The following is a 109644-nucleotide window of genomic DNA, read 5'->3' as shown; positions in this document are numbered from 1 at the left end:
AGTAACTCACTCCCAGGAACACAGCAGACAAGACAGAAGGGTGCCAACACCAGATCACCAACACCGCCACCACCGGCCTCCAGCCACTGAAAAGAGGGGAAGATAAAACAAATTAGTGGGGTTGCAACAAAAACACAAAGCAAAATCTAACAAAATTGTAATTAATGGGGCAGGGCACAAACTTAAACTTAACAAAATATATCAACCAATAACTACCCAATTCGGTTTCAAACAAATATAACCCAAACAAAAAGGAAAATAAAGAACAGAAAAACAAGACAATTTCCTAATTGCATAAAGAACCTTTCAAATTAATTCAATTAATTAGCAAATGAGTTACCCAAACAGACCGAATCAAGTTCAACCCAAACAAAACATACAAATAAACCTATACAAATAACCAAAAATAATGGTGTAAACCCACACTGTCACACATGCATTCCATATAAATAGAGAACCATGCCCTGGCGTGCGGCCGAGCAACTGCCCACACCAGACGTTGAAACAGTCACCAAGGGTCTATTTTGTTGAAGCAGAGCTACAAAGTGGTTAAATAGACTGCCGCGTGGCGCTGTGCCATAAAAGCAAAGCTGCAGCAGAGACACGCTGCAGACGCGGTGGAGACAAACAGCAGCCACAGCGCAGACAACAGCAGAAGTAGGGGAGACAGCAGCAGCCGCAGTGGAGACAAAACAGCAGCGCCCCAATAAGCTGGTTACAGTAATTCCTAATCAAGAAAAATACTATTAGCAATATTAAGTACACTGATGATGACGCGGTGCACGTTATGCTACACATACATACCTTTTTAGCAGCGATGGACACACACACACACACACTCACGAGAGGAGGGAGGGAGAGAGGACCCCTGGCAGCCACCAGCATTTACCTGTAATCACACTAGCATTAGCCACCGGATAGCATCAACCATACCGCAGAGAGAGAGGACACCTACCACAGACACACGCAGCAGCGTATACAGGGGGGGGCGGAGCAGCACACAGGCAGTCGCCCTACAAAACAACACCAATGCCTTAAGCACATTGAGAGACACAAACAACCAGCGAGGTGAAGCAGCATGCAGTCATACCTGTCGGATCAAATGACCGCTGACCCGGAAGTGACAGAGGTGATGGAGGCGCAAAGGAAGAACTGGTGGGTGAACTGCCGCTTTTATACTGGCCCACCTCATCAGCTGCCACCAGCGGCGCTCATTATAAACAGTGGCAAATCACAAAGGATAAACACCTCTATGTTGCTACAGATGCTTATTGAAAGAGGTAATAGTTTGTAAGTCTCGTACATTGCTTGGTATCGTGTTCCATAGGTGTGACGCGCGATATGAAAAAAGTGACTGCCCAAAAGCACTTTTTCTGAATGGGACCAGACAGTCACCTCTAGATCCTGATCTAGTCGATCGAATCGACTAAAGAAGCATCTGCATAATTTATTATATTTTCCCAACTCAGCAATTCATGTTTCTTTAAGATGTTACAATGATGGTGTGTGTTGGGTTTTTTGTCTAAGACTTTTAGAGCTTGCTTGTATGCAATTTCGAGAGGCTTTAATGTGGACTTGCATGCCGATGCCCAAGTTGTTATACAGTAGGTAATATGTGGCATGATCATTGCATTTAGATATAATTTTGCAGAGTCAAGAGTTAAGTTATTTCAAATGTATCTAAAATTTGACAGGTTGTATTTTATTCTATTCACAGTTTTTTTACTTGTTGTTTAAAACATAGCTGTGAATCAATGATAATTCCTAGATATTTAAACTCCTGTACAACTTCAAGCTTTGTTCCATTTACATACACGTCAGGAGTTATATCAGCATTTGCCTTCTTAGAAAAAAACATACAAACAGTTTTTGACACATGAAGATGCAGATGAGAAAGATTCAACCAGTTTGACACTTTGGACATAGCAGCTGATAGATCTTGTGCAGCTTGGCATTTAGTTTTTGCATGCACATACACAACAGCATCAGCAGCATACATCTGGAACGTTACATTTGACGGACAGCTATTTGGCAGATCATTAATGTACAGACTGAACAACAATGGTCCCAAAACCGAACCTTGAGGTACACCAAGAGTATTATCAGAAGTTTCAGATGTAGTATTGTGTACTCTAACACACTGTTTCCTCTGCACAATATATGATTCTATCCATTGCAATGTATTTACCGACAAATTAAAATAAGACAGCTTAGTTAATAAAATTTGATGATTCACAGTATCAAACGCCTTCTTCAAGTCAAGAAAAACAGCTCCTATAACACCACCGCTATCGATTCCATAAATTTAAATTTTTCACAAAGAAACAAATTGCTGTCTCAGTAGAATGTTTACGTGCGACTATTATGCATGGTTGTGACGGAGCATAGCTAATGGGTACCTGTCTGTAGGCTCTCCACCTGTCAGTGAGACAAACATGACAGACGTGCAGTCTAACCGACGAGGAGCGGTCATTACGAGCGAATATTATGCACGGTTGTGAGGTGCGCAGCAGCAGATCTCACAGCACACTGTTTATAAACCAGTTTACCAGTTTAATTGCAGGAAATGTTTAGTTGTTAAGCCATTTCTCATAAGTATAGACATTCACTCTGCCTGATGGAGAGATAGAGAGAAGATTAAAGCATCAAATTGCGGTAAAAGACGTTGTATAAAAGACAGGCTACAACTTTTTTTCCTTGTCCCCGCCGGAATTATTCTCTAAAATTTTACTGTTTATTGTCCCCCCCAGCTATGAAATGGGATTTTCGCCCCTGCCTACATAGCATGAAATGTGAAATGAAATCACCAGCTCAGTCATTAGATAGTTGTATATGATCACTTTGGTTACCGCTACAGACACAGGCACAGCTACCAGCTCCTCTTAGGACCCTGGGGTCGAGAATCGTGCCTTATGGTCGGTTACATTTACATTGAAAGTCAGAACTCGGAGCTCTGAACAACGTAACCTCCAAACTGAGCGCTTCCCAGTTTAAAAACCGGGACATGGAACATGGAATTCGAAAAAAATGGACAGTTAATGAAATGAAACGAAAACCCCAACGTTTATGCTTGTAGATGCTAAATTTCAATGCTTTTCTGACTTCAAAACTGCGTTTTACGAGTACAACTGAACGCACCATTAGTCGCAGCACAAACACCGGGCTATCAATGGATCAGCTATGCATTGTTATTAACTGAGAATTACGTGGAAAATTGAACACCTTGCTTTCCCAACTCGGATTGGGGTCACTATAAATCCCGTCCTCAGTGCCATCTGCGAGCATGTCTCTTACACCGACACCTATGACGTCAGTCCCATAGGAAGGTTGTAATAGAACTAGCGCTGGCTCCCAGCAACAGTGATGTGATTGGATCCAAATCCGTGTACTTCCATACTTCCTCGCCCAAAATCTGATTAGCTTTGCCTTACACCTGCCTACACTGGAATTGCTGTTCCCTGAATTGTTGTCTGTAGTACAACAGAAAAGGAAGTGTTCAGTGTATCGCAAGAAGAGATTAAAATGGATATGATTTCATTTGATTCAGCTATATTGCAGAGCTGCAACGTCCACAAGATTGGAGAAATTAAGGATTTACAGCGACTCTGTCTAAAATTCCTTACGCAGGAGAAGAGAGATGTTTTGGCCTGTTTACCAATGGGATACGGTAAAAGTCTGATTTATGAAGCCTGGCCCACTGTAAGCCGTACCTATGGCAACGCTGTCACGTGGTCTTGATATCCCCGCCCATTTCTATTACAAAAGGAAAGACGAATGTCCCCAGACTCCCATTCCCAATTAAGGGAGGCTGGTCATGCGAGACTACAAAGAGGATACATATTCTACAACGTGGACTCTTCACACATCTTCAGTACAGACGGTCCATTCATTCACTGAATAAGACTGAATAATAGATACAGCCCTGCAGTTTTTTAGCAACTTTGTGCAAATAGAATGCTCATAATGTAGGCCATTGTGTATTTGACTGTTGAACCTCCATGTGGATAAAAATGTTAAGAGCTGTTTAATTGTGGCAGGCATTTAAAGTAACCACTGTAATGAAAATGAAAGACATGTATAAGCAGCTTTACCTCTGTTAGTAGGAATCAGCCTGACTGCACAGTCAGTGCTTATCTCAGCATACTTATTTTTTTCTATGAGTGTAACCAAGGTGTGAAACTACATTTCATTTCATGGCATACAACCTTCTCAAGATGATCTTTATACTTTTTCTCCTTGCAGGGCCAAGTTAGCCCCCTTGTTTGGACTAGACCATTAAGGCATTCAGGGGAAAGAGTCGTTCCAGTCCACAGCACCCAGAAAGAGCTTCAGTTCAGGTAAGACAGTAACAACTGAGACATGAGTGACTTCACATTCAGCCATTACGAGGAGGCTGAACTCAGTTTTGTCCATTTACAGCACCAGCCACCCCGAAACCAGCTCCACCACCCAGAGCTCCTGCAGTGTTATTCGCTATCGCAGTTCAAGCGTTCAGATACGAGCCGATGAGCCAGTTTTTAATACTTTAAAACCATGAAACCATTTGACTGTAGCATGAAGTGCTTATTGGAATATTGCATGTATATTCTGAAGATAAAATATCTGTGGACTACAACTAATTACTCCGCACAAGATGAACCTAATATCTTGATGCCTCCGGTTGCAGCTGTTGCTGGCACGGAGGAATAAAAATCTAAAGCTGCTTTGTTACTGCCTCAGACAAAGGACTCGTCTCTGTACTTGTTTTATTGGATCTTAGTGCCGCATTTGACACAATTGACTATCAAATTCTACTACAGGACTGGGACATTTAATTGGCCTTAAAGATTCTGCACTAAGCTGGTTTAAATCTTATTTATCCGATCGATTTCAGTACATCCACATTCATGATGAATCATCTTTACATACTAAAGGTTCTTTGCTCGGACCAAATCTATTCACTTATATATGCTTCCTTTAGGTAACATCATTAGAAATCACTCTGTAAATTTCCATTGTTATGCGGACGATACACAACTACAAACTACTACATACAAAAATGCCTTAATGACAGCTCAGTCCATGAGACCTTGCGCTCCACCGCTTTCTCCCATCGAGTCCAAGCTCCCTGCTGCCACATTCTCACCACCTGACATGTTCGCTTCTCCTCGACTGCTGCTCACACCTCCTCTAGGACCAGCGACCTCCTATCCTTCCACTGAGCCTTGTTGTAGCGAGGTGTTGTACTACTGCCCAGGCCAGCTCTTCCTTGTGCCACTGTGCCCACCAGCGCCTTGTGCCTTAGCCGTGACTCTGCTGCTTCCACTGCCTCAGCTGCCCTCCATTTCCGCCCCGTCCCGACTTCGATCCCAGCCTGGGCTACTTTTGGGTCACTGGACTCTCGGTAATGCAGCACCTCCCTGGAACGGGTCGCCATGAACTCTTTGCTCAGGCTGCTGATAGGGAGCTTCAGCTTGTTGTTATGCCCATAAAGAGTGATGCTGCTCAGGCTCCGAGGTAGTCCCAGCTACCTCCACAGGAACCTGCTGACCCTCCTCTCAAAGCCCTCTACTGTAGAAATGGGGACTTCGTACACCAAGAGGGGCCAGAGAATCCGTGGGAAAATGCCATGTTGGTATATCCAGGCCTTAAACTTGCCAGGGAGGCCGGATTTGTCCACTGCACCTAGACAGACTTCCAGCTCTTGGTTGGTCGCTTGTGTGGAGGCTGTGTCCCTCAGGCTGCAGTCAAACACCTTACCCAAGCTCTTTACGGGTTTCTCTGTGATTGATGGAATCTGAGTGCTGCTAAGTGTGAAGCAGAACTTTTCCATGACCTTCCCTTTGTTCAGCACAAGTGACCTCGACTTTGCCGGCTTGAAGCTCATGCGAGCCCAGGTGATCAGCTCCTCGAGGCAGTTCAGGATCCACCTGCACCCTGGGACAGATGTAGTCGTCACCGTCAGATCATCCATGAAGGCTCGGATAGGCAGCTGTCGGACTCCAGACTTGGCGAGGGGCCCCCTGCACTGGACCTCAGCGGACTTCACCAGCATGTTCATGGCGAGTGCAAAAAGGATAACCGAGATGGTGTATCCGGTAATTATCCCTTTTTCCAGCTTGTGCCACTCTGAGGTTGTTGACCCAGAGGGAAGTTTGCATAGTAGTCGAGCAAGTGTGAGTATGAGAGGGACACTCGTGAACCAGTTGTCAAAGAACACCTTGTAGTTCTGCTGCGTGGGTATTGGCTGGGCCAGACGGAGGACAACATTGTCTCTTGCTCCTACATCTGGCAGCTCAGGGGGTTGCACAACTCTCCCTGTGTAGATCTAAAAATTGTGCGGGACACCATCAGAGCCAGCCAAGACGAGTATCTTGTAGCTCCATTTCTTTGGTTTTGCTGGCAGGTATTGTTTGAGTCTATTTCTTACCTTGAAAGGGACCATCTGCTTGTCTACAGCCAGCTTCTCACCCATTGAGATTGTCTGCAGCTTTGAGGTAAGATGAGTGACCAGTGGTTGGATTTTGTGAAGTCGATCAACATTTTTTCCATGTCTCTCTTCATTGTTGTTTAAGTGCAGGGATTTTTTGATGAACCCCGGTACCTCCCTGGTACACTCGGGTGGCTTTGTTCCAAAACATGCGGGTGCCTGGTAATCCAAACAATGACATGTACACTGCTGTACCCATGAACTGCTCCAGTTCTTTAGTAGTGAGGTTGAGGGGCTTGTTGGTGTCACACTGAATGGCATATAAATTTGACTGCTATACAACTACTTCCAGAATGTCTTCAGAAAAAAAAAAGATTTTGGAAGGCTGGCCTGCCCTTCAGGGTAATCAGTGATGTTGGCACTGTGGGGTGTTCTCCACCGGGGTAAGCATGGAACATCTTCCTTTGATAAATCATTATCTTCATCTTAATCTTCCTCTTCCTCTTCATACTTAAGGAGAAAACTTAAGGTGTTTTGTGCAACCGGTCCCTGAATCACTTTGAATGAGTACTGCAATTCAGGTTTCTGGAACCAGTCTAGGAGAGACAGTAATACATATGATGCTTTCTTTATTACTTGATCAATGTATGTCCCCTATAAATAATTAAATAAACACAAGCTAATGTTTAATACATGTATTAATACAAACATTTTTTTCCTTGTTAGGCTGACGAATGTAACCATTGTGGGTCACTAATCTCTACTGATAAGAATATCTTACACATTTCTGCATATTGTATGCATTTTAAACAAAGTATCTTATCAAACAGCCAGTGGACAACACTACAGGCCTTATCGGCGCCGCACATAGTATCAGAAACCCACACTGCACTGTGTATTTGTAGCAGTCTGTGGCACTTACAATGCTGAAAAGTAACAAATATTTTGTCCCCAGATTTATGAAAAGTGACACGCACATGACTCTCAACAATGATGACAATGTAACTGATATTCACTGTCACCAAGACCAAGTGAAAAACAAAGACACAGTCAAGGCAGTGTTTGTAATATTGTGCAGCTCAACTTGATCACTGTGGACTTTGAAAATCATTCCTTGTTTGTCCATTTCAAGGTGTCGTAGACAATCACTCCGCCTGCCTTAACTTAATGTCTGCCTGAAAACACACACACACACACACACACACACACATGTTCATTACATACAGTATGTTACTCTACTGACTTAACTCTGATCTCCTAACTCTCCCTCAAACCTGATTCTGGGGTCCACTCTTCGTCACTGTCAATCACCTCAAGCTCACTGTCCTCACTGTCCGAAGAAATGAGCCTAACTGCTCGATCATGTTGCTTACACCCATAAAATGTCTGTGCCTCCATTTTCTGTGAGTAGATAGTACAACAAAAAAATTGATTATGGTGATAACTATGCATCCCTGCACATTTCCATCCATCAGCATGTTATTGTTCAAAAAAAAAAAAGTGGTCTAACTGCACAATCTTGCCTTGACACAACGAATGAAAAACTACCATTTTAGTATATAAATAAAGACAAAAAGTGTCCATCAAATATGCTTCTTCACATGCTGTTACATCCCGCTCGTAGACTGTAACAAAAATGGAGTAGAGACGAGAGTTTGATGCAAAATAATCAAAATTTATTAAAGGGCCAGTGTGTAAAATGGGTTGGAAACTGGTGAAAACAGTGACATCAGTGGTCAAATTCTAGATTGCAGGGCTCACTCGCTCACCCCTCCCGTCGGGTAAATGACAGTGGCCTGGGGACAAAAAGCCTTGCGCAGACACGAGTTTTTCAGGAGTAGGTCTATCTAGCGATGAGGTGAATATTTATTTAGAAATCTAAACCATGTTACGATATTGTAATGAATCCCTCACGAGCAGGAGACCAGAGTAGCGTTCGGGAAAAAGGCCCGTTTATTTGAACACTCCAAAAACTCGGGTAACACTCCAGGGGGTAAAAGACTCCGTCCCAAACTCTGACTCTTCTAGCGTAACACACATACTTCATACACACATACTCACTTACAGTACCTAGCGGGTACCTCCTCCCCTCTCTGCTCAACCAATCTCCAGCCCGCACAGTGACTGACAGCAATAGCCTAGCAATATCTCCGGACTATAGTAGCTGCAATGAACGACTTTGAACGTGATTTTGAAGAGTTTCTTGTAGCGGACACAGATCCAGAGCCATACCTGTTTGAGCCGGAGTACACAGATGAGGAACTCCATGTGTTGGATGCTGAGCGGGCGAGAAGAGAAGCTGAATCCTCCGCTCCCATTTTGCTGCACAGAATGGGATTCGGTGCTACCATAGTTGGGGAGATATATCATCAGGAGGAAAAGCGTCGCAGAGAGTGCACCACAAGGAGTAAAGTTGCAACTTCTTTTCCTCGCAGATGACGGTTCGGGTTCATTCTCTCCTGTTGCGTGGTAAGTGTAGTCCATTTGCAAACTTTATAACTAAAAAAACTTTTCACTACTCTCTATCGACGAACTACTAACACTCTCTGCTGTTTCCTCCTCCTTCTTCCTTCCTTCCGCTGTCTTCGTTGGTTTATTTATACACACGAAACACGTTCTCTGGCTGGCTGGATTGTCCGCTCAGGCTGCCGTACATACATGGCGGTGCAAGATGGCGACCTCTCTAAAGCAATATATATATATATTTATAAAAGCATAATTATAAGGAAAAACCAAACAAATTTTATTTTATAGCGATTATACACTCATATAAACATATTAATGGGTAGAATATTCAGATTCAGATTCAGATTTGACAATAAGCCATGCCAAATATTACACACTGGCCCTTTAATAGTACATAAACATACAGATCAGTGTCAGTGATCAGTAGTGTAGCATGAATGGATGACTGAGGGTGTGCGGATGCCGGAATGAAACGAAGAGCCAAGCAGCCGTGCAGCGGTGTCCAAAGGGACGCGTGTGCAGGATGGAAGAGAGAGCCGACATCTGAATGAGGAAACGCCCTTATAGACGCACCACAACGGGCCCAGGTGTAGCGCATCAACCAAGGATGGCCCCGCCTTACGACCAGACCTGGAAGAGAAAGCAAACACAAACCAGCAAGCCAGCACACCTAGTTGCATGGAGGGGTCCTCACAATGCACATCACAGAAATTATTTATACAAAGTTATTTAAATTTAAACATGTTAAAAAGTGAAATTTATCCTACCTTCTGCAAGCAGTGTGTCCAAGCTGGCTATGGTCCCAAAAAGGACTGTGCTCGCTAATTCCTGCTATCAGCTATTTCCTGTTTATCCACCGCCAGTGGGTCGCACGTGCGGCGTCATCAACAGCTCCTCCCACAAGTCATCAACAGTCCCTCCCATGGTGGAAGGCCGCCTCGTTCTGTTTAAATCAATTAAAAGTTTTGCCAATATGACTACCTTACGAGGCAGAAAATTGGGCACCTTGGATCAACTCGCCAATCATCCGTGTGTCTAAATGCTCACAGCTTGCCGGCAAAATTGCCCAACATTCGCCTAAAATCTGGCAGTGTAAAAGGGGCTAGATGCCTCATGTTTCATACATTAACAGGTGGCAAACACTGGAAACTCCAGAACAAGGGTTCATCTTCTGGAGAACCTAAAGGAAAAGGCTGGTGTTATTCTATACTTTTGGTTTTGTCAACAAATCCAATAGATGGACCAAAACCAGCAATGTGTCTGTATGTCTCTTTTACATTCCCAACCCTTTTGGCTTGTGACCCCTTGTAAAAAAAGCCACCGCTCATCCGTAGGCAAAACACTTAAAGAGGTGCTGGAGCTGAACTTAGAGCCTTAGAAAACAACAAAACAGCAGCCACACACTCAAACACTGTGCATATATCAGTTTAATGCAAGCTTTCGGTCATTGTGACCTTCTTCAGGCATACAAGACAAGTGAATGCAGCTGTACATAAGGGTTCAGGCAGTAACATCACTTGATTGCAAAATGCCAGACACCTGTGTCAAACATGGCAAAGGCTAGAAAAGCATGGGAATTGTAGTCCCAATAAAAAGGGAATTGTAGTCCTAGATAAAGTTATTCTAATAGCCTTGGACACAAGTGTCTACTGAAAACAGGAAACACCAATACATTGAAATTATTTACAGTATGTACACATAAAGTAAGAGTACAAAAACACAATAGAGAAAAGCAACAAAATCTATGCAAACATCAGTTAGTGGCCATCATAAAGCATAATAGAGCCTAAAATCTATTGTGATATGTTTAAAGGAGCTATATGTAAGAAATCTAAAGCAAATAGTCATAAAATCCTCCTAATATGTCACAGAGACTAAGGAATAATGTTCATATAACATACTGATCTCACCGACAACAATAGTACGGCCAGAATATTCGCATTTAAAGCATTTTTTTACTGTCCGCAAATCATGTTTATGTTTTAAATTTGTGTTTTGGCCTGTTGCGCCACCCACCGTCGTCTACCAGTCACGCAGTCAGTAGAGTCTCAGCATCAGTTACAGTTTTCCCTGTAAAATCCAGAATTGAATTTAAAATCCTACTGTTAACTTATAAAGCTCTAAATGGTCAAGCTCCGTCATATCTTAGAGAGCTCATAGTGCCATATTATCCCACCAGAACACTGCGCTCTGAGAACGCAGGGTTACTCGTGGTCCCTAAAGTCTCCAAAAGCAGATCAGGAGCCAGAGCCTTCAGCTATCAGGCTCCTCTCCTGTGGAATCATCTTCCTGTTACGGTCCGGGAGGCAGACACCGTCTCCACATTTAAGACTAGACTTAAGACTTTCCTCTTTGATAAAGCTTATAGTTAGGGCTGGCTCAGGCTTGCCCTGTACCAGCCCCTAGTTAGGCTGACTTAGGCCTAGTCTGCCGGAGGACCCCCTATAATACACCGGGCTCCTCTCTCTCTCTCTCTCTCTCTCTCTCTCTCTCTCTCTCTCTCTCTCTCATCCTATTACTGCATCTTGCTAACTCGGCCATTCTGGATGTCACTAACTCGGCTTCTTCTCCGGAGCCTTTGTGCTCCACTGTCTCTCAGAATAACTCATACCGCAGCGGTGCCTGGACAGTGTGACGTGTGTGGTTGTGCTGCTGCCGTGGTCCTGCCAGATGCCTCCTGCTGCTGCTGCCATCATTAGTCATTAGTCATACTTCTACTGTTATTATACACATATGACTATTGTCACACAAGTATACTGTCTGATACTAATACATACTTTCAACATATTGTACCACAGTAGCCAGAACTATAACTATAATATTATTACTTTCATTAATGTTGTTGTAAGCTACTGTCATTACCTGCATCTCTCTCTCTCTCTCTCTCTCTCTCTCTCTCTCTCTGTCTCATTGTGTCATATGGATTACTGTTAATTTATTATGCTGATCTGTTCTGTACGACATCTATTGCACGTCTGTCCGTCCTGGAAGAGGGATCCCTCCTCAGTTGCTCTTCCTGAGGTTTCTACCGTTTTTTTTTTCCCCGTTAAAGGGTTTTTTTTTGGGGAGTTTTTCCTTATCCGCTGTGAGGGTCTTAAGGACAGAGGGATGTCGTATGCTGTAAAGCCCTGTGAGGCAAATTGTGATTTGTGATATTGGGCTTTATAAATAAAATTGAATTGAATTGAATCAGTTACAGTTACGACTGAGCTACAGCAGCATGGCAAGCAGCATTAGCAGTGTCCCAGTACATAGCATTAGCAGCCGGCTTCTCCTTAGCTGTATCCCGGCAGCAGCATTAGCAGTGTCCCGGTACATAGCATTAGTAGCCGGCTTCTCCTCAGCAGCATAAGCAGCAGAGAAGCCAGACTTGCTCAAATGGTCTGCTGGAAAACTGAAGATCAAGGACGCGGCGACGCGGCCCTGCCACGGCAGCCGTCCGTGGGCAAACAAATCAGTCTCCAGCATAACGCTGTCCAGCAACCTTGAATCTGTAGGGGAGGGGGGCGGACACGACTCGCAGCAGTATTTTGAATTTGAGTGCAGTAACCGTTTTGGCCACATTCTTACATACAGCGCCTTTAATGGCGAAGAATCCTGCAGAGCAACCCAATAAAGGAAGACGGGCTGATTAAGAGTCTAAAAGAGAGTCTAACACTAAACAAAGTAAACACATGTCGATACTGGTGAAGTGTCTCAGAAAATGCTGCTGATAGTTTAGCCTTTTACTAACTGGAGTCAAAGGCTCATGGCTCCAGCCAGTCGTGTAGTTAAGGGTATACACAGGTATACTCAGGTATACTCAGGTAGGCTATACTCGCCTCTTTTTCTGGCCTTTTACAGTATACCAACTTATCTGCCAAAAGGCCATTGGAATATATAGGAGGGTATACCCACTTCCTCCTTGGTGACCTATCCATCTTCCTAGTAGTACACCCACCTCATCAACTACCATTACCCCACTGTATCCACTGCATGAATTTAAACTGCAAATTGACTGGTTCACCCTAGCCTGGACTCAGCGCTGCCGCTGGCCACAAGCTCACAGTGTTTGCCCTGGCCAAACTTGAGCCACTGCAGCTGCTGACTGATGGTCTATCTCCAGAGCTGCTGCCCACTGTCTCGCTCACAAAGCAGTCCACAGCTTGAGTTATAACCAAAAACACGTTTTGTGAAGTCACACAGTGACCTTTGATCACCAAAATGCAATGAGTTATTTGTTGAGTCCAAGTGGACATTTGTGCCAAATTTGAAGAAATTTTCTCAAGGCGTTCTGGAGATATCGCATTCATGAGAATGGGACGGAAAGATGAGCGGACAACCCAAAACAAAAAGCATGCGGCCACGGCTGTTGCTGGCACAGAGGCATAAAAATCTAAACCTGCTGTCTCTGGAGCTGTAACCCCCTCTCCCCCCGGTGGAGCAGTCCAAAGCTCCAGGGACCAAGGCAGCGGGACTGTGGGGTGAGGTTTTCTTATTTGTGGTCTGATAAAAAAAGAGAGAGAGCAGGACAAGAAGGACCTTAGAAAATAAGCTGCGTACAAGTGTACAATGAACTAAGATTAAATAAATCAATGTGTGGGAAACACTGGGTTACTGTATGAAGCTCATGTTCCTGCCCATGCTCGTCTGGTGGGAGGGGCTTAGGACAGAGAGGGGAAAGCTACAGAGGGTGTATTTTCAAATTCTGCTGGTTCCAGACTTCTGCCCTCACCAGCTTTAAAGAGTCCAAATGATCCAGTAATTAACAAATAACAAAAATGGAGGGAAGCCTAAGAAATAATGTCAAGCTGTGTTTCAGAAATGTGTTTTTCCTGCTGTCTTATCTTGTTGAGCCCTGGCGGGAACCACTGCTCTGGTGAGTATCCTCAGCAGCACGACAGTGTGTGTGTTGAATTGAGTCAAAATAAACTCCAGTGTGTGTGTGATCATGGCCAGTGTGTTCACAAAACCCCCAAATCTTTATTTTCAGGAGAGCAAAAACACAAATTAAAAAAACACACTTTGGCGTCATGGGATTTTGACAACGTGATTATGCCTGTAATCTCTTTTAAATTCTTATTAATCCAAAGGCTCCTTCTTGGGAACCACAGTTCCTTGCACCTGGAAGCCACCCAATACAGCTACAGTCTGATCTGTTGGCTACTGAGCAGATCGATCTACACCACAGTCACACTGATATTGTAGGATTGTGGTAGGAAAGAGTGCAGACTCACTATGGCTGTAGATATCTAAATATAAATGTTTGCGTTTCTGGTTGATCTTCATTCCAACTGTCAGCTATGAAAGATTACAATCAAGGTACCACTACAGGGGGAATCACTGAATGATTCAGAAAGGTACAGGACCTGGAGTATGCCATGGCTTCATAAAATAAAGAGTAAAGTGAAGTTGCTGCGGCCCCAAGGCAAGGAGATGGAGGACACATTGCAGAAAAAACTTCCCTGCTAGCCTGAGGGAACATGGGGATACCCTCAAGAGAGGAGGATACCAGGGGTTTAGTTCCCCCATCTGCGCTTATTGACTAACAGCACCATTAAGGTATGTTGAGCGTGCATTCCTGAGTGTGAGGTCTGTCACGTTCTGAGTCCTTTCAGGGTAGGCAGGGGGAATCCCAAAATGCCTCCGTCCTTTGAAACAAGTACCGTCCTGTCTCTTTCATCATACAACATTTGGAGCTCTTGCACTGAGCATGCATGTAATGTCATTTAAAATCTGTGACTGTTGAGTGCTTGGGATGGGTAACTGGGTCAGGAAAATTTTTGCTGTTCCATTGGCCTTTCTGCCTCTGTGACCCTGGCATGATAAGTAAAACTAAATAAATAAGAGTCTACAGCCATGCTATCTGCTCTGTGAGTCTGTACAATAATTTACTCTACTGGGCCAAACAGTTAAAGCCAGAGCAACATGACCTCCTCTCTACCATGGAACCTGGTCATGAACATGTAAGAAGCAAAACACAAGCACCATTCAAACAGATGGGAGAAAATAATAAAAACACACTGAAGGAGAGAGAGAGAGACAAGAGGAAGCTAAATCTCCTGGAGGATGGAAATCTAGATTCTAGATAGATCCAGTAGTTTCTGATACATTTCATGTAAAAAATAAACATGTCATCCTTATGGTGGTGCCACAGGAAAAGTCAATGGGTCACCAAAGCCATCAGTATTAATTCTCTGGACACCATGAATGTCTGTGCAAAATGTAATGGCAATCCATTTGACAGTTGTTGACATATTTCAGTCTAGCTCAAAGCGGTGGAATGACTGATTGGCTAGATCCACACTGCAAGCATGGCTAAAATCTGTGGGAGTTCGGTTCTGAAAGGGAGAGGTCATCCCAAATCAAAAATACAAATTCATCCTCTTAGAGCTATCCAGTAGTGCTATCAACCAATCTAGATAGTATCTAGAGTCGTCAAGTGTTGGAATTATCAGCCATAAAGATGTCTGCCTTTTCTCCAAAATTATGGAACTATAGATGGCACTCGACTTGTGGTGCTAAAAGTACCAAAAAACACATTCACAAAACTCACCAGCAATTTTGCCAGAAGTCATGACCCGATTACTCAAGATAATCCACAGACCTTCCACTGAGCACTTCCATATCATAAGTATATTCCTTCTACCAAACTACACCTGCCAACTGTATCACCACACTGAAGGAAGTGTGTATCTACTGCTAGCTCACCTAGCACCACTGAGCTAGCTAATATTACAGCTCAGTAAAGAGATAAGACATGTACAGCTGAGGACACATTCTATTTGTAGCATACACGACATGCCCCGAAAAACTGCACCCACTACTAGTACAATACAAGCCCATCGGTGCAAGAGTTATCTGAACCCTGCAACAACGTGACATTGTAATTAACGAATAGGGCCAAATGTAGCAGTAGTACTCCACTCTGTAATTCATTATTTATGAAGACATGATTCAGCTTATAAGACCCATGCTGTAACTCTTTCCATTACCCTTACCCTAACCTTAACCACCTCTCTTTTAACCTAATACTTCATAGTTAGCTAAATGCTAATGTAGCATTTTCTGCTTCTAGGCCAAGGAGTGAAGGGGGATGATCATGTACTGACGTGTAGGTATGGTGGGCGAATCATGTAGCCATTGGGCAGGTCACATAGCTGCTCCAGCTGCAGCTACACTTTGGCAGCGGAGCATGAGCCCCTCGTCCATGAGACCGTGGTCATACAGTTGTCGGGTGTGGTTTGGTAGAAAGAAAATAGTTCCTACATGCAACTGCTCACAACAACGTCTGTGGATTATTGTGATTAATTGGGTCATGATTTCTGAAAAGGGCCATTGCTGTTGAGTTTTGAAAAGTACTTTTTGGAGCTTTTAGCACCACAAGCCATCTAGTTCTATTACATGGCAGACAAGGCAGTCATCTCTACAGCCGATATCTCCAACACTCAGCACCTCACATCAAAACCATATTCATGCGGTACGTTAAGATACACTTTAATATCCTGCTATTATTACAAATATGACAATATTCTGAATTTGAAATGTATTGTGAAAACAACATATTCCATTTAGATATTCAGAATAAGGCCTTTTTCTGAATGTAGCATTTCTTGATTAAGACATGAGGGATACGCAAGTATTATTCAGGTTTTAATAGCATTCTTTGGACATGTACAGTATACAGCACATTTGGAATATGCATCCCAATTACAACAGTTTGCATTACACGGTCTCTTGTCTGTTTATGGCCAGCTCTGTGCATTGTATACAAACCAACTCACCAACAGTTCTTAAGGCTGGGGTAAAGATGCATGGCCAAAAGAAAAGCCAACATTTCTGGTCAGAAGAAGAAACTCACCAACTTTAAAACATGATGACAGACCTGGATTTCAATGGGGTTTTTGGATATGTGCAAATATCTCAACACCGATCTTTTCATGAAGGTGGTTGAAGTAATGTAAAATGGACACTGTGTTCACATGGTCCAACAAGTCTGCCACTGGTTGGCAACTGAAAAAATTCTATTTTGATGCAAAGAAGCAAATTGACAAGCGTCTCCAGATCTTCTACTTTTTTATATTTTGACATGCAACGATTGACGTTCATGTCAGTCGGAGTATGCATGGCTGCATATGAACGGGAATATTAGTGGAATATTCATTTTCATTAGACATGTTAGCATCTCAGCAGAAATATTGTCTCTTTTATTGTGCCTTTCTCTTGTACGTAAACATAGTAATTGATAAATAGCACTACAGGTAAGAGGAAAAATGTGTATTTTTGATTTTGGTGTTAACAGTCCTTTTGAAGTGGACAATGCAACTGGTGCAAAAGAAATCTGTGCTGCCCTAATGGCCCTTCTGCCACTGCAGTGCTGATGTGAATTACAGACTAAACATGCATGCAAGTAACATTTGTGTGGGTCTTACTGCTTGTAAAATCAACACAGATGCTTATAATCCTGGGGGGCAGAAAAAATCCAAATCTGGGCAAATGGGTAAGAAAGTGTCAGTGGAGCTGAGGTAGAATGTGCAAGCAGCAACCATCATGGTTGATTATGATAGCCAGGGACACCTGATAAACACACCCCAGACTTCCATTTTCTGTCATTGGCACCCTAATGGAATAATTACTCCATAATCACCAACACATTATTGAATAACAGAAACCATGATGTTCTTGAGGAAAACATTTCCCCCCCCGTGTAGTTGCATTTAGCAGCCATTTAGAGGAACTACACCTTAAGGCACTTCTGCATCGACTTTACATTTTGACCATGGTGGTTTGTTATATTCAGTATGGTTTCCTAGGATAAGTGTATATAGCTACTGTGAAAAAGTCAGTGAAATCAAATAAATCAGACTTTTTATTATTAAATTAATCCCATACATTTCATTCATTCAGCATGGTTAAGGAACAGGCAATACATATGTTGACAAAATATATAATAATAATAATAATAATACAAGATGAGGTATAACACAACAGTTCAAGTAAAAAAAAAAACAAATTGAAAAAAAAAAAAACAAAAAACAAATTTGTGAAATGAGTACAAGACTAGAGATCAGGACACATGACGTGGATTACATTCATCTGCCAGCAAGAATTATTTGACCACATTCTCGCCTCTCACTGACATAAGAAAACTATGTGCTTGAGTCTCAGGTTAATTTCACTTCTCCTTTGCTAGCAGACTCTTGCATTTTTAAACATTGTACTCATTTCACAAAAACTGAGGTTGGTAAAAAAAAATGACAGTGCATGCATGTACACATAATGGATGTGAGAGAGCACATTAGTTTCTTTTTGTGCAAACATTTTGATGCTCCAGTTTTCACACAAACAGACTTAGCTATATCTTATACTCTTATACACACGCACATGGACAGGCTGCTAGCTGTAGCACATGCAGCTCAAGACTGAAGACACTCTGAAGTATTAACAGACAAAAACAGCAACAGACGGGACCTTTGTAAATTCAAACAAAGCATAAGGGCAAACCAAAATCACACAAACACACACACATGAAAAAAGGAGTCCTGCATGCTGTATGTGGTGTACATTAGATCACTGGACATTTTGTTGTGAAGAGCGCATTCTCTGGTTTGCAGCAGATGGCCTTAGCAGTTCCTTCCCATCATCTTAAGGCAGTTAGGATGGGAGTGTTCATGTTTATTTGTTGTGCAGGTGTTCATATTGTTCAAGGGGACATCTTCTTTGCTGGGAGAGGCAAAGAAGGCTTTTTATCCACCTGCCACTTTGGTTGGTGGATTCCAAAAATCTACCAGCCACTCAATAGATTGCCATTGTTTTTTTTTGGCTGGTGGGTGAAGCAAATCTAGCAGCCACTTGCATATTTGACCAGCACTTGGCTGGTGGCTGGTGCTAATTTCTGACCCTGGCTGTATGCCTCCGCACACTAGTGAAGTTGCATTGACAGTTCACATCCATTTCTGTGAAATTATGGATGCTTTAGATGCTTCATACACATCTTCAACCCAGCAGCACAGAACATCTATACAATCAGCACAGTTTCAAGAAGGTGGACACCCAAGATTAGTGTCGCCAATTCCATATCTGACCAAATGTCTCCCCTTCTGTTCCTGACATAATGATGTTAAGTAATGGCCAGAAAAGTGTTTTGCAGAACATTATGATGTCACAGTGAAGTTGACCTTTGACCTTTTTGATATAAAATGTCATCACTTCACCATTTTATCCTATTAGACATTTGTGTGAAATTTTTTTCATCATTACATTAATTCTTGAGCTATGGCCACAACCATGTTTTGTGAGGTCACAGTGACCTGACCACCACATTCTAATCAGTTCAAGGGAGTTTCTTCAAATTTGAGTCCAAGTGGACGTTTGTGCCAAATATGAAGAAATTCCCTCAAGGTGTTCTTGAGATATCTCATTTATGATTATGTGAGGGATGCAAGGTCACAGTGATCTTAACCTTTGATCACCAAAATCTAATCAAATCATCACCGAGTCCAAGTGAACATCTGTGCCAAATTTGAAGAATTTCCCTTCAGATGTTCTTGAGATATTGCGTTCACGACTGTCGCCTTTAATCACACAATAATATTCATTTTAATTAGCAGTTAAGGCAAATCTGCTTTCCAAGAGTTTGGGCTGATGAAACATTCATCGAAAACTTTATCTGCTGTTTTATATGTATTGTTTTTCAGTAAGCCTATGCTAATGGCTTTCTTAATGCTTTGTCATATTTAATGGTTGCGTCAAGACTTAAGAAAAAAAAGATACATCTCTCAAGAAATGGAAGTCTTTTCATGTCGTATTGGAAGAAAGAAGAACAGAACACATTTCTGTAGCAAAAATGGGAAGTGGTCACAACTTTCAGTTTGATTTATGGCTTTAAAATAAAACAAAGTGGTGTGAATGGTTTTCTTCAGCCATGGCTGGTAATTACAGGGAATCTGATGCATCAACACAACATGACCTGTCTATCACAATGATCTGTGGTCTGCTTGTCCACATTAGTTTTCACTTCTTGTTTAATAAGGAGTGTGTCATACAGAGATAAACTGTACGTAACTGGTCACTGCCCCTTTAACCTCAAGGAGGCATGATTATTGCATGTTTGTTTTATCTGTACTGCTGCATTCTTAAGACAAACTATGAAACAGCTTTAAGAGACAATGAAGACAAATTAACAACATAATTTTGATGAAATCCCTCTGAAGACAGTGTGGAAGGTCTACCTGAAACATTAGGATGCAAACAATAAATAGGAAATAAAAAGGGAAAAAATCATTATCATAATAAAAAGGAATGTTAACCATCTCCCATGGGGATTTTCCTGCACTCATTGTAACAAGGTCTCCATTATGACTGCTGTCAGTGTTAATATATATTTCAGTGTGTTTGGAGAAGCACACAGATAGATGAGTGAGCCTGTTTAACTTAACACTTTAGCTAATGCTTACTGTGGAGGACTGCTGCTGAAGGTTACAGGTTGGTGTGGGAGTGTGAAATTGAATGAAGTGAATGAAATATCCTCATGGCTTTAGTAGTAATCACTCACACACATGCACATGCACATGTGTTTGTCAATGCTGTGTGTTCTTTAGCTGAGAAGCTCCAGGTATGTGACAGGCACTTTTCCTTTCTGGTTTCCTCTCTCTCCAATCAGCCAGTCAGAGTCCATTCCTGGCACTGTGTAAACTGTAATGACCTGGAACACAGAGCACATGGACACTTTAATGCCTAATATTTGAAATGTATTGCTACAGCCACAATAACAGCAACTTATTCCATACAAAATTCAACACAGAGTGCACCTCATGCAATGTACACTACATAAAGCACTACAGATGACTTCTTTCATGCCAGCTGCCCCCCCCCCCCCCCTAAACATTCTGGACAAACATTACACATAAAATATCCTCAACTGTAGTCATAGGATTCCAGTCTCTCCTTCTGTATGTCTGCTAGGGAAATCTCTCCAGTTGAACTGCCAATAAAATATGACCAATCCATACTGGTTGCTTTAACAATCACTGAAAAGCAGGGGTGGGTGGTAATGCATTACAATGCAAGAGTAAAAAATCAGTTTTTTATGGATACTTTTGATACTCCTTTTATTTAAATTGTGCTGTACTATTTACTCGAGTATGCTTCTGAGCCAATAATCTACTTTTTACTTCACCACTGTTTTAAGTACAGGGATGAGTGTAGAGAGCTGCAGATGCCAAAGTTCGAGCTGCCTGAAAGAGAAAGAAGCACAACTTCCTTTTGAGCACAATGATTTGATGACAGAGCAAATTCCAGAACAAGAAGCAGCTTCCAGCAACAATCCCTGACCACGTCTGGCCACACTTTATCAGTGTTGGGCAGTGCCGCCACTACTTACTAACTTAACTACATTTCTCAGTAGTGTGGCAGTAACGTCACTACTTTCTGCTACTGTTTTAAATCATATCTTACTGGCAGAGAATTTTTTATAAGCATGGACGAATGCTCCTCAGAGAGGTATGAATTGTGGTCAATTTTATGTCCAACTCTTTTTAATCTCTATATGTTGCCACTGGGGGACGTCATCAGGAGAGACGGCATTAATTTCCATAGTTATGCTGATGACACACAGCTCTACATAGCCGTGTCTCCTGATGACACTGGGCCAATAGATGCCCTTTTAAAATGCATTTTAGATATCAAGTCATGGATGGCAGATAACTTCTTACAGCTCAACCAGGACAAAACAGAAGTACTTGTCATCAGTCCTGAAGCACACAGAAAAAACTTAGTTTAAAACTCAAATCCCTGGCCTTTAACACATCTGAGCAGGTAAAAAACCTTGGTGTTATTTTAGATTCAAAATTAAATTTTAATGCTCACATCAAAAGTATAACAGAGAGTGGTTTTTATCATCTCAAGAACATTGCCAGAGTGCAGCCATTTTTATCTCAAGCCAACACAGAGACACTAACGCACGCTTTTGTCACCTGCAGAATTGATTATTGTAACGCTCTTCTTTCTGGTCTCTCTAAGAGAAGCATTGCTCCACTACAGCTTCTTCAGAACAAAGCTGCACGGGTTCTGACAAGGACCAGAAAGAGAGCACACATCACACCAATTTTCAAGTCTCTGCACTGGCTACCTGTCTGCTTCAGAATCGATTTTAAGATTCTCTTGATGGTTTTTAAAGCTCTTAATTGTCTTGGTCCTAATTATTTATCTGATTTGCTTTTAACATATGAGCTCTCTAGAACTCTCTGGTCTTCAGGCAGCGGCCTTTTAATTACTCCAAAAGTTTTAACCAAAACATATGGTGAGGCCTCCTTTTATCATTACGGCTCACGTTTGTGGAACAATCTGCCTGAGGACTTGAGGAAAACAGAGAATGTGGACATTTTTAAAAACAAACTGAAAGCCGACCTTTTTAGTCTGGCTTTTAACTGAATTTTATTTATTTTATCATTTTTAACCTTTTTGTCTGGCCTTTAATTGAATTTTATTAATTTTGTTATTTTTACCTTTTTAGTTTGACTTTTAACTGAATCTTATTTATTTTATTATTTCTATCTGTTGGATATTTACCGAATTTTAATTTACACAGATATTTTTATCTCTCTATAGTATCGATTATCCTCTCTTTGGTGTTTCCTCACTTCAAAGTGGTGAGTGCAGGATAGTGTTTCCTCAGTGTTTTTAAATCTTTGTGTGTGTAAGTGTATGTGTGTGTGTGTGTGTGTGTGTGTGTGTGTGTGTGTGTGTGCGTACGTGTGAGTATGTGTGGGAGAAGGGGGGATATCTCTTGTGTCTATTGTTTGTTGTATTATTTGTATGTAAAGCACTTTGGGCTGCTTCTTTTGTATGAAAAGTGCTCTATAATTAAAGTTTGATTGATTGATTTCTGAGTCAAATAGCTTTTCAGTTGTAAAGCTGATTAACTGACTGAGTAGTGTGGTAGTGTCCACAAAAGTTACAAGCTCTTTTTCCCAGGAAAAACTCTGAGGTGCAGCGGACTGTTTTTCTGTTGAAGTCTGGATAAAAGTAAGGATAATAAAACTGAGGATAGGTAATGTGAATGATGCCAGTGCTACACCGAGGCACGAAGATGAGGAAAGCACTTCCACATGACATCACTTAGCAAGACCCACCCTACTCTGCCTCTGATTGGCTACATCACACTTCTTGATGTTTCTTTCACGTGTCTTGCCCATAGACTGTATACATTTAGAATATTTGCAGTGGACAGTAGAGAAATAGACACAACAAGGGCCAAGAAAAGAGCTAGAGAGACGGAGAACAGTATTAAGAAGGAAGAGAGGAGTGAGAGAGAGTGACAGTGATTACACGTTTTATGTGCAAGGCATGTTCATGTTCTAATGTCCCAAGAAAGAAAAGTTCATTTCATTTAGGTCTGTTATTTTTATTGACTATATTGCTGCCTTTTATTTATAATGGTTTTATTGACTGAAAAATAGCCTACATTTTGGGATTCTGTTTTTGAATTACTTACATAGCCAGATAGCCTACTTAAAAAGGCCAAGACAGAGTCAGGAATTAAGTAGGAAGACAAAAAGAGAAAAAGAGAGAGCAATAGGCTGACTGATGATGTCATGCTATTGGATGTCACAAAGTCTACAAATTTTTTTTTAATTTAAGTCTATTATTTTATAACAGTTTAACTGAACATTTGTTTGCCTGTCTATTTGTTTGGCTGACAGTTTTGCTTATCATTGAGATAACGCTGATTTGACATAAAGATAAAAAAAAAAAAAAAGAACCTCCTTTTGCCATTTTCTTGTAGCTATGTTCCTCTGGGAATAGCTTAAATGTAGTAAAACTTTATTTTAATGTAGAGTAGCTTGTAGGTTAGCTCACTACATTTTCCAAGTAGCTCGCCCAACACTAAACTTAACTGTATATACCAACATCTAACAAAGAAGACAGTTAAATGATGAAGTGTCTGCTGTGCCCCCGAAAAACACTGAGATCTCCACTTTTAAAAACTCCTCTTCTAACCTCCACATTCAGTTGCACATACTGCAGCTGAAACTGCAGCTAACTAATGTTAGCTATGTTGATTTTTCATGTGTAATGTTAATTTTTAATGTTGCGATATGGAAGAGAGGGGTAGAGAGGAACAGAGAGAGATAGAGCGGGAGATTGACTTATCAGTTGTATAGGCTATCTCTTCTTTGTTCGATTAGCTGACCTGCTCAACTTCATTAAAAAATGTCTTATCAACAAGTGCTGAATTTTAATTGTTAGCACTGGCCCACCCACCCTAAAAATAATAAAAGTGACTTGTACTTTGAGTAATCTATTAACTATTTTACTTCTACTTGAGTAGATTGATTTATTTTGTTGTTGTTGTTGTTTTTAAATTATGTACTACTTTGTCTGTCCTTCGATATTTTCTCTCCTGTTCCTATCTTTGTTGTACCTGTAAAGCCACATAAAACTGCAAAATTAAATTCACTTCCATTCAATGTGAGGGAAGGGCCAATAAAACATTCGCTTCAGGTGGCAAAGCAAGTTCGCATTTCTCATTGCGTGAAGTTGCAGCTTCAACCACTAGCAAATAAGTGTGTGTGGCTGAACCCACTTGACTGTCACTGGCTGCAATCTTCTGATGGTGGAGATTGTTGCCATTTCTAACCACCTGAAACTGTATTGTTCCACAATAGTCGTAATTATTATTATAATATTATTACTTAAATGCATGTTGTTGTAAGCTACTGCCATTAATGTCTGTCCTGCATCTCTCTGTCTCCCTCTGTCTCTGTCCCCCTTTATGTCTCATTTTTTCGTATGGAACACTGTAAATTTATCATGTTGATCTGTTCTGTACAACATCTATTGCTCATTTGTCCGTCCTGGAAGAGGGATCCCTCCTCTGTTGCTCTTCCTGAGGTTTCTACCATTTTTTTCCCGTTCAACATTATTTTGGGGGAGTTTTTCCTTATCCGCTGTGAGGGTCCAAAGGACAGAGGGATGTCATTGTAAAGCCCTCTGAGGCAAATTGTGAGTTGTGATATTGGGCTTTATAAATAAAATTGAATTGAATTTATTGAATTATATTGGTCATGAAAAGTACAAACTGTGTGCGTCCAAAATGTACAAATCACATATTTCATGGTTTTTATTGGCAAGCTACCTAGCATTCAATTTTTAGCTTGCAAGTTACAACCATCACATGTAGCACTGCCCACATTCAGCACAAATATTGTCTCAATATCACAATACCGCATTCACTCATTTGTGACGCAATTACACGCTCCGTTTTGGGTTTTTTTCCACCAAAAAATAAACTAAAATAAATTAACGGGGGTAAAATACGCTTTAAAACAACAAATAGTTGAAATTAAAAAAAACAACTAGGAAAAGAATTTGACATAATAAGACAATGGCCTCTAGTTTCATGTCAAGGTTATACAGAGGCACGTGCTGGTGGAAAGACCATCAACAAGCTGGAAAGGCGAGGCTATTATAAGTTACAGTCCTTAAAATCTTCATCAGGGTCCCTAGGTCATCATGCCACTTGAGTGAAGCTGCTGTTGAGACCTAGACCTGTTAAGAGTTCTGGCCCATAACCAATAGTCAATATTGAACCCACCAGCTGTAGGTTGATAATGAAACCATACCTCGTCAGCTAAAAGAGAGAGCTCACTGGAGTCAGCAGCATCATAATCATAAAGGACTTTGGCCTTGCGTGTTCCTGTAGCTGGTGCCTGAACTTCTTCAATCTTCAGTGTGTCTGTCTCCACAGGGCTGCTGATGCCCTCTGATGCAGAGTCAGCCGTAGCTATGGACTGAGTGGAGTTCAGTGCAAATGCGTTGGGAAGCCTGAGGGAAAGCAGGCAGATAATCAGAACATACATATACTGTAAAATACATCACTGATCTTATAGCTCTGAAAAAGCAGAGCCAATAGTTAAGTATAAAAACAACAGCTTTGAAAGAATTGAAGACACTTCTTGGAACCATATTGTTGTCTGGGTGGTGCAGAGTGGCAGACGTGAACACACCGGACCAAAGGTGTTTTTTCTTTTTTTACAGTCCACTGGTAAAATGGCAAAATAATGACAAAAAAAGTTTATATAATTGATGAGAGATTCAGCACTTCAATTTATAAATATGTCTAATCTTTCTCCTGTTGTAAATTGTTGCCGGATATTGTTAAATGTGATACACTGCAGTGTTTCCACCATCAAGCATTTTAAGAATAAAACCCGAACGTGGAAAAATGGAGCCATGACGTACATTAATGAGGTAATCGGTTGTCTGCCACATAAACAGCAGAATCTAGAGCTCTAACTGACCAGCCTGATGTGTGTAGAGGTGTGTGTGGTTATTCTGTAGCAGCCTGGTGATGTGATTTAAAGCTGGAATCTGTAACTTTCATGAAAGTAACTTTTTGTCATATTTGCTGAAACTCTAACTACATCCACACAGTAGAACAGGCATGAAATCTGTGAAAAAAATCATGTTCCTCTGCCTCCTCTTCGTGCATCTTATGGCATTTGCAAGAATCACTGAATGTGAACAAAAACAACTAATCAATCACTGCTCTTGAACTGCAGTCAATCTGTCAAACTAGTAACACTGATCAAATATGAATCAAGATTCTGTTACTGCATTGTCTATTTCTCTCCTCACATGTTTTCAGAAACATATTTTAGTGACTGTTAAGCTGTAAAATGAGAATGTGTGACCCAGCTGACTTGGTGAGAACAGTTGAACGAAAAACAAGCACCACCCACCCGCTGGAGCAAACTTTCTCATTTTACGGCCAAACAGTACCCTGAGGGCCGAATTCACAAAAGGATTGCGTGGCTTTTGTGGCCGCTAAACCGGTAAAAATGGAGCAAACAGATACCGTCTAATTCACAAAGAACACGCAGAGGGTGAAATGCTCCACTAACTGCGCTGCCAAGCAGATTGCGTCTCGGTGCTCCGGTGTTATTTGCACGTATTTAAATGAGGTAATATGCATATATTTGGTGCAAAAACTGCCCCTTTCTATGCAAATGAGCCTCATTGATAAACAACGTCTAATTCACTAACACCAGCGCTAATAGCCACACGCGGTTTGAGTGAAGTAAATAACGTCTTTAGAAAGCTGGTGCAAACTGGGCGCTCCTCTGTGGAAGCCTCTCGCCCAGACTTTCCAGTGATCGTGGCAGCAGTGATCGTCTGTTAAATCAGTCTGTAGCCTAAATAATATTTTGACATTATTATTATAATCATTATTACTTTAATGCCATCCAAAGATGGGTGACAGGTGACAGTCTGCGGTCGTTCTCAAAACGCACTTCTGTCACGCACTTCAAAAGCAACTTTCAATAATTTATTTTATGAAACGGGGGAAACAAACGTGAACAAAAACAGTTCCATAATTCATATGAAATTCAAAAGCTAATGAAAAACCAGCTATAAGTGAGAGGGAATAGTGATAAAGTGGTCAAACTTGGTCATACCCACAGCCTCAACCCATCCGACACTGTTAGACTGACTCACTAGCAGACATCACTACATGAGGGTATACAGTATTCAGTACTTTGCCAAACAGTCTGCCATAGTTCTGCCACGGTGTTCTTGGCGCAAAACCAGCATTTATACTTTGCCATGTGGCTGATTGCAATCAGGGGCAAACTGCACTCAGCTGCCAAACTTTGTGGGCGTGTTTACGCTGGTATATCATTAGCGCAATATCCTTTGTGAATAGGACATTAAGACGGAGCAAACTGCGGGTGCAAGTGAAGTGCAATTCAAGGTGCTATCAGCGGCTGCAGTTCATTCTTTGTGAATTCGGCCCTGAATGTGTTTCTGAAAATATTTGAGGGGAGAAATAGACAATGCAGAAACAGAATCTCAATTCCTATTTGTTCAGCACTGCCTAGTTTGACCACAGTGATTAAAATGATTGTCAGCTGTGTTAGACACTACTTGGCTCTGATTGGTTGTTTTCCTTTAGCCTTATTAGATTCCAGCAAATGCCATCAAAAGTGCTATGAAGTGGAGGCGGAGGAACATGATTTTTTTCATGGACTTTCTGCCTCGTGTAGATGTAGTGACAGTTTCAGCAAATATAACAGAAAGTCATTTTCATAAAAGTTACCAACTGTAGCTTTAATGAAGGTAAATACAGTGAATGGCCGTGTGTAATGGCACTGCACTTTTGAATGGCCCTCCTGCTCTGGTTGCTGCACTGCCCTTTAGATAGAAAAGCATATACAGACTTCAATCTCATTCTGTTCCCAATAGAGGGGAAAAAAACAGATGCAATGACTTCCAATTTGCAGCGCTTAAGAATTTATTTGTATTCAATATGGATCTAGTAAGCATTGGAAATCAATCATGTGTGGGTAAAACATACACACAAATAGAAAGATAAATCACAACAGCACAGGAGAAGACAAGGCATACTCACACGTCCTCATCAGAACTGAGGGCATGAGACAATGAAAATTATTTATCATAATCTGACAAAACCAAAAGTAACAATATGGGACAGGCATCTGTAGAACCTGATTGGAACTGAGGACAGAGCCTAGTTTGTGTTTTGTGTATGTGTATTTATAGGAATAAATTTATCAAATACAAGTATCTGTAATGTCTGGAGCATTAAAATAGTAGAACTCAATTCACATTTATTCAATATATGTGCATCTATATGTCTCTTCACATTGTGAAATGTCAGGATTTAGATCAACACAGCTTTGAATTGAGAAAAAAATGATGCAACTTTTACTTTTCTCAATTATTAGGCATGTTGATGATTAAATATTGCCAATAGCTAATCATTAAAAGCTAATAAATTACAAAATGCATGTTTTCCTTGATAAGGCTTGCTCAAGTTGAGAGAAATTAGGCATTTGTATGATAACTAAACTGAAGTAAATGATCTTAATCATAAAACTGCATTAAATATTTCCCATGTGTAGCTTTAAGCTTTTCTTGAGGACATAACTTAAACTTAGAGGGCATGTGAAACTCTACTTATTCTTATAACAACAAAAAGAGCCCTAGCCTACAACCACTGATATCAAGATAGAAAGACTGAACATTGCAGGTACAAATGGCAAAATTAACAGCAGCCATAGTGAGCTGGTTAGATGAAGAGCTGCAGTCTGGGTCAACTCAAACACTTTTACTGTGCTATTTTATCCAAAAAGAAAAGGACTCCAGCTGTATGGAGCTTTTTTCCTATGTTTATTCAAGAGAGTGGTATATCGTATGTTACACTGTAACCTTGGTTCTCTGAGTCAAGAGACTATCTCTCCACTCCGTTACATATTCCATATGTACGGGGTATGATCCCCCTGCTTGTCAGGGTATGTGGATAATTCTTTAAGACACACCGGCTTGCCCGGCCACGCCCCATTGCGTAGCTATAAAGCGCCTGCGCTGGCGTGTAATCACTGATAGTTTTGATCGAAACGTGTCTCCGAGCGGCCTAAGGATTGGAGAGATAGTCTCTTCACTCAGAGAACCAAGGTTACAGTGTAACCATACGTTCTCTATCGTCTCGAGACTATCTCTCTACTCCGTTACATATTCCATATGTACGGGGTAGATCTTTAAGACACCCCGTGAGGAGACGGTGCAGCCCACAATCCCACACCACAACGTGCAACAATCAAACTATTTACAAATGTACACTATATACAACTCACAGGAGTAGGCCCCGCAAGGCGCTAGGGCCACCCATGGGAGGGAAGGGCTGCCCGGGAAGCCCGCAAGACGCAAGGCTAACCCAAGGGGGACAGGTAGGGGCCCCGCAAGACGCAAAGGCCATCCTGTTCACGGAGCAGCCACTCAATCAGCCTCCAAGACGCAAGGCTGAGGGGGAGACAAAAATGTCTACCGTCGGGCCACGCCCAGCACCCGCTTCCCAAACAAGGGGCTGGCGGCCACGTTCAAACGGTAGAACCTGGTAAAGGTCGACTGGGACGACCACGTGGCGGCGGAGCATATGGAAGCAAGGGAGGCCCCCCGCCACAAGGCCCATGAGGCAGCCACACTCATGGGCCTGGAATGTGCCTGGACCCCTGATGGAACAGGCACACCCGACAGTACATAAGCCTGCTGAATAGTGTCTACGATCCAGTGTGACAGCCTGGACTTCGACAAAGGCCTGCCTAAACACCCAGGGTCATAACACACAAAGAGCTGGTCAGACCTCCGGACAGCCTGAGTGCGCCGAATGTACTCTGTCAAGGCCCTGACCAGGCACAGAGCAGACTGGCCCTGCTCAACCTCCTTGCCAGCACTAGGAGAGGAGAGAGACCTAAGCTCGACTGACTGAGACAGATGGAACTCGGTAAGGACCTTAGGCAGGAAGGCTGGGTTGGGGCGGAGAACCACACTCGAGCCATCCGGGGAGAACCGACAACAGTCACCATGCACCGACAAGGCATGGACTTCACTCACTCTTCTCGCCGAAGTGACGACGAGCAGAAAGGCGGTTTTCATGGAGAGCCACTTCAAATCAGCACCCCCAAGAGGTTCAAAGGGGGAATGCTGAAGGGCCCCAAGGACGACATCCAAGTCCCAAGGGGGAACTGCCGGACCAGTGGTACGCACCGTGAGTCGCTGGGCCCCCAGAAGGAACCGGGAAATGAAGACACAGTCCTCCAACTCGCCGATACGCACTGCCTTGATTGCTGCCACCAACCCTCACAGTGTTACAGCAGCTTTCTGTGCTTCAAGCTGGGACTGCAAGAACCGCAGGATCTCCTGAGCCGGAGCCAAGTAGGGGTCCACCTGCTGAGACTCACACCAGTTGGTAAACACCTGCCAACGGTGCGAATAAGCAGCCCTTGTGGATGGTGCCCGGGCATGCTGCACTGTCGCCACCACAGGCTCTGGCAATCCTAAGGCCAGGAGCCTTTCCCTCTCAGGGGCCAAGCCACCAGCCTGAGCCCCGCTGGAAAGGGGTGGAACAGGGCTCCGTTTGCCTGGGAGAGCAGGTCCCTCCGGTGCGGGAGCTCCCATGGCGGCCCGTCCAGCAGAGGCGGAATCGCCGAGAACCAGCCACATAAACCTGCCGAAGCGGCGCCATATCTCGGAGACCACCTGAGGGTGGAGTCTCCACTCCCCCGGCTGGGGCCCTCCTCTCGACATGATGTCTGCCGCACAGTTCAGTGCCCCTGGCACATGCACGGCCCTGAGTGAGAGGAAGAGCGGGTGAGCCCACTGCCACAGAGTGGTTGCCAGCTTGCACAGGGCAGGGGAGCCCAGGCCCCCCTGCCTGTTGATGTAAGCGGCCGTCACTGTGCTGTCGGTGCGGACAATGACGTGATGACCCCTCAGCCTCGGCAGGAAATGACACAGAGCGAGGAGAACTGCCCTCAGCTCTAGGACATTTATGTGCTGACACAGCCACCGGCCGGTCCAGTTCGTGTACTGCGCCCCACCCCGAGGAGGATGCGTCCGTGTACACCAGCTGGCGATAGACCACTGGACCCAAAGCCTGGCCTACCACGATGTTTGCTGGGACCTTCCACCACTGGAGGGCCCTGTGGAGCCTCCGAGAGACTACCACTTTGGTCTTGTGGGACCTCTGAGGGCACAGACCCAAACCCAGCAGGCATCTCTGTACAGGCCGCATGTGCAAGAGGGCGAGGGGGACCACCTGCACCATGGCTGCCATTAAGCCCATGAGGCGAAGGCAGAGTCCCCAGTTGACCCGAGCGTGCAACTGGAAAAGGGCAAGGCAAGTTCTGAGAGCCTGCTGCCTCTCCAGGGTCAACGTAACCGTTGCCCTCCTCGAGTCCAGGACCATCCCCAGGAAGGTCGTCACCTGGGAAGGCTGGAGCCCGCTCTTCTTGTAGTTCAGGCGCAGACCTAGGCGCTGAACGTGCTCCAACAGCAGGGCTACGTGGTGGCGGCACTGCTCCTCTGAGACTGCACAGACGAGCCAGTCGTCGAGGTAATTTAGGATCCTGATTCCTCTCTGCCTCAGGGGGGAGAGGGCCGCATCCATACAGCGAGTGAAGGTTCGGGGTGCCAGAGAAATACTGAATGGCAGCACCCGAAACTCGTACACCCTGCCTGCAAAACCGAAGCGCAGGAACCGCCAGTGACCCCTCCAGGTGGGTATCTGGAAATACGCATCCTTGAGGTCTATAGTGGCAAACCAGTCCTCTGCAATGACCGCCTGTCTCACCCTGGGGACTGTCAGGAACCGGTATCACAGGGGCCGGAGATACCTGCTGAGCCCCCTGAGGTCCAGAATCGGGCGAAGTCCCCTATCCTTCTTTGGGGTCAGGAAGTAGCGGGAGAAAAACCCAGCCTGGTGATCCCCAGAGGCCACCTCCCTTATAGCCACCTTCTCCAGGAGGGTGGACAGCTCCGCCTCCAAAACTAGTCTTCGTTGAGGATCGCTCACCGTTGTAAAGGTGGGTTTCCTTGTTACAGGTGGCCGGCGTGAAAACTGGAGACGGTATCCATGGGTCATGGTTGAGACCACCCATGGGTCCGCTCCCAGGGCCAACCAGGCCGTCTCGTGAGAGGCAGGCGGAGGAGACAGGTTGGCCAGGGCCTGGTAATTGTCAGGAGGGCGGGGGGCGCTTGGAGGACCCCATGGCCTTAGCAGGTGGTCCTCTCCTTCTGCCCTGTCGGCGGTACCTACACCGCCGGGAAGCCTCCAACTGGAGTCAGAGATCCCCTTGACCCCATGTCGAGGCCTCTGGAGGTGGTGCAGGCTGAGACCGAGACGGCCTTGACCCCCTAGAGCCCGTGACACGCCTGGCAAGGCCCCCTGAGACCTCCTTTGCACAGCGACGGCTCTCCTGTGCCTGCTGCATCAAGGCGGTAGCATGAGGCCCAAACATAGCAGTGGGTTCCACCGGCACTTTAAGCAGGCAGTCTCTATCCCCCTGCTGTAGCTGGGATTGAGACAGCCACAAGTGGCACCTAACCACCCAGAAGGAAGCCAAGGCACTGCCTGCTGCCCCAGCCTGCTCCTTCATCACCGAGGAGAGGCATGAGGAGGCCATCTGCAGCTCCTCACCTACACTGGTGTCATCCTGAACCCGACGAGACAAGTCGCGGAGGTAAAGGGACAGAATAGCCCCGGTATTGGCCAGCCAAGTCTGCACTGCCATAGCCTTATGTAGCTTAGCGAGCAGACTATCCATAACCCTGCAGTTCTTGCTGGAGCAGGTGGCATTACCAAGGATGGAGCTGGAGGGAGAAACTAGTGGGGTGAGGGTTTGGTCCACTGGGGGAAGTGGCCCACAGGCAATCTGGTCCCTGTCATGCACATTGGAGAACCGGCGACATGTCGCAGACCACTTGTGAGCCGCCGCTGGAGAGTGGAACTGCTGGCACAGCAGCTCTTTAAAGTCAGGTAGGAGGGGCACGTGGGTAGATGCAGGGCGCACCTCCATATCCTCCTCAAACCTAGAGGAGGTGGCTCGGGGGTTCTCAGGGAGGGCAACGCCCAGAGCCCTGGAAGCCCTGTTAATCACCTCCTCAAAACGGCGGGCTAGCTACCCTCTTGTTATTTCGCCCACTGTCTGCTGTGCACAAGAGAGGTCGTTGTCCTCAGAGGAAAAGACGGTTTCCACATCCACGTCCTCCTCCTCAGCTTCCTCGTCCTTCCTGCCTAACTCTGAAGGCGGGGGAAGGAAGGAGCTAAGTGGAGGTCGGACCACCATAGGCTGAAGAGGAGGCAATGGAGCCTGCCAGACTCCTGAACATGCCCTTCCCTCCGAGGCTGCAGCCATTCTCCCAGTTTTCTGCCTAGGCCCTTCAGAAATCTGGGAGCCTGCACGCTTTGCAACAAAAAGGTGACAACGAGCCTCCCTAGTATGTGCAGGCAAAATAAAACAGTCCATGCATGACTGAGGATTCTCCTTAGAAACCAGAGCATGCTCATGTCCCAAACATAGTGCGCAGCTATCATGCCCATCCTCTAGGGGCATGGCCACCCCACAACCCACACAGCAATGTCCCTCCTGATGTGCCATACTGCCAGGGACCGGAACCCGGAAGTACTCCACCACTTCCTGTTTACCGTTAGCCAGTAGCACCACAGCTAACTTTGCTTTATATTTATTTATTTATATTTATTTATTTTTTATTTTTTTGAGCGATACGCCGGTGAGAGAACGCTTAAAGCAAAAACCCTCAGCACACAGCGCGTATCCACCAAATGTGTTAGCTCACGAGCCGCGAGGAATACGCCGGTGAGAGAACGCTTAAAGCAAAAACCCGTCAGCACACAGCGCGTATCCACCAAGCGCGTTAGCTCAGGAGCCGCGAGCAATACGCCGGGAATAACACACAGTCACCGCTGTCGGGAGCCAGACAACCTCCGGCTCGACCAAGCAGGATGATGACTCTGCTGACACAGGGCAGAAAGAGCTCTAGGACACAGCAATCCAGGGAGGCTGCCAAAGACAGATGCCCCGACTTACACAGGTAAGCGAACTCAAAACTGTACACCTTCCTTCTCTTTCCTTACAACTCAATTCTTTTCTTTTTTTTGCAATACGGATTGTGAGACACTGCACCCTGACGCACAAGTGGAGATCAAACAATCAGTGATTACACGCCAACACAGGCGCTTTATAGCTACGCAATGGGGCGTGGCCGGGCAAGCCGGTGTGTCTTAAAGAATTATCCACGTACCCTGACAAGCAGGGGGATCATACCCCGTACATATGGAATATGTGACGGAGTGGAGAGATAGTCTCGAGACGATAGAGAACAGTTATTTATTGATTTCACATTCACATTTTGTAATATTGTCCCTCAAAACCCTGCCCTCGCACTCAAATAGCCTCTGCTTGCGCTTAGATCTACTCTGTTTCTGCTCAAACTGTGTGCTCACACTCAGATACCATGTTGCTTGCACAGATTTCCTACTTCAGCTGCAGCTCTTCTCCTCGCGCTCAAGCTGCTTCTGTGTGCTTGAGGAATTTCTGCTCTCAGATTTCTGCCTTGTGCTTGGATTTTTTTGTGTAACAACCCTGTCAAAATCCCCCAACCAATAGAATGCCAGGTTTATTGTTGACCAATGAAATGATCCCTGCCTTTTTGCGGGCGCGCTCGCTTTAGTTTTAGAGCATCCTGTCTGGGCGGGTACTTTTTAATCGGGTTCATCCACTCCCGCCCTCCAGGGCTTTAATTAAAAGTTCTTCCCTTGCTTTCTTTACGACTTTTGGAATGATGCCGATTGTCGCGAATTCGCATCATACCGCTTCCATTTAGACTGCAGCCGAGATAGTGTATGTATTCCCCCAGTGCCAGTTTGTGCATATTCAATACGTACCTAGGAACCTTTTGCAAGCACTGGTTTCCTGTAGGACCGGTTGGAGTGAGAACTACATCCGGTTCATGGAAGCTAACGCTTTGGCTAACAATCACTGCGTGTGGAGGCTGCAAATTTGGAGAAATTGTCCAATATGTGGTAAGTTTTGCTAAGATAAAAATACGTACCAGCTCATTGTTTGCTTCTACAGCCGACATGTTGGAATAGACTTCATTTGACGAATACTTTTTATGTTATTTGAAGATTTCTGTTTGTTGCTTATTCGCTACTTTCGTCTGTAACAGCTACATTCGACCATAATAGCAGCATATAGATAATGCTGTATTTAGATTGATTTCGGCACTCACATGCATTTTCTTTGGGAAATGCCATTCTAGTTAATTTCTGTAATTATTATAAAAAATAGCATGCTGGGATATAAATGCAATTTCTGTGCTTTTTCATAACACAGAACAAAATGAATGCATCAATGTTCTATGAGAAGCGACCAGGTGGACTTCAAACCGGGATTCCACCAGTCGAAAGTGACGACAGTTGTCTCAGTGACAGTGGGGACAGTGATGAAGACTACACTTGTGGAAAACTCCCTGCCGTTGTTGGGCGACTGTCTGTTCATCTGTGGAAGCGTTTAATATTGTGATTATTCCGACGTTACATGTTCTTAGAGAATGCTATGGCTGAGATCGCTAGCTACTATCCACATGTGTTCCGTTTTTGGTGTATGTGTTACCTGAGACGATTGTATGTCAGGTTAGGATTATTCTAATGTTATTCTACTTTCCTTTTCATACTGGTACTTAGTTTATATGGAAATGTAGATGATTCAACACTGACGATAGCATCGTAATGTGTAATATTTCTCTCTCAAGCCTGTAGATAGTGTATGGGTGCATTTGTGTTGCCCAGGACCGCCACCCTATGGCCATTTTATATATTACATATGTTATTCAGAATACTGCGTTGTGTTGCATGTATGTATGTAGTATGGCCTGCCTAATAACTATTTCCCCTATGTTTGCCTCATAGGAAACCACACACACACACACGTCTGCACTTTCTGTACTATATTTTTAAGTTCATTAAAGGAGCCTAAATATGGAATCTGGAGTAATGCAGCTTCTTTCTAACCGAAGAACATAGCCAGTTGGGTACTGCCAGCACAATCTACTCAGCTACCCCACACTATTCCTCACAACACTCATACACCAGGTGATGAAAACGGCAGTAATAGGGGCGTCTGCACTATCCACTAAGCTACCGACGTCCCTATTACTGCTGTTTTCATCACCTGTTGTAGAGTGCAGTCTGTACGTAGCATGCACAGGCCCCATGGACAGAGGCGCCGCCTCGCCGCAGCAGTCAGGACTCGACCCCAGCTTGCGGCCCGTGTCATTCCCCCATTCTCTATTTCCCCACTTCATGCTGTCCTTAAACAAAAGGCCAAATAAAAAATCTTATTAAAAACAGCAGTAATAATGCTATGATTTCGTGTAGAGTTTCAGCTTTTTATCGTTTACATATGGCCATATATTTGTGAATGTAATCATGTGTACATGATGTGTATATAATGTAGATAAAAATGTCTGCACTTTTCTATGGTGATTTCTTTTTTCTACACCAGGTGATGAAAGCAGCAGTAGTGAGAATACTGACAACAGGAGCAGCAGTGATGGAGACTCCGATGTAAATCATGATGCACTTCCTAGCACCAGTGTTCTAAGTGAAAAGCTTGAGCTCTGTTTCACATTGAACTATAATAGTTGGTGTTATAGTCAGGACATTGAAAATAATTACATGGCATTAATAAATCTACATACCTGAGACGGGAAAATGTGTTATTACTTTTTTTTTTTTTTTTTACCATTTTTTCCATTTATGCCTGTTGTAGCTAATTTGCATCATACCCAAATTTATATCTAGTCTATGTGCTATAGACAAATTAACAATCTCCACTTAATTAAGCATCAGCTTGAAAGCAAAAGCACATATAATTAATATTTTTATATAATTGTAAATAAATTCAGACGTCAAGTTAATTTACACACGTGCGTCCGTAATTTTTTACTATAATAGCCGCATAGAATATAATATTTATACACACACACACACACACACACACACACACACAGTGGTAACCGCTTACAGGGATCACTTCTGTCCGGGTCAAATTGATCACTGTAAGCGGATAATTATTATAACCGATTTTTTTTTTCTTCTGAATTTCTCATGCAGATTACCATCTAATTGACATTTGTATATTTGTTAAATTAATATAAAGTAATGAAACGGGCAGCTTCGCTATTTAATGAATGTTACTGACTGTTTCAAATGCTTGTTTCGCTGCTGCATCTCGTTGGCTCGTTTTTAGCAGTTTGTCATAAATATCAGTGAGACTACGTTTTACATTGAGAGAAAATGACTTTTTCCTTTTCTTTTCTCCGTCATGATTTCAATGTGCACACGTCACCAGCCTCAGGTCACCAGCTGGCAATGGGCGGTTGTGTGTTGTGCATGGCAGCGGGGGGTGGGCGCCGCAGCGAGAAAGTTGAACCAGAATCGACATTAGGAGAAACACAACCTGTAACGCTTTACAACCCTGCCACAGGAAGAAAGAGGACATTTCTCTTTCTTTGATAACGTTAAAAGTAAAGTTAGGCTTTGCTGACGGCTTTGAGACTCATGTTTTAAAAAAAAGAGAGAGAGAAGCAGTGGTCGAGCGAGCTAGAGAATGGATGAGGTGAGCGAGCAGTGGTAGCGAGAAAGCCGGTGAATGAGAGGAATATTCATGTAACAAATATACGAATGTCAATTAGATGGTAATCTGCATGAGAAATTCAGAGAGAAAAAAAACCAAAACTGGTTATAATAATTATCCGCTTATAGTGATCAATTTAAACCAGACGGAAGTGATCACTATAAGCGGTTTCCACTGTGTGTATATACATATTTTTATCACATGTCCTCTGTAGAGGACAACGGGACTTAGTCGGGTCTTCAATTTCCAGAGTTAGTCAATGAGTTTCAATTGAGTTACAATGGGACTATGGGGTATTTTATGCTTTATCTCTAAATATATGAGCTACAAAGGACTTTTACTCCCCTGGAATTATTATGTGGCTGTCTCCAATGCTTAACACTATGATGGATAGCTGTAGCAAGGTAGAGTGTATTCTTAATAGCTATACCAATGGGTCTGACAGGGTGCAGGATTGGTACCCTATACGACTGGGTTTAAGGCCTGGTGGTCCAACTGCACTCACCCCTCACTATCTATGATGTGATGAGGTGTAATGCTTGCTATGTCGTCATTTAGCACTTGCCCAGGCAATAAGAAGTGATGGGGAGCCCCATAGTTTGACCCGTGACCCCTGTGTGACGGACCCCAAAGACCAGGTAAACTTTATTGTGTGTGGTGGCCTAGGAAGGGTAAAGAACAGTGGAGTGAAGCTTTATAGATACTATATGTGTGAATACACTCTCAGCAAGAAATGTCATTGTTTAAAGGAAATAGAGCAAGAAGTTTCCCGAAATCCTCCTTTTAGGTAGTATCCTACCGTAGATGCATGGTAATGTACATTCAACGTTTTGAAAAGGGTGTGTGTTTGCCCTGTTAACCCCACCCACATAATTTCTACATCATTAGAAAGCCCTGGATGTCCTCTTCAGAACACAATTTGACCCAAATGGATACCATAAAGAATACTTGAGTTACACTAGTTAGACTAATGTCCTCCACAGAGGACAAAAATGAATTGTTGGGACCCATATTTTCTATGCGGCTATTATAGTAAAAAATACGGGTGCTAGCTTATAAGCTAGTTAGGGCTGGCTCAGGCTTGCCCTGTACCAGCCCCTAGTTAGGCTGACTTAGGCCTAGTCTGCCGGAGGACCCCCCATAATACACCGGGCACCTTCTCTCCTTCTCTCTCTCTCTCTCGTATTCTATTACTGCATCTTGCTAACTCGGCCATTCTGGATGTCACTAACTCGGCTTCTTCTCCGGAGCCTTTGTGCTCCACTGTCTCTCAGATTAACTCATATCGCAGCGGTGCCTGGACAGCGTGACGTGTGTGGTTGTGCTGCTGCCGTGGTCCTGCCAGATGCCTCCTGCTGCTGCTGCCATCATTAGTCATTAGTCATACTTCTACTGTTATTATACATATATGACTATTGTCACACATGTATACTGCCAGATATTAATACATACTTTCAACATATTGTACCACAGTAGCCAGAACTATAACTATAATATTATTACTTTCAATAATGTTGTTGTAAGCTACTGTTATTACCTGCATCTCTCTCTCTGTCTCTCTCTCTGTCTCATTGTGTCATATGGATTACTGTTAATTTATTATGCTGATCTGTTCTGTACGACATCTATTGCACGTCTGTCCGTCCTGGAAGAGGGATCCCTCCTCAGTTGCTCTTCCTGAGGTTTCTACCGTTTTTTTTCCCCGTTAAAGGGGTTTTTTTGGGGAGTTTTTCCTTATCCGCTGTGAGGGTCATAAGGACAGAGGGATGTCGTATGCTGTAAAGCCCTGTGAGGCAAATTGTGATTTGTGATATTGGGCTTTATAAATAAAATTGATTGATTGATTGATTGACGTGTGTGAATTAACAGTCCCTTTATTCCAAAAGTCGTACAGAAAGCAAGGGAAGAACATCCCGGACGGGACGCTCTAAAACTAAAGCGAGCGTGCCCGCAAGGAGGCAGGGATCATTTCATTGGTCAACAATAAACCTGGCGTTCTATTGGTTGGGGGATTTTGACAGGGTTGTTACACAAAAAAGTCCAAGCGTAAGGCAGAAATTCCTCAAGCACACAGAAGCAGCCTGAGCGTGAGGAGAAGAGCTGCAGCTGGAGCAGGAAATCTGTGCAAGCAACATTGTATCTGAGTGCGAGCACACAGTTTGAGCAGATCTAGGCGCAAGCAGAGGCTATTTGAGTGCGAGGGCAGGGTTTTGAGGGACGATATTACAAAATCTGAACATGAAATCAATAATGCTCTCAAACTCATACACCACTCTCTTGAATAAAGATAGGAAAAAAGCTCCATACAGCTGTGCCTGCATCATTGCCCTCATTAGGGTTGTTTACAGTACACACTGCTCAATTATCCCAACACAAACATCCTGACGCTTGAAATAACTGCACCGCTGTAACCAATGTCGCAGGAATACACCAACATTTTTGGTTAGTAGTTGGATCAATTAAATTTTCAATGGTGGAGAAGCATTCCCCGGGTAATCTTTAACATACTTAGGGTTGGCATACAGCTTGTCAACTCAAAGACCTGCAATACTATCATTTAGTAATTTGATACCATTACAAAATAGAAGTTGATTGCTCATTTCACTGTGTACTGTATGAGGATGAATGGCTGCCTCTGTAAAGCTCAATGAAACTTGTGTGAATCAAACCATCTAGTCATGTTATCGCCACACTGGTTCTCACCTTCCCAGCTCTTTCTGGAGTTCTTGCATGTGGAAATGACACTGCTTATAATAAGCTGCTTGGGCCTCCACAAACTCATGCAGACAGCGCAAGTGGTTCACCTGCAAATAAGCAACAACGCAACAGTCACTCTTAAAGAAACATAGATTTTTAAGCTCACCTCCATGAAGAAGTACTCAGATCCTTTACTTCAGCAAAAGTAGTAATACCACAATGTCAAATACTCCTAGAGTAAAAGGTGTTGTATACATACTATAGTATCTCCTATCATATTACTGATGTATTATTATGCAAGTAGCCTATAGTGTAACTGATCATTGTGCAAGTAATTTTAATCATTCTCTATACTGTTGGGAGGTTTAATCTGCAAATGCCCTAATCTCACAAAGGCGACGGTGTATATAATTACCTCCTATGCATTTATTTGATCTATTTTTTTAAATGGAAAGTGTAAGTGCAGTAAGAACACTTCATTTAACTATATTCTATTTGAAATCAGTTTGGTTAAAAAACACCTTCTAAAAAGGAAATCAGCACAGTTTCAAGGTCTACACACAAGAATAGTGTCACCAATTCAGTGTATGACCAAATATCTCCCCCTCTGTTCCTGAGTTAAGACATTGAGTAATGGCCAGAAAAGTGTTTCTGCACAACATATTAAGGTCACAGTGAAGCTGACCTTTGACCTTTTCGATATAAAATGTCATCACTTCATCATTTTGTCCTGTTAGACATTTGTGTAAGATTTTGTCATAATTACATCTGTATTCTTGAGGTATGGCCAAAGCCATGTTTTGAGAGGTCACAGTGACCTTGACCTTTGACCACCAAATTCTAATCAGTTCATCCTTGAGACCAAGTGAACATTTCTGCCAAATTTGACAATACTCCCTAAAGGCCTTTTGAGATATCGCATTCACAAGAATGAGATGGTCAAAGGTCACAATGACCATTGACCATCAAAATCTAATCAGTTCATCGTTGAGTCCAAGTGAACAGTTGTACCATATATGAAAAAAAAATCTCTAAAAGTCTCTGTGAGATATCACATTCACGAGATTGAGATGGACCCAAGGTCACAGTGAATTGACCTTCGCCCACCAGAATCTGACAAGTTTATTAATAAGTCCAAATGAACGTTTGTACCAAATTTCAGAAATTCTTGAAGACGTTCATGAGATATTGTGTTTGTGAAAATGGGGCGGATGGATAGACGGACGTTCAGATGGACAACCCCAAAACCATAATGCCTCAGGCCACAGCTATCACCAGCACAGAGGCATAATGAGGCAGGACACTGCACAAGAATCATGAAAAATCAGTTTTAGAAAATACCTGAACTGAGTATTCATACATTGTCCGATTTTTTAAGGTTTAAGGACTCTTACAGACTAAAATGACTAAAAGACAGAGATTTTGCGCATAGAGTAGTGTATGTAACTTGTAACTAGACTGTGTAAACCATCTTGGAGTACCAATATCCCTGTTAAAACGGTTGCTTATTTTCTAGCACTGCATACAAAAGAGAACAGCGAAACAAAAAATATATATATTTAAAAACATTTAAAAATGGGAAACCTTTAAAAAAAAAGGTTCACCCAGTCTGTGCCAGTGTAAGCATCACTTAGACTAATTTGGTATTCAAATATCAAAATCAAAAGAATTACCTTTGTGAAGATGATTTTTTATCAAATGGTTAAATCAGAACCAATTTATTTTGGGTGTGTTCTTGTTAAGCGATGCAGCAGATCCACTTTCATTCTGTTTTTATGTCCTCACAAGTGCAACTAAATGTTTAAGTGTTTCCAGCTCAAAGAGGACGATGTTTACTGCATTTCACAGTAAAGTATGTCTCCAGAGTGTTTAACTGAGTTTTTGTCATCCATTTTTATGAACAATAAAGGCAGATACCTTCTCAGATTTCACTTAAACTTTAACCATGCATACTATAAAGTGTTTTAACGGTAATATATGTTTATTTAACTGACAGCATTAAGATTATTGATTTTACATTACTTATTAACTGTGCAATAAACCACAGGTAAACAGTGACTTTACTGCAAACTTTTGAAAATGACTTATGTGCTATGAAGGGTGTGATTTTTTTAACAACCCACGAGTTGATTCACAAAAGTGAATAAATACAGTCACTACAAATGCAACCTGGATTGTGTGTGTGTGTGTGTGTGTGTGTGTGTGTGTGTGTGTGTGTGTGTGTGTGTGAGAGAGGGAGAGGTAGTGGTGGGTGTGTAGCTGACATACATGAGTACTACTGATGCCTTCCAACAACAGCCGTGTGACCTCTGCTTGGCGGTCAAACTCTGTTTGAGCCACTCGGAGTTCATGTTCAGCCTGAAACAATAGTAAGAACATAGTGAAATATTTACATTTATATTTCTCGGGATACTTCTAAGGTCCAGACTAGATTATGAAGACACTTAAACTTCCAGAGCCTTTGTGCTCCACTGTCTCTCAGGTTAACTCATATTGCAGCGGTGCCTGGATAGTGTGACGTGTGTGGTTGTGTTGCTGCTGTGGTCCTGCCAGATGCCTCCTGCTGCTGCTGTTATCATTAGTCATACTTCTACTGTTATTATACACATATGATTATTGTCACATATGTATCAGATATTAATATATTATTATTAATTATAATTTATTATAAATTATTAATAATAATATATAATAATTATTACTTTCAATAATGTTGTTGTAAGCTACTGCCATTACTGTCTGTCCTGCATCTCTCTCTCTCTCTGTCTCTCTCTCTTTCTGTCTCATTGTGTCATACGGATTACTGTTAATTTATTATGTTGATCTGTTCTGTACGACATCTATTGCATGTCTGTCTGTCCTGGAAGAGGGATCCCTCCTCAGTTGCTCTTCCTGAGGTTTCTACTGTTTTTTTTCCCTGTTAAAGGGTTTTTTTGGGGGGGAGTTTTTCCTTATCCGCTGTGAGGGTCCAAAGGACAGAGGGATGTCGTATGCTGTAAAGCCCTGTGAGACAAATTGTGATTTGTGATACTGGGCTTTATAAATAAAATTGATTGAATTGATTGATTGATTAAAGATAACGACGGCTAATAAATAATGACAGGCTGCCAATAATATGATAATAATCTCTTGGGCTTGGTGATTTAACTGTTATATACAGTACAGGCCAAAAGTTTGGACACACCTTCTCATTCAATGCGTTTTCTTTATTTTCATGACTATTTACATTGTAGATTCTCACTGAAGGCATCAAAACTATGAATGAACACATGTGGAGTTATGTACTTAACAAAAAAAGGTGAAATAACTGAAAACATGTTTTATATTCTAGTTTCTTCAAAATAGCCACCCTTTGCTCTGATTACTGCTTTGCACACTCTTGGCATTCTCTCCATGAGCTTCAAGAGGTAGTCACCTGAAATGGTTTCCACTTCACAGGTGTGCCTTATCAGGGTTAATTAGTGGAATTTCTTGCTTTATCAATGGGGTTGGGACCATCAGTTGTGTTGTGCAGAAGTCAGGTTAATACACAGCCGACAGCCCTATTGGACAACTGTTAAAATTCATATTATGGCAAGAACCAATCAGCTAACCAGAAAAAAACGAGTGGCCATCATTACAGCAGACCCATCTCTAGAACAACTGTTAAGAGGAGACTGCGCGAATCAGGCCTTCATGGTCAAATAGCTGCTAGGAAACCACTGCTAAGGAGAGGCAACAAGCAGAAGAGATTTGTTTGGGCCAAGAAACACAAGGAATGGACATTAGACCAGTGGAAATCTGTGCTTTGGTCTGATGAGTCCAAATTTGAGATCTTTGGTTCCAACCGCCGTGTCTTTGTGAGACGCAGAAAAGGTGAACGGATGGATTCCACATGCCTGGTTCCCACTGTGAAGCATGGAGGAGGAGGTGTGATGGTGTGGGGGTGTTTTGCTGGTGACACTGTTGGGGATTTATTCAAAATTGAAGGCACACTGAACCAGCATGGCTACCACAGCATCCTGCAGCGACATGCCATCCCATCCGGTTTGCGTTTAGTTGGACGATCATTTATTTTTCAACAGGACAATGACCCCAAACACACCTCCAGGCTGTGTAAGGGCTATTTGACCAAGAAGGAGAGTGATGGAGTGCTGCGGCAGATGACCTGGCCTCCACAGTCACCGGACCTGAACCCAGTCGAGATGGTTTGGGGTGAGCTGGACCGCAGAGTGAAGGCAAAGGGGCCAACAAGTGCTAAACACCTCTGGGAACTCCTTCAAGACTGTTGGAAAAGCATTTCAGGTGACTACCTCTTGAAGCTCATGGAGAGAATGCCAAGAGTGTGCAAAGCAGTAATCAGAGCAAAGGGTGGCTATTTTGAAGAAACTAGAATATAAAACATGTTTTCAGTTATTTCACCTTTCTTTGTTAAGTACATAACTCCACATGTGTTCATTCATAGTTTTGATGCCTTCAGTGAGAATCTACAATGTAAATAGTCATGAAAATAAAGAAAACGCATTGAATGAGAAGGTGTGTCCAAACTTTTGGCCTGTACTGTAGATGAAGATGTTTCAAATGTTTTCATGCCCCTCAACCCTAAGAAGAAACACATTTGATGTAATTTATACTGAGGAGTATGTATAACAAGGGAAGACTTAAGTTGTTTTGTAGTCTTTAGTTGTTTGTACACTGTACTGTACTATGTGCAGAAGAGTGGTAAGAGTAAAAACAAATAGGCTAGGAGTTGGATCAATAGTGTGGGGATCAAGGCCTCAGCATGCTTCAAATTAAGAGCTTGGCAGATTGTCTAACAATTTCTGAAGCCCCCTTCACAACTATAAAGGCCTTTGCAAACCAAGCCTGTATTTTTCATATGCTTTTTTTTTTTTTTTTTTAATCTGTCATCCGCTAAAAGTCATCACATACAACTGAAACCCTGCACACTGAGTCCAATGCATTCTATTGTTTTATTTGTTGCAAAAATGGAAAGACGCATTTGCTCCCTTGCTTCTCTCCACTGGAGTTACCTCCATGGCTGTCACGATGCTCTGCCTGCATCTTGTATTCAGCTACATGAGTTATAAAATCATACAGTGCAGCCAATAAAATCCACTCTGCTCTAAGCATCATCATTGCTGCTGTGCATTTCTGAATAGGCCAATGATATCTTCTCTTTGTTGTTGAAGATTTAAAGAGGGAGATTGCTTTCATATACAGTACAGGCCAAAAGTTTGGACACACCTTCTCATTCAATGCGTTTTCTTTATTTTCATGACTATTTACATTGTAGATTCTCACTGAAGGCATCAAAACTATGAATGAACACATGTGGAGTTATGTACTTAACAAAAAAAGGTGAAATAACTGAAAACATGTTTTATATTCTAGTTTCTTCAAAATAGCCACCCTTTGCTCTGATTACTGCTTTGCACACTCTTGGCATTCTCTCCATGAGCTTCAAGAGGTAGTCACCTGAAATGCTTTTCCAACAGTCTTGAAGGAGTTCCCAGAGGTGTTTAGCACTTGTTGGCCCCTTTGCCTTCACTCTGCGGTCCAGCTCACCCCAAACCATCTCGACTGGGTTCAGGTCCGGTGACTGTGGAGGCCAGGTCATCTGCCGCAGCACTCCATCACTCTCCTTCTTGGTCAAATAGCCCTTACACAGCCTGGAGGTGTGTTTGGGGTCATTGTCCTGTTGAAAAATAAATGATCGTCCAACTAAACGCAAACCGGATGGGATGGCATGTCGCTGCAGGATGCTGTAGTAGCCATGCTGGTTCAGTGTGCCTTCAATTTTGAATAAATCCCCAACAGTGTCACCAGCAAAACACCCCCACACCATCACACCTCCTCCTCCATGCTTCACAGTGGGAACCAGGCATGTGGAATCCATCCGTTCACCTTTTCTGCGTCTCACAAAGACACGGCGGGTTGATAAAGCAAGAAATTCCACTAATTAACCCTGATAAGGCACACCTGTGAAGTGGAAACCATTTCAGGTGACTACCTCTTGAAGCTCATGGAGAGAATGCCAAGAGTGTGCAAAGCAGTAATCAGAGCAAAGGGTGGCTATTTTGAAGAAACTAGAATATAAAACATGTTTTCAGTTATTTCACCTTTTTTTGTTAAGTACATAACTCCACATGTGTTCATTCATAGTTTTGATGCCTTCAGTGAGAATCTACAATGTAAATAGTCATGAAAATAAAGAAAACGCATTGAATGAGAAGGTGTGTCCAAACTTTTGGCCTGTACTGTATCTCCACTTCTTTATCTTGCTGGCCCGCTTTTCTCTTCTGCCCTGTTCCCTTCTCTTGTTGCAGATGTTTTTTTTGCAGATACACCACATTTTTTGTCATCTCTCCTGTGTCAACAACTCTTTTGACGGATGTGTTTAAAAACAAATTTAAAACTGTTCTTAAAACTTAAATGACAGAACAAGGTTTTGAAGTCAGTGCGTAAATGTGATTGACACAAATTGAGGTCGCATTTATTTATATACATGCAACAATTTACATCAAAAGGTACAGACTTGGTGTGCAAAGGCTTTAAGTGTGTATCATTATCCCCAGTTACAATTCACTATGTTGGGAAATGCCTTTTAGTGTGGCCAGCCAAAACAGGTATAAGCATTTTTATTATTAGACATGGTTGGAAACACATGGTAGTTCACATGAAGCACATTAAAGCCGTAATCCTGGACACCAGGCAGTAAGACAAAGTCACAACCACAACACTGCCGTACTTACTTTTTCCACTTCCTCACTCCAGAGCTGAGAGGCCAAAGCATACAACAAAAGAAGAAGAAAAAAATATAAGTTAGAGCAGGATATCCCAGAGGGCCTTCACTAGTGTAATGTACACTGCTCAAAGTGTCACAGTTACTATACTAGATGTTTATCAGATAGTGCTGTCACAAAATTTAAGGAAAAGATTACTTCGTCGTTAAATTCAATACCAATACCTTCAGTAACAGAGGTTTCCCGTGCCAACTTTAACCTCTCCCAAATTGATCATTTTGTTGATAGCGCCGTAGGCTTGCTGCGAACAACGCTCGACTCTGTAGCTCCTCTTAACAAAGCAAAGAAAGTTTGCTCCTTGGTATAACTCTCAAACCCGTAGGTTAAAACAAATATCGCGAAAATTTGAAAGGAATTGGCGATTAACCAAACTGGAAGAATCTCGTTTAATCTGGACAGACAGTCTCAAAACTTATAAGAGGGGCCTCCGCAATGCCAGAGCAAACTATTACTCAGCATTAATAGAAGAAAACAAGAACAACCCCAGGTTTCTTTTCAGCACTGTAGCCAGGCTGACTGAGAGTCAAAGCTCTATTGAGCCTTGTATTCCTTTCGCCCTTAGCAGTAATGATTTTATGAGCTTTTTTAATGACAAAATTCTAACTATTAGAGGCAAAATTCATGACCTCCTGCCCTCGGATGGTAGGCCTACCTATCTAACCTCAAACACAGCTGTAGAATCTAATATATATTTAGATTGCTTCTCCCCAATTTCTCTTCAAGAATTGACCGCAGTGATTTCTTCATCTAAATCATCAACGTGTCTCTTAGACCCCATCCCAACTAGGCTACTTAAGGAGGTCTTTCCTTTAGTTAACACTCATATATTAGATATGATCAATATATCCCTATTAACAGGCTATGTACCACAGTCTTTTAAGGTAGCTGTAATTAAACCTCTCCTAAAAAAGCCCACCCTGGATCCAGAGGTGTTAGCCAACTATAGACCAATATCTAATCTTCCCTTTATGTCAAAGATCCTTGAGAAAGTAGTCGCAGACCAGCTGTGTGATTTTCTCCAGGATAATAATTTATTTGAGGAATTTCAGTCAGGATTTAGAGTGCATCATAGCACTGAGACAGCTCTAGTTAAAATTACAAATGACCTTCTGATTGCTTCAGACAAAGGACTCGTCTCTGTTCTTGTTTTATTAGATCTTAGTGCGGCGTTTGACACAATTGACCATCAAATTCTACTGCAGAGACTGGATCACTTAATTGGCCTAAAAGGTTCAGCACTAAGCTGGTTTAAATCTTATTTATCTGATCGTTTTCAATTTGTTGACGTTCGTAATGAATCATCCTTACGTACCAAAGTTTGTTTTGGAGTTCCGCAAGGTTCTGTGCTCGGACCAATCCTATTTACTCTATATATGCTTCCTTTAGGTAACATCATTAGAAATCACTCTATAAATTTCCATTGTTATGCGGATGATACACAGTTGTATTTATCGATGAAGCCAGAAGAAAGTAATCAATTAACTAAACTCCATAACTGCCTTAAAGACATAAAAAATTGGATGAGCACCAATTTCCTGATGTTAAATTCAGACAAAACTGAAGTTATTGTTCTTGGCCCCAAACAACTCAGAGACTCTTTATCTGATGACATAGTTTCTCCAGATGGCATTGCTCTGGCCTCTAGCACTACCGTAAGAAACCTCGGAGTAATATTTGATCAAGATTTGTCTTTTAATTCTCATTTAAAGCAAACCTCACGGACTGCATTTTTTCATCTGCGTAATATTGCGAAAATTAGGCCTATCCTGACCCGAAAAGATGCAGAAAAATTGGTCCACGCTTTTGTTACCTCAAGGCTGGATTACTGTAACTCTCTATTATCAGGTAGCTCTAGTAAGTCCTTAAAAACTCTCCAGCTAATTCAGAATGCAGCAGCACGTGTACTAACAGGAACTAAGAAACGAGATCATATTTCTCCTGTTTTAGCTTCTCTGCACTGGCTCCCTGTAAAATCCAGAATTGAATTTAAAATCCTACTGTTAACTTATAAAGCTCTAAATGGTCAAGCTCCGTCATATCTTAGAGAGCTCATAGTGCCATATTATCCCACCAGAACACTGCGCTCTGAGAACGCAGGGTTACTCGTGGTCCCTAAAGTCTCCAAAAGCAGATCAGGAGCCAGAGCCTTCAGCTATCAGGCTCCTCTCCTGTGGAATCATCTTCCTGTTACGGTCCGGGAGGCAGACACCGTCTCCACATTTAAGACTAGACTTAAGACTTTCCTCTTTGATAAAGCTTATAGTTAGGGCTGGCTCAGGCTTGCCCTGTACCAGCCCCTAGTTAGGCTGACTTAGGCCTAGTCTGCCGGAGGACCCCCTATAATACACCGGGCTCCCTCTCTCTCTCTCTCTCTCTCTCTCTCTCTCACTCTCATCCTATTACTGCATCTTGCTAACTCGGCCATTCTGGATGTCACTAACTCGGCTTCTTCTCCGGAGCCTTTGTGCTCCACTGTCTCTCAGAATAACTCATACCGCAGCGGTGCCTGGACAGTGTGACGTGTGTGCTTGTGCTGCTGCCGTGGTCCTGCCAGATGCCTCCTGCTGCTGCTGCCATCATTAGTCATCAGTCATACTTCTACTGTTATTATACACATATGACTATTGTCACACAAGTATACTGTCTGATATTAATACATACTTTCAACATATTGTACCACAGTAGCCAGAACTATAACTATAATATTATTACTTTCATTAATGTTGTTGTAAGCTACTGTCATTACCTGCATCTCTCTCTCTCTCTCTCTCTCTCTCTGTCTCATTGTGTCATATGGATTACTGTTAATTTATTATGCTGATCTGTTCTGTACGACATCTATTGCACGTCTGTCCGTCCTGGAAGAGGGATCCCTCCTCAGTTGCTCTTCCTGAGGTTTCTACCGTTTTTTTTTTCCCCGTTAAAGGGGTTTTTTTGGGGAGTTTTTCCTTATCCGCTGTGAGGGTCTTAAGGACAGAGGGATGTCGTATGCTGTAAAGCCCTGTGAGGCAAATTGTGATTTGTGATATTGGGCTTTATAAATAAAATTGAATTGAATTGAAAGAAAATAAAGGGAACACATAATCATCACAGTGTAACTCAAAGTCAATCAAACTCCTGGGATATCAACCTATCCAGTTAGGAAGCAATACTGATTGCGAATCAATTTCACCTGCTGTTGTGCAAACTGGACAGACAACAGGTGGAAAGGAGAGGCAATTACCAAGACAACCCCTATTGAGGAATGCTTTTGCAGGTGGTGGCCACAGACCATTTCCCTCTCTGCATAACTTCTGGTTGATTCTTGGCTAGTTTTGCATTTTTCCAGTGCCCTCACCACTAGTGGTATCATGAGGCAGCTTCTGCAGGCCACAGAAGTTGCTCAGGTAGTACTGCTACTCCAGGATGGCACATCCATATGCACAGTGGCCAGAAGGTTTGCTGTGTCTCCCAGCACAGTGTCAAGAGCATAGAGGAGATACCAGGAGACAGGCCAGTACACCAAGAGAGGTGGAGGGGGCCATAGGAGGGCAACAACCCAGCAGCAGGACCGCTATCTGCTTCTTTGTGCAAGGAGGAAAGAGAAAGACTACAGAAAGAGACTATATGAGGGTGGCATGAGGGCCCGACGTCCACAAGTGGGGCCTGTGCTCACACCCCGGCAACGTGCAGCCCAATTTACATTTGCAAGGGAACACCACAATTGGCAGATTCGCCACTGACGCCCTGTTCTCTTCACAGATGAGAGCAGGTTCACACTGAGCACATGTGACAGGGTCTGGAGACCCCATGGAGAATGTTCTGCTGCCTGCAACATCCTCCAGCATGACCGGTTTGGTGGTGGGTCAGTGATGGTCTGGGGAGGCATATCCGTGGAGGGCCGCACAAACCTCCACGTGCTAGCCAGAGGTACCCTGACTGCTGTTAGGTACCGGGATGAGATCCTCAGACCCATTGTAAGACCATATGCTGGTGCAGTGGGCCCTGGGTTCTTCCTCATGCATGACAATCATACCTCATGCCTCATGTGGCTGGAGTGTGTCATCAGTTCCTGGATGATGAAATGAAGGCATTGATGTTATTGACTGGCCCGCCCATTCCGCAGACCTGAATCCAATCAAGCACCTTTGGGACATCATGTATCGTAGCATCCACCGCCACCACATCGCACCACAGACTGTCCAGGAGCTGACCGATGCCCTGATCCAGGTCTGGGAGGAGATCCCCCAGGAGACCATCCGTCGTCTCATCAGGAGCATGCCTAGACGTTGTAGGGTATGTATACAGGCATGTGGAGGCCATACACACTACTGAGCCACATTATGAGTTGTCCTGAGGAAATTCACAGAAGTTGGATCAGCCTGTGATCTGATTTTTCCACTTTGACTTTGGGTATGATTCTGAATCCAGTCCTAAATGAGTTTGAAATGATTTTGGTTTCCATGGATTGTTCTTGCATTATTTTGTTCTCAACGAATTACACTATGTAATCAATAAAGATTGTCATCTGGAATGTTTCATTCACCGAAATCTGGGATGTGTGATTTAAGTGTTCCCTTTATTTTTTGAGCAGTGTACATGTAGTGTCTAATCTCAGTACCACATTACACAACCTAATGTTTACTCCCTGGAAGATGTATGTAAGATGAATGTATTCTGATGGTTAAGGCTGGAGTAAATGTAGGCAAACCTTGGTTTTGGATCAAGATAGTGTCTCGCCTGATATTCAAGTCAATCAAATCTGACATTACCTCATCTTATTTCAAAGAGAAAACGATTAAGTTTTGCTCTAACCAATCACTGACACATGCAGCTGCTAGTAATTTTGTTTTTCTGTGTCTGTGCTTGAGCTCTTGTGTTGGGCTTGAGAAAAAATCTATGTTGGCTAACGTTGGTTTTGTGATTTGATTCTAGCCATTTGAGAATTTTTTGTTTGGCAAGCTTAGTTTGTAAAGATTCCTTTCTTTTTGTAGTGTTCATTCTTAGTTTATAACTCCTTGAGATCAGGTGGAGAGATCCACTTCCTGTCAGGAGAAATCCAGGAAGAGGAAGTATTTAAGTGTGGGAGTGGCCTATTGGAATCCATTTTGTTTGAGGCCATGCGGCAAGGTGAGTGTGCTTGCTGATCCTGTAAGTCCAGTTAGCTCCTTTAACTTTAGCTTATATTGTAGTTATGCTATGTAGTGTGTGAAATAGAGTATGGTGAATGTGACAGGAAAGCTAGTATCAGCATTGCTTCTGCCTGGAGCTCGCATGTATGGAGCCTGGGTTTGGTTGAAGATGGCAGTGCTGTTTGGGCTGAGAAAGCCATGTGTAAGTAAGAAGGAAATCCAGGAAGAGGAAGGTTATTTAAGTGTGGGAGTGGCCTATTTGAATCCATTTTGTTTGAGACCATGCTGCAAAGTGAGTGTGTTTGCTGATCCTGTGAGTTCATGTATCTCCTTTAACTTTAGCTTACATTGTAGTTATGCTATGTAGCGTGTGAAATAGAGTATGGTGAATGTGCTAGTAAAGGTAGTATCAGCATTGCTTCTGCCTGGAGCTCGCATAAACGGAGCCTGGGCTTGGTTGAAGTTGGCAGCGTTGTTTGGGCTGAGATCACTGTCCAGCCTCCTGGAGGTGTCATTGTTGTGAGGGCTCGTCCTGGGGAGGTAGACTGTACAGCCTAACCCGGCGGGGGAGTGTGATAGCCTAACAAGGCTTCCTTCCCTGGGTCTACCTCCTCTGTGGTTGTATAGGTAAGGTAAAGGAGGTTGTTCGGTTAGTGTGGGGAGCAGTGAGACCTGGCATTAGGGGAGTGTCTCTGGGACGCCAGAGATCACTGTCTAGCCTCCTGGAGGTGTCGTGGGACTAACTAGACGAAACACCGGTGAAAGGAGGTTCCCACCCGATGACCCCAAAGACATGTTAGTTATCACTGCTCATGGGTCTGTATAGTTAAGCCTTGCCATAATAGCTTATCGTAGGGCTTAGGAGGATTATTCACTGAGCGCTGATCCCTTTTTTTTTTTTTTTTTTTAATTAGAGCACAAACTTCTTGTGTTTATTTGAATAGTGTACCTTTCTGATTAGAAATCTGAAGTCAATGACAGAGAACCTAAATAACCCCTCAAAATGCTGGAAATCAATTAAATCTTTATCCGGTATACACATTGCCTCAAGCCTCCCACAACAAATCCTGGTTGGCTCAGATGAAATAAAGGACAAAGCTGCCATGGTCAGTCAGTTTAATAAACATTTTATTCGGGCTGGGTTGGGCGTATTTGATAGCTTAAATGTTTTTGACAACGAGTTGACCAGTGTTACAGACCATTTTCTAGGCCCAGGTTGGGAACACTTTGACATTACAATGTCCACAATACTATTAAGTTTGATATGTGAGTATTTTACTTTTCTGTTTTTGTTTCTTTTTTTTTCCATCTTCTAAGTCTCATCTAAACTATTTTCTCTTCTGTGTTTATGCATAAGAAGAGGTGAATTTTTTTTTGCCAGGATAATCTTTCTATGTTCCTCTTTTTTAATGTGAAAAAATGTGAAAAAAAGGTTTGCCAAGATCATTTTTCTAAATTACTTTTGTTCAAAATTTTGGGCAGGTGTGTTTTTTTTAGGTGTTTATTATTGTAATACTCAGATGGTAGTCACACACTGCCTCTCAGGCTGGAGTTCAGGTTCTCTTTAATGTGTAAGTATATAGTAATAATTGCAACATTGTGCTTACTACTTTGTTGAACACACAAAACTGTAGGTTCCAAAGAAGGTAAGCTGAACAGGAAATGTAATCAATCTATCTGCTGAAAAAATCCTGTATCAATGAAGGTGGCAGAAAAAGATTTTGAATTTCAAGCTTTAGTCCTGAAAGATGTGCTTTAGCTTTGAAGCAGTGAAAAGTACAGCAATTACGACAAATTAATTAACAACATTCTTGGCTGGGCTTTTAGATGCTTGCTATTAATGGTATGCCAACAGTTATCATTGCTACATAATTCAAGAGCTGACACAGAGGTTAGGAATGCAACTCTGAGTCATAATCACCACTCTTACCTGATGGAATACCTCTCTGACTAAACATTAACAAAGAACAAAAACAAAGCTACTTACAATAAGTGACTGGTATTACACAGCACATCCTGAAAATTTGATTAAGAACCATTACAATAAACCAAGAAGAAGAATAACCCAGATAAATGTGACTTTCCCACCCAGTTCTGGCAACCATTCATGACCTCAGTTAAAAGCACTATGGTCCTGATTGAACTGTGTTCATGGAACCTGACAAGGTTACTTTATTTTTAACAGATGATTGTAAATGTCCAGTTTTGTTAGTAAAATTTAATTGTTTCCTTACCGCTGAGGCACTGGCAGAAAGCACGTAGTTACGTGGTCTGGTCTCCTGAAAATCTGGAGCCGTCTAAAGAAACAGTAAAGTTATTCAACATGTATACTAATGTTTACTCAGTGTATACATGGCAACCATACTACAGCACACACAGGCCTTCATTTACGAAACGAACATACCACAGAAAACTGGGCAAACGGTCATCTTCATGCAAACCTGGGCATTTATCAATGTGGATTAGGGTGGAGGCTATGATCAAATCTCATGTCAGATGTCAACTCCTGTAAGCAAGTTTGAGTCAGCGTGGAGGTGTAGTGCAGCAGAGTAAATCTGGCCGAGTTGGAGAATTATTCTCAGGCCATATTCCGATGGCATTGAAGTATTTGCCACATTTCAATCACTTTTAGAATGTACAGCTGCCACATAGATGCACACTCTCTATCACAGCCAGCTCTATGAGACTGACTCCAGGTTGACTGAAGGCTGAACACCACTAGTGCCCGGCTCAGATTTATCTAAACGTCTTTTTTTTTTTTTTAAGACTGACAAGCCAAAGCATGTTTATATAATTCATCATCAAAAAGAAAAAAAAACAACAACCCTGCAACAGTGTCAATATTTAAATACTACTAGCCTAGGGGATTGCATTTTTACTGTTGTCTGACTTGGACTCAGGTGGTGCATCTGTGTCTCCTCTGCCACCTGTTAGGCCTGAAATGAAAGCAGACCCAATACACGGGGCTATGTGCTCCTCAGTCTGGGTCAATTATAAGCTTTAACATGATTATAACAATATCAATATAATATGACAGATAAGCTAATACATGTAGACTATAGGTCGGAACATATCATGGATGTATAAATTAAATATTCCAACCTAAGCTGGAGTTCGGGTGTCCAGTGCAATGCTGTAGACCGCAGCCGTGATTTCTTTCCATACTATGTATTTCCAACTTCCTTTGATGCCACTCTTCAGGCTGCCAAATAGAACCAGTTTGTTAAATTGGACCTGGGACATCAGGGTTTCTATTTCTAGCTCAGAGAAGTTTCTCTTCTTGGCTGTATTACTCCTCTCCATGTGGTAAACATTAGGGGCAAGATGGAGAATATGGGGCAGGATATTTCAGTGACAATTGTTTTCAGCTGTCGCATTTATCAACACTCAATCATTTCTATGCTGTGATCGACGAGATAAGAACGTTTCTTGAATTACATGCTACTCCTATCATTAGTTTCACTCAGATCTGCGCTGGTTTGTATGTTGGTTTGATTAATGAGCGCCACTATATATGAGGAAATGCAGACAAAACAATCAGAAATCACAGCAGAAATAAAACCAGGGTCTTGATGAGCTATACTTTAAGCTATACTTTAAGCTACACAACAGCACCGATAACTGAAAAGGTCAATCTGTGCAGTATTAACGGCGGATAGTTCAGTTCTTCCACTATATTAACACTTTAGAAAATACATCAATATAACATAAAGGCAGTCAGTCATGTGGTCCACTTGTAATATGGAGGGGACCTTAAGTTAACTTTTCTTTACCACTTAAATTTAAAATATCAAATACAACTTTCTACTTAATTCTTGATTTAAAATGGCAGTTATGTGCCCCAAAGTTACCCAACCAACAGCAGAGATGGGAGAGGTGGTTTGCAGGGAATACCCGTCAGCACACTTTTACTTTAGGTGTGTCTGAACTTATAAAAGAAAGGTGCAGAGAGGTGATGCAATCCAACTGTATTTAAACTGGTGACTAATCTTCCTAATTCACCCACCTGACTAATCCTCTGTAAATATGACTCACCACTATTACAAGCTTGAAGGCGAGTCAGCAGTACTTTATCATGCGCATGCTTACATGCAGACAGGTTGCAAAAGTCTGATGTCGTCAGTCAAAAAGTATGTGACTTTGTTATCTTTATACTGAAAAAAAATAAAAAATAGTTCTGATAGTAGTCAGACTTCTTTAATTCTGTTCAACAGTTAAACAAAAAAATACTTCATGAAAAGCAGGTGGGGTTTTGAAGGCACAATTGTTGCTGGAATGGGGAAGGATTATCACTAATAAGTGCCTTTTATTTCAGGCATATGACCTGCTTGTACTTGAGCAGTACAAAGTTTTCAACTCAGAGTTCCAAACAATATGGAAAGGATGTCAGACTTAAGTCAGACTTTGTACAAAGTCTCTCTGTCGGTACTGCTGGCACAATATCATGTTCTCAATTTGAAGAATGATCAAAACTGATTCTTGGCCTTAATAACAAATTTGTACTCATTTTCCAGAAAAAAAAATAAAGTAATAATTAATTCTGGTTACAGGCCACAATGCCTTCATAGTTTTAACAACAACCATTTGTATCCTTCTACTAGCCAACTATTTCTTAAAGCCCTAACTAATGGAGTATTGTTGGATGTCCCATCACATTCAGCCAGTGTAAATCTGTCTTTATCCACATAATCCTGCGCTTAGCCAAAATTTGGCCCTTTGTTTAGCTGCACACTGGAGACATTCAACGTCTTTGGCATTTGTCTGTCTCCTTGGGACTGTCCAGACTCCAGGGCCCAGTTTTTTTATCTGGATCAGAATGATCCTGATACTTTGCTGTCCAGGATCACCTCATCCATCTTAGTTTAGTGCTGTTTTTTAAGCAACACATCATTGAATCACCCTGATCTAAATACAAACTTTTCATTACCAAATCCAGATAACCAGTGCTCTTACTACATATCACAATGTAGGTTTGTCTGCCAACAAACACACTGCAATTACCACTGACCATCATGAGTACCACCAAAGACAAAAAAATGGAGTTCTTTGAGACTGTAACGTTAATTTTCTTAGTTTTTTTTTTTGAAACTGTAATATTGACAGCTGTTTCTGGGATTATTTGATTCTACTTTACTGTACTGCAAGACTTCATAAAAAGCCAAATTTCCTCTTTATGTACTTTATTACAATAACTGTTAAACAAATCAAGTGCCCAATATAAATACATGTATATATATGCGTATATATTAGACCGATGTAAAACTTTTATTACATTTTGTTCCTGAAATCCATCCTGAATCCACCCCTAAAAAGTTCTGAACAAGGTTCTGCACTAAGATGGTTTAAATCTTATTTATGTGATCATTTCAGTTCGTTCATGTTAATGATGAATCATCTCTATGTACTAAAGTTTGTTTTGGAGCTCCACAAGGTTTTGTGCTCGGACCAATCCTATTCACTCTATATATGCTTCCCTTAAGTAACATCATTAGAAATCACTCTGTAAATTTCCATTGTTATGCGGATGATACACAATTGTATTTATCGATAAAGCCAGAAGAAACTCATCAATTAACTAAACTTCAAAAATGCCTTAAAGACATAAAAACCTGGATGAGCACCAATTTCCTGATGTTAAATTCAGACAAAACTGAAGCTATTATTCTTGGCCCCAAACAACTCAGAGACTCTATCTGATGATATAGTTTCCCTGGATGGCATTGCTCTGGCCTCTAGCACTACCGTAAGAAACCTCAGAGTAATATTTGACCAAGATTTGTCTTTTAATTCTCATTTAAAACAAACCTCACAGACTGCGTTTTCTCATCTTTCTCATCTCATCGTTTTCTCTATTGCGAAAATTAGGCTTATCCTGACCCGAAAAGATGCAGAAAAATTGGTCCATGCTTTTGTTACCTCAAGGCTGGATTACTGTAACTCCCTATTATCAGGTAGCTCTAATAAATCTTTAAAAACTCTCCAGCTAATTCAGAACGCAGCGGCACATGTACTAACAGGAACTAAGAAACGAGATCATATTTCTCCTTTTTTAGCTTCTCTGCACTGGCTGTAAAATCCAGAATTGAATTTAAAATCGTACTGTTAACTTACAAAACTTTAAATGGTCAGGCTGCGTCATAGCTTAGAGAGCTCATAGCCCGATTATCCATTACCAGAACACTGCGCTCTGAGAATGCAGGGTTACTAGTGGTCCCTAAAGTCACCAAAAGTAGATCAGGAGCCAGAGCCTTCAGCTATCAGGCTCCTCTCCTGTGGAATCATCTTCCTGTTGCAGTCCGGGACGCAGACACCGTCTCCACATTTAAGACTAGACTTAAGACTTTCCTTTTTGATAAAGCTTATAGTTAGGGACGGCTCAGGCTTGCCTTGTACCAGCCCCTAGTTAGGCTGACTTAGGCCTAGTCTGCCGGGGGACCTCCTGAGCACCTTCTCTCCTTCTCTCTCTCGTTCTCTCTCTCCTTTGCTAACACTATGTCCTGTTACTGCATCTCGCTAACTGGGCTCTACTGCATGTCACTAACTCGGCTCTACTGCATGTCACTAACTCGGCTTCTTCTCCGGAGCCTTTGTGCTCCACTGTCTCGCAGGTTAACTTATATCGCAGCGGTGCCTGGATAGTGTGACGTGTGTGGTTGTGCTGCTGCCGTGGTCCTGCCTGATGCCTCCTGCTGCTGTTATCACTAGTCATACATCTACTGTTATTATACACATATGATTATTGTCACATTCATATAATATCATATATTAATATATACTTTCAACATATTGTACCACAATAGCCGTAATTATTATTATAATATTATTACTTTAATTAATATTGTTGTAAGCTATTATCATTACCATCTGTCCTGCATCTCTCTCTGTCTCTGTCTCTCTTTATGTCTTATTGTGTCATACGGATTACTGTTAATTTATCATGTTGATCTATTCTGTACGGCATCTACCGCACATCTGTCCATCCTGGAAGAGGGATCCCTCCTCAGTTGCTCTTCCTGAGGTTTCTATCATTTTTTCCCCCGTTAAAAAGGCTTTTTGGGGTGTTTTTCCTTATCGGCTGCGAGGGTCCTAAGGACAGAGGGATGTCGTATGCTGCAAAGCCCTGTGAGGCAAATTGTGATTTGTGATATTGGGCTTTATAAATAAAATTGACTGATTGTTTGATTGACATGCTGAGGGTTTGATCCAAATCAAACCCAAGGCTGGATTACATGATCTAATCTGATTTCAGAATCCTTTGGAACAACCAATTTTCAAGATTTGATCCGAACCAAAATCTGATCATATCACTTCTGAATAATGGGGCCCTGAGCATTTTCTTGTCTTGTACATTTTTTTCACAATAAAAACTCAAATGTTAAGGTAAGTTTTCTGAGAACAGTAGGGGTGTATGGGTTCAACTCTTTGCTCTTAATTGGTTTTGAGAGGGCCTTCAGCTTTTGGTAAGTATCACTCAGATGGTTTTGTACACCAGATTTTTTTACTTTGTTTTTTTTTTTTTTTTTCAACAAATGTATCTACACCAATATCTATGCTGGTATTCACAACAGCATTGTATAAAACTGTTCAGAAAACATATTTCTATTTGAAGTACATTTTATAAATATTCAGGTAAACCATACATGCCAGTATGGTCATAGAGACTGTAAATGGATAATTGCTCTACTATGATCCAAATGTCAAATACTGATACATTACTTTAATCTCCATTCAAAGAAAAGAAAGTAAATCTTTTCAGCTTGTAACAAATATGTGGCCCGCCACAAGAAACCCAGCAACAAGTCGGCCCGGCACAAGTCGAAAAAAAAGAAAAAAAAATTATTATTATTTTTAAATTAGTGATTTTTGTTTTTTTGCAGAATGTGTAAGTTGAAATCATGAAGAAGCCACTCCATGTTTCAAACAACAGTATTGGTGGCCTTAAAACCATAAACTTTGTATTTGAATTTGGGTTGTTTTAGAGGAAATGCTCTGATCCTAGTTGGGGGTGCGGCGATAACAACAGTAAATTTGCATACTGGCTTTCTTTGGCTATTCACGTGCTTTTGTTCTTTTTTCGGCCAATCAGCTGAACCACATGGCTACTTATGCAGCCAGCCGCTCCTGCATAAGGAACTGCCACTTCTGAAGATTTTATTTGCCTTAAAGTCTGTACGTTGGCCGGATGGTGGATGGCTGATCTCGTGTGTTTGACCGGCGGATGTTAAGCTTTTTGGGACACTTGTGTGACTGGTGCCGACACAGCCACACCAAACTACTTTAGCATTTCGCTAACTTTTAGCAATATACTAGTTTTTTCTCCATTCTACAACCAGATCGACCACAACGATACTGCCCGCCTGAGAGGGAAAGACCCTGTGAACACTTCAGCCACCCCAGAACCCATTTTTACACCTTCTGTGCTGTTTTCTGGACACTGGACAGACTGCAGCTGTGGACAGCGGACACCCATTCATCTCAGTGGGCCCAGTGCTTGGGCCCACGCCGGTAAGTCCCACTTTCTACTGGATCCAAACCATCCTGATCCAAGACCTACGTTTAAAATTCTAACTGTTTAATGTGTGTACTTTGACCGGATGGCTGATCGTGTATTTTTGAGTTTTAGGGCATTTACTGTGGATTAAACGTACGTACGCACACACAGAGGAACACAAAACACACGTTTGTGTACAGAATAGTACACCCCCAATGATCAATTTTATTCAGGGGCTTTTTGTAACAAAAGCATTTCCATTTCAATAAAGTACATTCTGATTCTGATCAGTCCAATAAAGTGCTTAAGGAAAATAACACTACATCAACATTAACTACATTGTTCAAACTACTACAATAGTTTCTGCCCTGCAGTCTAACAGATACCAAATGTCACTGAGAGCTAGACCAGTAGGGGGTAGGGCTTATCTAAATGAGATGCAAATGAGCAGCATTGTGTTACCTGGCACCTGAGAATTCAAAATTCGTTCAGCCTGGATTTCTCAGTAAAGTAGTTTGAGGAGTGCCTGCATTCAAATGGCCACAACTTCTTCAAATATTTTCAGATTTCCATGTGTTAGACATCGTTGGAAAGCTTAGAAACTACACTTTCAGAATCTGTAAATAACTCAAAATGCCTCTCGGGAGACTTGTTCCTGGTTTTTCCATGGCTGGTCACATATTCGCTTAAAGTCAATATTAAAAAGTTTAAATTGTTTTTCATGAATACCTTCATGAATAAATGAACTGTTAGACAGTGATAAAACACCTGAGCAAATAATATTGCAATGATCCCTCCTGCAAAGAGTTCATCCAGACAGATTTTAGATACAGTCAACTTTCTTTCTTGTTTTTTGCCAAGACATTAACCTGGTTGTGATGCAAGAGTTAAAGGAACCATCAGACCCCTTCTGACTTGTTCTCACAGTTGCTTTTTGCTACTGTACTGTGGTCGCTGGTAGAATAAACAGTCACACCAGCCACAGTCAAATATGGTCAATGGCTGGTGTTAATATCACATAATACTGTTTAATGTGCCACGTTTCAAGCTTTCTCTACAGAAAGTCAACTTCAGGTCAAACTTGTTTTTTTAAGTCTCTTGCTTTGCTTTTGTTTAACCAATGATTTATAGTTTCTTGCCACCTATAACCGAATGGCACAAAAATGTACTCAAAGCAAGTGAGACAGAAAAAAACAACCAAACATGTGCATCATACTGAAAGTCTTTAAAAAATTTTGTAATACTCACTTCACCATCGCACTGCAAAAGTTATAAATACACAGACAGTTAGTCGTGGTTAATGCCAGCACCATCAAAGGTTTTATTACATTATGGGTGGGGGAATAGGGCTGTGGGTTAGGAGGTACCAAAGGACTCACCGCAGCCTTAGCCTCAGCCACCTTGGCCTTCTTCAGACGTGTTTTACAGGAATCCAGGTCCAAGCGGAGATTCTCCAGAAGGCGTCGTTCTTTCTAAGGTAAACATAATAACACAAACAGGGAACAGCTGAGCTGTGAAGAACCAGCCAGCAAGGTGCAAGTAAAGCAGGCTGTAACAGTCAAAAATGTGTAGAACAAGGATACTCCACTTGCTTGCATTTTGGTAAAATGACAGGAGACCAGGGGCCAAGTGATAAACAAACATTTATAAGTATATACAAATAATTTGCCCAGACCTCTGTTGGGGATCCAGGGAATCCTCCCCTGGAACTTTATTTTTTCATATACAAGCTCTATTTTGATGCTTTTTATGCACTCTGGCACTTTATTTATATTCAAAGTACAACAAATTGACATAAAATTAATAGTGGGTATTGTACATTTGACTTTAGTGCAGCTTTTGATCTTACAGACCATGAACTAGTTCTGAAACTATCTGCATATGGATTCAAAATTTCAGCTGTAAATTGGATGAAAAGTTATTAATTCAGTAGACAACAGTATATTTTCTATCGTGTCCCTTCAGACATTAAATCACTATAATGTGGAATTCCCCAGGGCAGCTGCCTAGGACCTCTCCTTTATTCCATTTTATTAACTGTTCATTCTTCAGGCTCAGAGCCCACACACAGTCTCTGGGGTTAGGGACCAGGGAATGGACTGGGCTGAACTTGGAAGGGGGAGTGAGAACGAAGACGTGAGTCCTCAGACCCAAACAGTTCAGTTGGCTAGCAGGCCGTGGTAACACTTACTGATGGTGTGGATGAGAAGGGGAGGGGTCCAGAACCAGAAGAGCAGTCGAGCAAAGTAACAGAGCTGACAAGGGATGAGCAGCAGACACACACACAAGGGAGCGTGTGGTGTCTCACAGCAGGCAACTGACAAGCAGGAGGGAACACTCACAGTGAAATGTCGTGGCAGGAAAACACCACACAGCCACAAGCAGACAAAAACCAGAGACGCTGAGGCAGAACTCGTGGTCGGGGACAGAAGGCTGGTGAGTTTACCAGGAAACAGATGACGTAGACAGGTCAGAGGCAGGCAGGGTCGGCAACAGGAGATCAGGCAGGTAAGGAGTGCTGGAAAGTCTTGCATGAAGTCAAAGAACAATCTGACATTGAGGGAAAGGCAGCAGCTACTTATATGCAGGGAGTGCTGATGAGAAGCAGCTGTGTGCCCAAAAACGCAGGGAGAGCAGGGGAGCAGAATGCAGGCTGTGACATGTATGGCTATGTATGTGGATGACACAACAATGTATGTATCTGCAAAAACTGCCAAGGAGGTTAACATAACAATGCAAAAAGAATTGATGCAGGTTTCTGAATGGATTTCTGAAAACAATTTGAACATCTCAAAAACAAAGGGTCTGATATTTGGCTCCAAGCATGCTTTGAGGACAGGTCAAGAGCTGTGCATCTCTTTGTGTGGGGTGGCTATTGAGCAGGTTAAAGAGGCCAAATTCTGGGGGGTCACACTAGAGAGAACACTGTCATGGTCATCTCACATTAATAACATGGTTGCAGAGGCATTTCAGTGATCAGAAAGTGTGCTCATTTTTTTTTTTAAACAGAGATGACAATTAAACAATAGTACGAGCTTTAGTTTTATTACACCTGGATTATTGTCCAGCAATCTGGTCTAGTGCCTCAAAACAAGCTTAATAAAATTCACCTTGTCCTAACAGAGCTGCCCGTCTTGGTCTTCTTCGTCAAATTGGAATAAACTACCACAAACCACTATACTTAACCCAGGTTACCAGTACAATTAGTTTTAAAAAGAAACAATAGTAATTATCAAAAAAGAAATCTGTTTTACCAACATATGATTTCATGTTTGTGAAGGTTAAAAGTATTTATCTATTGCATTGGCCCTAGTTCATGGGCTCTGTTGGTTTGCCTTAATGATCTACTGATGTGGTGACACTGTGAATGTGAGGTAACTACTGCTGCCTCTTGTTTTTGTTAATTTTGTAGATGTTGTAAATCATCTATGATGTGATAATTTAATGTTTTATCTTGTTGTTGTTTGTATTTTGTGTGGACCCCAGGAAGAGTAGTCATTAGTGTGATAACAACTAATGGGGATTGTGAATAAAGTACAAAAAAAAGAAAGAAAAGAATTTTCAGTGTGAATCAATTCACTAAATTAAAATATTAGTCCAGCAGATGTGTGAAATATCTGAAGGAATTGTGCTTTTGATGATAAAAACATGAGTTTTGGCACCCTGTTAGAGCATGCCCTAAGGAAGATTTTTTGCTATAGGGCCATGGCATAGTTGTCCCATGGCGCCAATGGCGGCCATTTGTTATTTTACCAGTAGCTTAGTTTCTAAACCACCTAGGATCTTCATTCTGGGGGCTAATCCTACATTTTGAAGGATCAGGAATGCAGTGGTAGTATTTACAACATGCTAAAAACTACTCAACTACATGCATCTGACAGTCAGGGAACTAATTAATACTAAAACCAAATATAAGCAGAGTTACACATATTTTTCTGAATTACAGAAACAGTTGTGTGCAGACCTCATATGTTTGTGTATGTATCTATTTTAGAGCCCAACCAATATATTGGTTTGGCCGATATATTGGTTTGGCCAATATATCTGCCATTATTTGACTTCTTTTTGTGTGACAACATCGGGATCAGCAGTTATGCAGCTTACATTATTAAGTATATTATACAAACAAACAAACAAAACAAACAAACAGATTCTTTATTTATCCTGTACTTCTTTGTTGGAGCAGTGTAATTGCTATTTACTAGAATTATCCATTAGAGGGAGCTCTTGTCACTTGTGCCTTATCCAATATTCTCCACAGCAAGACTTATCTGCACAGAATTGATTACAGCAGTAAAAGTACTGTATATGTGCAGTTCCACACAGATATTTTTTCTCGGCAGTAGTTCAGTCCATAGGGACTTGGGTTGGGAACCAGAGGGTCGCCTGTTCGAGTCCCCGTCCAGACCAAAATATGGAGCGTGGACTGGTGGCTGGAGAGGTGCCAGTTCACCTCCTGGGCACTGCCGAGGTGCCCTTGAGCAAGGCACCTGACCAAAGGGCAGCCCCCTCACTCTGAGATCTCTCCACTTTGTGCATGTATAGGTCCTGTTTGTGCATGTGTCTTTCAGACCTGTGTGTAATTGACAAGCAAGAGTGAAAACACTGAATTTCCCCTCAGGGGGATTAATAAAGCAAACTTAAACTTAAACTTAAACATGTGAACATTCTGAATTAAATGTGGTTATTCGACCAACATGTTTATCAGTCCTTATTACCAATTGAGCTAGCGAGCTAACATATTTGGCTAACTTTAGCAAGTTAGCTGGCTAGCAAGCCTTTATGAAGCAGCAGTGAAAATGTTGCTCTTTTTGACAAAATATTGGTCAAAACATCAGTAATCTGTTGGCTAACACCTATTTGTATGCTTTCAGCTGAGAGACAATGGCAAAACTTTTCAAGGTGGTAAATCCTAATGAGCCAGAAACATCAGATACACAGCGCCTGGCCACAATCTGGAACAAATGTGTTCTGTGTCAAGATGACACAGATGAGATGCTGAAATGTCCATCTAATTCAGCATGTGGCACAGATGGTGCAGGATACAAGACCATGGCTGGGCATCTTGTAGCAATTGACAAGATCGGCTGCCTGCCAAAAACACTAAAACTGTCACAACTGGATGAGGGTCAGGGCATCGAGGCATAATTCCGGCTTCACAAAACCAAATGGCACGACTCCTGCAGACTGCATTACAACAAAACAAAACTTCAGAGGGCTGGAAAGAGGAAAATGCCCCACATAAGATGACTCAGACACATCATTCATCACAGGTGTGCTTCTTCTGTAGCAAACCAGGAGATGATTTGCATAATGCATCAACATTCCAACTTGACATTTGTGTGAGGCAGTGTTCCCTCAAATTTAGGGATGCACCGAATATTCGGTAACCGAATATATTCGGCCAAATATTGCAAAAAAACACACATTTGGTATTCGGTGGAATAAGTTAAAAGCAAGGCCGAATAATAGCGGCGTGTTTTGATAACGCAATCAAACAGCGTGCCGTGACAGGCGGAGTAAAATTGTCGGCAGTGTGGTGATCCGCCCGTCACCGGACTCGCATTTGCGACTAAAAATAGTTTTGAGCGAGCAAAATAGGCTTAAATCATTCAGCACGCTGTGCGAGCAGCCTACAGATTTCAACCAGCAGCAGAAACGAAAGGCGAATCCCATCAATTGTGGGTTGAACGGGGGTCACAGACACAGACAGTAATGTATTCCTGTCAAATATGGCGGCCATCGGCTTACCGGGCGATGGAGAAGTCGGCTCCAAAAATATCCTCTTCTTGGCGTGTGGACTGCCCAGAAGTATCTAAACAGCCAAGCCAGCAGAACACAGGTATGTGACGTGTCAGAGGAGAAACGAGCTGTTCACGGCACACAAACCTCACCGCACTTTAGGGACTGTTCTTTACTTATGAAGGGGAGGAGGGTGGCTGGTTGATTCTTATTTTATTTATTTATTTTATTTTGATCCCCCCTATGTTCATCATTCATTGATGCTGTTTTTGAAGTATGAATAAGTCAATAAGTAATTTATTCCATTGAAATATCATTGATGTAGCCTATAATAGAAAAGTGATTTATCTTTTTATAAATGACAAAAGGCACATCTGCCTCATTTTCGCCGTGGTATCGTGATACTACTCAGAACCATGATATTTTCATTGGTATCGTACAGTGGGATCCAATTTTGATACCATGACAACACTAATCTGGAGGGGGTTCATCTGCAAAAACTAATGAAAAACTAAACAATATTTGGTATTTGGTAGTCGGTATTCAGCCAAGCGTTTAATATTATTTGGCTTCAGCTTCGGCCACAAATTTCATTTCGGTGCATCCTTACTCAAATTACAGGACAAACCCTTCCTAGCCAAACTCAGTGCTAGAGACCCCATTGCCCAAGAGGCCAAGTGCCACACTCAGTGTCTTATCTCTCTGTACACACTCTGAGTGAGGGACAAGAAAGAAGAAGAATCTAACGTAGATAATGTTAACCATGGCATTACATTTGCTTGTCTCCTATATTGAGGAAGTGTGCATGGACAATCCTCTTGTTTCATCAGTGTTCAAGCTAAAAGACCTGGTGAATCTGTACAGTACAGGGGCTGGAGCCTATCCCAGCTGACATTGGGCAAGAGGCAGGGTACACCCTGGACAGGTCGCCAGACTATTGCTGACACATAGAGACAGACAACCATTCATGCTCACATTCACACCTATGGACAATTTAGAGTTATCAGTTAACTTAATCCCCACTCAGCATGTCTTTGGACTGTGGGAGGAAGCCAGAGTGCCCGGAGAGAACCCACGCTGACACGGGGAGAACATGCAAACTCTGCACAGAAGGGCTCCCACACCCGGGATCGAAGCGGGAACCCCCTTGCTGTGAGGCAACAGCGCTAACCACCACACCACCGTGCCACCCTAATTCAAAATGTCCACAAGTTTATTATTGAGTATTGAGAAAAAATATCTGTGTGGAAGTGCACATATGCAGTACCTTTACTGCTGTAATCAAATCTGTGCAGACAAGTCTTGCTGTGGAGAATTTTGGATGTGGACAAGAGCTCCCTCTAATGGATAATTCTAGCAAATAGCAATTACACTGCTCCAATGAAGAAGTACAGAATAAAGACTATTTGTTTTGTTTGTTTAATATACTTATATATATATATATATACAGTACAGGCCAAAAGTTTGGACACACCTTCTCATTCAATGTGTTTTCTTTATTTTCATGACTATTTACATTGTAGATTCTCACTGAAGGCATCAAAACTATGAATGAACACGTGGAGTTATGTACTTCACAAAAAAAGGTGAAATAACTGAAAACATGTTTTATATTCTAGTTTCTTCAAAATAGCCACCCTTTGCTCTGATTACTGCTTTGCACACTCTTGGCATTCTCTCGATGAGCTTCAAGAGGTAGTCACCTGAAATGGTTTTCCAACAGTCTTGAAGGAGTTCCCAGAGGTGTTTAGCACTTGTTGGCCCCTTTGCCTTCACTCTGCGGTCCAGCTCACCCCAAACCATCTCGATTGGGTTCAGGTCCGGTGACTGTGGAGGCCAGGTCATCTGCCGCAGCACTCCATCACTCTCCTTCTTGGTCAAATAGCCCTTACACAGCCTGGAGGTGTGTTTGGGGTCATTGTCCTGTTGAAAAATAAATGATCGTCCAACTAAACGCAAACTGGATGGGATGGCATGTCGCTGCAGGATGCTGTGGTAGCCATGCTGGTTCAGTGTGCCTTCAATTTTGAATAAATCCCCAACAGTGTCACCAGCAAAACACCCCCACACCATCACACCTCCTCCTCCATGCTTCACAGTGGGAACCAGGCATGTGGAATCCATCCGTTCACCTTTTCTGCGTCTCACAAAGACACGGCGGTTGGAACCAAAGATCTCAAATTTGGACTCATCAGACCAAAGCACAGATTTCCACTGGTCTAATGTCCATTCCTTGTGTTTCTTGGCCCAAACAAATCTCTTCTGCTTGTTGCCTCTCCTTAGCAGTGGTTTCCTAGCAGCTATTTGACCATGAAGGCCTGATTGGCGCAGTCTCCTCTTAACAGTTGTTCTAGAGATGGGTCTGCTGCTAGAACTCTGTGTGGCATTCATCTGGTCTCTGATCTGAGCTGCTGTTAACTTGCGATTTCTGAGGCTGGTGACTCGGATGAACTTATCCTCAGAAGCAGAGGTGACTCTTGGTCTTCCTTTCCTGGGTCGGTCCTCATGTGTGCCAGTTTGGTTGTAGCGCTTGATGGTTTGTGCGACTCCACTTGGGGACACATTTAAAGTTTTTGCAATTTTCCGGACTGACTGACCTTCATTTCTTAAAGTAATGATGGCCACTCGTTTTTCTTTAGTTAGCTGATTGGTTCTTGCCATAATATGAATTTTAACAGTTGTCCAATAGGGCTGTCGGCTGTGTATTAACCTGACTTCTGCACAACACAACTGATGGTCCCAACCCCATTGATAAAGCAAGAAATTCCACTAATTAACCCTGATAAGGCACACCTGTGAAGTGGAAACCATTTCAGGTGACTACCTCTTGAAGCTCATGGAGAGAATGCCAAGAGTGTGCAAAGCAGTAATCAGAGCAAAGGGTGGCTATTTTGAAGAAACTAGAATATAAAACATGTTTTCAGTTATTTCACCTTTTTTTGTTAAGTACATAACTCCACATGTGTTCATTCATAGTTTTGATGCCTTCAGTGAGAATCTACAATGTAAATAGTCATGAAAATAAAGAAAATGCATTGAATGAGAAGGTGTGTCCAAACTTTTGGCCTGTACTGTATATATATGTAAAAAAAATAGGACACATTGGCTGCATAACTGCTGATCCCGATGTTGTCACACAAAAAGAAGTCAAATAATGGCCGAAAAATTGGCAGAACCCATATATCGGCCAAACCAATATATTGGTTGGGCTCTAAAATAAATACATACACAAACATATGAGGTCTGCACATAACTGCTACTGGTAAAATAACAACCTGTGGCCGCGGTTTTGGAAATGGCACAAGTAATAAGGCAAAACAATTCAATTAAATAAACTTGCTTTATTTGCTGATAATGTACCTGTGTGGATAAACATATACAGGTTACAAAATTAACTTTTTTGTCCACCTGCCACTATGGCAAAATTTACCAGCCACTCAGTAGATACGCCACTTTCATATTTTACCAGCATTTGACTCGTGGCTTGTGCTAATTTTCAGTCCTGGATGTTTAGATAGCCCATCACAATCTCTACTACTGCTGATATCATTTGAACAGACTTCAAGGCAGTTCTTACTCAGGTTATGAATTTAACGTCAGCTGAAATTTTCAGGTGGTTTGCATATGATCCAGGATTATATATTTATATGTAGTAAGCATGCCAGAAGATTTAAAAGACTGGACCTGCAGGGGCTCATAGCATATTATTCTCTCTTAAGTCAAGGAGGAGTTACAAGGAGCCTAAGGACAAATTGAGTTTGCAGAATAAAGTCAATTTTAGAAACTTAAACATAAGAGGTAAAAAAAATTAAACAAAATGTGACAGTAGAAAATGAGCTACTGCATATATATATATATATATATGTGTGTGTGTGTGTGTGTGTGTGTATATATATATATATATATATATATATATATATATATATATATATATATATATATATATTATATGAGGATAAACCTTGATGAAAAAAGGGAATTCAATGTTAAAATGGGGAAACAGAGGCTAATCTGAAATTCACACAAGAGAAGTGAGAGGACATATCTAAATAACAGTGGAAAACAACAAGCTCTCCACTTAAAAGAGAATTTAGCTGAAAGAATGTTATTCTTAATTTGTCTACCCCAGCCTAAAAAATGTACAGTCAAAACTGCTTATAGTGATCATCACATCTATCTAGGTCAAACTGATCACTATGAGCAAATGATTATTACAACATTTTTTATATTTTATTTAAATTTATTACATTAATAAAAAAAAATAATAAATGGCTTCACTATTTACTGATTTTTATTGATTAATTCAAGGTTAAGTAAAGCCATTTCATTACATTGGCAGTATGCGTCAATCTTCCTGACGAGGACGGCTTCAACCACAGGAGCTTTCCCCATGCGCATTTGCTTTCTGTCTCCATCACTAGCAGCCATAAGCTTCGAGGTGACTACCTTTTTACATTGAGAGAAAAATACTTTCTTTTTCATGTCATGATTTCAATGTGCATGCAGCAGCAGCCTCAGGTAGCCAGACGGAAGCAGGCGGGTTACTGCGAGGCAAAGGATCATAGGAGTTAAGTATAAACAAAATAAAAATAGAATTATCTTAGTTAATTTTTTTTTTATATGTTGTCATGTAAAAAAAAGACCAAAAATTAACACTGTGAGCAGACAACTCAATTACTATAAGCAAATTACTTAAACATAATTTATATAGCAACGATTCTTTCCCAAGCTTCGTGTTCCACATAATAGCTTGATCACTGTAAGCATCATTACTACAAGTGATCCTGTAATGTTATCATTAATATCATTATTATCTTGTGGGAACAAAGACGCAAATGACTTTCTTATATTTTGGAGTTGCCCTTCAGTGAGCTGATGTACTTGATTAAACTGGAATAGAGGAAGGAGGATAACTATATGTTGAGAATACTATTGGTGGCTTGTAAGAAATACATTACTAAGAAAAGGCTAAAAAAATAGCTAGAACTGATGAATGGATTGACCTAGTGTACAATTTATTTTATGTTGAGAACCCAGAATGATACATTTGCTGAGAGCTAGACATGATTATTTACATGTCAACCCTGAGACCAGACTTTGTATAAATGTGCATGTGCATTTCAGTGTAATCTGTAGTCTCCCATTGTCTAAGTATATATGTAAGTGTTTCTTTATCTTTTAAAAATTCCTTTTTCTCTCTCTCTCTCTCTCTTTATGTGTACAAGAATGAGAAACTCTTTCTCCCTCAATATTTCACCATTCTTCCTAAAAAACATTAGAATGATTATAGTGAATGGCCACTTGACTGATAAGAGTGGATCTAGTGTTTCAGACTCACCGAAATTGTCCTCCAGTCTCCTTCCAGAAAGTTCCTGAGAGGGGTAAGAAAGCTGATGGCGGACGTCTGGAGGAACTCCCTCTCTGCTGTTCCTAATCTTCTCTCACATTCCCCGACTTCAATCAAAGTGCTCCCTGCAACAAACAGATATCTTACTATATAATGACGAAAACTGTCTGTGTTTGTTTCTGTGTGTGTGTCTGTGTCTGTTCCATGTTTTTCTCCTCACTGACTTGGTCAATCCATGTGAAATTTGGCACAGTGGTAGAGGGTCATGGGAGGATGCGAATCAAGCAAAGTTACATCAACTGGCCAAAGGGGGGCGCTATAGCTACCGACTGAAATTGCAAATTTTGAATGGGCATATCTCATGCTCCATATGCAGTAGAGACATGAAACTTTGCACAGAGATGCCTCTCCTCATGAGGAACAAATTTGCCACAAGAACCCATAACTTCCGGTTATATAGATTTTCTGCCATTTTGAATTGTTTGACCGATCTACATGAAACTCAGTGAACATAATCTAGGGACCAATATCCAAAGTTGGAAAACTTACTAAAACTGAGCTTCTATAAGGCAATGACTATCACATAAAGGTGTATAACATCTCAATGGTTTCACCGATCACCACGCAACTTTGTAGGCATATGACCACACATAATCTGAGGGGACCCCTCCATTATTGACCCAATCAAACAAAATGGGGACGCTACAGAGCTAATTTCTTATCTAGGCCTAACCGCCATATCGGTTTTTACTAAACTTGGTAGATATGTAGAACAGGACGCCTCAAGGTGACTGGAGAAATTTAACTCTGATTGGCAACTGGGTGGCGCTATAACAACAGAAAAATGCTTAAAAATGGCTAAAATGCGACCGATTGCTGTGGCTCCCCCTGTGGCCCAATGTTGTTGTTTTTTAATTTTTTTTTTCAAATTTTTGGTATGACTAAGTCATGGTATGGTATGCTGTACATAATCATGGAAACTGACAGTGTGTCATTATGTCAGTCAGTCGTTCTGTCTGTCCCATGTTTTTCTACTCACTGGCGTGGTCAATCTATGTGAAACTGCACATAGGCATTGAGGTTTGGCATAGGTAGAAGGTGACAAAGCTACCAATGGGTATGGACTAGTCATCCATTAACCACAGAGTCTACATTTCAAATTCCACTCTCTTCCCAGGTACAGTTTTGTTGTAGATACAATAGTCTACGCTTATAAAACCTGAGTTCAAACATAACAGAAATGCACTACTGTTGTTGTTTTTTGTGTAGCATAAAGACCTCAGCAGATATGCATTTGTTTCTCAAAAACAGTATGATGTAACATTTGAGTTAAAGTTTCCTTTTCTGTAGCCATACCTTATCACTTTTTTTTCAATCATACTTTTTCTAATAAGATCAAGAAGGAGTCATTTATTTGGCACTGTGTCTGGTGGAGACAAAAACGGGCTTTTGACAATTCCTGTCTTTTCTCTTTAAGTTAAATATACATCCAAAAGTGTTTAGGGAAAAAGACAGGGACTATGTAATCTACACTGTATGAGTAATAAGCCCCTTTTCACGGTAGGAACTTTCCCCAGGGACTAGAAACCTTTTAAGGAACTCATTGCATTTCAACCACAGGGACCAGTTACAGTTTACATCCATATCTGTCCACTCTGTTCAGACTCATATGTAGCCATGACAGTTGTCAGTTCTTCAAATATGGATGTTGCTGAAAAAAAAGGTTAAAAATTCTTAAATATGGATGCTTCTCACACATCTTTTGTCCGGCAACACAAAATATCTATACAATCAGCACAGTTAACAGTCAAGGTGGACACCCAAGATTAGAGTCACCAATATAGTATCTGTCTCCCCTTCTATTCCTGAGTTATACCATTGAGCAATGGCCAGAAACATTTTGTTTGCTTGTTTGTTTATTTTGGTTTGCAGTGTATTATGATGTCTAAGAGAAGCTGACCTTTGACCTTTAATGTAATGTCATCACTTCATCATTTTATTGTATTAGACATTTGTGTAAAATGTTGGCATAATTAGAGTATGAATTCTTGAGTAATGGCCAAAAACATGTTTTGTGAGGTCACAGCGACCTTGACCTTTGACCAATGAATTCTAATTAGTCCATCCTTGAGTCCAATTGGACATTTGTGCCACATTTGAGGCCATTCCCTCAAGGCCTTCTCCCCAAAATCTATTCAGTTCATCACTAAGTCCTAGTGCTGCACGGTATACTGGTACCAACGGTAGACCGCGGTACTTAAACACCACGGTACGTATGATACCATAATGTTGGAGTACCGTAGTACTACGGTACCTCATGGTACCACTACTGTGGGATAAGTTCAAAGTCCAATCGCAAGAGGGTAAGTGTCCATGCGCCGTAAACGCGCTGGCCACCTGGACCTCAATATGCTGCTGCAGTGGTTTGTTTTCCAGTATTAGCTGAGCTATTTAGTATCTTTGAACAGTGAAAGTTATTATTTATTTATTTTTTACTTGTAGGCTAAATTTGTTTGTATATGCTACAGTGATTTGTTTTCCACAGAGCTCTAAGGTGCAAGCATTTTACTCGTATTTGTGACTTAAAATAGTTTTGTGCGAGCAAAAGAAATCATTAAGGATTTCAACCAGCAGCAGAAATGAAAGGCGAATCCTGCCGGTTGTGGGTTGAATGGGGGTCACAGACAGGAATAGCAGAGCATGTAGTGTAAGATTTAATCTTAAATAAGATAAAAGTATTAAACTGCATAAGTTGATTAAGTTCATATAACCATGTTTTATGTTACAAGTTCCTATAAAGCTGTTTGTTATGCATCCATGTGTGATAAAAACAATGTGACACAAGTTCATATATTCACAGCACAAGGTTATGTATTCATATTAAAGAGAACATACACCACACCATATATTGTTTAATAATAACACACACACACTCTTTAATGTTTGACACACATGCTCTAAGCTCATATTGCATGAAAGCACAAGGGACTGTATAAAGAAAGTCCCTAAAGTTTATATGTTTTTTAAAAATAAAGTGAAAGCAGGCCCAGACCTAAGGGTGGAAAATTTGGGAAATTCCAGGCCTAAAGTGAAAGTGATTACACCATTAGAAACAGGCCTGTTCAGGATTGGACAAAAGAGAAAAAGCTCGCCACCAATAGATTTGGGTCTAAGTGGGAAGGATTAATGAAAAGAGGTGGAGATTCTGTCAAACCTCCACCAGCATAAAAGAGAGCGCACTGAGAGCCAGTCTTCAGTCGCGCTCCGGAGCCTGACTCCATGAGTTTAAGTTTATAGTTTTAAGTTTATTCACTTTTGTATTGTATGTGTTGTTGCTTGTGAACACATTAAACTCGATTGCACCTGATTCTACTCGACTCCAGTGTTTCTATAAGTGTTTGCCAACTGAACCTAAGGTACCAAATCAACATCAGAGGACGATCTGCAGGAGAAGTAGAAGACGAGATCGGGAGCCATCTGGCCCACTTCCAGGCCCTGATTTTCGCTTCTACAAGCACTATGGCCACTGCAAGATAATGCGGTTTACCGGCAACCGAGAAGCCTGGCTCCAGGTCCATTAATTTCCTTTTCGTTGGTGTCATGACTGCTCAGAAGTACCTGAACAGACGAGCCGTGGCGGCACACAGGTGTGACGTGTCAGAGGAGAAACAAGCCGTTCACATTTCTCTCTTTGTGGCAGGTAACGGTCCACAAACCTCACCGTACTTTAGGGACTGTTCTTAACTTATCTGAGGAGGAGGGTGGCTTTTTTTTTTCATTTTCATTTTATTTTGACACCCCCCCTATATTAATCACTTATTGATGCTGTTTTTGAAGTATGAATAAGTCAATAAGTAATTTATTCCATTGAAATATCATTGATGATATATTGCCTCAATGTGTTTTGGAGCTATCACTTTTACAAGAATGTGACAGACACAGTCACAATGACCTTGGCGTTTGGCAACCAAAATCGAATCAGCTCATCATGGAGTCAAAGTAAATGTTTGGGCCAAATTTTAAGATATTTCCATTGGACTTTCCTGAGATAAGGCATTCACAAGAATGGGACGGAGGAAGAGACAGAGAGACAATGCACAGAGGCGTAAAAAAAGAGAGGTGCACAGAATCAACAACTTACACTTTAGGGAGGGTTGGGATATGATATGATGTCTGTCCATTTATTATGTAACCGATCAAAGCCTAAATTAAGACTAGTCATTGGTTGCTGACAACAATGAAGTTTATTTTAAATGTACCGGAAAATGACTGCAGCGATCCAATTGATTTCAGGATTCCAGACAGGTAGTCCGATCTGAATTGGACGACATCAAATCAAAATAATAATTAACCACACCAACCAAATGTGTGAATCTAGAAAATTAGTTTAATTAAACTGTTAAACCAACAACAAAGGCACTGCTTGCAGGCCTCGTGACTGTAAGTGATCTGGTGGAACAATACTCCTTCAGGTTAAGCTTATACTTCGAACTATAGCTGTACTGAATAGTCAATTATTAATACACAGGTTCTAGCTTCTTAAATATCAGGATTTGCTGCTTTTCTCTCTCTTGGGTGATAGCAAACCTAAATATCTTTGGGTTTTAGACCATTGGTCAGTCAAAACAAGCACTTCCAAAATGTCACCTTGAGCTACAGGAACCTGTACAGGCATTGTTTACTATTTTCTTCCTTACTATAAATTTAAAAAATAATTGTCAGATTAACTGACAATGAAAATGAGCTTGAGGTTCGACCCTGCTTTTATCAGTAAAACTGTACGTATAAGGTGTTGTGTAGTCCAGTTAGAGAAAACTTGGGTATCAGTTATGTCTATTAATAATGCAAAAACATTTGTAAATAGCTATTTTAGGCAGCAGCACTCAAACTGGTCGCACTGATCCATCCTCTCCGTGCATGTGCATTTCAGCTGTACAAATAAGGACTGCATATCATCAATAAAGTTTAGACAGCTGTGGTGGTGGGAAATGACTTTTGTATGTCTCAGGGGTGGAAGGCAGTACAGGCTGAGAGTGCTGCAGTCACAATTTATCTCTGCTGCAGAGAGGCTGGTTGATTCTCCATGGACTGTGGCCAAAATCTCTCCCTATTTAGTATATAAGGCACTATACTCAAAAGCTCCATTTGTTATGTAATCAATCATTCATGGCATGCAATGCAATAAAAGAGCATGTGGGTTCAGATGATTCATGTTTAACTGTCTGCACATTTCTTGGTAGACAATCCAGGAAGAGGGTTAAAGGCTCAGTACGCAACATTCAGAGCATTAACGTAGACTGAATCATCGTGACGTCCTGCTAACAAAAGTCACTTCTGGGTACACAACTGGCAATTGATGACAATTGTGAACTGAAGAACTGCAGTCACCAAGAGCACACTATGGACTCTCAGCTGTTTTCAACAGAAAACACAAGACTGCACTACTAAAACAAGGAAGAAAGCTAAAGGGAACAGATGTCTTTATTAACGAACACCTATCTAAACACAATGCCGACAGCCAAAAAAGCACGATACATCAAGAAACAAGGTAAAATACGAAGTACCTGGACATCTAACTGATAAGATATTCATCAAATCAAATGGGACACCAGAGGAAGCTAAAGTCATCTGCATCCAAAACATTGTGGAGCTGGACAAATTTCAATGATAATCATGAGCTGGACTGTACTGGACTTGGACGGGATATGACTAGTTGAACTTTGTCCCCCTAATTATGACCATGTCAACTGCCCCAGGCCTTCTGGTTGTGGGGGTGGGCTGGCAGTGTTTTTAGAAATGATTTTAAGTGCTCTCACATTAAGGTTGGTGTATTCAAGAGTTTTGAGGTCCTTGCTTTTAAAGGGGAACTAATGTTTTTTTTCAACCTGGGCCGTGTTTTCCGATCTACTTTTGTCTAAATGAGTGATAAGATGTTCAATATTTGACATTTCTCCTGTATGAAGCTCGGGCTGACCTGCCTGTAGCCTGTGAGCATGCGCTATATTAAATAATAGGGCACTCAGACAGCGTCAAACAACGTCAAAATACGTCCACTAAAAGTGCATTTTTTTTCCACACAGATATGCTCGGATTGTTAGTATAATTATCCGACAACATAACGCAAAGGAAAAATGAACGCCTGTGTTTACCTTTAGCTGGATTTGGACCTGTTCCTCTGCCTGTTGCAATTTTATTACATGTGCTACCGAAGTAATACTGTTCCCTCTCTCTCCTCGTCCGCTCTTCAATTTCAGTGAGTTCTGCGTCCGTCTATGTCCGTGTACTTCGTGTGTACACATACATATATATATGTACATGTACACACACACACACATATATATATATATATATATATATATATATATATATATATATGTGTGTGTGTGTATGTGTGTATATATATATATATATATATATATATATATATATATATATATATATATATATACAGTACAGGCCAAAAGTTTGGACACACCTTCTCATTCAATGCATTTTCTTTATTTTCATGATTATTTACATTGTAGATTCTCACTGAAGGCATCAAAACTATGAATGAACACATGTGGAGTTATGTACTTAACAAAAAAAGGTGAAATAACTGAAAACATGTTTTATATTCTAGTTTCTTCAAAATAGCCACCCTTTGCTCTGATTACTGCTTTGCACACTCTTGGCATTCTCTCCATGAGCTTCAAGAGGTAGTCACCTGAAATGGTTTCCACTTCACAGGTGTGCCTTATCAGGGTTAATTAGTGGAATTTCTTGCTTTATCAATGGGGTTGGGACCATAAGTTGTGTTGTGCAGAAGTCAGGTTAATACACAGCCGACAGCCCTATTGGACAACTGTTAAAATTCATATTATGGCAAGAACCAATCAGCTAACTAAAGAAAAACGAGTGGCCATCATTACTTTAAGAAATGAAGGTCAGTCAGTCCTGAAAATTGCAAAAACTTTAAATGTGTCCCCAAGTGGAGTCGCAAAAACCATCAAGCGCTACAACCAGTACCGGTTCACCCAATACGTACACTACTACCTCGGCAACGTTGACGCGGGGAGAAAAAAAAAAAAGACGAGGTGACCGTCCGCAGCGCGCGTGTGTCTCGCCGCATTCCCAGCGCACAAAAGGGACAGGCCACAATGAAGCGCAGTTTCCCTTCTGGATATGAAAAGAGGAAAAAGAAACTGCATGACAATGAGCTTCGGGAGCAGCAGTCAGGTAACTTCCCTCTCTGTGTGAGAGAGTGGGAGGGACTAGTCTGCGTTTGACCTACATTACAGGGCGGTTAGCCTGCGAGTGAGCCCCCCAGTCTCTGTGTGACTCTTGCTGGCTTCTGTTATAAGTTGTAGCGTAGTTACAACTACAATTAAGCAAACATTATACTACATACATGGAAAGTAATGGAATATTGACTAAGAATAAATGTTATGTGCTTGGATAGACAGTACACAGGCAAATATAAATGCATAAACAGTGCTAAATGAATCATAATTATAGTACATAATATAAATAATTACCCATATTTGAAATATGAAAGTAAATTTAAGTGCAGCCAGTTTGATGGAGCTGAATTAATAGTAGCCTTGTCTATATTTTACAGGTGCTATGCTTAAATTTGTCACCACAAGCAGCACAGGCTCCAGCCAGTCAGCCAGTGGAGGGACAGAGCCAGGTTCACCTAATACAGGCACAGATGAGCCAGTTGCTTCAGGCAGTACAATCAGCGCAGGTCCAGTACAGCCACCGTTGTCAAGTGGCACAGCAGGGGAAGAACAGACAGCATCAGAAGCTAGCTCAGAGTCAGTAACTCAAGCATCAGTATCTGCTCCACCTAACGACCCTGCAGAATGGCCTCCAGTCTTAACTGACTGTATGCGGACTGAGTTAGTGCGCAGAGGTCCATTCAAGCCAGAAGCTGATTTTTCTTACCCCAAAGACCAGTCCAGAAGAGGGTTCCATCAAGGCTTATTTCAGAGACGGCTGCCAAATGGGGAAAAAATTACTAGGAGCTGGCTTTCATATTCAGTGAAAAAAAACACAGTGTATTGTTTCTGTTGCAAGCTCTTTTCAACAAAAAAATACAAAATAATAGAGGATGGTATAAATGACTGGTCAAATATTAACGCCATCCTAAGGCAGCATGAGGGAAGTCCAGACCACACCAGCAACATGATTAAGTGGAGAGAGCTTGATGTGCACCTAAGTCGTGGAAAAACACTTGACCACATTGAAATGACAGCTTTGGAGGCAGAAAGAAAAAGATGGCGAGACATCCTTACACGACTTATAAGCATAACACAGTCTCTGGCTGAAAGAAACCTGGCATTCAGAGGTTCTTCAGATAAACTCTTCACACCAGACAATGGTAACTTCCTAAAAGAGGTCGAATTATTGGCTAAATTTGACCCAGTTCTAGAGACTCATGTCAGCAAAATCAAAGACGGAGAGACACATTGTCATTATCTCAGTAAGGACATTCAGAATGAGCTGATACAGCTTGTAAGTGACAAGATTCTCACAACTGTTGTGAAACAAGTAAGGGACTCAAAATACTTCTCCCTTATTTTAGACTGTACACCTGACATTAGCCACCAGGAGCAGATGTCCATTATCCTCAGGAGTGTGGCTTTTAAGGGACAGCCAGAGGTGAAAGAGCACTTCATTGGCTTTGTAAATGTTGAGGCTACAACTGGCTTAAACCTATCTAAAGTTATCTTGGATAAGCTGACTGATCTGAAAATTCCATTTGACAACTGCAGAGGGCAAGCCTATGATAACGGTGCTAATATGAAGGGGAGACACCAAGGAGTACAAGCCAGACTGTTGAGAATGAATCCCAGAGCTGTGTTTGTCCCATGTGGTGCACACACATTAAACCTCATCATTTCAGATGCCGCCAAATCCTCCAAAGATGCTGTTGGGTTTTTTGGGTATGTACAAAAGCTCTTCACCTTTTTTTCTGCTGGCACACAAAGATGGAATATCTTGAAACAATATGTGAACATAACAGTGAAGTCATGGAGTGACACAAGATGGGAGAGCAGGCTCCAAAGTGTCCATGCAGTCAGATACCAGGCCTCTGAGATTCGAGAAGCCTTACTGGAAGCCAGACAGAAGATCAATGATCCTGTAGCCAAAGTGGAGGCACAGTCACTTGCAGAAGAAGTTGGGTCTTACCGCTTCTTGATTTGCTGTGTAGTGTGGTGTGAGATACTGACAAGAACAAACACAGTGAACAAGCTCCTGCAATCTGCTTCAATGCAGCTTGACATAGCTGTGCAGTTGATCTCAAATGCAAAAGCCTCTCTCACTCTGTACCGGCACACTGGATTCTCAGATGCTCAGACAACAGCCAGAAGCATTTGTGATGAAATGAATGTAGAAGCAGTTTTGAAAGACAAGAGGCTGAGAACCAGCAAGAGGCATTTCAGCTATGAAGCACCTGATGAGTCAGTGACAGATGCACTGCGGAATCTTGAAGTCAACTTCTTCAACATTGTGGTTGACTCTACAATAGCATCCATTGATGAAAGATTTGAAACCCTGAACCAGGTGAAGATGAAATATGGAGTGGTGCTGAACTTCAGCTCTGCAAGTCAGATGTCCAGTGACTCCTTGAAGGCTCAGTGTATGGAACTGGAAAAAACTCTGACCTTCAACCAAGAATGTGATATCAGTGGAGTGGATCTGGCAGAGGAAATCAAGAATTTACCTGACCTACCATCAGGGAACATGACTGCCTTTGAGCTGCTTTCCTTCCTTTGTGAGAAGAGTCTGGAGGAACTCTATCCTAACCTTTGGATAGCACTGAGAATTGCTGTCACTCTGCCTGTAACAGTTGCCTCAGCAGAGAGGAGCTTCAGCAAGTTGAAAATGATCAAAAACTATCTGAGATCTTCAATGTCCCAGGAGCGTCTGAGTGGTCTGGCCATCATGAGTATCAACCATGAGGTGGGGAAGAAAATATCATATGACGACATCATTGATGATTTTGCATCCAAAAAGTGTAGAAAGGGACACTTTTAATGGTGAGTTAACTATGTAGGTTGTATCAATACACATCCTTTTCTATTATGACTATATGTGATGTGTAAATGTGTCCATCTATCTATCGACCTTCAGTCTTTGTGCTCTTGTGTGTGTAGACGCTGTTACTTTGATTTAGATTACTTAGATTGTTTGTTTACACATTAAATTTGATTTGATTTGTTCTAATTTGTTCTGATTTTATTCTTAGTTAGACCAACAGGTGGCGTCGTGGTGACAGTGCAATATGTTTAAAGGGGGGATGAGTGGAAGCACTGCGGTGTCAGGTACTGTTGAATTCAGTGAGGAGGGCCCCTTTGCAGAATTTTGCCTAGGGCCCCATGGAGGTCTGAACCGGCTCTGGCTACAACGAAACTGGCACACATGAGGGCCGACCCAGGAAAGGAAGACCAAGAGTCACCTCTGCTTCTGAGGATAAGTTCATCCGAGTCACCAGCCTCAGAAATCGCAAGTTAACAGCAGCTCAGATCAGAGACCAGATGAACGCCACACAGAGTTCTAGCAGCAGACCCATCTCTAGAACAACTGTTAAGAGGAGACTGCGCGAATCAGGCCTTCATGGTCAAATAGCTGCTAGGAAACCACTGCTAAGGAGAGGCAACAAGCAGAAGAGATTTGTTTGGGCCAAGAAACACAAGGAATGGACATTAGACCAGTGGAAATCTGTGCTTTGGTCTGATGAGTCCAAATTTGAGATCTCTGGTTCCAACCGCCGTGTCTTTGTGAGACGCAGAAAAGGTGAACGGATGGATTCCGCATGCCTGGTTCCCACTGTGAAGCATGGAGGAGGAGGAGGTGTGATGGTGTGGGAGTGTTTTGCTGGTGACACTGTTGGGGATTTATTCAAAATTGAAGGCACACTGAACCAGCATGGCTACCACAGCATCCTGCAGCGACATGCCATCCCACCCGGTTTGCGTTTAGTTGGACGATCATTTATTTTTCAACAGGACAATGACCCCAAACACACCTCCAGGCTGTGTAAGGGCTATTTGACCAAGAAGGAGAGTGATGGAGTGCTGCGGCAGATGACCTGGCCTCCACAGTCACCGGACCTGAACCCAATCGAGATGGTTTGGGGTGAGCTGGACCACAGAGTGAAGGCAAAGGGGCCAACAAGTGCTAAACACCTCTGGGAACTCCTTCAAGACTGCTGGAAAACCATTTCAGGTGACTACCTCTTGAAGCTCATGGAGAGAATGCCAAGAGTGTGCAAAGCAGTAATCAGAGCAAAGGGTGGCTATTTTGAAGAAACTAGAATATAAAACATGTTTTCAGTTATTTCACCTTTTTTTGTTAAGTACATAACTCCACATGTGTTCATTCATAGTTTTGATGCCTTCAGTGAGAATCTACAATGTAAATAGTCATGAAAATAAAGAAAACGCATTGAATGAGAAGGTGTGTCCAAACTTTTGGCCTGTACTGTATATATGTATATATGTACACAGTATCTCACGTAAGTGAGTACACCCCTCCCATTTTTGCAAATATTTTATTATATCTTTTCATGGGACAACACTATAGAAATGACACTTTGATATAACTTAAATTAGTCAGTGTACAGCTTGTATAGTAGTATAGATTTACCTTCCTATGAAAATTACTCAAAACACAGCCATCAACATCTAAACAGCTGGCAATATAAGTGAGTACACCCCTCAGTCAACATGTCCAAATTGTGCCTAAAGTGTCAATATTTTGTGTGCCAACCATTATTATCTAGCACTGCCTTAACCCTTTTGGGCATGGAATTCACCAGAGCTCACAGGTTGGTTCAGGAATCCTCTCCCACTCCTCCATGATGACATCATGGAGCAGATGGATGTGAAGACACCTTGCGCTCCCCCACCTTCAGCTTGAGGTTACCCCACAGGTGCACAGGTGAGTTTAGGGCTGGATACATACTTGGCCAGTCCATCACCTTTACCTTCAGCTTCCTCAGCAAGGCAGTTGTCATCTTCTAGGTGTGTTTTGGGTCATTATCATGTTGGAAAACTGCATTGCAGCTCAGTTTCCGAAGAGGGGCGATCATGCTCTGCTTGGAATTCATGTTTGCCACCACTATACTTGACTGTAGGCAAGGGACAGTTGTCTTGGTGCTCTTCACCAAGGTGCCACACATGCTGAAAGAGAGCACCAAGACAACTGTCCCTTGCCTACAGTCAAGTATAGTGGTGGCAGCATCATGGTTTGGGGCTGCATGAGCGCTGCCGGCTCTGGGGAGCTCAGTTCATTTAGGGAAACATGAATTCCAAGCAGAGCATGATCGCCCCTCTTCAGAAACTGGGCTGCAAGTTTTCATTATCAAGTTTTCCAACATGATAATGACCCAAAACACACCTAGAAGATGACAACTGCCTTGCTGAGGAAGCTGAAGGTAAACGTGATGGACTGGCCAAGTATGTATCCAGCCCTAAACTCACCTGTGCACCTGTGAGGTAACCTCAAGCTGAAGGTGGAGGAGCACAAGGTGTCTTCACATCCATCTGCTCCATGATGTCATCATGGAGGAATGGGAGAGGATTCCTGAACCAACCTGTGAGCTCTGGTGAATTCCATGCCCAAAAGGGTTAAGGCAGTGCTAGATAATAATGGTTGGCACACAAAATATTGATACTTTAGGCACAATTTGGACACGTTCACTGTGGGGTGTACTCACTTATGTTGCCAGCTGTTCAGATGTTGATGGCTATGTTTTGAGTAATTTTCATAGGAAGGTAAATCTATACTACTATACAAGCTGTACACTGACTACTTTAAGTTATATCAAAGTGTCATTTCTATAGTGTTGTCCCATGAAAAGATATAATGAAATATTTGCAAAAATGGGAGGGGTGTACTCACTTATGTGATATACTGTATGTTGTTGTTGTTGTTTTTCCCCCAATAACGCTACAACTAGAAAGTTTAAGTTTAAATTTAAGTTTATTTACTTTATTAATCCCCTGAGGGGAAATTCAATGTTTTCACTCTTGCTTGTCAATTACACACAGGTCTGAAAGACACACACATGCACAAACAGGACCTATACATGCACAAATTGGAGAGATCTCAGAGTGAGGGGGCTGCCCTTTGGTGAGGCGCCCAGAGCGGTTGGGGGGTTCGGTGCCTTGCTCAAGGGCACCTCGGCAGTGCCCAGGAGGTGAACTGGCACCTCTCCAGCCACCAGTCCATGCTCCATATTTTGGTCCGGACGGGGACTCAAACAGGCGACCCTCCGGTACCCAACCCAGGTCCCTATGGACTGAGCTACTGCCGCCCCACTAAGGCACTAAATACATGGAAGTCCATTCATCATTTAAACTGCACAGACTAGATTTCCCTTGGCTGAGATCTGCCAGTAATTTGATAGCAAGTGCAATGTGTTCTGCATGCATTTACATCTTGTGTTTACATGTTTTTTGTTTCTGATCCAGATACAGATCACATGTTTATACAGGGTGTAAAGTCATAATCTTATTAAGGTTTTGACCCCTTGAAGCTTGATTTTAAGTGGATGCATACTTACCATATGGAGTTCCAGGACCAAATTCCTTTGCTGCATCCTGCATGTATTGACCCAGCAGCTCTGCATTGGTAATTCTGGATGGTGCCTTCCTGTCCAACTTTTCATAGAGAAACTCTTCAATCCTGGCACCTTTAGAGAGAGAGAGAGTAAGGAATAGTTTTATTCAGAGCACAGCTGGAAAACAAAGAAGCGCTTGAAATTTTAGTTCATTTATCCCTCATTTATCAGAACCCAACTCTGCTCTATGAAACTTTTTAGCGTCTTGTAGCTCGTTGTTTTTGAATTTAGGGCTAATGTTTTTTAAATGTAGTTAAGTCTGAGCCACAGCCACATCAACCCCCACAGACAGTTCCTGAACTCTGATGAACATACTAAACACTACCTGCTCAGCAGAGCAGACAGACAGAATTACACAGTGACTGGTGAACATAATTTAGTAGAGCCTCTAGCAAAATAAACATCTAGTCATTTTTGTCAGGAGTCAACAGAGACAAAAACAAAGGTAAAAGGAGAGTTCATTTGGACTCTTATTCACCAGGAGTGTTTGCTGAATAGCTTTACAGCTGTTAAAAAAGAAGTCCAATATTTCCCTTTTAGTGTAGTGGGGTAAAAGAGCAAGAGCTGCACAAAACTGAAACACCCAAGTTATCTTAAAATTGTACTTAAGTACAGAACTTGAAGAACTGTATTTGCTTTCCACCCCTGCTCATCCTGTGTATTCTGACATACTTAATAAAAAGATCTTTCCTTGCATGCCATGACAAACGGGTGCCCAATAAAAATGATCACATTCTTTTGAGCAGCAGAAAAGCAGTAACAAGGGACTGAGGGATCGCCTTGCTGAGCAAATATATGCCATTAGAACAAGAAACCCCAAGGCTAGACATTTCAGTGAACTTATTATTTTTATTGAGAGCAAGGTATATGTAGACAGTTATACAAAAAGATAGTATTTTTTGATTTTTCACAGAACACATAAAAAAAAAAAAACCCTCCACCCACCCACCCTACAACATCCAGTGCATCCCAATCTAAGGAAATAAAGAAAGTAACTAAATGAATAAATAAAAGTTATGATATTGATAGGTTAAGATATCATTCAACAGTTATGAATAGTTAAACAAAGAGAAAAAGAAAGATAAAGTGGAGGTAGCTAGCTCGATAATAAAGCTTGAGAATAAATGAGGAGGCTGTGTTTGCTGTGCGACATCATGCAACATCCCTCAGGATCTAGTAATCAAGAATTTATGAGTTGCCAGGGAGGGTTGGAAGTTTGTTAATAAAAGACATTACTGGGTTCCAGGTGGAATAGAAGCGGTCTCTCGACCCTCTAAGTGTGTATTTGATCTTTTCTAGGCTTAAATGAAGCATAAGGTCATTCATCCATAAGGAGGTGCTGGGTGGTTTGGGGGATTTCCAGTGTAACAAAATCCTTCTGCGTGCAAGTAGAGTTGTAAATGCTATAATGTCCTTATGTTTATTGATAATCTGCTGGTCAGCTGGCACTATGCCGAAGATGGCAGAGTAGGCGTTAGGTTGTAAATTTATGGACAGTGCCTGTGAGAGAATTCTGAAGATTGCTGACCAGTAATCTGAGAGGGAAGAACATGACCAGAACATGTGTGTTAATGTTGCAGAGGCGATATGACATCTGCTACAATTCTCATCCGCCTCGGGATAAATTCTGGCCAGCCTAGACTTGGAGAGATGGGTTCGGTGCAAGACTTTAAACTGAATAACACCTAGCCTAGCACATGAAGTAGTCCCATTAACTCTCTTCAGAGCTTCAGTCCAGGATTCCTCAGGTATTGCATCCCCAAGCTCCTCCTCCCATTTCCCTTTAATTTTATTTAGAGAGGTGTCTCCGAGAGATGATATGTTGGAATAGATTCTCGAAATGAAGCCTTTTCGATTGGAGGGAATTTGGAGGACATCATCCATAGCAGTAGGGTGAGGTACATTGGGGAAGTTTGGATCTAGATTTTGCATAAAATGTTGGACCTGGAAGTATCGAAAACGACTTGAGCCGGGGAGGTTGAATTTTTGAGAGAGATGACCAAAGGTGGAAAAGACACCTTCGCTGTAGAGATCTTTAAATTTGGAGAGGCCAAGTCTTTTCCACAGGGTGAACGTGTTATCTAATCTAGACGGGACAAAAAGGTGATTGTCACAGATAGGGGCCAGAAGAGAGAAATCTGTTAAACCGAAGTGGTTTCGAAATTGTGACCAAATTCGTAAAGTATTAATGACAACAGGGTTAGAGGTATAGCATGGAGTAGACAGAGGGAGTCTCGAAGTAACCAAGGCGGGAAGCGATGTCAGAATGCATGACTCATTTTCAATTTCACACCACAACAGCTTTGGAGCATGAAACCAGTATATGATTTTCTGAATATTAGCTGCCCAGTGATAGTGAAGCAAATCTGGCAAACCCAAACCGCCCTGGGATTGATGCCGCTGCAGAAGCCTTTTTTGTAGTCTAGGGGCTTCCCCCCCCAAATGAATGATGATATAGTTTTATCAGTGGACTGAAAGAGGGATTTTGGGAGAAATATAGGGAGACATTGAAAAAGATAGAGGAATCTGGGTAACACATTCATTTTCATACAGTTGATCTTTCCAGCCAGTGAGAGATTAATGGACCTCCAATTCTGTAAATCGTTTTTTAGGTTATCAATGAGGGGTGTGAAATTTTTGTATAGTTTAGAGAAAGTCCGTGTAATATTGATTCCTAAATATCTAAAGCCAGATTTAGATAGATGAAATGGCAGGTCCCTTTGTGGAATTGCAAGAGCTAGGTTGTTCACTGGAAAGCACTCACTTTTCGTAAGATTAGTCTTATATCCCGAAAAGATACCAAATCTATGCCACATCTGAACTATGTGGGAGACACACTGCACCGGGTCAGACACATACAACAGCAAGTCATCGGCATACAGAGCCACCTTGTGGTCCCTTCCCCATCTAGTAATTCTGTTTATTTCCGGGGATGATTTTAACATGATAGACAGAGGCTCAATTGCGAATGCAAACAAAAGTGGACTTAGTGGGCACCCCTGACGTGTCCCTCTTGATAATGAAAAAAATTCAGATCGCTTCCCATTCGTGACCACTGATGCCTTTGGTGAGGCGTATAGAAGTTTAATCCAGGCAATGAAAGTGGGTCCCAAACCAAAGGCCTGCAGACATTCAAATAAATACGCCCACTCCACTCTGTCAAAAGCCGTCTCTGCATCCAGGGAGATAACCACTTCTGGTACCTCCCCGGATGCAGGAGAGTATATGACATTGAGAAGGCTCCAGATGTTAGAGAAGGAGTGACGACCAGTCATGAAACCTGTTTGGTCAGGGGAGATCACCTCATCTGTAACAGATTCTAAACGCCGGGCAAGCACCTTAGCTAAAATTTTAATGTCGCTATTTAACAACGAGATGGGCCGATATGATCCACACTGTGTTCTGTCCTTCCCCGGCTTCGGTATAAGTGTTATGGATGCCTCAGTTAGCGTTTGTGGCAAGGCCCCGGAGCCCAACGAATCATTAAACATTTCTAGAATAAGTGGTGCTAGTTTGGCTGAAAATTTTTTGTAGAATTCAATTGGATATACATCAGGGCCCGGGGCCTTGCCGCTTTGCATCGCCGAAATTGCATTTAAAATTTCTGTTAGTCGAAAGGGTAGTTCTAGTTCTGCTTTATGGGTGGGATTGATAACAGGGGCGTTTAAATTCTTGAAAAAGTTGTGCATATCCGTATCATCACTGGGTGCTTCCTAAGTATAAAGTTTTGAGTAGAATGCTTTGAAGGTATTGTTGATTTCGAGGGGGTCTGTAGTAAACTCCCCGTTTTCTTTTTGTATTTGTGTAATCTGTTGACCGTAAGATTTACATTTTAATTGATGCGCTAGCAGTCTACCAGATTTTTCCCCATGTTCATATACAAAGCCTCGTGATTTCAGTAATATACATTCTGTCTTTTCGGACGATAATAGTTCATATTTGGATTGAAGATCCAGCTTATTTTTATAAAGTTCCGGAGTGGGATAAGTGGAGTATTGCCGATCTATGTCAAATATTGAACTGAGAAGTTGTTCTTGTTCTTGCTTCCTAGCTTTATTAACCCTAGATGTGTAAGAGATAATATCCCCCCTTATTACCACTTTAAGAGTCTGCCAGAGCAAGGAGGGGGAGATATTATCCTTCTTGTTGGTTTCTAGGAAATTATCAATGGCTGTTGAAATCATTTGGCAGAATCCTTCGTCTGTCAGTAGCGAAGTGTCAAATCTCCATGGGGCCCGGTCAGAGAGGTTAAGTGGGAAGGAAAGATCTAATATTACTGGGGCATGGTCGGATTCAATTATGGTGGAATATTCTATATTTTTAACAAAGGGGAGTAATACACTGTCTATGAAAAAATAATCGATTCTGCTATACGAATGGTAGACATGTGAAAAAAAGGAGAATACTTTACTATGAGGGAAGCGGAAGCGCCATGGGTCAAAACATCCAGTTTGGTTCATGAACGACGACAATATTTTAGCCATTTTGGAGGGGGTTTTGGACGTTGGGTTGGAACGGTCCAAGGAGGGGTTGATTGTACAGTTTAGGTCTCCTCCAAAAATTAGGCAGCGTGAGTTTAAGTCAGGTATAGATGAGATTACTTTTTCTATGAATTTCTCATCGTCCCAGTTGGGTGCATATATATTAACCAATATGACAGGTTTGTGGTACAGGGACCCTGAAACGATAATAAAACGGCCTTGTGGGTCGGATATAATGTTAGTGGCATTAAAGAGTGCTTTTTTATGAATTATAATTGCTGTGCCACGTGACCGGGAATTGAAACGAATGAAAAATTTGGCCAACCCACGTTTTTTTTAATCTGATGTGGTCTTTAACCATTAAATGTGTTTCTTGCAAAAAAGCAACTTCACATTTTAAAAGTTTAAGATGTGCAAATATTCTGGCTCGCTTTACAGGTTCGTTCAGACCTCTGACATTCCATGAAATAAATCTTACATTTTCCCCTCCTGTATTCTGATTAATTTCCTGTGTCCCGTTCATGGTCTACTAGATCTATCAGTAAGGTTTGTGGGAATACATGATCCTTGGCAGCTCAACATTCACTCCAAAGAGCATATAAAATCCTCCACTTAAAAATAGATAGTAAAATGGTGAAAACAAACTTGTAAAACTGCTGAGATGGGTTTGAAATCCAGGGATGCACACACCCAATACCCTAATAACTCTAACAGAACCCCCAATTACCCAAAATAACAACAGAACGTGATACAACAAAATAAAATCAATGCCTATGTTTACCTCCCCAACTGAGGAAAACTGCAGGCTCACCACATCACCCCTGTTCTTCCGGGAGCGCGTCCTCATTAACCCTATTTTCACTTGAGGTACTCCCAATCATTTTGTGCAAAAGTAATAACAACAGTATTTAAACATATAGCAATGAAGATATCAGAATAAAGAAAAAAGAATTTATAAACAAAAACAATAACAGCTGGGCTTTAACTTAGCATCAGGTATTAAATTGCCAATTCGAAAATGATAATATTTACATGCCACACGGGCTGTTTCACCACTTGTGCCTAGAGTAACCAGACAGCAAAAAAAAAAAAAAAAAAAAAAAAAAGAAAGGATACCTGAGTCCAGCGATGAGAGCAAGTGTAAATACTGTTTATGTTAAGTCCAGTTAGTTAAGTCCAATGCCTGGTGTAGAGGCCATTCTTCTCAATAATGAGCGCCAACAGTCACGGTTGTTTTTTAAATAAATAAAAAAAAATATCTTGGTCTTAATGAGGATATAGACTTATTATTTGTCTCTGTTCTCTATTGACTTCACCATTTTCTCATAGCCTATGTGTAAAGGTGTGTGTGTATATATACAGTACAGGCCAAAAGTTTGGACACACCTTCTCATTCAATGTGTTTTCTTTATTTTCATGACTATTTACATTGTAGATTCTCACTGAAGGCATCAAAACTATGAATGAACACATGTGGAGTTATGTACTTAACAAAAAAAGGTGAAATAACTGAAAACATGTTTTATATTCTAGTTTCTTCAAAATAGCCACCCTTTGCTCTGATTACTGCTTTGCACACTCTTGGCATTCTCTCGATGAGCTTCAAGAGGTAGTCACCTGAAATGGTTTTCCAACAGTCTTGAAGGAGTTCCCAGAGGTGTTTAGCACTTGTTGGCCCCTTTGCCTTCACTCTGCGGTCCAGCTCACCCCAAACCATCTCGATTGGGTTCAGGTCCGATGACTGTGGAGGCCAGGTCATCTGCCGCAGCACTCCATCACTCTCCTTCTTGGTCAAATAGCCCTTACACAGCCTGGAGGTGTGTTTGGGGTCATTGTCCTGTTGAAAAATAAATGATCGTCCAAATAAACGCAAACCGGATGGGATGGCATGTCGCTGCAGGATGCTGTGGTAGCCATGCTGGTTCAGTGTGCCTTCAATTTTGAATAAATCCCCAACAGTGTCACCAGCAAAACACCCCCACACCATCACACCTCCTCCTCCATGCTTCACAGTGGGAACCAGGCATGTGGAATCCATCCGTTCACCTTTTCTGCGTCTCACAAAGACACAGCGGTTGGAACCAAAGATCTCAAATTTGGACTCATCAGACCAAAGCACAGATTTCCACTGGTCTAATGTCCATTCCTTGTGTTTCTTGGCCCAAACAAATCTCTTCTACTTGTTGCCTCTCCTTAGCAGTGGTTTCCTAGCAGCTATTTGACCATGAAGGCCTGATTCGCGCAGTCTCCTCTTAACAGTTGTTCTAGAGATGGGTCTGCTGCTAGAACTCTGTGTGGCATTCATCTGGTCTCTGATCTGAGCTGCTGTTAACTTGCGATTTCTGAGGCTGGTGACTCGGATGAACTTATCCTCAGAAGCAGAGGTGACTCTTGGTCTTTCTTTCCTGGGTCGGTCCTCATGTGTGCCAGTTTTGTTGTAGCGCTTGATGGTTTTTGCGACTCCACTTGGGGACACATTTAAAGTTTTTGCAATTTTCCGGACTGACTGACCTTCATTTCTTAAAGTAATGATGGCCACTCATTTTTCTTTAGTTAGCTGATTGGTTCTTGCCATAATATGAATTTTAACAGTTGTCCAATAGGGCTGTCGGCTGTGTATTAACCTGACTTCTGCACAACACAACCGATGGTCCCAACCCCATTGATAAAGCAAGAAATTCCACTAATTAACCCTGATAAGGCACACCTGTGAAGTGGAAACCATTTCAGGTGACTACCTCTTGAAGCTCATGGAGAGAATGCCAAGAGTGTGCAAAGCAGTAATCAGAGCAAAGGGTGGCTATTTTGAAGAAACTAGAATATAAAACATGTTTTCAGTTATTTCACCTTTTTTTGTTAAGTACATAACTCCACATGTGTTCATTCATAGTTTTGATGCCTTCAGTGAGAATCTACAATGTAAATAGTCATGAAAATAAAGAAAACGCATTGAATGAGAAGGTGTGTCCAAACTTTTGGCCTGTACTGTATATATATAGTGACGGCCCAGCCCTCTACGTTGGGGGTGTGTGTGGGCAGGTTGCTGGTTGGTCTGCACTATGTTCCAGGTTCAGCAGAGGTGGGACTGTCATCAGGAGATGTGCTACACCTGGGCCCGGTGGAGAGCATTTATCCCCATGCTGGCCGAGACTCTTGTCTCACTCCATCCACGCCGTCAGAGGGGGACGCCACCGCGCGCGACCGTGCTCCCTGGTTTTTCCTTTTTGTTTCGCACACTCACACACATGCATCCACAGCCGCCTACACTACTGATCACTGATACTGATCGTTCGCCTTATTTTACTATGTTTCAATAAACATGTCACTTTTGTATTGGAACCTCGTCTCCCCTCCCGTTATTGGTTGCAGTCCCCGAGCCGGACTGTAACAAGTGGGGGCTCGTCCGGGATCGTTGACCCAGTTGATTTTCCGGAGCTCAGGTGAGGCCTGTGGGCAGAGTTTCATGGGTTTTGTGAATGAAGCCGGTTGTAGTGTGACGTCAGCACGCAGCTGTTGCCGTTTACGGTGATTGAATGAACACTCAGCTGATCGCTCGGGAGTAGCGTGGACGACGAGGGTGAGTGTGTTTGTTTGCTGAAGCCGCTGCTTGGTGCGCCAAGGTAATTGTGGGCCTGTTGGCCGGGTTTTTCATTCTTTTTTTCATTGTGGCAGTGGGTCTGGCAGCCAGCCGCAGCCATCGTAAGTTGCCGTTGTTTCTGTCTCTGTTAGGCTGAAGTGCGGACTCCCTTTGGTGTTTGTAGTGGGGGGTTGTAGTGTGGTGTGAAAGTGGCTGGAGCAGTTTGCTCGGGAGCACAGCTGAGACTGCAGGTGAGGTCGCCAATTGCTGGTTGCTTCGCCGGGTCTGCGGTAAGTAGCGCATAAATACCCACCGCAACTAGCGCCTGAAGACTGGGGGGGGGGGAGTTTTAGCTAGTCTGGTTAGGCATGTAGAGGGACAGTCCTGCGGTGACGCTCCGGCTGTATGGGGGGGCTGTGTGGGGCTCAGCGTGCTGCAGTTTTGTCCTGTTTTTTTCAGTGGCCAAGAGGCAGCGGACTGGTGAATGAGTACTGTTGAGCAATGCTGAGTGTGGAGGAGTTTTTGAAAGAGCCATCAGAGGAGCTGTTGGAAGGCTTCTCACGCGAACAATTGGTCTATGTTGCAGAATATTTTAACTTGGATGTTGGTGATAAAAGAATGAAGGAAAACATGAAAAACATTATCAAAGCTAATCTGTTTGACCAAGGGTGTTTCAAAACTGGTCCTGTGGGGGACAGTGATGTGTGTGTTCGTGATGATGTGACTTTGACGTTTGAACAGAGGAAAGAATTGCTGTGCCTGCAGACAGAGATGGAGAAGCTGGTGGTGGAGAAACTGAGAAGAGAGACCCAACTCAAAAGGCTGGAGCTGGAAGAACGGAGGCTGAGCTTGCATGCTGGAGGAGCTGCCCGTGACCTCTTTGGTGGTTCCAGTTCGTCATTTGATGTTGGTAGTAATCTGTGGTTAGTCCCTCAGTTTAGTGAACGAGACCCCGACACCTTTTTCTCTCTATTCGAACGTGTAGCTGAGAGCAGGGGTTGGTCCGATTCTGATCGTACTCTTCTTTTGCAATATGTGTTAACAGGTAAGGCATAGGAAGCCTATTCGGCTCTGTCAGTGGCAGAAAGCAGAGTCTATTTGACGGTTAAAGCTGCAGTGTTAAAAATTTATGAATTGGTTCCTGAGGCCTATCGGCAGAAATTCAGATCCTGGGAGAAGTCTGGTAAACAAAGTCATGTTGAGTTTGCCAAGTATCTGGCCACCTTTTTTGGTCGATGGTGCACTGCTTCTGAAGTGGATACTTTTGATGCTTTATGTGATATGATTGTGTAGGAAAAATTTAAAAATTCTATTCCCAGCCACATTGCAGTTTACGTCAGTGAGCACAAGATGAAGACTGGCGCTGAGGCCGCTGTGTTGGCTGACGATTATGTGTTGATACACGGGAGTGACTTCTGGGCTCCTGAGGCTGGTGGTATGTATCGCACCCCAGGCAGGTGGGAAGAGAAGCGGCCTCCACGCCATGGTAAGTCAGAGTACACTGAAAGGGTACATTTTCAGTCCGATTTTTCAAAAGTTTGTAACTTTTGTAAAGGAAGGGGACATTGGAAAGCTGAATGCCCAAAAGCTAATGCTCAGCGGGAAAATTCTGGTGTTTGTGCTGTGTCTGTGGCGCCTGTCTCTGTTGTCTCTCCTCCTCAACAGCTCAAGTGTGGCAGAGGACCTGACTTGTCAGCATTCATGTCCGAAGGCCGCGTGTCACTGGTGGGAGGTAACAGTGTACCAGTAAAAATCTTGAGAGACACAGGTGCACATGACTCATATATTTTGAGCTCTGTGTTGCCCTTTTCTAGAGACTCTGACACTGGGGACTTTGTTTTGATGCGGGGTATGGGATTAATGTTGAGTCTGTTCCACTGCATTCTCTCTGCATTGACTGTGGTTTGGTGCAGGGAGAGGTTGCCATGGGGGTCCGCCCTGAGCTGCCAATTATAGGGGTGGATGTCATCTTGGGAAACGGTCTCGCTGGCAGCCGAGTGTGGGCCGGGGGTCCACCACCCCCGATTGTGTCATTTTCACCCATTATAACTGGTAACTTGGATGAGAATGCTCAGTGTTTCCCTGAAGTGTTTACAGCTTGTAAACACTCCAGAAGTCGTGCACAGCAGGAGCCTGAGCAAGGAGAAGAGGTGAATGAGATTGATGTTGTTAATGTCCTTGATTCTTTGCTGTCCGTCTCTCGCAGTGATCTAGGGGCAGAGCAGAAAGCTGATCCTTCCTTGAGCCAGATGTTTGACGCTGTTCTCTCCAAGGAGGCTGAGAGAAGCGCTGCTGGTGGCTACCTGCTGCAGGAGGGTCTCCTTGTGAGGAAATGGTCACCACATGGTGTAAGCTTTGTTGGAAAGCCAGTTTTTCAGATTGTGGTTCCTGAGAAATTTCGCAATGATGTCCTTAAAGCGTTGGGACATCTTGGTGTTCGTAAAACATACAACTACATCTTACGATATTTTTTTTGGCCTCGATTAAAGAGGGATGTGTCACACTTTATTAAATCGTGTCCCACCTGTCAGATCACGGGGAAACCCAATCAGGGAATAAAGCCTGCTCCACTTTATCCCATCCCAGCGATTGCACAGCCGTTTGAACGTTTAGTGATCGATTGTGTGGGGCCTTTACCTCGTTCTAAATCTGGGAGCAACTACTTGTTTACAGTGATGTGTCAAAGCACGCACTATCCAGCTGCGTATCCCCTGCGGTCCATCACAGCAAGGTCAGTTGTAAAAGCACTGTCACAGTTTGTTTCCATCTTTGGGATACCAAAAATTATCCAGAGTGACCAGGGTTCAAATTTTTCATCCCATCTTTTTGCACAAGTGTTGAAACAGTTAAAGGTCAAACATAACATGTCTTCTGCCTACCATGCGCAGAGCCAGGGTGCTCTGGAGAGGTTCCACCAAACACTTAAATCGTTGTTACGTAGTTATTGTGTCGAGTTAAATCAGGACTGGGAGGAAGGGCTGCCGTGGCTCCTGTTAGCTGCCAGGGAAGTGGTACAGGACAGCACCGGTTTTAGCCCTAATCAATTAGTTTTTGGCCATTCAGTGCGTGGACCACTCGCAGTGCTGCGTGACGCGTTTGCACCGTCGTCAGAACCTCCATCAAACCTGATTGATTATGTAAATGGTTTCAGGCACCGTTTGTATTCAGCGGGGGAGACGGCCAAGGGTAAATTGTCATTGTCCCAGGGAAAGATGAAACGCTTGTATCACCGGCAGGCAGAACAGCGCGTCTTTAGTCCTGGTGACCAGGTTCTGGCATTGCTGCCATTGATTCATTCGCCTTTCCAGGCTAGGTTTTGTGGTCCGTACACTGTGTTGCCAAAAGTGACAGATCAAAATTATATTCGGTCAACACCGAATTGCCGGAAAGCGACGCAACTTTGTCACATAAATTTGTTAAAACCATATTATTGTCGTGAGTCTAAGTCGGGGTCAGCCGTGGCAGCAGCAGGGAGTCCGTTCTCAGCGGGGGAGGACGATGGGGTCGTGGCCCCCGATGACGGGCTGCTGCGGGGCTGAGTGTCAAACAGTGAGACGTTAAAAAATCTGCCATCGTTGCTGGCACATTTGACCGAGGAGCAGAGCGCTCAACTGTCTGCGTTGATCCAAAATTTTCCTGATCTGTTTGGTGATACACCAAGTCGAACTCATTTGGTGAAACATGATATAGATGTGGGTACCGCGAAAGCAATCCGGCAGCGTTTCTATCGTGTATCAGAGGAAAAGCGTAAAGTGATGGATGCCGAGATTAAATACATGCTTGAAAATGGGATTGCCGAGCCGTCATCCTCCAGTTGGGCATCACCATGCTTGCTCGTTGAGAAAGCTGATAAAACTCCCAGGTTTTGTACAGATTACCGCAAGGTAAACACAATTTCAAAACCCGATGCTTACCCGTTACCGAGAATTGAGGATTGCATAGACCAGGTTGGTGCAGCGCGTTTTGTCAGTAAGTTCGATCTCCTTAAAGGGTACTGGCAGATTCCGCTGACCGACAGAGCCAGGGAGATCTCTGCGTTTATTACACCTTCTGGTTTGTTTGCATATACTGTGATGAGTTTTGGATTGAGGAATGCACCGGCAACATTTCAGTGGTTGATGAACATTGTGGTGTCTGGGTTGCAGGGATGCGCAGTTTACTTAGATGACGTTGTCATTTATAGTGAGACATGGGAGGAACATCTAGCCCGTATTAACAGTTTGTTTGTTCGGTTGAGTGATGCCTGTTTGACAGTGAACCTAGCGAAGTGTGAGTTCGCCAAGGCCACTGTGGTCTACCTGGGAAAAGTTGTGGGGCAGGGGAAAGTGTGCGCTGTGTAGGCCAAGGTGAGTGCTGCAGAAGAGTATCCAGCCCCCACCACAAAAAAAGAGCTGCAGCGTTTCCTCGGCCTGGTAGGGTACTATCGCAGTTTTTGCAGGAACTTTTCTACTGTGGTAGCGCCCCTCACTGACCTGTTAAAGGGAAATGCCCGGTTTGTTTGGTCATCCTTGTGTCAAAAGGCTTTTGATAACATTAAGTCTGTGCTCTGCTCATCTCCTGTCCTTGCAGCTCCTCGGTTGGATTGTCCTTTTGAGCTCCAGGTGGACACGAGTGACGTGGGGGCCGGAGCGGTGTCGTTGCAAAGAGATGTCAACGGTGTAGATCGGCCCATGAGTTTCTACTCGAAAAAGTTCAATGCGTTCCAGCTGAACTATTCGGTCATAGAAAAAGAGACCCTCGCACTCATTTGGGCATTGCAACATTTCGATTTATATGTCGGTTCAAGCGTTCCTCTTGTTGTCTATACTGACCATAACCTGTTGACTTTTTTGCACTCTGTCCATTGCCCAAATCGTAGATTGATGCGGTGGATGCTGTATCTGCAGTCGTATTACCTGGAAATTCGCCACATCAAAGGCTCGGAAAACGTTGTGGCCGATGCCCTGTCGAGAGTCTACAGCTCCTGATTGTTTTGCTAGACTTGTGTGTAATCCTCTGGTCTTTTCACCCTTAACTGCTTCTCCAGGCGCCGGAGTTGCCGGTGGATGGTATTGGACTGGTTGGCTTGCAAGGAATTAGCGGTAGGACGGTCAGTGTGAGTTTTGTAGTACTTGTAAAGTAAAGAAATGTGTAAAGTAAAGAAATGTGTATTGGGTATAAGGATTGTGTAATTAATATGTAAGTATATGTAAGTCTTTTCATCTGTTGTGTTTTGGGGAGCCAGCAGTTGAGGCGTTCCTTTTGGGAACCCCTCTCTTATTGGGGGGGGGGGGGGACGGCCCCACCCTCTACGTTGGAGGTGTGTGTGGGCAGGTTGCTGGTTGGTCTGCTCTACGTTCCAGGTTCAGCAGAGGTGGGACTGTCATCAGGAGATGTGCTACACCTGGGCCCGGTGGAGCGCATTTATCCCCATGCTGGCCGAGACTCACTCCATCACTCCATCCACGCCATCAGAGGGGGACGCCACGGCGCGGCTGTGCTCCCTGGTTTTTCCTTTTTGTTTCGCACACTCACACACATGCATCCACACCCGCCTACACTACTGATCACTGATACTGATACACTGATACTTATTTTACTATGTTTCAATAAACACGTCCCCGAGCCGGACTGTAACAATATATATAAATATATATATATATATATATATATATATATATATATACATGTATATACATATATATATATATATATATACGCATACACACACACACACACACACACATATATATATATATATATATATATATATATACACACAATACAAGGTGCCACCTGCTACTCAGTAACCATTCACACGCTCTCACACACCGATAGAACAGCCATCGGGAGCAATTTGGGATTCAACTTCAACATAGTGCCTCACAATACAGTAGGACTAACTGCTCATTGTGAAAGACTCGCACCAACAATGAAGAAATGGCACATAATGGATTACTTCAAAACTATTGAAACTACTATTGAATTGAATTAATACTTCTGACAATCTCAACAGAGATGTTTTGTGGGGTTTCTGTTCACTGCCAGTAATGCAATTAGTGAATAAATATCATACATTTCAGTCTTAAAAATGTTATACAATGTTGTACCAACAAAATCAAAATCTCTGAGTCAGCCCCAACAATATAAGCTTCAGAAAGGAACACTGCCTTGCATACAAGTGTACAGGGGCTCTTTTGAGGTCCAATCCCTGTTCTTCACACACAACTCAGAAATGATATGACTGTGATGTCTTTTAGGCTTGGGCGGCACCAAAATACCCTCAAACATGAATAGTTTTCCATTTACACTGAATCAGACAGGGGTTGATCGACTTCATAGAGAATTCTCATATGAGCTCACTGTGCCGTTTTTAGAGCACATTTACTGTACTTTGAAGTTTGATGCACTCTCATGAAGCCACACAAGCAACCATTTCAAACTGAAAAGATCATGGAGCCACTGTACTCTAAACTGTACTCTAGCACAGCTGAAGCCATTTCCTTTTCAAATGAAATTGACATTGGTATAGTGGACTTCACAACACAGGGTAACACAAACGGCACTTTGTGGGGGCACACATCATGTTTGATATGAATGCTGCACTTGGGAACAGCAGGGAATGACCTTAACACAGCATAGTGGCTGATAAATGTGTACTCTGACTATTTAGATTCAAGACCACCACAAACCTGATTCTACTAGTCCCACCAATTAATAGGCCCTAAGCCTCATCTAGTTTCATACCAAGTTTCATTATCAATGCATTACTGTAGTGCCAGGATACCACTTTGGTGTATGCCTTGTTACTAAATTACCACCCAAGTCTAATGTGGGTTATGTTGAGTAAATGAATATAATGGATGACTTGAGGCCACAGAATTACAAAGCTTTACATAACAAACATGTTTTCCATGAGTATAGTTTTGTGTCTGAGGGGAATATCTCTGAAAATGCAAAAGGGCCTGGTCTCAAGGTCCATAATACTTAGTAATATTTATATTATAATGTAAAAGATACACAGTATTAACAATGTTCCAGTTGCAGAAAAGAAGTTTGATCAGGATATCTTTAGTTCGGTTCATATTCTTGTTTCTGTGTATTTTTTTGTTTTATCACTTTTTCTTCATCCTTTATTGCTCACACACGTTACTGATTGTGGTTTTCTTATAAAGCACTTTGCATCTTTGATAAGTCTCAACTCTACCAAATAAATTCTACTGTTTATTACACACTGACAAAAGGGTCATGACAGACACCTGAAATGATTACCAAGAAAATATTGGGTCATCCACTAGATGGCTGACAAGTCATTTTGCACTTGTGGAAAACTTTGTACAAGACAAGCATGTGCAAGAAAAAAAGCACATCCAAAAAGTTAAATATGGTTTATATACTCTGAAAACAACAACACTATGACACACTGCTACATTGGCAGGAGCAATTAGGACACCAGTTCAACTAATCTGAGGTAATATGAGGAAAATATGAACTGTCACAGTCAGGATGAGGGGGAACTGATATGGTAAAAATGTGGGGTGCTAAAATCCCAAATGGATGGAAAACTGAAATCCTGCACTATATCTGGATTAGTTTCTGTTCCTTCTGATTTTATTGTTCAGTGTAATTTGTCCTAGAGGGTTTCTTTCATTGTTCTTTCTGAAACTATGGAATGTAATACTGTGATGTGTTTCTGTCCATATTCTGAGCTAAACAACCTGTACTAACTAAAAGACTCTGAACACCTTAATATTTAACAAGACAAAGAGTCTACAGCCATGCTAGCAGCTCTGTGAGGTTATGCTTAGATAGTGGCACTTTGAACAAAATGCTAAGATCAACATGCAAACAGCAATGTTAATATTTTAATGTTTAGCAGAGATAGGCTATTGTTCACCATGTTCACAGTCTAGCGTGATAGCAGGATAATTTTTGCTATTTAGCGCCAAATACAAGGTGAAGCTGATGCTGATGGGAATGTGGTTAGTTTTGTAGGTATTTGATCAGAAAATTAACTAGACAAAATGGAACTTTTTCCTGATAATGCTAAACAAAAAGTCAGAAGATGATGAGAGTTATTACAATTGATCTCAAGGGGCATGAATCTGTGTACAACGTGTCATGGCAATCCATCCAATGGTGGCTGAGATATTTAAGATATTTCAGTCAGTACCAAAGGGGCGGATCACCTTACCAACCAAAAGTGCCAGCTTCAGACTTTTAACCGGGGGCTTCTCTACTTTCAGGCTTTTGATATACCTTTTCTCCTTGCTCTGTCTAATGACTACCTGAAGAAAATTTTCTGTTTTGGTGACCACTTTTTTTTTATCTTCAAGCACACCTTAAAGTTTGCTGGACTTACTCCGCATGAAATTGACTGAGGCCTTGGACTCTTGATTTTTCTTTACAATACTAAATCACTGGATGCAGGGATACTTGGGGTTTCATTGTATATTTTTGTTTGTAGTTTTGGTAATGATTATTCTGGTAATCGCTTGACTAAAAATACCTATTGCGCTACTTTGAATTTGCAGTTTAATCAAAGCTGGTCACTTTAGGAGAAAGACTAATGAGAATGAAGAGTCTATACCCTGTATATCTTGGCCTAGATATATCACTGATATAACAGGTGCTCAAACCAGGATGCTCTTTTATTTTTGAATATGGACAGAATACCCAAATATCATGCTTAAGCCTTGAAGCGAGACAAAGCTGAGAAAGACACAATGAATAACCACTTCATAAAAGAAAAATACACTGTCTGGCCAAGGCCAGTCAAGCTGAGATTAAACTTAAAAGGAGGCTGAAGCTTCAACGTTTAAAACCCATTTCGCATAAATTATCATTAACCCATGTGCTGACTCACCATCAGCCGCGTGCCAACATAGGATTTCATCCTGTGCTCACCCCTGAACAATAAAAAGCCACCTTCGATCTTAATACCAAAGAACCATGTGCTGATTTGGTCTAATTAATGTTATCAATAACTTTTTGTGTATTAATTATTGAAAGGCATGAAAGGTTTCCACAGCACAGCACCAAAATAGGAAGTCAAAATACTTACCAGTGTGATCAACTGTAGCATGGAGAATCAAAAAGTCACACGTTAGAGCTCCCTATTCTCAAATATGTAAATCCATATCACTGTAAATCTATAAATAATATATGCTACAAGTATTTGCCCTTTTTAAATTAAAGTCATTGCAACTATGCTGACACTAGCTTGTAGCACAATGTTTTATAACTGTACTGACTGACTGACATTTGGTATGGGGTGCCTATTCACAGAAAACTACTGTGTTTTCCATTGGTCTATTTAGGATTACTTTAAGGACCATACCAGTGGTTTGAGCATGTTTGAGCCTTTTAACTGCAAATTTAATTTCCCTTTATTTTTTGTCACAGTAGCACTTACAAACTGGCTCCATTTTTAAGGTAGCTTGCATAATTTTTTTGTGCATGTGCAAGAGAACACATGCACATGCATAATACAAAACTGACTAGTTAACATGGATGTAAACAATACACAATTTTGAATATTCCAAAAAACTGGTGATAGCAACTGTTACAAGGAGCTGACTTCACAAGTGTATCTAAAATGAAATATTTACACTTGGGCAAACCCCAGTGAAGACAAGTGCAACCTTTTCTCTCCTATACTTGTCCTGCAGACTTACAGAGGGCAGCATGGCTCTGATCCTGCACCTCAGTGCTCTGTATTCATACAAAATACAAGTGGTCCTGCAAGAAGGACTGTGCTTGTTAGACAAGGTGGATGTGATGACTTATCTGCCCTAAGATCATTTGGTAAAAGTTAAACTGAAGCTGAACAACAGGTGTTCAAGGTGATCCACATACATGGAGTAAGGGATTCTTTTGTTGTTATTATAAAATGCAAAAGGGATTGCAGAGCCTGGACCACCAGAAACCAGAACTAATTTCAAAAACTGTTAGGTACTTTTCAGATTTCATAATCTTGAACAAACCAACATTAAAAAAAAAAATCACAATTGTACCTGCATGCAAGTCATTTAGCACATGACTATGAATGAACCTTCACACAAAAATGAAGGCAGACGTGAACACTTAGATATCTTGACATACAAAATTTTAAATATTTAAAATTTTCATACATATCATGAAATGAACTAAAACTACTTGTTGCCTAAATCATGGAAAACAATACAAAAACTTGGCTTGGTATAAGAATGCTTTGTAATATGGTGAAGTAACTTTTAGCTAAAGGGGTAAAACATGCCTATTGTCTATTGCGCTACTATTATGACTGCATTTTCTGATTGTGTAACTGAATTATTTACACTGATGGTAAAAAGAAATGCAGCATTCACTGGGTTAGACTGACATTTCACACAAAACAATGTCAAATAAAACCTTTGACAGTAAAGCAAGTACTTTGAACATGTGGACATTCTGCAGTCTTTTAGTGCTTTGTATGCCCGTAACTTGCACCTGATTAGGCCCACAAGTTCTAACAGCACATACAATTCCAAGTCGTGATGCCTCACTGTATTGTTTGTCACAGGGATTACAATAAATTAAACACATTCTTAAATAGGTACACAACCTATTGCTTTGGTTTAACCAGTCCAAAAAATGTTGTTTTTTTCCCATCCATCCAGCATTACTTTGAAGAACTTTATTTTGTTGTTTGTTGTTTAATCATGTTTTGTATTAGGTGGCAAATATCTGATCATTTGTCTTGTGTATTAAAATCAATAACTTGGGCTAAAAGCAGTGACGGGGAGTAACAGAGCAACAGTACAAGCAACAGAGTTAAGTAATTAAATTACAAAATAAATGCAACTGTAATCAATTACAGTTTCTAAGAAAAAAACTGTGTAACGAAATTACAGTTGCTGATCAAAATGTTGAAGATGACAAACAGGTTACATCTGAGTATATTTCTTTTTGGTAAAAGTTCATACGTTGAAAATAACATTCATTCTGTTGCGTTGCATCTTTTTGCTGTGCAGGAATACCTTGTTTTAGCTTATTTTGAGGATGTTAGTAAGCAAAGTCAATGGGATCAATTTCAGAGCACACCTCTGCACTTATATGTTTAGGTCTTTCAGGTCTTTTCAGTTGTATTGCCCAGTTTAAAACATTTGTTAGAAAAGTAATCAAATGTCATAAGTTACATTTCATGATGAAGTCATTAAAATAGGTACTTTATTGATTACATTTTTGACAGGGTAATTTTAAATCTGTAATCTAATACATTTCAAAAGTAACCTTCCCAACACTGGCTTAAGGTTTATTATGCATGAGCTGATATTTCCTTTATGATGCTTTTATCATCAGTCACCTATTATAAAATTATAGAAAACATCAGCATGGTAGCAGAACTGCTTGAAAACAATTTGAAATGTAACTGTAGAATACTCTTTCCACATCTAATGATAGGACTGTAATATATAGCATACTTGGGTTGGGCTGCAGCAGGACCTCAGTCTGTCTGTAGATTTTCTCAGTCCAAAGTTTGGTGCAGTCTGCGCGGCTCATCAGGTTTTCAAAGTGAGCGTCCAGCTCAGTCTTCTCCGCCTGGCCCAACTTCTCCTCTGTGAACTGAAGCAGAGGACACACACCACACACACATACTGCCGGGTTAACTACTGAGACACAACTGTTCCCATTTAGTGCAGGTTTCAATCATAGACATGTTTCAATGGTTTCAATTATCAACAGCTAGGGAATTAACGCGATATCATGACGTCATAGAGGGTCCGGTTCACGAGTAGCTCTCGCTCACCTGACAGTCATGTATGTCCCCCCTTCCTGTTACTCTCAGACTTGTCAAAATAAATATATTCGGTTACAGTTTGCTAAGCTATTTAACTGAGCCCACGTTTAATTTATACTAGCGACTGGTACGCTAGCTTGACTAAAATATAACGTTACACTAAGAAAATAACGTCATCTTAGCTAACACTGCATGATAGCATTTGGACAACGCTGTTAAATTACAATGTAGGCCTTAACTATTCTGACGACGTAGCAGTTGGCTAAATATCAAGTAACTGTATCTGTTTTCTATGCTAATATTAGCATAACGTTAGCTCGGTGGTACAATATACTGCAGGGTCAGATACTGTACCGTAACGGTAGTCAGTAACGTCAGTAACAGCTGGCTGTCAAAATGGAAAGAAGCGTCGGCCGAACCACAGAATTTTACACGTAGGTTTCATTACCTGGACAGCTCGCGTGAAAAACACTCCTGCACCGCAGGCTAATTTCTTCACGTTGAAATCCATTGTGTTAGTATGTACTAGCTAGTTGTTTGACAGTGGAAGTAGACAACTAGACACCAGCAGCTGGACGTTATGGCACCGCACAGCAAAAGTCACGTGACCACCAGTGACAAGGCCGGTTACGTCAAACATATGATAAATCTGCTTAAAGGCAAAAACATTTGACCAGCTTGAACTATGGCCATGTGTATTATAAAACAACATATTAAGGATAACAGCAGTGACTTCCTTTTGACTTGGGCAATTGTTCCATTGAGGTGTTGCATTACAAATTTCCATCAATGCAATACCATATGCCAGCCAACAGATGCCGCCAGTTTGACTATATTGAATGCTTAAAAACACTCCAAAGCAGTGGCTCTTAAACAGGGGTCCGGGGACCCCCACTTGTCATTCCAGGGTGTCCCCAGTAATGGGAAATAGTTTATCTTCACTATTAAATTCACTATAGAAGTGAGCTGAGTTTGAGTAAGAGTCACAATAGTGACTATTCTGATCATAGGTTTCACTTCCTCCACAGTTTCCCCAATTTGTTGACAACCATAGAATTCTGGTCAATAACCGGATTTTTTTAGATGGAGGTCTCCGAAGCCAAATCTAATAAAATGGGGGTCGCTGATATAATGTGTATCAATTTAGGGGTCCTTTACACAAAAAAAAGATTGAGAACTACTGATCTAAAACTATTTACAGCTCAATTATTTCAAATTGGAGCTGTGCTTTGTTTTCCTGAATACACTGATGATAAAGGGAAAGGTTAGACTTTTGGGGTGTTCTCCCTGGTAGAGTTGATAAATACAGGCCAAAATCTGATATTAAAAAGATATAGATACATCTTAAACAATTAGATATGATCTGATTCAGATCATTAGGATTTTCTTTTTCTTTTTTTCTTTTTCACTGAAGGCCAGTACATGCAGCATTGGCTGCTAACACTAGCATTAACTTGAAACAGATGTGATTAGAGACTATAGGGAGACACAGAGCAGCTAAAGCACAGGATTTTATTTTAAAGAAATTTTGAGCAAAATTTGGGTTGGATCAGTGGCTGTGTAGCAATGTAGCCAAGTCTCTGACTCCTGATACTATTTACCAGTGTTTACTATTGGTTAATCTCATGGCCGCCCTATTGAATTTATTCATCTGAAAAAGTTAGGCTGCCTCTGGAGTTATGAACACATTTTGTTGTTTTCCAAAGGTCTTGTAGTCTTGTGGTGGAGTTATTCTTTGATTAATCTGTTAAAATGCTTGCATTAGCCTTGAGAGTTAACACTATAATATAACATGGATGCTACAAAGACGATGTGTTGTATTTTATTGCTCAGAGCATCTAGACAACTTAATCATTAAATGGAGTAGGGAACTCTTTTTACACATTGTTCTGATGCCACATGAATGCAACAAAACAACAGATCACTGGACAATGATAATTCTGTAACACTGTTTTGTGTTTACATAGCCTACCTACATACAATTGGGTGTTGAATCAATGCGTTAAATTACTATTTTTAATTAATATAAACTCATACATGATGACTGCATGCACTGATGAGTTTTGTGGGGTGGGCAGCACTAGCTGTCAAATGTACGTGTAGGCCTACTATATAGGAGAGTGTCACCAAGAAATGTAAATATATACCAATTTTTTTTTTTGCAAAAAGTATCAAAATGAAGTATCAAAACTTGAAAGGTTTGATACATTTACATGTATCAACTCCAAGGAACCAATACTGTGAAAAGAACTGGTTTGAAAATCATTACAATCACTACAACTTTGTTCCAGTTGTAGGAACAAAATTAATCATTACCATATAGACACGTAGTATTTTGCTTCCTTGTGTGTATATGGCTTCATTGTACCTGAAGTAAACTGTGTCCTTGGAAAGTTTTCATTTGTGTGTGAGAGGCTTGCTTTGTAGCTGTTCTCGTGACAGTTATCAGTTAACTGGAGGCCTCCCTTTGCCTCCCTTTTGCTGTGCAAGTTTTAATTATATTATGTGACTGAATCAACTCCAGCTGTCAGAGCTCTGACCTTTCAGCTGAAATAGATTGACTCTGGTATAACTCTTATTATTCTGTTCTTTCACTTTATTAAATAACACAAAAGACAACTTGATTGTTTCACTCTTTATTTATTCACTTCTGCCGCCACACCACTGAGTAAACTGCTAAACTGCTGCATTCCAGAATCCTTAATTACTTGATTGAACTATTGGGGGTAGCATAGAGCCTGTCTGCATAACACGACCACTGACCATCACCACGACAGATTTATTTTTTAGTATTACTTTTTTTATGCATCCGCACCGGCGATAGCCATGGCCAGAGGAATTATACTTTAAGGTTGTCCGTATGTATGTTTGTACCAATCTCATGAACAAAATATCTCAAGAAGGCCTTAATGGAATTTCTTCAGATCTGGCACAAATTTACATATGTCCGTCCCCTCAATACATAAGTATGAACGTCCCAAGGATGAACTGATTACACTTTGGTGGTCAGAGGTCAAGGCCACTGTGACCTTGTTCATCTCATTCTCCTGAAAAAAAAAAAGATATCTCGAGAACACCTTGAGGGAAGTTCTTTAAATATTGCACAAACGCCCACTTGGACTCTGGGATGAACTGATTAGATTTTGGTGGTCAAATGTCACTGTGACAATGCATTCGTGTAATTCTCATGAATGCAATATCTCAAGGGCAACTGGGGGAATTGCCTTCAATGTCACACTAATGTCTAATTGGACTTAAGGATGGACTAATTAGAATTATTGTTTTTGGCCATTACTCAAGAATTCATAAACTAATTATGATAAAATTATAGCATAAGATATGAGATGATGATGTGATGACATTTTATATTAAAGGTCAAAGGTCACCTTCTCTTAGCTATCATAATGTACTAAAAGAAAAAGCTTTTTGCCATTGCTCAAAGCCCTATCTCAGGAACAGAATCCTCTTAAACTGTGCTGACTGTATAGATCTTCTGTGCTGCTGGGCTTAAGAGGTGTGTGAAGCATCCACATTTTAGACTATGCAGCTTCTTTGCTGCAACATCCATAGTTGAAGCATTGCAACTTTACCGGTTTGCTGAAGCATACGACCGTGTGATGGTAATTCTAGTTAGATATGGTTTTGATATCTTGGGGTAAGTTCACTGACAGCTTCATATCTTTTTTGTTGCATCAGACGCCTCTCATGTCAAGAGCAAGCCTATTCATCTTTTTTAGGAGTTTGGTGGCATTACTGCTGTGATTTTTGCTTCAGGTGTGTCATTGGTGGGGTCTTCACAAAATAGGTAGAAAGCAAATTTAAGGGACTAGAAAGTTTTATTGTGTGGCTGAATCCACAGTATATTTTTACTAAGTGTTTAGCTGTTTTTAACTAAGTTACATGCCAATTAGTCTACAGTTAAAGCTGCTTCATGGCTGTGGTTTCGTAGGTCACACTGAGAGCCTGGCCAATACACCTTAACCTGTTTAAGAAACTTTTTCTTTCTTTTTTTTTTGTAACAGTTGCTGCACAGGGCTGCTGGTAATGGTAATTATCCAGCAGAGGGTACTACAGCTTCCTCTTTGGAAGTAAAATCAGCTTGAGTAAGAAAAAAAAAAAAAAAAAGAATTTGACTGTATACACTCTATTTAGCTGTGTACTCAAACCTTTCAGTAAAAAT

General features: G+C 41.8%; 1 protein-coding gene across 1 annotated transcript; it reads right to left on the bottom strand.

Annotated features, from left to right (window-relative positions):
• Window positions 1–16494: 16494 nt before the first annotated feature.
• sh3glb2a (SH3-domain GRB2-like endophilin B2a) lies at window positions 16495–106073 on the bottom strand. Its single transcript, XM_078170979.1, has 11 exons — window positions 105913–106073; window positions 105148–105289; window positions 85610–85738; window positions 72043–72176; window positions 62342–62434; window positions 54706–54768; window positions 47310–47333; window positions 42844–42933; window positions 40582–40682; window positions 25480–25681; window positions 16495–20558 (listed from the first exon to the last, which is right to left on the bottom strand). The coding sequence occupies exons 1-11, from the start codon at window positions 105973–105975 to the stop codon at window positions 20451–20453; spliced, it is 1149 nt and encodes a 382-aa protein (XP_078027105.1). The 5' UTR covers window positions 105976–106073; the 3' UTR covers window positions 16495–20450.
• Window positions 106074–109644: the final 3571 nt, after the last annotated feature.

This window comes from Epinephelus lanceolatus, chromosome 9 (genome assembly GCF_041903045.1).
Source record: "Epinephelus lanceolatus isolate andai-2023 chromosome 9, ASM4190304v1, whole genome shotgun sequence".
Taxonomy (NCBI): Eukaryota; Metazoa; Chordata; class Actinopteri; order Perciformes; family Serranidae; genus Epinephelus; species Epinephelus lanceolatus.
This window is presented reverse-complemented; position numbering and strand designations above follow the sequence as displayed.

Excerpts from the sequence above, each read along its gene's own strand:
- sh3glb2a (XM_078170979.1), bottom strand. The coding sequence starts at position 105,975 with ATGGATTTCAACGTGAAGAAATTAGCCTGCGGTGCAGGAGTGTTTTTC. Across the intron at positions 40,683-42,843 it reads AAGGCATCAGTAGTACTCAT|GTGAACCACTTGCGCTGTCT; the intron begins GTATGTCAGCTA and ends GCTTATTTGCAG. Across the intron at positions 25,682-40,581 it reads CTCCAGAAAGAGCTGGGAAG|GCTTCCCAACGCATTTGCAC; the intron begins GTGAGAACCAGT and ends GCTTTCCCTCAG.